The 144,179-nt window shown below is 37.5% G+C and overlaps 3 protein-coding genes across 8 annotated transcripts; 2 read left to right on the top strand and 1 right to left on the bottom strand.

Annotated features, from left to right (window-relative positions):
• Window positions 1-24,367: 24,367 nt before the first annotated feature.
• sez6l (seizure related 6 homolog (mouse)-like) lies at window positions 24,368-84,808 on the top strand. Of its 4 annotated transcripts, none has more exons than XM_030149610.1 (17): window positions 24,368-24,773; window positions 61,216-61,683; window positions 61,942-62,081; window positions 64,479-64,674; window positions 66,516-66,701; window positions 67,143-67,314; window positions 67,861-68,027; window positions 68,929-69,123; window positions 70,012-70,150; window positions 71,569-71,765; window positions 76,226-76,420; window positions 77,565-77,756; window positions 78,400-78,594; window positions 82,229-82,264; window positions 82,563-82,677; window positions 83,481-83,586; window positions 83,736-84,808. In XM_030149610.1, the coding sequence occupies exons 1-17, from the start codon at window positions 24,677-24,679 to the stop codon at window positions 83,766-83,768; spliced, it is 2,829 nt and encodes a 942-aa protein (XP_030005470.1). In that variant the 5' UTR covers window positions 24,368-24,676; the 3' UTR covers window positions 83,769-84,808. The 4 variants fall into 4 exon arrangements, with proteins under 4 accessions (XP_030005470.1, XP_030005466.1, XP_030005468.1 ...); XM_030149606.1 differs by having other exon boundaries at window positions 24,384-24,773; window positions 83,739-84,808; XM_030149608.1 differs by lacking the exon at window positions 82,229-82,264 and having other exon boundaries at window positions 24,384-24,773; window positions 83,739-84,808.
• A 5,368-nt stretch (window positions 84,809-90,176) lies between these two features.
• Window positions 90,177-92,086, top strand: ubc (ubiquitin C). The gene is made up of 2 exons (XM_030149992.1): window positions 90,177-90,269; window positions 91,017-92,086. The coding sequence occupies exon 2, from the start codon at window positions 91,024-91,026 to the stop codon at window positions 91,711-91,713; it is 690 nt and encodes a 229-aa protein (XP_030005852.1). The 5' UTR covers window positions 90,177-90,269; window positions 91,017-91,023; the 3' UTR covers window positions 91,714-92,086.
• A 346-nt stretch (window positions 92,087-92,432) lies between these two features.
• On the bottom strand, window positions 92,433-141,057 carry slc4a5b (solute carrier family 4 member 5b). Of its 3 annotated transcripts, none has more exons than XM_030149983.1 (27): window positions 140,925-141,057; window positions 134,800-134,864; window positions 134,278-134,496; window positions 124,424-124,553; window positions 122,183-122,343; window positions 120,310-120,465; window positions 119,991-120,098; window positions 119,333-119,388; window positions 115,089-115,246; window positions 114,926-115,013; window positions 114,622-114,776; window positions 113,963-114,088; window positions 113,698-113,872; window positions 111,598-111,731; window positions 110,066-110,246; window positions 109,835-109,925; window positions 107,624-107,682; window positions 106,314-106,505; window positions 104,102-104,215; window positions 102,883-103,044; window positions 102,607-102,785; window positions 101,873-101,945; window positions 101,707-101,775; window positions 101,422-101,595; window positions 99,669-99,833; window positions 96,897-96,949; window positions 92,433-93,308 (listed from the first exon to the last, which is right to left on the bottom strand). In XM_030149983.1, exons 2-27 carry the CDS (start codon window positions 134,861-134,863, stop codon window positions 93,026-93,028), a joined length of 3,525 nt encoding a protein of 1,174 aa, XP_030005843.1. In that variant the 5' UTR covers window position 134,864; window positions 140,925-141,057; the 3' UTR covers window positions 92,433-93,025. The 3 variants fall into 3 exon arrangements, with proteins under 3 accessions (XP_030005843.1, XP_030005842.1, XP_030005844.1); XM_030149982.1 differs by lacking the exon at window positions 104,102-104,215 and adding an exon at window positions 103,750-103,863; XM_030149984.1 differs by lacking the exons at window positions 104,102-104,215; window positions 107,624-107,682 and adding an exon at window positions 103,750-103,863 and having other exon boundaries at window positions 106,314-106,492.
• Window positions 141,058-144,179: the final 3,122 nt, after the last annotated feature.

Raw genomic sequence — 144,179 nt, 5'->3', positions numbered from 1 at the left:
GATTAGTGAATTACATAAAGGAAAATATCAGATTTTCCCTTAAAAATTCAAAATACTGATCATAATATTAGAATAAATGGTGATAAATCACATGAGGAAAGCTGAAAAAAATAGAGAAAATTAATTTGGGAACTGCCACAAAAGTAGCACTGGGTCTTTATGGGTTAAAATGTCTTATATTTTCATTAGTTGCCTGTCCAATCCAAACTGTCGGTCTGTTTTATTAAAGCTGCCGTATGTAGGATTGTGACCAAAACTGGTACTGCAATCACATTCAAAATACTGTGGAGCATGGTGTCCTCTCCACCTCCCCCCAGACTAGGGGTTGCCAGATCTAGCATGAGCGTCTTCTACTAGCGTTTCCACTAATCCTTGCCACCGCACCATAAATTTCATACAAAAAAAATCATCACCAGACTTATTATACATAAGTATAATAAATAATAGTCCAGGACAAACGTCCTGCCCACTCAAATGAAAGTTTGTGAAGATTCAGGAGATAGGGAAAAGGTAAATGAGCCTTAAATTTCACTTTTACTTCCACAAAGTACAAGCGGCATGGATCACTACCGTACCCCACCCTTGGCCGAACCACGGACACTGGACTACCGACCCTCACCCCCTCTTTGGGATTACACACCGCTACATGAAGAGGTGACTTCCACAGAAAACACTGTTCTACAAGGAGCTACCATGGCAAGAGACAAGTCCTACACCGGTACCTGGTCTCTTCACCAGCCCAAGACCGGCAGTCTCTTCACCAGGGCCAGGAGAAGAAACCACAGCCCAGCCCCGGGAGAAGACACCGATGGTCTGGGACCGGGTGAAGAGACCGCGGCCCCGGTTCTCAGTGGTTCTTACCAGATGGTCAGACTAAGGCAGAGCCGGCATCGGTCTTCAAATTCTTCTCTGCTTTCAGCCGTCTCCATGTTTGAAAATCATCTCCTATACATATCCTTGTTTTGTTTCTCACTTTGTCATGGTGTATTTGGGAATAATAAGAGGCCTTTTAGGTTTATTAATGTCAGACATTTGTGATCAGAAATGTTCCAGCTGCCGCTCAGTGGGAACTGGCAACCTGGATGCTGAAAGGCTACTGACTCTGTGATTGGAAGACAGGTGATGGGAGGAGCATCAGACCAAAACACACAATGACAACATAAACATCATTTCGGGGTTGACACTTAGCTTTTCAAATGCAAATATTCTGGCTGGACTACTACTGTCAGTGAGATCAGTATTTGAAATGAACATGATTCCTTAATGTCTGGTGACAGTCAGGGCCATTTTATAATTACTTAGAACATAATTCCTACATACTGCACCTTTAAGTACTGCCTTATTTCTTTTTTTCACCACCTTTCTCTATATTTGGAAGTCCAAAAAACTTGCATCTCTTTGATACTGGAGGCAGTTTGGTCTTATATATGTTTTACGTGTCACCTTCATTACATAAACTCTCGTAGATCTTGATAAAGTCCATGACAACATTTTTTCCTTGCTACCAATGACAGCTCGCTTGGATTAAAGTGTTATTATTGTTATAGATTAATATTATGGATTTTAGACTTACATTATCTGAGAACAAACTTTCCACACAGCAGCTTATGGGCCATGAAATATTAGGATGGTGGCTGTGTCATCGATGTAATCCTTATCTTAGCACAATAAGGCCAGGCCTGTGACGGGCTGCAGCGCCTGACGTTAGGCTACGATTGATTCACTTCCTCACAAATCATTGAGGTAGTTTTTTGATGCTTGATGATCACAGCAGACCTCTTTTTCTTCTTGTTTCATAGTAGGAAATAAATTGCTTCTCAGAAAGGGGTGGAAAATAACATAGTGTGGTTCATAATCTTTATTGGTAAAATCCCAAGTGGTGGCAGCTTTTCCTTCCACCGCCGCTGCTGTTTCAATGATTAGTTCCTCCTCCTGCTCCAAGGTGCCTCAGTGAGAGAAAGACTGAGAAGAAAAACTAACACTGGTAAAACATAAAAGCATACTCTTCAAAGTCGATGCATACTCTTAACCCTGTACAGCCTGAACCATTAAACCACTGACAGAAAATTCCAGTTCTTTGAAACCAGAGCTTTTATTGGTCCTTCTGAACAACCAAAAAAATGTTTTTTCAAACATCAATTTCCACATATGAATTTAAATTTTGTGTCGTATTTGATACATCGGATCTCAATGCTCAAATATTATTATTTTTGAACAAACAAATCATAATATAACACAAACATGTCAAACAACTTGGTAATTCTTTTTCAAAACTGGCAAAGTTCTACCTCCATCCACATTAATGACAGTCTTGTAGTGTCACTGGAAAGGCCTCTGGTAAATGAATTCTTCCCCCCTGGTGGATTATCTGTGTATTGCATGTATCTAATTGTATACATCAGGTTTTTCTGGAAAAAAAAAATCACACTCATGTATCAAATATGATACGTTTGGTGTTATAGGGTTAATGGTGGGGTAGCCTCTGTGGTTACTGTAAATGCACAAACAAATGTTAATAGACAGCTTTTCTGTACGCACATGTGTTTTTCTTGAGCAAATGAACTAAACGAAAGTCAGACTTTTGTTCAGTGTTCTATTACACTGGTCCACAAGGAAAATGCTTCCAGAATAAAAGTAATGAAATTTTACCACATGAGAGTCACTGATAAAGAAAAATCAAGTCAAAAATGCTGGTTGGCTGAACTTTCCAAGATACAGCCTTGGGTCAAAATGTGAAACTCAAGAATAAATGAGAGAATGGGTTTGACTCAAAAGGAATATTTGTCTCAGAGCTACAAGATCTACTTCAAAACACTGTCTGCACATTAGAATACATTCACTTTACAGGCTCTATTTAGTGGAAGATTTATAAAACTGTTATATAAATGTACATAAATCAATATATATGTGTAATAACACTTAATCATATACCTTGAAAACATCAGCAAACCGGCACTTTTGTCATTTATTTTCCAATTAATCTTATTAAAATACGTAACATTTAGCACATTTAATGTATGAAGCAAATCATTTCTGAAAAATTGTAGACCAGTGTTATTATTGATGAACAAACATTAAGTGCAACCTCAGAGACATTTTATCATCCAAATTATCCACAGTTTACTCCTACTAGCTTGTACTCTTTTCCAGTTTTGCCATTGGTTACACACCATAAGTGTTAATTTCAGTCAGCAGAATAGAATATAGCATGTAGAGGTGTGTGACATCTGCTTGATTTGGTGCTCACACCTTCAAGACGTATCTTACATTTGACAAATATCTCGGAGTATAACACCACTCAACATCTGGCCCCCATTCATTTTATTTACCCCCTCTTGTAAGTGTTCTGGTTATCTATCTTTAACCCATAAAGACCCAGTGCTTCTTTTGTGTCACTTCCTACATTAACCCTTTCATGCACAAATTATGAGAACCTTCATCAAAATTTTTTCCTGAATGTTTTTATTCCTCTTTAGGCATGAAAAAAACAATGCGACTGAAAATTTTCTTCTGAAAAATAAATAAATAAAATAAACATAATTGAAAAAAATTTAAAAATACATAAAAAAAAAAAAAAATTAAAAAAAATTAAAATTCTTATGAACCTATTTTTCATGAAGTTGCAAAAATGTCCACTCGGCTGGACACCACGTTTAATTTTTGACGCACAGAAACATGTATTTACTGATAAATTGTGTGAAAACTATGGGGAGGGCTTGTAATTCTGGGGGTTTATGATCAGGAGAGAGCTACATAATGTTACAAATTCATGTCAGAAAAGACATGTAGAGTCTTAAAACTTTGATAAAGATATGTGTAAAAAAAAAAAACGAAACAAAACAAAAAGAACAACAAAATCCATGAATATACAAGAGAACAGCTGTAGAATAGCTGTCCTCTGTAGTGACCACTATGCATGAAATGGTTAATTTTTCTCACTATTTAACCTGTCTTAAGTGATTTATTGCTGTTTATTGTATCTGCTTTATTTTGTGTTTTTTTCAGTGTAAATCATGTATTTTCTTATGTTAAGTTCACTGATCATGTAGATGTTCATTAAAGATCAGATTAAAATTGAGGATTAATATATCTGAGACAGAGAAAACAGAGGAAAAAGTGACTTTTTCAGCAGCCATAAACTGATCATAAAAACAAGTGTGTCCTTTCACTGTTATTGATCCAACTCCATGGGTTTTACTGGTGAATTAATGTAGTAGAAGATGACAGTGTTTCCACGGTAACTACGGAGCCTCTGAACGTCCAAATGGGTCATATCTGATGACCATGAAAATACGACAAACTGTGTTTTACACTAATAACACTGGGTTACAAAAAAATGTTTTTTGCAAGTTGTCTAGGTTTTTTCAACTGAATTAGGACCATTTTGCACCACTAAATCCAAAAATGACATCTGTTTTTCTCAATCAGGTCAGGTTTTTTTGCCAATTTGATTTTGAAAAATATGACCTTCTCACAAAATTGATAACATTTTTATGACTTTATCAGTTGATTTTTTATACAGGGTGGGGAAGTAAAATTTACAATGAACATTTAGTTGGTTTTTCTCAGCAGGCACTAAGTCAATTGTTTTGAAACCAAACATATATTGACGTCATAATCATACCTAACACTATTATCCATACCTTTTCAGAAACTTTTGCCCATATGAGTAATCAGGAAAGCAAACGTCAAAGGGTGTGTGATTTGCTGAATGCACTCGTCACACCAAAGGAGATTTCAAAAATAGTTGGAGTGTCCATAAAGACTGTTTATAATGGAAAGAAGAGAATGACTATGAGCAAAACTATTACCAGAAAGTCTGGAAGATACTATTAAAGAAGAATGGGAGAAGTTGTCACCCGAATATTTGAGGAACACTTGCACAAGTTTCAGGAAGTGTGTGAAGGCAGTTATTGAGAAAGAAGGACACATAGAATAAAAACATTTTCTATTATGTCAGTTTTCTTGTGGCAAATAAATTCTCATGACGTTCAATAAACTAATTGGTCATACACTGTCTTTCAATCCCTGCCTCAAAATATTGTAAATTTTGCTTCCCCACCCTGTATAGTTCTCACCCAAAATAGGTTTTAAGAGGAAAAAAAATCATTTTCTAACAGGATTCCTGTTAGGTACAAAGGTGTGTTCACTGCAGATGTAGCAGAATACGTCAGGCTTATTTTTGCAAGATCTTCTAGTCGAAGCCATTTCATTCACCTGTAATATTAAAAAAAATATTAATCATAAATTGGCAAAAGTAAAATCTTCAGAACTCGTTTATTGCAAGAAACATGAAAGAATTTTGTATCATATGATGTGAAAATGCCCATAAATGTAAGCAAAAATGTTAAAAAGCCAATATGTAGCATAGTTCAGAAAGCTGACCTGATTGAGCAAAATTAATGTGATTTTTGGATGCAGCACACCAAAATTATCCTAAATCAGCTCAAAAAACTTAAACAATAAATTTGTTGTTGACCAGTGTTATTTACATGTATTGATAGGATTAGTGGATCAACAGTTATTAGACATTTAAAACAGTTGATGCTTTTTGTTGATGGTGGACGTTTGGGTCTTTAACCCTTTGATGCATGAATTATGAGAACCTTAGTCAAGATTTTTTTCCTGAGTGTTTTTATTTCTCTTTAGGCATGAAAAAAACAATGTGATTGAAATTTTTTATGAACCTGTTTTTCATGGAGTTACAAAAATGTCTACTCAGCTGTACACCATGCGTTTAATTTTTGAAGAAAGGAAACATGTATTTAAAACGCAATATCAGAAAGTGATATACTGCGTGAAAACTATGAAATATTATTTTAAAGCAGCTAATCTGATGTTTTCTCACATTTTAGCATACTTTAATACTAGTTATCACTCACTTCATGGAGATAATGTGAAAAAAAACCTTTTTGTTTCAGAAAACTGTTAATTACAGTCTAATAACAAATAGCAATTGATTTACACTCAAACATGTTACTGCAGATCAGGTTTATCAAGAACAGCAAAGTTGTCGGATATGCAAATAAAACAACAAAACCCATCAATATACAAGAGAACAGCTGTAGAATAACTGTCCACTGTAGTGACCACTGTGCATGAAAGGGTTAAGGGTTAAATTATTCATCTGTTCATATGATTTTAGGATGGAAGCCAAATTCCTGACCCTTCTGATTGTGTCCAATGGGACTTAATGTAGGGACGATCTACGAATTATGCCATCCTTCACATACATGACGTTCTTCAGTTTGAAAGATAATTTTACAAATCAAGAAAGTTTTATGAAAGACTGAATATACATAAATATTGTTCCCATGCATGATCCGGTCTGAGTCAGTGAAGGTGCCTCTGCAGCTTCAACTTGACAAGACAACTCTTTTAAAACTTTTACACTTAACTCTTACAGAATAATGTGAAATATATCGAGGTGAGCACCGCTGTGATGTTGGTGTTTTCCACCTAACTTTTTCACACAAAACATGATTTTTACTTTTAAATAAACAAACATCATGTATATGGAAAATGACTTGTCTCTCTCCAATGATCAGCACTTAGATGTTTTTTCTAAACATATTTCCCACCAGGCACGCCAGAGGGGGGCGGAACTATGGCTTTGACTGAGAGTAGTGATTGACAGCTCACTTGGCTCTATTGAATAAAACATTCTTTATTCCATAGCACAACTAACCGTTAAATGACTTTTTTTATGCAAATGTTTGATGACGTTCACTGTTATATGGTGTCAGTAAACCAGTGTTTTGCATTAGCTTACCCATCTGCCCTCATACTTCACCTTCTCCATCCTTTTCTCCCCCAGTACAGTCACTAGTTACTTTTCCATTGGACATCTGCGCAAAACTTTACCGATATTTACTAAATGTTGAAAAAACCGAATTGTGTAATGTCGGTTTTTCCATTAAATCACAAATGCAATGATTTGTTTATTTATTATCGCGAGATGACACGAGAAGTCATTCCATAAACATGGCGACGAACATAAATATGGTGTTGATTTACAGATATATTCATTATTATTATATATTACCCCTCTATCTCGTACTAAATAAAAAAATGATTGGGTTTCCTGGTGTGTCCACACATACCGCAACATGTTTCTTCTTTTTCTTCACTTGTTGTAACGTTCGTCAACATCCGATTTTTTAATTCACCTGACTCTAGTTGCGAAAAAAGGTCTTTCCATTGCAGTTTTGCATGATATACCATTTGTGCTACGCCCAAAAAAATCACCTCTTGCCAGCGCAAAAATGTTTAATCGAAAAATTTGACTTTTGGTGAAATTGGCGTTTTTCCATTAGGTGAATTTTTATGCGCAAGTTATATTTGCGCAATTTGAGGGTCAATGGAAAAGCGACAGCTTACAGACTTTTTCTTGTTTGGCTGCAAAATGGCACTCAAATAAACACAGTGGAAGTTTTAAAGGGGTCATATTTTACTTTTTTAAATGGAATTATGCATTTTAAAACATTTCCCTGTGGTCTACATAAACTGTAAATGCTCTGCTTGGGTCTGAATTCTTCATTAATTCAACTCCACAGGTCCATCTTCAACCCTATTTCTGAGTAATGACACCAGAAAGGTTGTTTTGAGCGATGGCCCTTTAAATGCACATGACCCCACCCCCTCCAGGTTGTTGCCCTAGCTTCTCTGTCCCGTTCAGCCACTTGTGTTCGTTAATGCAACCAACAACTGAACATTTTAGGTAATCAGCTCGAAGTCTGGACATATTTTCAGTTTTTACTACAACCGCTGCTGACAAACAATTTTGTCATACTCTGAGAAATGTTCGTCAGAAGTCTTGACCTTATATGTGCAAATGTCGTGACATAACTAGTTGTAGACAATGTAGACAGTTGTAGCAAATTAAGAAGGAATTAAAACGGGTTGTAGAAATCCAGATTTTTTGTTTGTTCGTCTGTCTGTTAGCAAGATAACTCAAAAAGTTATGAAAGGATTTTGATGAAATTTTCAGGAAATGTTCTGTTCATACTGGCACAAGGAACAAATTATTAAATTTTGGTGGTGATTGGGGGTGAGGGGTACTGATCTGCCTTGGCGGAGGTCTGCGCTCTCCGAGTGCTTTTCTAGTTTTTTATTTTCCTCAGATTTGTTGTGAGGATAATTCATACCAGTCATTTTTGTTTGGTTTGTCGCTGGTCACCCATGATATTTGTGATGTTCATGCACAATATCAAAGGTGGATCCAATTATGTCGTACTTGGAGAAATGTTTGTCAGAAGTCTTGACCTTATATGTGCAAATGTTGTGACATAACTAGTTAGAGATGCAACAAATTAAGCAGGAATTGAAACGGGTTGTAGAACTCCACTGGATTTTTGCCAAAATGAATATAAAGATAGTTTTGCTGCACCCAGAGGGTTCAAATTCAGACTTTTTGAACTATTATGGTCCTCAAATACACAAATAAATGAACCAAAGACTAATAAAAGTGGGTTTAGCAAAATTTGACCCCTTTAAAGTGATGTAGAAATGTCTCAAAATCTAATCTCTTTCCTGATGTACTAGGCCTGTCCTAGTCAGTGGGAGCTGAACAGAGCATCTGATCAGGACAAGGTCAGGCAGATGTGTTAACAATGCTGTAGACGTCAGATCTAATCACACAGATAGATGATTGTGTCCCGTTTAAAACCAATAATCAATAATAAACGTCCTTTAACTTTGTTTACATATTCATTTATTCATTCATTCTGGGGGCGGCTGTGGCTCAGGTGGTAGTGCGAGTCGTCCAATAAGCGAAGGGTTGGTGGTTCGAATCCTAGTCCATTGTGTCCTTGGGCAAGACACTTCACCCTCCCTGCCTCCAGTGCCACCCACACTGATGTATGAATGTTTGGTGGTGGTCGGAGGGGCCGTAGGCGCAAATTGGCAGCCACGCTTCTGTCAGTCTGTCCCAGGGCAGCTGTGGCTACAGATGTAGTTTACCACCACCAGAGTGTGAGTGTGAGAGCGAATGAATAATGGGTCAATAATGTAAAGCGCTTTGGGTGTCTAGAAAAGCACTATATAAATCCAATCTATTATTATTATTATTATTTTCCCCCAAACAACCTCAGCTTTAACCCAAGCCTTAACCATAGCATCATTACAAATACAAACCAAATGTTTTATTCATTTTGAATATTTTGAACATGACTGTTTGTAGCATGTTTCCTGCCGCAGTGCCAATAATTAAAATCCACTGAGTCTGATGGCAGAGACAAATAACCTATTGTACACTTCATTCAGATCACAGGACTTGTTATGCTGAAGTCCAGTGCTTATCTGCCCTCTTCTACTACAGCTAAAATGAATGTAACATTGTTGTCCTTCATTTCCATTGCATCACTTTTGCTTCAGAGCAGATTCCATCAGCATCAGTTAATGCTTAAAAAGGCTGTTCTCTTCTCTGTATTTCAGAATTTTAGGAAAAACTTTTCACTGGAGGTTTTTTTTACCGGAGGTTTTTAAGTTACCCCTGGCCTGGTGCTGGGGAAAATAAAGCTGTTACAATCTGTTTCAATATTCAGTTGATCTTTTTGGTCTCACAGCTGAATGAAATTGGCTCGACTTCTTTAGTAAATGGATTGTGCTCCAGACACAGAAGGTCCTGTAAGTAATCTAATGGTCCACTGGAGCAATTTCACTGATGAGCCTGAATACATTTACAACGAAATGCAAGCGAAAAGTGACTTCTCATAACTGAACAACCTAACAAGTATTTATCATTAACCTCCACAAACTGGTCGATATGCTTGTTTTTACCGAGTTAACCATCAATAACACCTTATTACTGATACAAGGGGAGATTTTCAGCTAAAGATAAAGGTCAATAAGTGACTGATGGACAGATTGATTGGCCCATTGATGGATTTTCCATATTCATGAGGTGCAGCTCTTTCAGGAAACCAAGTTCACTTTACACACATATTTATCAGCCACAGGGAAATGCACGCACTATTCAGGTGGCTTTTTTTTTTTTTTGTCAAATGACTTTGATTTGATGAAAGCCTCTGATCTGTGTCATAGAGAGGAAGCTACTTCTTCCTCCATTCTCCAGCAGATCGACGGAGGAGTCGAGTGCCCTTTATGAAACATTTCAGAATCAGACAATCTCCTTTAAAGACTTATTATAATAAAAACCCACACTCCAAATGCCTGCGAGCAATTTGGATTACCCTTTTAACTTGTGTGCTGAGCTTCACTGGCTGTCGAAATTCATTGTGAGAAACTTGTGTCCCACTTTAACACCTTTAGTGTGCCATTGATTGTCTCTGATTGGCTCGGTGCTTAAGTCCTGACCTGATTATTTTAAGTGTCTCAATTTCAGATCCTCTCACATTCTCATTTAAATGTTTTAATGTTTAACTGTCTTTTGCAAAACACAGTCCAGAATAGGTGACAAGAATTCATCTCATTGTACAGGAAATTGTTTGAATTCATCTTACATGCTGTCATTTTTCACATCCTTAAAATGTACATGTTCCTTTCCTGCAGGGAAACGTATTTTTGGCCACATTCTCACGTTCTCATTTTTCAGATGAGCTGAAACAAATTAAATATTTACACTTTGTAGCTTCTTCTCACTAAATCTGTATTTATTGTAATACCTTTTTCCTGACTGGGTGCTGTGCCCTTTAACTACTGACGCTGTAAATGTTACAGATCAGTTGAGGACATGAGGCCTCGTCACAGTTCTGATTTTGAAGAGGATGTAAAATTTTTTACCTCAAGAGTAGTTAAGAGGTTTTATGTAGTATTGATATTCCAAACTCTCAAGACCTGGGGGAAGTCATGTACCAGAGCACATTTACAGCTACCAAAACCATCAATGAATCAACTCTGTGTATCCACAGACTGAATTCACACAAGCTCATTGTTCACACACATCTGTATTATGGTATCACCAAGTTTTCTACTTTAAACTAAAACACAGCTGGTCATTTTTACAGTCAGTGAAAATGACACTGTGTCTTATAAGCTTACATAATTTTCATATGCTGTGTCAGTTGATAGTTTACATGTCTTAGCTTAGCTCAGTTTTTAGACAAAAACAGTAAAACCATGAATCACCTCTGTTTTCTGTTGTCAATAGCTGCATTACAGATCTGTTTGGAAACAACCAAACAAGGTCAGAACTGTCACAGTTTAGTCTGAACCGTGGATCAACAGACATTCAGCAAAGATAGTAACATCCCATAATAACTTTAGACCTGCATAATCAAGCACTCACCTGTGCAGAAGAAATCCTTCAATTTAAGCATCAAACTCTATTGTTTTCATTTACAGCTTACACAATAGGCTGAAAAGACTGGTGAGGGCATTAATGACGGTCGATCACAGAGAACACACCAACCAGACTCATGTCACCGACTTCGCCAGACTGCCTGACGACGTCCGACCACCAAAAATCGGGTTGGTATGCCTTTTCCTTAATGCGTTGGTCAAAGACCCTGTGGTGTTAGTTTTCTTCACCATGAGAGACCGGCGGAGTGACTCACTACTCCCTCTAGTGGTCACATATATCTGTTGGACCGTCAGGGTAAATATATTTCAGTTTACCTCCCTACAATCCAATACATTGGTGCCTCTAGCACAACTTCAGAGCACTTTATTCTAAACAATCTGATTTTGTTTTTTGTTTTTTCAATATCTTAAAATAGAAATTCTAGTACCTTTAAGATCATAACAGCAGGTATATCCCTTAATTGCATTTATTTATTTATTTTACATTAATATCTTTTGATGTAATGTAAAAACTACATCTTTAAAACCAAAACCAATCTTTTAAATATTTCACATTCCAATTTTTGGAATAGAAAGTGAAAATCTGATGGAGACATCAGCCAAATCCTCTGCAATAGACTGTGCAACCTAAACATAGAGTGTTTGTCTGTGGAGGAAAAAAAGAACAAACAGCAGTGTATAAACTCTGTGATTCCAATGTTTATTTAGACAGTTGAGACCATGTCAATTTGCCTCTACCAAAACTGTTCAGAAATCCCTTCATATTGCTCTTCACCCAAAGAAATCTCATGGATATTAGTTACATATATTGACCCTACATGCACTGTATGTACGGGGTGTTTCAGTGGTTTCAAGTTATTGTTGTTTCACCTGTAACATGGCAGACAGATAACTGTTAAACTTTGTGTATAACAAGGATGGACCTTAACTTTTCTATGAAAAGCTTTTCCATTATTGGAAAGAGAAAAGAACTGAAGCCCCTGATGATCAGCAGGTCCACTGAGGTAACCCTTATGAATATCTGAAGCTCCTCTAAAGCCACTATAGGTGGAACAGTGTCTAGTGTGAAATGATCCTCATGACCCTAATGCTGATATTAAAGGGTAAGATAGGATATTGTAGACATAGTCATTTTCTGCCCTTCAGATCGAAACTAACCAAGCTGTTATATATCTTCTGCTTCAAAGCCCCAAAATTCTCATGATAAAAAGACTTTTGAAAAACACCTTTACTTTCAAAGACCCATAGATAACAGATCTACTGGTGCCTTGATTGTTTAGTTTATTTTTGACACTGTTTGACATATTATGTCGTTCAGATCCAAACTAAATGGTATTTATCTCTTACCCCCCTATTATCCAAACTGTGCCTTTCATACTTCTCACACAGAGGGCCTTACCTACGTACGGTCCGTCCTCAAAGAACCTGTTTGCATTTGTTTCAGTTTGATGACCAAAAGAAAATGGAACTCCCAGTACAAGCAATGCATGATGAGAACTACTGATGTTTGCATGTTGAAAAGTAACTGCCTCAGTAACTATAGTGCATTGATGTGACTTTTAAAATGGTGAATAACACAGGTGATCTTCATCATCAGGCTGTGAAACACAATGATTTAGTCTGAACCCTCATGTCCCCACAGCAAGAACAAGATCTGCACTTGTGAGGAAAGAAGTGTTTTAGAGGGAGTGTAGCTGTTATCAGATGTTGCTGCATTGCAGTAGTTCCTTGTATGTTTCTGTTTTCTTTCTTGATTGTACAACCTCTCCTCAAGGTTGTTTGTACTTCATCATGTAGCTTAATTTGCTCATTATTCTAATAGATATGTTTAACACCCAGTGTTAAAGGGGCACCCTGGTAATTTGCACAAGGATCAATTTATTTATCACTAATAGTATTGCTTAGCCTTTGACTACAGTTCAGTTAGGGTCTTCTTAGGGTCTCCAAACCCAGATGATATTAATGGGTTTTGCGTTATGGATGTTTTAGTTTACACACATAAAGCTGTGGCTTACCAGCTATTAGCAGAAATTCAGACGGACAAAAGTTGCATTTGTATTTTAGTAAAAAAAAAAAAAAACATCAAGTCCCAGATGAAAAACCCAATTTTGTGTTTTTCTTTTTTCAAAGACATATATATATATGATGGAGTCTCTAACCCTCAACAGGAGTCAGGTCTGTATTCAGTCAATCTTAGAATCAATCACTCAACAACAGGGCTGTCAATTTTACCTCTTCATTCAAGAGCTGCAACTTCACCACTATTGCCTCAAGAGATATTGTCTTTGTAACAGTTTGTAAGGTGGCTGGAGATGTTATCTTGTGCCAGATGTCCTCCTTTAATGTGATTCTGTAAACGACTAACTAGAGGAGCTGACTTCCACTACAGCCAACTGTCTATGTCCTTGTGCTACAACATCATTAAATCATAAACAAATCACATAGTAAGATCTATGTTTTCCTCCATTTTCCCACTATGTTAAGATTGTGTTTTGTTTATATCTGCAGGAGAAGTGGGGTGCAGCCAGAGTCCACCATATTACTCTGACAGGTTTCCACAGTAGTAGCCCAGACTTGCTTTTCCTTATGTGTTTTCAGCAGATGACAAAAAGCATTACGGTACGTCTATGTTGATGAGTTAATATCCCTTTTACTGAAAAGCCCATAACTGACAATACTAATGAGGTGAGTTAAATGGTTCTGTGCCCACTGTATGGGAGTGAGAGTGGGTTTTCAACTTCACTACTAGATATCACCAATTATTTCACACTTTAGTTGACTAAACATGGTAACAAAGGTCTAAGGGCAAGTCCACAAAGAATGGGTAGCAGATGTTAATAGAAGCAATGAACTGTTTTAAATTTGTGCCAATAATCTGCTCTACTTTAAGTAATTGAAAAGATTTTGCACCAATCCTGGGGTGATTGTAGCAGCAGGAGCGTAGAATTGCGTAGGGATGCTAGGGACATGTCCCTACCAATATCCATCCACTACTATGTTGCCCCTATCAATACAACTGCTGTCTGTAGTGTTTAGTCATTGATTATGGCACACAAAGGGTTAATAGTCGGGCTCTGCTGGAAGTCCCGCCTCTAACCTAATTATCACTCTCCGATTGGCTCTGCAGTTTTGCTATCGTACATGTGATTGGCCGTCCCCGCTGTTACTCCATCTGCTTGTAAAAGCTACAGTTATCTGCTATTTGGACAGGACTGGAAAAAGTAAAAAAAAAAGTTGGACCGGACAGGAGGCAGTTAAACCGCTTTGTGTAAGTTGTCAACATGTCTGCATTTGTTCTGCCTGGGTCACGTCAGCTAGACAGATTTTAATATCAGAGGTGTCATTTACATGTACATTTGTACATGTGTCTGTATGCGTGCACTCGTGTGTATGCGTGTCCGTGTGTGCAGGACTGGTTCGTGGCATAGGCTGATAACTGATTACATGGTAATTTCTCATTAATTGTCTTAAAAATAAAGAAATGAGATTAAAAAAAACAAAACAAAACAACAACCTTCCCTGTAATTTCTCAGGTGAGCTCTCCCAGATCGGTGCTCACTGAGCATGTGCAGCAGTGACAGAGCCAGAGTGGAGCTGAATGACAGTCACACAGGTGTTGAACTAAACATCCAGGTAAAGGATGGAGAGTTTATCACCATGAAAAGGCCTTCCAAGGCCTTAACTCCACAGTTTACAAGCAGAGAAGAGAGGAGGCAGAAAAATAATCCAATTACACAGGTATGTAACCTTTTATAATGTTAAAAAACGTTTTATGTTACTAGCTACAGCTAGCTGAATGGAAATGAAGCAAAGTTGGCTAATAATGGAACTGTAGATGATTAAGATATGAGATATCTGCTAAGGTGTGGTTTACTGCTGATGAACTGGGTTATATATGTTTTATCTGGTTTCTATATGTTTCTATGTGGTTTACTGCTGGCTGCTTTGTGCATCTCCTCTCATGCTCCATGTATCTCCTCTTTGTGCCCCCCCCCCCCCCCCATATGTATGTGTGTGTGTGTGTGTGTGTGTGTGTGTGTGTGTGTGTGTGTGTGTGTGTGTGTGTGTGTGAACTTGGAGCACTTTTGTGTCCCCACCAATGTCAGAATCAAACCTACTCCCTTGCTGTAGCACACCTAAAAAAAAATGTAGCATCTCAATTTAACTTTCCTTGTTTTGTGTCAGCAAAAGTGAACTAAGCAACTAAGGGTTTTTTTTGGAGAATTTCAGACTTTTCGATTAAATAAACATATTCCATGTTTCTTTATTAGTACATCTATAAACCAACTTTCATCTGTTTTACTTTTTTCGCACACATTATGAATCTGTAACATAATTAACTCAAATGTCAGTCAAAATAGGCTTCAGCTGTTTTTGTGTCACACAAGTTCAAAATATCTTTCACTTATATCTGAGTCTTAAACTTTACAGGTGTTTATGTGTCACTGACTGTGTTCAGGATATATCAGAGGAGCTGTTTGGTGCTCACAGCTGGCAGCAGCGTCACACTGCAGATGATAAATGATAAACACATTTCTGATCTCCAAAAAAGGCCGTCACACCTGATCTCACAATATTTGGCTGAAGATGTCACCTTTGACACTTACAATTACACAAAATATTTGCTGAAAAACAGACGTACATATTTGTTTTTTCCAATAAGGCTCATTTTCATTGAAATGGGGCCATTTTTTATGAATATATTGATGAATATATTTACAAATGTATTCTTTAATTTATATCCATACAAATGACACATTTGCACCATGACACTATTTGTCTGGCTCACTTTGAGGTGAATTTCACCCATGTGTCTCCTTTATGAATTATACATCGTTTTATGTCAGTTGTGTTTAGTTGATACAAAAGCTGCACACGCCTTTTGTAGATCAGACCTTGAGTTCTTATTTTCTATTAGTGTCACCGGAAAACATGTTTACCTGACATTTACGATGATAACAAAGGTCTTAGTTGTCAGTTGGTCTGAAGCTCTCTACTATTAAAGAAAGAGAAACAGAATTCCCAGCCTCTGCCACTTTTCATGGATTGACTTCAGATTTTAAGTTGTTTGTCCTTGGCCCATGTCCTACTCTTCCATCAAGTTTCATGAAATTTTAAATCCCTGCCACTTATGAATAACTTTTGCCAAGAAAAAATATGTTCAGGCTAATGGGCCGTGTCCATGCAACACCACATATAAATAATAAATAACTGTGTTCTGGGTTTTTCACACCACAGAAAACTGGCTTAATTTAAATGACTAAAATTTCATACCACTTTACAGGTTTCAACATCATGAAAAAGTGAGGAGTGGAGAATCAGATATCATGTGGATAAGCTGTGGACAGAAGCAGCAGTAAAAAGAACTGTAAGTCCAGTCAGGTGCAATCACTGTCCTTACATCTTAATCTCAAATCTTGAGTTATGGCCACCACAACCTTGACCTTTGCCCTTTGGCTACCAAAGACAAATCAGTTTATTCTTCAGCCCAAGAGAACATTAGTGCTAAATGTAAAGACATTCTGTCTAGCATTTTCCTTTGCATTATAATTTTATTGGTAATGGGGATCAGACTGGCTTTGCATGAATTATTGCAGTGGACCTTTTTAAAGTAGATAAAATTGTTTCACGTCTGGGTTGGTGTTCTGGTCTGTTTCAATAAATCAGAGGCGTGCTCATGAAAGGTGCAGCTTCTAAATACCACTATGATAATTTTATCTACTTTTATGCAAGTTAACATTCTGTATCAGTGTCTAGCATTACCGAGCTACTGTCAGGCTGCTGATGTGCTTCGGTTTTAGAGTGTTATAGTATTGTAGAGCAGGGTTTCTCAACCTTTTTTGAACCAAGCCCCACTAACAGCATCATGAGCCTACTGCCCCTTGCCCCCCATGCCCGAAAAAAATTATGTGGGATGGGGAGGGGCGGTATGTAATTCTACAAGTAACGCAACAGGCCTGTATGCAGAGGACGTGGTGGGTTATAGTGCTCTGTAGATAAAGCTGTGAGAAAGTGAAAGTGAGCTCCTCTCACCTTATCATTGACAGCCTGCTGCCCCCCAAACACAAATTTATGACCGGGGGGCGTCAGGGGCACACACAATGTGCCGGATGATATGCCCCCCCCCATGCCCTCATGGACCTCAATCCGGACCTCAATATGTAATTCTACAATTAACATGACGGACCTGCATGAGGAGGACATGAAGATAAAACTGTGAGAAAGTGAACTCCTTATCACTGACTCTCTGCTGCCCCCCCTCAAAAACAAATTTGCAACCAGGGGGAAGTATGTGCTGAATGATTTAGAATGTTGTGATGTACAACAGTAGTCGCAAATGCAGCCGCACGCACGCACACCATTGTCACTCGCAACTCCCCCTATTCGATCACACACCCTGGGAGATTGTGCCCCCCGGTTGAGAACCACTGATGTAGAGGGATGTTGATGACAGTTGTCATGCCACCAGCATTTCGGACTTATCCAAAACAGCATGAGCCCAAAATTGCATTTTTATTAGTACACAGTTTTATAGTTTTTGGCAATAACTTTATAACTTGTATAATGTGTGTAGAAACACATGCCAGAAAACCATAATAAACTTTCAAATTCTAATGGCATTATGGGAAATGTAATATTTTAAATTCAAGGTGCCACAGGTTCTGCTGTGATTTTCAGTTTTCTAACGAGTCCCCCAAAGTTATTCAATTAAAATAATCACTTTAGAGCTTCGTTCACAGAATTTTGTTTAATAATAACGACACGAGGCAGATGTTGTTATTTTTATTTGAATGCAACCTCATGTACCTCTGTGGGCAATTTATAATTCTTGCATTGTTACAGATATAAGAAAGTACACCCTGCAGATACGCCCATAAACGACGACTGAAAACCGCCAGCACTTTTTAGCTGTGCTGGAGAACAGCTGCACATTAGGTATGCCATATCGGTAGGAGACCCTGCTCTGTGATTACATCTCCGCTGCCACCCATTCTCGCTGATACATCTACACCGAGCAGGAATTATGTATATTGAGCCTGATTGTGCTCAGTGGTAATTGCTGTATGATTTAGTGTAATGAAGCTGCATCACAGGGCCGGTCACAAGACTGACTCCTGCGACTGAACATGCTGTCAGTAGTTAACGACTTTACATAAATCCTGTTTATGTTCCCTGAGTCCTGTTAATGAAATTGATGAGAGAAGCCAAATAAAATTAAAGCCCAACGATTAATAATAGATGTGTCTGCTATATGCCAGCACATACAATCAATAGATCACTGAGCTCTTGTTCATGTGAGGTAAACAAACGCTGGCTATAACTCTCTCATTGTGTGTTATCTGACTGCTGCAGGCCAGTGTAGCCAAATGTGGCTTGTTAGGGAACCTTAACAATAGAATTGCTGCGGAGGATCTCCACTTTAGCAAATCTCAGCTGCCTCGGGGCGTCTTACACTGAGACGAGTGGAGTGTGTGTGTGTACGTGTAGGTGTGTGTGTGTGTGTGTGTGTGTGTGTGTGTGTGTGTGTGTGTGTGTGTGTGTGAGAGAGAGAGAGAAGGAGGTTGGACCTATGAGGGAAATAAATGTATTGTGCTTTTGTCCTGGAGCTAATATTGAAGAGGTTTTTTTGGTTAAATTTATGTCTCAGACAGGCCGTGGATGGAACCAGAGCTCAGTGTGTAAATTGCCCTGCTCAGTGACCTAAAATATTGTCTCCAGCTGCAGCTTTTGTATGGCATCGTGTGGCGTGAGAGCTCTGGTGTATGTACAAAGAAAAACAAAAAAAAAGAGTGGGTGCCTGCTGTTGTTTATCTATTGTTGCTGTTGTCTGTTTTTGTTCTGGTTTCCCGCTCGTCAGCAATTACCCCTGTTAAACTTGGTTTTTGCATAGCCTCTACAAACATAATGGCCCGCTTTTCCATTTCTTTTTAATTGATGGCCGTTTCCATTTTGCTGCCTGCATCTCTTTTCATGCATCCACCACTCAGCCTGGTTGTGGTTTAGTAAGTGTGATTCCCTTAATGTTATTCCTCGTTCTATACAGTGTTTGTGCCAGCATGGTGTTAAAAAGGACACATTTCTGCGCGTTTCTTCGTTCAATGTGACCTCTGCACCTCTGCTGTGCAGCGTAAAAGAAAGAGAGAGAGAGAGAGAGAGGGAGAGAGAGAGAGAGGGAGATGCAGGAACAGTGAGCCGGCTGTCGCTGAGCTCGGCTCACTGCAGAGGCTTATCCCCTCACATGTATCTGTGAGGAAAACACACAACAGCAGCGTGAGAACCAGAAGCATTGGGAAGAAAAGTAGAGAGATAAAACAGATGAGATCGGGGCTAAGATGGAAGAGGGGGAGGGATTAGACGGAAGCAGAATGAGACAGGAAGAGGACGGATGACACAGTGAGCGAGGTGGTGGTGGGGGAGTATAGTACAGAAATAATGATATCTCTTCTGAGGCCGTTGTCTAATCATTTTATTCTTTGGTTATCAGAGATGGACGAGACAGTGCTCTGCCTTGTTGGCAGACAGCCACTTAACTCAAACACAGAGCTGACTGTCTGAACGAAGAGAAGCAAAATCAAGGAGTTTATTCATGTGGACAATGATCCCGTTTCCAAACTCGGGCTAATGAACATGGTAGAGGGATAAGAAATAGAAGATACATGTTATTATCACATACACGTGTTTTCTGGACGGACACTTACATTGACGAACAAGCAATTTATGCTTATGACAACCTTTCAAAACGGCTTATTTTCAAAAACCTCTCTTCTGATTTCTGTTACCATAATAAGACTAATTATTACTTTTTCTTTTGCAATGTCTACAGAGTTTCTTGAAATATTATTTTCTGTTGGGGCAAAAATAACTCAGTCTGTCAGTATTATCAATAAAAAATGTGTTTCTACTCCATTGCACAAGGTGAAATCAGGGAGAAAAACAAAGCAATTTATAGAAGAAACTAGTCTATGGTTTTTGTGATGAACCCAGAGATTAAAGGATCTGATCAGTGATTGGTAATTACAGCTGTCAATCATGTATCTAACCCCCCTACATGTCTGAAAACACTTGTGATTGGATGACTCTGCATCCAAACAGTCCACACAAATGGGCAAATTTGTTGTTTTCTTAGACCACTGATGTATAATACGCTGAAAGGTAATTATGGAATTTTCCTCCAATGATGCCACATCTCCATGAAGCGCTGTGGCTGTAACTGAAGCTGCAAAACATCAGTTAAAAAGAACATTTTATCATGGATTAGCCTGAAAAAACCCTGACCTAAAGACATATAGCTCAAGGTGGCTCAGGGCTGACTTGTTTTTGGTCCAGATGTATATTTCTGTACAACACTGTTCTTAATGGCATGTCTGTGTTGTTGTTTTGTGAATGCAGGTTAGTCCAGAACCATGACCAGGAATCAGATATTGGGCATATTAAATAAAACAAAATGAACGCCCAAATGAAAATCAGCACTAGATCCGAATTGAGTCTTGATGCTGGCAGAGTGAAAATATTTACAAAAGACAAAAACCAGTCACACATTTGGGACAACTCATGCAATCCTGTACAAAAAAAAAAAAACAAGAACACCAGTTTTTTTGTCTTGATGATGGCATGCTCCAATGGTCATGACTCAGTGATACAGTTAATACTAACATATTCATTTTCAGTTTGCAGTGTAGAAACACCTTGTTGTAGTAAACTAGCAATATTTGGGATTTACCCCGCTTAAAACATTCATTATTATACATCTACCTACAAGTTTTCAAGTCTCTAGTATGACTTATTTCAATATTCATCGAAACATTTTGGAGCAGCCTGTGAGTCACAAGACTTGAAGCATCCAGCATGAGCTCAAACCTAATGATGTAAAAAGAGGAAATGATCCTTTAATCCACGGGAAGCTTTTTATCTCATTTTCATTAACCCTTGATATTTACAGCGTAACCTGGAATTACTGCAAAAGATGAGAGCAGAAGTGAAAATTGACTCTGTCTGCTGCCTTTTTATATATATATATATTCAACACTTTGAACAGAGGTCCGACAGAAACACATAGTAAATTACACGTTTATGCACAAGACTCTTCTTGTGTTAACTTTCCTACGCTCTGATTTTCCACTCTCAGTCCCCTCTGGGTGTGACAGCCAAAAGTTGCAAGTGAAAAACTGTGCAGTAAGGACGAGACAGCTGTCGTAGCACAGCGTCTAATGTGATATGTGTTACTTCCTTCCTACTAGAAGCCCGTGCTGAAACGCACAATGGACGGACAGACATACTGAGACAAAGACAGACAGATGTCCTCTGGTTCCTGTAGAGTTCACTTTTAAAGTACTGTCACTGAATCATTGATAGCCTTTTGTCATGCATTATATACAGGCTGAGAAGAGGGAGCAAGGCTGAGAGCTGCGACGGCCAGTCTGAAGGAGAAGCAAACCATCCAGCAGAAGAAATATGATGGATTTAGAGAAATGATGAGATGACAAATGTGTTGGGTCATTCATGCAGTTGGTGGTGCTGTAAATACAGAGAAGTAATATCTGGTAATGAGAATCAACAAATTAGTCTGTAAAAGTGCAGTCGCTCTCCTAAAGTGCTGTATAATTAATTAATTGGAAGCTGGAGAAACAAATTATTTGTACAGATTTAAGGCTGAAATTCATAATTAGTCCAATCATTAGAAAACCTGTCCATTATATTCTTGATTAACTGTCTGATGCAGTTACAGGGAATACTGGGAAACTGTTCTATGCACGGTAGTGTAGTAGTACTCCAGGATGGTCTTGACCGGTCTCAAAACCACTTTTTTTGGAGGTCTGGGTTTTGTGTCAACCTCGAGTGCATTTTCACTTGGTCTTGTTCGACTGCAGGGAAAGAGGACTCATGATTTTATTTCAAAGAAAGACCACAGCTGTGAGGACGTCACTACCTTTTCTGTGCATTTTCTGATTTGTCGACAAATATCCACACATTCAAACATTAATTTTGGATGTAAGACTTTTGCCAGTTCTGCTACTACACTGCCATTACACCACATTATTATTATTTCATATTAACTTGTGATATCTGAAAAACGTTGCTGTAATGCCAAAGTTAAGGATCCAGTCTCATCTTGGTCTTGACTCTGTCTCACCCTGCCTTAGTCGAGTCGGCCTCAACTCCTCAAAATCTTGTTCTTATCTCAGTCTTTACTCTTGTTTTGGTCATGACTTGGTTTCTGTTAAGGTGGTCTTGACCAAACCACTTCACAGTGACATATTAAAATATCTTGTTTTGTCTCACCAACTGTCTTACATAGTATCATATTGTCACCTCCCTAAAAAAGTAATTTTTAAAATTCTTTTTCAGTCATTCATTTTTCCCTGAATCATTAAATACTCCATTTCTTGTTATTAATAAAAATAATAATAATAAATTACATTTATAAAGCACTTTTCATTCTATGGAATCTCAGAGTACTACAGAGAAAAGAAAGTCCAATATTTAAAAGATAAAATACTACATGTAAAACAGAACATCATGTTGGGCCCAGCCTGTCTAAATATGAATGGTTATGTTTTTTGTGTTGAAAAATGACTTGGACATTTATTTTAGGAAGGCGACAACATGCATCCCTGTGACATCAGCATGATTTACCCACCCAGTTGCATTTGTGCCGGTTTGTCTGGTTGTTTCTGAGCGTGACTATATGTATAACCTATAGCAGCAAGTTTGATGAAACTTGATAGAGGAGTAGGGAGGTGTACGGAGCTGGAATTTAATGAAGTCTTAACACAGCTACATATTTGCAAAGTCACGTCTTGTCATCCATTGTATAGCATTTGTGCTACTTCAGCTACATCCACTCAACTCTCTGAGTCCTTCCTTAACTCCTGCTACAGTATATGACTGCCAGTACTCCCACTACTACTGCCATTACTACTGGTTTTACAATAACAGACCTTCTATTTCCTGAAGCTGAGCATAAATCGACTGCATAGATAGATAGATAGATAGATAGATAGATAGATAGATAGATAGATAGATAGATAGATAGATAGATAGATAGATAGATAGATAGATAGATAGATAGATAGATAGATAGGCTTTATTTCAGACTCACGGTCCACATTAAAAAGCAAACAAAAATACAAACACAATAAAAAAAAAAAAACCTCAATATGATGTCAATAAAAAAAAACCTCTGTACTTTCAAGAGGCAGTCATACCAGTGTTTCCAGAACAGAGATGTGTAACGTACAGCACTATATGCAAGATGCATATGCATACTTCAGTTCCATTTCAAAAAGAGAAAATGGTAGCAAAACACACAGTACACAAGCATGGAAAAGTCTGGTATAGTGTGTTCTCCAGACTGCAGCTTCAACTAATTAAATTAGCTGCAAGCACAGGCAGCTCCTTACACATTTTAACAATCTACGGCCACTGCTTCTGTAACAGCTGCTTTGACAATTCACAGTCTGCCTCTAAACCCATCACTATAGCTCTACAACTTCTACTTAACCTCTGTGCCTCTGCTACAACTGCTAATAATAATCAGTCAAACTGGTTTAGAGCGTCACACTGACTGGACTGTGTGTGTGGTTTTCAACTACACACCACTGTCCCCTGTAAGAGTGGTCAGCATTTATCAGCCTGCAGTGTGTTACACTTCAATCTAAAGCCTCAGATTGAAGTAGATTGCAACAGTGAAATACAGCTACTTATAAAGATTACCAGCTCAGGATGAGATGGCTCGTAAGTCAACTCCTCCACCTCCCTCAAACACCAAACACCACCATCCAACTAGTAAATCTGCACAACATGGGACAATGTTATTTTGCTGGCAACATAGCACTGCCCCCCCCCCCTTCCCTTCCCTTCTCCTCACTCTCCTCTCTCTCCATCTTATGTAAGTGTGTGTCCGTGCCCTGGTGTTACCGCATCCCACGACAGTCACTCTGACCCACTCCCCCTCTCTCCCTCTCGCTCTCTCTCTTTCTCTCTCTGAGCAAAAAGTTTCATTATCATTAAGGTCAGGTCGGTGCGAGTGCGCAGGGTGGGCGGGTGAGGGGGCACGCACACGCACGGAATGAGTGAGTGAGAGAGAGAGAGAGAGAGAGAGAGAGAGAGAGAGAGAGAGAGAGAGAGAGAGAGAGAGAGAGAGAGTCCGTGCGGAGGAGAAAAGGAGGACAGATCGGAGGCAGAAAGCGAGAGGCGCTCCTTGCAGTGTGAGGAGCACGCTGCGCTGACACGCACGCGGACCCCACGGCACGCTCCTGATCCTGAACGCGACGCCACCACCTGGTTCAACCCTGACCGACTGACCGCACAGCCGGTGCCTAACCCTCCATCCATCCATCCATCCGTCCCTCCATCCATCCCTCCTTCCGCGGTGTACCCTCCAACCCTCTCCTCTGGACCGGCTCCTGTCGCCATGGCACCGGCCGCCTGCTCGGTCGGGTACCGACTTCCCAACATCCTGTCCACGGTGCTGTGGATCGGACTGCTGTGGACCAGCGTTTCGGCACGAGGTAATGCGCTATTATCTCATGTGAAGTCCTTCACTGTGCTTCCACTCTTAAATCCCTATCGTCCTCTGTGTTGCTATCTATCCGAGCAGAATGTCAACAGAAAGAGGTTTTGTTTTTTTTATTTTTTTTTAAGCGCTGCAAAAAAACAAAACAAAAAACAACAAAAAAAACAGTCTTTGGGCATCCCTGTCTGTTTTCTCCTCCTGTGAATCGTAGGAGGAGAAAGATGCACAAGTCTGAAAGCAGGCTTTGAAGTCCTGAAATAAACGCTGTTGCAGGCTATTTACTGAGAGCACATTGGCTTGGCACCACAGTCCAGCCTTCCCGCACACACACACGCACACACACACACGCGCGCGCGCGCGCACACACACATCTGAGAGTCCATGTGGACTGGAGCCCACTCGTGTGCGTGGGAGCCTCGATAAGGAAGAATACAGGGAGGAAAGACACATAGAGTGAGCTAGAGGGAGGGAGAGAGAGAGATCACCTGCAGACTCTGTGACAACACGAAGGGAGATGGGGATTCCTTCAACACTGATGTTATCAGAGGCTGACAGAAAAGTGAGGAGCCAAAGTTAATATACAGTCAGTCTGGTGGATTTATGTGGTCACGAAGAGGAATCCGACAGCAGCTGAAGGAAGGGGACTGAGAAACAACCAAACTGTCCTACACTTATTAACCCCTGCAGCACTAGAAGCTGAAAGCATTCATTATTTGGTGTCAAATTGGATGCATCTCCAAATATTTTTTCTTATATTGATGGCTCCTTTTGCTTCAGAGGATTATGTTATGTCGCAATATATAGGCATTTATTGTTTTATAGACCACATGTAACATTTGAATGTATGTTTTTAATAGACAAGTCCTATGTGCAGATCTTTAATCGTGGCTAAATACATCTGTAAGAACACGAGCTGTGATTTCTAAGTGAGTACAATCTGTGGGCCACTTATTATAGAACACAGCTTTGATACAGTCAGAGTTTGTAACAGATCATGACAGGTGAGATCTCAGCTGTGTTCAGATTAGACATGAGAGATCCAAGCATTGGATAGGATTGTATTGAATGTATTGTATTTTATTATGTTTGTTCCAAATCATCATTTCACTGTTTAGACTAAAAGCAGTAAAACACATTCATTTGTCTATTTGGAATGAGTACCTCTGCATACTGCTAAAGTATTGCTCAAATATTATTTTTCTACACTTGAAATCACACATGACCTTTAACCTGGCAGAGAGGGTCTATTGAGGGATGCTGTCAATTGCATTGTGGAAAGTGTGTGATCCATTATATTTGCAGCTTATTTGTAGTGTGTGTGTGTGTGTGTGTGTGTGTGTGTGTGTGTGTGTAGAAATGGATGTTGGAGGTGTGATTTCACACACTGGTTTGCACCATAGACTGTGCATCTGTGGAGAGCTGGGAGAGTGCAAGGGCTCACTGATGCGGTAAAACGCTGAAGTTAATCAAACATTTGCATGACAAACTCGTTTAACAATAATTTACAACAGCACTTCTTTCTCTCCTCATTTCTGTGCCGTCCGTGTGTCGGTTTATTTACCTGCAGTAACACTGAAATCGGCCTGTTTTCTATTTTCTTCTTGTTATGTTGCATTTGGGACATTTGTGACTGTGGGCCTCTGTGACTCTAGCCAATCATGACACATGCTGAACAACATAAAAACAAGCAGCTTCAGTCTGTTCTTCTCATTTACTGCTCATAGTGTTGTGCAGTTCTGTCTGAGAGACACAACCAGCTCTAAATGAAAGTCTGTGGGATCCAGACCCTTTAGGAGGTGGCATGTTTCAGCTGTCAGTCACATCACAACTTCAGATACTTAACATATGCACCGGCTTTTTACTCATGGGTTGAGGTGTTTCACCCTTGACTGACTTTTACATGATGCCATTTTTTCCCCTCTTTGAGTCCGAACCTCACAAATAAGATGATCTCAGCACCACAAGTAAAACTAATCCCAGTACCTTAGACCTAGTGTTAGTAATGTTAGCTAAAACATGTTAACTATCAAGTACAGAATAGAACTTTATGTATTTGAGGGCATTAATATAACTCCTATCTACAGCCACAGCAGCGCCATCTGTCTGCTGGTTATCACTGTTTATAAAAAGAGGCCAAGACTCAGTTCCCTGTTTCCTCATCAGAAAGCAACATGTTTCAAAGCATCTTGTTGCTGGTGGTGACGTTGCAGTTTAAGGTACCCTCTTCCAGCTGCATTTGCATTTTTTTAAAAATTGTTTTACGTGGTCGCACTTTAAGGTTTAGCTTTTAATCTTGTCGTACTGCTGTGCAAGGACAGATAAATTCTGATTCTGATTTGCCCTTGGAGCTGGGCGCTAAGAGGATGTACACTAAACCATGCTATTGCTTCAAATCTGAGGCTTTTTTAAATTTTTTGTCTCTTTCCTTAAACATTATGGACGTGCAACACTAAATCTATGCAGTATCCCCTGTAACCAGTGCTGCTTTTTCCTCTCTAAGTTTTAATCTTGTATCCTATTAGTAAGCATGCTGGTTTTACTTATTACCGTAAGAGTCCAAATGAGACAAATGGAAATCTTAATTTCTGTAAAAGCTCATGCTTGGAGATTGATTTTAGTTCTTCTGTTCTGTGAATCTTTTGAAAATCTAAAAAGACACCCTTTCTATCAGGGCTTTTTTCCTTTGTATGTCATAATTAACCCATCACACACTTAACACTTTGACACATACGCATCCACATGAGTTTATCAGTCAGCTCCCAGCAGGCTTCATTCTTTTTGTTGTCGCTCCTGTCTTTCTCCGTGTACATGCACAAATTTTCAATCTGCCAGTGCATCTCCACACACACACACACACACACATACACACACATCTACCGTAGACTCCGGTGTACACACACAAACACACACGCTCAGCGCACACACTTCGTATCGTGCTGCATCACTGGTTTCATCTCACTGTTGGTGTCTGTGGTTAATGAGATCACCCAGCAGAGATGTAATGTCACAGAGCAGGCTTGCGATGGTGTGTGTTAATGTGTGTGCACATGTGTGTTTGTGTTTGTGCTGGTGTTTTTTTTTTTTTTTTGGTTAATGTGCTGATAGTGCCTGTGTATGAAGATAGGCTGGATCATTGCGTGGTCTAATTTCTCAGGGTGAGAGCGATAATCTGCTAGAAAGACAGCTTGACAGCAGAGTAGAGATTCAAGAGCTCCAGCTGGGAAGCAAAGCCAAGTACAGTTGCATCCAGGGTTACACTGAGCCATTTTTATCGACCCACTCGGCATTGTTTTGTTGTACAAATATCAATAAGATGTGTCTGCTTGATTTATATATATATATTCATCCACTTCTCTTCTCTTCTCTTCTCTTCTCTTCTCTTCTCTTCTCTTCTCTTCTCTTCTCTTCTCTTCTCTTCTCTTCTCTTCTCTTCTCTTCTCTTCTCTTCTCTTCCCTTCCCTTCCCTTCCCTTCCCTTCCCTTCCCTTCCCTTCCCTTCCCTTCCCTTCCCTTCCCTTCCCTTCCCTTCTCTTCTCTTCTCTTAAACTTATTCATCTGAAATCCGCCTTTCTCCTCTCATCACATCACCTCTCCTGCTTCCTCTCCAACTTCCTTCCTCTGGTCCTCTCACTCGACTCCCCTTCTCATTTTTTCCCCTTCATATTACTTGTGAGTGAAAGGAGAAAATGGAACCAAGGACATTGTTTCTTATGGTTGAATAACTCTGGCTTTATTATACAACTAGATCCTCGGGCTGCAAACTTTTGAAAAATATTGTGTCAAGTACGTATCAGAGACGGACAATAAATGAGGGGCCGTAAGGCTGAGGCGAGGAGAGGAAACACACAAAGGAGGTTTAGAAAGAACAGATAACAGATTCTACACTTCACCTGTGAAAGATGTTTGACTGAAGACGTGTTGGCAGAATTGAGCCTCTGTCCAATCTGGTAGAAACCAAAGGGTGTTTTTAAGACTAAAGCAGGAAAGTATCAGTAGAGACAGAAACACACAAAGTTGGAGGTGACCCCGTTTCAATCAGTTTCACTCAAGTTGAGCTTAGAGGGATTTTACCTTTCATTTCCAGAGAGAATCTCCAGAATATGAACCCCTGATTAACACCCTTAAAAACACCAGTGTCATAATAAGAAGAGCTAATGCGGTGTTTTGATCAGGCACATACAGTATGACGCTCAGTTACCGGCCCTCTGGTTATCTGTGTTTTATTGAAGATATGTAATTTTCAAATGTTACATTCATGTTAAGCTTTTTTTTTTTTTTTTTTTTTTTTTTTTTGCATCTTGAACTTCCATCTGACACAACATCAAAATCACTGCAGAGACATTCAAGTTTCCTATCTTGTTTTTGGGTGAATTTTGAAAAATATTTGAAAAACAATTGCTTTTATGTGTTTGTTTTTCTGATTCGCATTAGCAGCCTGCCTGGGAGTTACTTTTACTGTTTGTGCTTTGCATTTATCAGAGGACAGGTTGGATTCACTAGCAAAATATTTCTGTAATTTCTAATCTTGTAAGTGTGATCTGCTTGCTGCTGGGACATCACATGGAAATAGTAGGAGTGGGCTGCCATTGCAGATCCATGCTCATATGCCAGGTCACTAAAATAGTTTTTACAGTAAGAAAAATATCTTGTATGTAGTTTGACATTTGAAGGCATACTACTCACATGTCCATGTATTTGAATAATTTCTGTTTGTCTGAACTGATCCAGCATTTTTGCATGTACTTTTATTTTGACTTTGAGATAAGCACTGAAGGTAATTAGAGTGAAACCATGTATATTTTATCTTCATGTCTAACGTCCTGTCCGTATTAACATGGATATTGTTCTAAACAGATTATTTTCTTCCACACAGCATTTGTTCGAAGCATCTCTGTTCACGTGACAACACAAAATACAACTACAAACTGGCACAAATTTGGACAAACTGTTGTTTCTTTTCGGCTTAAAGCTGTAGAAACTGTGGATAACAATGGACGCAGCAGATGCAGAGGTTTTAATCTGTCATGACAACAAGTATTTGCTTGTGTTGTCAAAGTGTATTCTTTACATGATGTGGATTTGTCCATAACACTGGTTAGGTTTGTCTCCCAAAGGCATCTGAGCTGACCTCCATCTACTGCAGGTCATACACTGATTTATACACCGGGATTTGACGTTCCAGGTTCAGGTTCATTACACAAAGCAATAACAGACATGAGCAAAATGGGATGTGACACTATCGTTTTCCAATCTGTCTGTTGTTCCTGTCCACACAGATACATACAAACCAGAGTATTTTGGAAAGCTTTATTAGAAATCTCTTTTTTTCTGACCTAAAACACCATTAATAAATGGACGAGAGGCCCAAACATAGAGAAAAATATCAGTTTTGCAAAGTATGTGTATTAGTGAGGACAAGGCATAAGGCTTGTAACTCCAGTATGTAACACTTTAACCCATAAAGACCCAAACAGCCACTGGTGACCAAAATCATCTACTGATCTAAAATGTTTAATACCTGTTGATCCACTAATCCTATCAATACATGTAAATAATTAATGTAAAATGCAGTTTGTCATCTTTTCATGGTCTTCAGATATGATCCATTTGGACGTTCAGAGGCTCTGTAGTGAACATGGAAACACCGTTGTATTCTACAACACTGATTCACTCAATGACACTGGATGGACACACTTGTTCTTATGTTCAGTCAATGATATCTTTGGTGAAAAACTTACTTTTTCTTCAGTTTTCTCTGTTTTGATATAATAACCTTTGAATTAACTCTGAGTTCTCATGAATATCTAAATTAAATAGAGGAAATTAAATATAGGAAAATACATGATGTACATGTACAGGTTTTGTCTTCTTATCTTAATGATACAAGGGTTTTTTTGTTTTTTTTTTTGCTCAGACAAAGCGGTAGAAGGCTGCAATGACAGCCGAAACATGTCAGGTATGAAAACATCACTCCTACTTTGTCTGAACAAAGGAAAATAACCCCTGTATCACTAAATATATAGGATAATGTTATAGTAAATGGCGATAAATCACTTAAGAATGGCTAAACAGAGAACAATTTATTTGGGAACTGACACAAAAGTAGGATGGGTCTTTATGGGTTAAGTGAGTCCTCATTTCCTCCAATCTCTCACAGACATTTCAATAGTTAAACAGCCACATGTACTGATAACATGAGCCACAGAGCCATAATACACATTAAGAAGAAACATTATTCTTTAACCGTATAGTAATAACTGCCCGAAAAACAGAAACGCCTGGCAGAAGTACATAATTTGTGTCGGAAACTGATTAAGCATTTGCGAGTGAAATAACTACAGCAACCAAAATAAAATCCTCCATAGTCCTTAAAAACTTCCACTTTTGTATCTACCAGCAGTGAGTTTTGTTTTGTTTTTGCTTCACAGTTAGAGGATTTTTAAGTTGAGGGGCTTCCTCTTGATTTTTTTTTTCCATTTGGGGGTGAGTGTACTGTCCTTGTTTGTGTTTGCTGCAGCTGGAGGAGTGTAGACGACACAAGCTGCCATCTCAATTAGTCCCTGCACTCATTAGGACACTAGTGAGAGCTGCAGCTTTTCAGCCCCTCGTACCCGCTGACATATGGTCCGGGCTTCAGCAACAAACTTTACCAGAGACGACAACATACCAGTGAATTATTCAAAGTTGTGTGTGTGCGGTGGAGGGTTTTGCCTCCCTTGGTATTCTCCTGGCACTAACCTTCCTGTGTGTTTTGGTGTTGACATCAAAAGAGGATGCCTGAAGCGGTAGCGGCTCGTCCTGCCACTGATGTCTCCACCTCAGCAGGTTTACTTAGACCTTTGTGACACCGCATGGCTGTTTAAAGGGGTTTGAAAGTGTAAGAGTGTTGAGAGTGTGTGTGTGTGGGGTGTGTGTTTGTTGTGCATTGTGAATCGTTGGTGCTTTTCTTAGTATCCGGGATTATCCTCTCTAGGATAGCAGCAGGATTGCACGGATGCTGCTGACACTTCCCTACAATAGAAGCAATTAACTGAAGCTTAACTTTGTGAACGTCTGTTTTAAGCCATGGATGTTTGTGCGAGTGCAGTGGAACTAAACCATCTGACTTTTTTCCGATATCTTTGTCCATTTTGACTTAAAGTCAGCATTGAACTAGTTCCCAACCTCAAAGGGTCATTGATGAGCTGTGGAGAAATGCAAACATGCCAAAAATCCTTCAAAGAAATCCGTTTTTCCTCCTCGAGACATATCTATAGTATATTTACTGCTTGAGACTGTATACTTAGAGAGGGAAAATGTTCATTTTTACTTTATGAAAATGATTAATTGTGATCCAATGACAGATTTGCTATGCTTGTTTTGGATTATAGTGGCAATTTGGATTTTCATTCTAGGTTACTCTCACAAACTCGCCTTGACACTTTGCCCTGTCAAACTCACTCAAAGAAGATTGGCACAATCAAGTCTGTCTGCAGCCAAGTCTTTTAAAAGGTTAATATTTCAGCACCCATTTGCCTCAAAGCTTACGCTAAGCCAGCGTTCTGCTCCCTCATCTTTCCTCCTTTGATATGGGTATCCCACTGAAGTAGGTTTGTTGACGCATTCACCAAACTACGTCTGTGCGTGTGATAATCCGTGCCGTGCTGCATAGAGCTATGCTGATAGCTATACGCCTGTCATGCTGCCGAGTCAATGTGTTTGTCTTCCTTGTACCTCCAGTCAAATAGGTCTGAGAGAGCTGCACAGACAAGCTGAACATTGTGGGATAGAAAGCGTGTCTGGGTGTTTTTTCACTGTGATTGGCTCCAGTCTGGGCCGTGAGGTTCAACAGCGCTGCTCTGCTCTGCTGCTCGGTCGGGGATTGATTGATTGATTCCTGTCACGGAGAGTGCAGAGTTCTCGCACTGACAAAGCCCCTCTGAGCTTTTGAGAAATTTATGGTCCAACTGTTTTGAAGCGTGATGTTGGATGAATTTAAAGGCTGAGGAGAGATACAAAGCCTTCAGCCAGACTTCAGCTTCAATCTTCAGGGCTTCCTGCCGGATGATGGCTGCCAGTCATGCACTGAAGTAGAGGACACTTGTTTATGTCGGAAACTTAAACAGACCTCTTCCTCTAGAGCTGGCAAGATAGAAAAAAAAAAAATCATTAAAAAAGCTCCATGGGAGTGAGTCCACAGTTATTCAGAAAGCATTTTTCAAACTGAATTCTTTCGACTCAGCTCTTTATAAAAAGGCAGGAAATTTCAGAAAGCCCACGCTTTACTGGTGGTTTTGCATATTTTATTTTGCTATATATTTTTAGAGTGATTTACTGCCCTCCAGACATTCCCTGCTTTCTGTTCATTTCTTCAAAAATCAACCGGCAGAAACTTGAAAATTATTATCTTAAGTCATTCATTGCCATAAACAATTTAATGTTTCATTATAATTGCTTAAATTGTGAAACCGATGCTAAACATACAGTAGATGTTCAGAGATGTATTTGTTATTTCATTAAATCATTAAAAAAAAATCTTGGGAAGAAATAATAGAATAAGTATAATTTTACATGATCTGAGATATGAATTATGACTTATTATTGGGGTTTGTGAATCACACAGTGACAGTTATATCTATAATAGGCTTACATAAAGCATGTTGGAATATATTTTTTTTACCTCTTCCATGAAATTATTTTGACCATGTGATTTATTCTTAGTAGAATAAGTGTAACTGGGACTCAGTATATAATCATTGCATCTGGTCAGAGGTAATTACTGATGTATATGAATAGAAATAAAATGATGAATGTGTCTGAAAACTAAATTATTCCAACTTTATGGGCAACAGGGTAAGTGCTTTGTTATATAAAAAAAGACAATGACGAAGAAACATGAACATATATGTACAGTATATCAGTCTGGGTATATCAGTGAAATGTAGAATAAGCTTATAAAAATCCATACCTCTTTACACATACACCATCTTTCTTCTCAGATGTTATTCCAGATGACACTGTTATCATCACTTAATGCCTGAATCTGTTCTTACCAAATCAATTCTCGTGGGTTCCCTTGACTGTGATCAATTTTTACCAGCTAACATGCCCTTTTGATCATTTACTCATAAAGGCCCGGATGCGAACAAAGCTGCCGGCCATTTCTAAAAATGAGATCAGGCCATTGATCGATGCTAAGGTCAGATGTGATTGATCTGAGCCATAAAGTAAAACAGTGCATTTTTGTATCGCACCACCTGGAAAATGGCCTCTTGCAACAGCATCCAATATGAAGCCCATAATGGACTGGAGGGAAATAGATACAGCCGACTTGTTTTCCTCAGATATATGTGAATCTTCAGCTCTTAAAGGACATACACTATTCTATAGTGTAAAAGCTTCAGCTGCACTCACAGGGGAGTTTTTTTTTTTTTTTTTTTTTTTTTTAATAGCTGAAGAAAACAGTGGAAAATAAATCTCATATCAGGAGATAAGCAGAAGAGAAAAGAATCCGTAAAAGGCTTTATTAATAATTACTCTGTAATACTGGGCCTGCTACATACCTGGAATTTAACACTCAGTAATACAATATGTGTTTCATCACTACAGTTCACTTGTATTTCTTCTCTGCCTCATAATTTATTGCTGAATGCTCTCCGTGTTGACATTTGGGTCATGGCCACCCCGAGGTTCACGTTAAAAGCATTCCACCTTTCTTCTTCACTCATCTCGGCCTCTGCTTTCTGCCTCCACTCACAACTGATGTGGCTGGTGAAAAGATCCATCCACCTTTTGTTTTATTCATAGATTAAAAGCATAGAGCCCCCATACCTGTGACAGGTCCTTACACACACTATGAACACACACTCAGTGAGCTGTCAGATCACTCCCGGTTCTGATTTTTTACTGTTCGCTAATAACAGGCTTTGTGGCAGAACAATAGCATTAGGATTTTTCTTGGAGAACAACTGTCTTATTTGCAGGTAATGCTTTGTAATAGTTGTGGTTGATGGACAGTTATTTTACTTTGCATGACCATTAGTGGTTCAATTTTTTTTTACAAGCTGATATAATAACAATAGTTTGGAGAAGGAAAAACAGCAAATAGCAGCCCCTTCCTCCCAAAAAATGAGTTACGCATGTCTGAAATGAACCAACTTTTGCTGGATAACTGTTGAATTAAACATCTAAGCCAAAGTAATGAATACTTAAATAAATAAATCTGAATCAGAATGCCAAACTCAAAGTTATTATTCAGAAAATGTAGAATTGAATAAGAAAAAAAGCACTGTAAAAACTTTCCTATTACAAAACATTTGCCAGTTTAGTGTTATTACAGTGTTTCACAGAGTGCTGCATATTAGCATTGCACTAACCTTTGGCTTTGTAGCATGACTGTGACTATGTTAGCAGGTTCATTCCAGTCTGTTTAGCCTATCTAAGTACAGTTTCAGTCCATATTAACTTGCAGAGCTTGTGTAATGTGTTATTTTTCGGCCAGTGATGAAATGCTGATGAGGAATTACCATAAGTCCATCAGCTCGGTTCGGCTTCTGACCTCCGACGTGCAATGAGTCTGATTTACACAGAGGATTAAGAGTTATGTTAGGGTGAAAATGTTTTTGATTCATAATAAAACTCCAGCAGCATAAATGAGGCCAACACAGTCGGGGTAATTAAAAAGAAACACTGCAGCTACAGTCAAACATTCAGGAAAATGCAGACTTGTGTTTACTTCATCTAGATACAATCAAAATAATTTCAGTCCAAAGTGATGCAAAAACACAGAGTTTCTAGTCAGATAACAACAAAAGCCATCACACTCAGCCTACGTCTCCAGAAAGCAGACATAACTAGAGGAAAAGCTAAAGTTTGGTTGTAACTCGCCTACAGGTGAGAAAATTGTGATTCAGATCCAGCTGTAGGTGGACGTATGATCTCACTATTTCCAATTTGAAGCCAAATATTAACTGTCTACCACTATCCGCTCTGTCTTAATCAGCCAAAACAATTAATTGGTCTATATCTGTGTGTTACTGTTGTGCAACTCTATCCTGAAATAACACTCAGTACTCAGCAAAACACATGGCATAGCATGTGGGCTGATCCTGAAAGAAAATCTATTCAGAAAGCAGAAGAACATGCATGTGTTGAAAGAGTTGGATAGTAACTCAGATGAATTATGGTCATTTGCCTGCATTAATGTAGTTTAGCTGCTGAGCCCAAACTCTGATTACAGCCTTATATCATAACATAGACAAATAGCAGAGAATGTCACAGTGATATATAACTGGTCTGAGGCCAATATGAGGTCTGTGCATTTCCATACACCATTAAGTGACTAGAAACAAAGTGCCAACCGGAAATTAATCAAGAACAAAATGCTGCATAGTTAAACTAAAAAATCTGGACTTCATTGATTAACACATTAAAACCTGTGGAGCGGCTCTTTAACATGACATTTTCGCTTACGCAACACAGTCCACAAAATGGGAAATCATCAGTGTAGTGGATGTCTAATGTGGTAAGGACTTTGGGTTTGTTAAAAAAAAGAGCTGTCTGTTTCCTCTGGCATTAACTAGCATCACTTTCCTCCATCACTCCCCCGCCGCCTCTCTCTCTTCCTTCCTTCCTTCCTTCCTTCCTTCCTTCCCGCCCTCCCTCCCTCCCTCCCTCCCTCCCTCCCTCCCTCCCTCTCCTTTTGGCTTTTCCCCCCTTCAGCCCTTCCCGCTGCTTACTGGAGGCATGCAGGAGTGTGAGGAGAGTTTCAATGACTTGTGGCTGCAAGTACGCTCACACAGCGATGTTTCTGCTCAGCAGAGCGGCTAACAAACATGTACATGTCAGCACAAACACACACACATTTGTATTTCCACCGCATACTTATAAGGAACTTCATTGACTGTATTCATTCCCCAACCGTTCCTCCTAATCCTAACCTTTACTGCTACTAACTTTGACATTTCCACATAATCCTATCCTAATCCTAATCTTAGCCCAAAACCCAACACCAACTCTAGAGACGCCTTGAAAGAAATAAGATGTTCTGACTCCATGAATATTTTTCTCTTCTTTTTTGGGGACATTTAATTCTCAAGAGGATTAAATATTTTCACAGAACTATAAGAGGACACACAGAGTCCCAAAGCGGTGGCAGCAAAAAACGTTCTACTTTAAATCATTTCTATTTTTCTGTATATTCATTCTTACTGCAGCCACAACAGCCTCATCCTTTACACACTTCCACACTCCTATTGCACATCTCGTTGCCCTGAATACATATCAACACCTTTGTAAATGCAGTTCAAAAAGACAAATGATCAATGCTATTAAGTAACTATAATGATGTTCAATTCAAGTAATGATTTATTCCTCTGCTGTTTTAAAGAAGGACATAAAATCTAAAAGGCACATTATTGACATTACTGAATATGAACATGAGAGTAGAAACATCGGTCCAATATTCACACTCACATTTCAGCACTGATTTATCTTTTCCAACTCATGAGAACAGTTTTTTCTGTAACTAAAAGCTGGGGTTGGCTGCTTCTCAGTTTTCTGATGAAATTACTCTGCACTGAAAGGCTGTTTGACCTGGGAAATGTGTTAAATCTTCAAGTAAAGTTAAGCGAGAATCCTTGTAATCCTTGTAACACTGAATGACCTCACTATAAGCATGACATTAGACAAAGTCATTCAGTTCAAAATTAATGTATAAATGTTGATCAGTGCAGCTCATTACAATGATTATAATGAATACTGATGGGTTCCTCCAGGCTTCTTAGTACATATTAGAACTAGAAGGGCAACCAGAGAACATACACTTTCATCAACGACAATATCCAGTCTGCTGTGACCTGTGGATCCTCACCAGAATCATTTTCTTTTTTTTTTTTAGACATAGACAGACTTTATTTATCATTCCAGATTTTACATCAAAAATAAAATTTCAATGTATGCATGTAAAAACTATAGAATATAGAGGATAGAATAAGTATGCATACAAAAACTATAGAATATACAAGATAAATATGCATATAAAAACTATAGAATATAGAAGATAGATTAAATATGCATACAAAAACTACAGAATATAGAAGATAAATATGCATATAAAAACTATAGAATATAGAAGATAGAATAAATAAAAACTATAGACAAGAAAAGCACTCGGAGAGTGCAGACCTCCGTCAAGACAGCTCTGCCTCCCGTGCGTGTTTGTTTGTTTGTTTGTTTGTTTGCCCACCCCACCATCACCACCAATTATCATTTCTTCCTTGTGCCAGTATCAACATTTCCTGAAAATTTCATGAAAATCCGTCCATAACTTTTTGAGTTATCTTGCCAACAAACAAACAAACAAACAAACATGCACGCACGCACACAAAGCAAAGTGATCACAATACCTCCTGGCGGAGGTAAATATAGAAGATAGAAAAAATATGCATATAAAAAAACTATACAATATAGTAGACAGAATAAATATGCATATAAAAACTATAGAATATAGAATAAATGAAAACTATAGAATATACAAGATAGAATAAAAACATGCATATAAAAAACTATAGAATATAGTAGATAGAATAAATATGCATATAAAAACTATAAAATATAGAATAAATGAAAACTATAGAATATACAAGATAGAAAAAATATGCATATAAAAAACTATAGAATATAGTAGATAGAATAAATATGCATATAAAAACTATAGAATATAGTAGATAGAATAAATAAAAACTATAGAATATAGAAGGTAGAATAAATATGCATATAAAAACTATAGAACATAGAATAAATAAAAACTATAGAATATACAAGATAGAATAAATATGCATTAAAAAAACTATAGAATATAATAGATAGAATAAATATGCTTATAAAAATCATAGAATATAGAAGATAGAATAAACAAAAACTATAGAAGATAGAATAAATAGGCATATAAAAACTATGGAATATAGACGAAAGAATAAATAAAAACTACAGAATATAGTAGATAGAATGAACATGCATATAAAACTATAGAATATAGAAAATAGAATAAATATTCATATAATGATGAGGTATTTACTAGTTTTCGTTTAGTTTGTTCTAGGTTTTATGAAGAAAAAGTCTTAAATACTATCTGCCCATGGTGGTAGAAATGTCATTTTGGTTAAAGGTCAGCCGAACTACTTCCATTACCCTGATCATCGTTCACTGTTCATAATAAATGAGAAACTGTCTGACAAGAATTGAAAATCGGACTAGTTCTCCACTATGCAGGGCTAAAAGTTATTAAAAAGCATCTGATTTTTGCCTCTTTGGTTAAAGTTTTCCCTGGGCAGTGTCTGAGAAAATGTTTAGCTTTCACAGAACCATTACCTTTACCCATTACAGTGCTGTGTGCCTTTGTGTGTGGCTTCTAATAAGTAGAATGCAGCAGTTTTCATAGTCTACCTACCAACACAGAAACCAGAAAATTGGTAAAAAATGGATCATCAGCAGGGAGAAATTAAGTCACGACTCCTCTAACACAAGTGTGCAGCTGTTCTTTCAAAGAAGATGTTCAACAAGCTGTTTGGTTTTTGTTTTTTCCCCGATGGCTCAGTAGAATTCAGCCCTAATAGTTTGCTCCTCTGACCTTGACATGGATGACACTGAGGTGATGTGTGTTCTTCACCTTTTTGTCGTTGTTGCTGACATACAGTAGTATCTGTGGATAATGTCACTACTGTTGACTGTAATTTTTGCCAGAGTGAAACAGAAGCTCCTGATAAACATTAGGAGCAGTGGAAATGATCTGTCTGGATAAGCAGAACCTGGGAGTCAGTGTGCAGAAAACATATTTATTGAAGCTGAAAAATGTACAATAAAAAAATGCAGGACATCTAATGTGATGTGATGTAGAAAACAGTATCAAGTATTGTATGAATCTGTTTGATTCTTGTAAACCACAGGTGTCAAACATAAGGCCCGGGGGCCAAATCTGGCCCGCCAAAGGGTCCAATCCGGCCTGTAGGATGAAATACACTGAAGATATTAACAATCAATGTTGTAAAAATCATTGTAATTCAGGTTCCACATACAGAACAATTAGATCTCAATTGAGTCAGACCAGTAAAATATTATCATGATAACCTATAAATAATGAAAACTGCAGATTTTATCTTTTAGTATAAAAAAGTAAAATTATGTGAAAATTTTTATATTAACAAACTATCCTTTTTAAAAAAAAAAAAAAGTGAATAACCTGAACAAATATGAACAACCTGAAACGTCTTAAGAGAAGTACATGCAATTTTACCAGTATTCTGCCTGTTACTAAATGTTTTACGTATTTGTAATTGTAATGTAAGTTTTAATGCACATGTGTATATTATAAACTGATAAACTGAGGCATAATATTGTTAAAATTGCACTTGTTTTTCTTAAGAAAATTCAAGTTGTTCATGTTATTCAGATTTTTAAGGAAACTTTGTAGATGTAAACCTGATCATAATATAATTTTACTTTTTTCACTGTTATTATTTTACTGTTCCGGCCCACTTGAGACCAAATTGGGATGAATGTGGCCCCTGAACTAAAATGAGTTTGACACCCCTGTTGTAAACCATGAACCATTGTTATTATTATCGGGGAAATGAAAATGTGAAGAAATATTTGTTTTATATAATCTGCAATTATATTTCATTTTAGTTTGTGCTGTATTATTCATTATAGCTTTTGAGTGTTCTTTCTAACTTTCTGTCATTATTGTCATGTCATTATTTTGTTTCTTGTATTTCTTGCTACCTTTAATTTTACTCTTAGTTTAGTTTTACTGTAATATCCCTGATCCTCATATGTCACAGACTCTTCCCCATCTTTTTCTTCAGATGCTGTTGTTGGCAGTAGTTAGTGTAGCTGACTGTTCCCATGGTAACAGAGGTCTGAAGTCTAGAAAGCAGGGCAATATTGACTTTTTAAATCTTAAAATATGCCAGGTTTTTATTTCTGCAAATCTGTTTTCCATTAGGCTAATCTATGAGAAGCACTGAGAGTGTTAACACCGAAGACATCCCGCAGTTATGAACACTTCCTACCAGTTACTAACTGACAGCTCACTGAGAGCCCATTAGGCTGAATAAAACAGTTTCCTATGTGAAGACTGCTCTGTCACAGTACCTTGAATCACCAAAATGTTTTCACTGTGAGGGCGAGAAGACTTGGCTGAGCATGCTGATATAAATTTTGTTGGTTTATTTGCCGTAGAAAGCCGAGTTTTTCTGTATTTGTACAGAACTGTTTGTGGTGTAATGGGGTAGTTTTACGCCAAAGTGTTAAGTGACACAAAAGAACCTTTTGTCTACATTTTTAATGTATAAATTGTGCAATAAAGTTTAGCAGTAGTTTGTAAAATAACAAAAAAGCCATTTCACCCACTTGCAGCCTATCCCCTTTTTATAGCTCTGCTCCAGTATTCATTGTCCTTGGCCCATGTCCTACCCGTTCAACAGGTTTCATTAATTTGGTGCTGTAGTTTTTGCATAATCCTACTTACAGACAGACGGACAGACAGTGTGGTCCCATAAGCACTTAATGGGGGTAATAACATTAACTGTACTGCTATAGAATATGCATTTCTTCAATATACTCTGAATAGTAAAGAGGTGTTATCAAATCTTCATCAAATTATTCTGGGCATAAAACTTGGTGCTATTATTAATCAAGTCAGATGTTGGAATGAAGTAGATTTCAATTCAGTAGCTGCCCAGTGAAAAGCTTATCACACATTTGATCCACATCTAGTGTGTCTGACTGCTTTCACAGCAGAAATAGGCTCGCTATGAGCCAGGACATGACATGAATTTACACAGAAACACCTTCCTGCTCTCATGCCCCAAACTGCTTCTTTTTGTAGACATGTCTTACACTTCTATCCTTTTGTGTTTGGAAAATGTGTTTGTCTTCTATCAGAAATTATCTGCGGTCATAAGGTAGATGAAGTCAAATGTGTCTTATTACTATATATGCACGTTGTTGCAGGTTTGTGCAGGGTTTGTTTTGTTGCAGGTTCAGGTACATTTCACATGGTAATATATGCTGTTGCTTAGCAAAAGAATAGAAATGACTCTAAAATGAGGCTTTGACGTTGGTTTTCTTCAATGCAACAGGGAAATAGTTTATATGGTTGAGCGACAGCATTTATCGCTCATTAATCATATGTGTTGCCCAAGGGACAGACACAGACTGTTACTGTATGTTCCATGTTTTCATAGAAATGACCAAGAAATGAGTCAGAGAGGCTGTGAATGAGCACAGAACAGGAAAGGATGAAAAATACAGAGAATGGTAGAAGTTGACATGGGAGCAAATGGAAGTTAGAGAGGGAAGCACAGCTGCACCAACAGGCTGTCTATGATGGGTGGGGGGTGAGGAAAAGAAGAGGGAGGATGGTGTGAAGGAGAAAGAGCCCACAGATGATGCCATCTGCTCAACTGAGCTGGTCATGCCTAGCTGCAGTCACACCTGCTTCTGACACGACACACACAAATGGTGTGTTTCCCCGTGTTTGGGGGACATTACTTTGACTTCCATCAAGTTCTTGGAGACGTATTACAACTTTGATCATAATTTAAACAGATCTAAACCTCTACCCTTAACCTAACTCTAATGTAGCCTACATTTTAAGACAACCCTCAGCCTTAAAATGGAATGTAATGTTTTTTTATGGGGACCTACACACACACTCACACAAACACACACACACTTGTAACTTGGAACCATGACGTTAAAGCACTGAGTGTGAGTCTTAAACTGGAGGCAGTGCAGATCTTTGACAGGTGTTGCAAGGCACAATTTTCACCACCTCTTGCAGAAGACAAAGATACTCGATGCAGGTTATTAAAAAAAAATAACCCACTCCATTCTTGTTGGTACTTATGTCTTCAAAAGCTAATTTTGTTTTTACAGGCACTTCTTTCCTGTTAACAGCTTTTCTAATCAGCCAGGTTTAAGTAATGAACTTTAATTAACTCCCTCTAAAATGCTGCCTCTGCTCTTTTGCATCGTCAGTGCTAAAATGTTATTTCTTAAAGCTAGTCCTTATTAATCAAATAGTTTATCTGATAAACATTATGAAATATTAATTTGGCCTCTTGATGTAGCAAAACTAAACAAAATCTTGATATGATAAGCAGTTTTAATGAGGCTGAGTGTATTTAGAATAACCACATGAAAGTGGAAATGAGCTGGTTTGCGTTATTTGTGCGTCTGTATATGTTGTGTATATGTTGGGAGGGGGTTGCCTATCTATCGACGTGCTCATTTGCTTCGGGGTCATCGTTGATCGGCTGTTCGATCGCTGTTCTGCGTTCCGTTTCAGGTCATTCCATCCACTGACCCAGAGAGCAGTTCAAGTGCCAATTCTGAGATAACATTGATCAGTGTATGTGTATGTGTATGTGTGTGTGTGTGTGTGTGTGTGTGTGTGTGTGTGTCACCACTCATCTGCTCACACAGGAAATCATTAACGCAGTGTTGTGTGCTCATCCAGCGCCTGAATTTGAGATGCAGACACATGTGAAGTTAAAAATGCTGCATTTTACCACAGTTTCCCTAAAACCAGTGGCTTTGTCCTATTAGTAGCAGATCCTCAATAATTAAACATCGGGCTGCACTGATCAAGTCGGTCACATTGTCCCAGTTTGTGAATTAACCCTTTTAGGACGATTGTGTCTCTGGTGACACATTTTTACATCCACCGTCATTCAAATAACAGTAACTCCTGAACCATTTGTGCTATCATCTGAAAACTGAGACATGGTTCTTTCTATTGCTGTATAACACATTAGGGTAGAGGCCCACATTGGTTGAAGGGGATGGCTGGAAGTGGGTGAGGCAGAGTGCAGTCGGTGAGAGAGACATTGAAGATTTTTATTACTTTGAGCAGTGTTTTAGTGAGGTTTAGCTGTGAATTCTTGTAAATAGTTGTTTGTAATTGTGATAGTGCTGTTTTGCAGTGTTCTGCTAGTGTGTTTTGCCATGTTTTTGTTGAGTTTCACAGATTTTTTTCCATTGTTTTTATCTGTATTTTTCAGTTTTTATAGTTCATTGATGAATGACTAGAAATAATTAAAAATAAGAAGCTGTAACATGGACACAGAATGATCTAGACAAACAAAAATGTTTGAGCGCATGTAAAATAGTTGAAAGTCTTTTTCCATAATCTCATAAAATTTCATTATTCACATTTACAGTTGCTTTTCATAGTAAATATGATTAAAATTCAAATCAGGGTTTTTTTTTTGTTGTTGCTATAAAACACTGTTTTAAAGGAGTGATATTTTGCTTTTTAAAATGGAATTATGCATTTTTAAAACATTTCCCTGTGGTCTACATAAACTGTAAATGCTATACTTGGGTCCGAATTCTTCATTAATTCAACTCCACAGGTCCATCTTCAATCCTATTTCTGAGTAATGACATCAGAAGATTGTTTTGAGTGCTGGCCCTTTAAATGCAAAAGAGCCACTTCATGCCCCACCCCCTCCAGGTTGTTGACTGTGCTGCTCTGTCCCGTTCAGCCACTTGTGTTTGTTAATACAACCAACAACCGAATATTTTAGGTAATCGGCTCGAAATTTGGACATATTTTCAGTATGGACTACAACCGCTGCTGCTGACAAACAATTATGTTGTACTCTGAGAAATGTTTGTCAGAAGTCTTGACCTTATGTGTGCAAATGTTGTGATTTAACTAGTTATAGACGTAACAAATTAAGAAGGAATTAAAACGGGTTGCAGAAATCTGGATTTTTTGTTTGTTTGTCCGTCTGTTAGGAAGATAACTCAAAAAGTTATGGGAGGATTTTGATGAAATTTTCAGGAAATGTTCATACTGGCACAAGGAGCCAATGATAAAATTTTGGTGGTGATCGGGGATGGGGGTGGGGGGTGCTGATCTGCCTTGGCGGGGGTCTGCGCTCTCCGAGTGCTTTTCTAGTTTATTATTCCCTCAGATTTGTTGTGAGAATAATTCATACCAGTCATTTTTGTTTGGTTTGTGGCTGGTCACCCATGATATTTGTGATGTTCATGCACAATATCAAAGGTGTATCCATGGGAGGAGACTGTCTGGACCTGGACTGCCTCTCTGACTTTTGCAGATGATGTGGTTCTATTGGCTTCATCAGACCGTGACCTTCGGCACAACCTGAGGTGTAAAAAGGCTGGTTTATAACAGCCAGCATCTCAAATTTTGAGGACATGGTTCTCCACTGGGAAACGGTGGATTGCTCCCTCTGGAATGAAGTCACTTGCTTGCCTCGAGAGAAAAAGTTTTAAGCATCTTGAGGTTAATGAATCAGGGAAAAAATGGAGCATGAGATTGTGGCGGAAATGAGTTTCGTGCAAGGGTTGGCTGTGCTCACCCTTAGGGGGAGGGCGAGCTGCTCCTTCACATCTGTCGAGGTGGTTCAGGATCAGGATGCTTCCTTGGTGGCTCCTTATGGAGGGTTTCGAGGCATGTTTAACTGGTAACCTAGTAGGCCAAAGGCAGACTTATATCTCATCTGGCCTCGGGAGCTCTCAGGTGGAAATGAGAAGTGTCGCTGTGGAGAGGGACATCTGGCCCTCCCTCTTTACCTGCTGCTGCAACCTGTCTCTGGATAAGTAGAAGAAAACACATCTTATATCCAAGCCTTTATCAGTTCAGCTTTTCATCACACATTTCATATAAATACTACAAATCCTCCAAACCATTTACAGACACAGGTCTCTTGTGTAAAACTGGATGAGTACCAACACATTTTGTCAGTGTGTGATTAAGATGGCTTTTATTCCTATGCCTTTTGCTCTGTTGAAGCAGTTTAATGTATATTTCTGTGTCTGTAAAACCAATGAGAAAGAATGACCAGGCGTCAGTATAATTAATAACAAACTCAAAGAATGAAATAGGGCTGAGAAATATATCAAATTAATGCAATAAATCCAGGTTTTGATGTCTGAAAATGTGTAAAATTCATTGAAAATGGAGCTTATTCCCCTCGAGACCTTTCTTGCTCCACAGGCTTCTTACATTAATTGTTAATATGATTCTCCAGTCATATGTGATGTTTAGTTTCAGTGAAGAAAGAGCATTTTAATCATGTTTTTTCTTAAGTTCTTGTAGCCAGAAAACAAACTTTTCAACCATCTAGACAGAAAGAAACTAAAAACACTAGTGAAAAAATTATTTGACAGCTGAAACTTCTTTAAACAACAGTTTTCAAGAAACTTTATTTAAATAAAAAACTATAATCAACAAAGCAGCATGAACTAAAACAAAAAAAGTTAAATCTATCAGTGTTAATGGTTCATCATGCACAATAACAAGATGATTTGGCAGAATATAAGACTTAACTGTGGTTTTTTTGTGTCATATTTGATGTTTTTCTTTATTTCATCACAATTTTTCAGCTTCTATGAACTAACACTGAAACTTACAATGAATCAGTGTCTGACAATAAAAATAACGGTGAAACTACTCATGCATTCATAAAGCTAAAGCTACTAAAACCAAACTAAGAAACTACAGGGTGTTTCCTGGCTCAGTATGAGGTGGAGGTATTGCCATCCTGATGATTCCCATCATACCTTCAACTGGAGCAGCCTTTTAGCTATCACACTTTTAAACTCTGACAGCAGCCATTTTAGTCATTTTATATGGTTTTTTTTTTTTTTTTTTTAAGCAGAACCAATAAGGTCTTTTAGTCTGCATTGGTATTATAGATTACGCTGGTCTACAAGGAAAATGCTTCCAGAATAAAAGTAATGAAATTTTACCACATGAGAATCACTGATAAAGAAAAGTCAAGTCAAAAATGCTGGAAAAATGCTGGTTGGCTGAGTTTCCAAGATACAGCCTTGGATCAAAATGTGAAACTCAAGAATTAATGAGAGAATGGGTTTGACTCAAAAGGAATATTTGTCTCAGAGCTACAAGATCTACTTCAAAACACTGTCTGCACATTAGAATACATTCACTTTACAGGTTCTATTTAGTGGAAGATTTATAAAACTATTATATAAATGTACATAAACCAATATATATGTGTAATAACACCTTATCATATACCTTGAAAACATGAGCAAACCGGCCTTTTTTGTCATTTATTTTCCAATTAATCTGATTAAAATACGTAACATTTAGCACATTTAATGTCTGAAGCAAATCATTTCTAAAAAATTGTAGACCAGTGTTATTTATTGTTGATTATTTAAAAGCATTTATTCGCAGTTGCTTTCGATGATCTTGTATTTGTGCACTGATTTATTTATGTTTGTCACATTGCACTTTAGATGTGGGCTGATGTCTGTGGTAAACTGCAAATGAATTGCCTGTATGCGATAAATAAAGTTTTCTGAATCTGAATAGTAGCAGCTTATTTTAAGCGATCTCTTAACTGTATGATTCATAAAAATGACATTTGTCGTATTCAAACAGTGTAACTCGTGTGTTTGAGGTAAATTGTTTTACTTCTGCAAATCAGGGACAGCTCAAACAATCTAAAGCAACATTTACTGACCTCTTGAAGAAAAAGGAATCAGTGCGTTAAGCCCATGACACCCTACGAGTTTAATTAAAAGTCAATCTCGTACATCAGTAAAGTATTATCTCTGTTTGGTTAAAGACCCACATCAAGAGCTGGAGGCGACACAAAATTTGACCGAGGCGACCACCTCTTAACTCTCTATTTAGAAAAAACCCTGAAGTATTATGAAAAGTTCAAAACTAATATAAGTGCGTATTAGACCCAACACGTCATAAACTGGAATTATTCTAATAGAATGAAAAATGGTACGATGTCTGTAGAATGCACCTGAAATAATAACCTAGTCTGTCTTTGTGGTGCAGACAGAATCAACTATGATAGCCAGTAGAGATTCCAGACAGCTGAGTCTTGCTGTGTGTGTATGTGTGTGTGGAGTTATCACAGTGGGTCTCCATGGGGAACGGACATGGTAGACAGGGAATGTCTTCCAGATACAGTTGGTGCCAGTCTTCAGTCTGATAAAGCACTTTAAACAGCCACCTAAGCCTAGAATACAAATGAAACTGAGCAACAAAGAAAACAAAAAGATAAGCTTTTCTGTATTTTAGTGCAGTAGTTTAAGCTCAGAGAAATACACAAAATATACACACAGGACCACAAAGACTAAACTGTGAAGAAGCCTGTCATCATTGTTGTCAAGCCTCCCCTTTCTGCACCATTGAAGCCTTTTTTGACATTGCTTTACAATCTCAGTCTTGATTGTCTTGGAGTGGCAATGAAAATCTGCAGTCACTATGGAATATTGAATTCTGCCTCCATCTCCATCACTCTCTCTTTCTCCTCTTGCAACGCTCATTTTGTTGCAAGCGCAGCCTCACCTCCCTCAGTCAAATAAACACAGTCATCCTCATTTACTGCAGTGAACTCTTTGCCGGTTAATTTGTTAAAGCGGACATTCTACACATACAGCTGACAAATTCAGGAGATGCTGAATATTGATAACAGGGCGATGTGGTGAATTCTGCCTCTGCAACGTGTACCGTTTAAAGCTGGATGTTTGTTTGCATATGAACGGAGACAGTGAAACACAAGTGCACCTGCAAATGAAGACCACTAGACAGGGGACCACTGAAAACGCAATGAACAGTTTAATGAAATTTCAGGCATTCAATATTCATGGCTTCAGTCATGCATCTAATAACACCCACATCAACACTGATGAGACACTGTGCTTCTCCATTCACTTATGCCACAGTTCATTTCCTGCATAGCCAGGGAATTGAAACCGGCAACCTAATGGTTCCAAACACCCACACTGACACTTAAATGCTGCAAGTGGACAAATCTAAATGTACAGTAAATGGAAGAGACATAGAGAAGTGTGTTTGCATGCTTGGCGTCAAACCAGAGCTGTTCACTCTGAGCGTTGGACTTTGCCAAGGCTGCACCTTGTCCCCACTACTGTCTGTCTGTGATTTTCATGGACAGAATTTCAAGGCGTTGCCACAGTGAGCAACTTCTCCAGTGTGGGGGTCGGGAGGTCACGTCTCTCCTTTTTGCTGTTTACGGTATTATTCTGGCCCCAACGCTCACTGGAACGGTTAGTAGGCAGTTGTGCTGCGGCTGGAATCTGGATCAGCGCCTTCAAATCCAAGACGCTGGAGCCAGAGGAGCCTGGGGCCGTCTCTGTTCCCCCTGTTGATACTGTGACCTCGAAAAGCACAGAGTGGACGGCCCAGAGAACTGATCACTCAGATCACTTTTGGACATGTTGAAGAGACACATAGTTTTGGTTTAGCTTTAGTGCATAGCAATGGTGCATAGACCTCAGGAAAACAGCTGTTGTGTCAAACAACTGGACGGGACTGAGTGGGAAAAAGCCATTATATAGTCTTCTGGAATTGTACAAATGAGTGCTAATATACAGTCGCAGAAAAAATTATTAGACCACCCTCATTTTCTTCAGTTTCTTGTTCATTTTAATGCGTGGTACAACTAAAGGTACATTTGTTTGGACAAATATAATAACAAAAATAGCTCATAGGAGTTTAATTTAAGAGCAGATATCTATCCATTTTTCATGGTTTTCTTGATAATAACCAAAATCACTTCAGTTCTTACGTCAATAGCTATGGCATTGTACTGACAAAAACAGTGCTTTCATGCATTCCATGTTTCCTTTCTGTCTGTTTTAGTCACATAATACACACAGGAGTTAATACTTGATTGCATAACCATTGTTTTTGATGACTTTTGATGGTCCAATAATTGTTTCTGTGACTGTATGCTCTCCTGTTCCCTTGATACAATAATCTAGTTGCTTTTCCATTGGACATCTGTGCAAAACTTTACCGATATTTACTAAATGTTGAAAAACAGAAAGTAATGTCGGTTTTTCCATTAAATCACAAATGCGATGATTTGTTTATTATCGCGAGATGACATGGGAAATCATTCCATAAACATGGCGACGAAAATAAATATGGTGTTGATTTACAGATATATTCATTATTATTATATGTTACTCCTCTATCTTGTACTAAATTAAAAATGATTGGGTTTCCTGGTGTGTCCACACGTACCGTGCCATGTTTCTTCTTCTTGGCTTGTTGTAACCTCTGTCAATATCCGTTTTTTTAATTCACCCGACTCTAGTTGTGAAAAAAGGTCTTTCCATTGCAGTTTTGCGTGATATACCGTTGGCACTACACCCAAAAAACCACCTCTTGCCAGCGCAAAAACTTTTAATCGAAAAATGAGACTTTTGGCGAAATTGTCGTTTTGCCATATATATATATATATATATATATATATATATATATATATATATATATATATATATATATATATATATATTTATATATATATATATTTTTTTTTTTTTTTTTTTTTTTTCGCAATTTGAAGGTCAATGGAAAAGCTACTACTGTGTGTTGGTGATGCCAGATCACAATGGGCCTCTCACTGTGCATCTCATCTGTATCTGGATGTGAACTGCCATTTGTCATGAGTGGCAGGAACCTGAAAATACATAAATGACATTTGTTAGAACTAATTAAAAAGCAGTACGTGTTCTGTTAATGTGATGGTAATGGTGTTCATTTGAAAGGCATTTACATGTTACTGAAAATATTCACTCGTTTTGCTCTGTGCTTTAATATCAGACATAATTATACTGTATCTTTTTGTAATTTCAGAATTATTAAACTTTTTATGATTATCTCATGCACTGGCAGCACCTGGTGAAGGTTAACGAAAGATACCACAGTACAAAGAGAAACTTGGAAAAGGAGACACTGCATGTTTTTTTAACCTCTTAATCTTAACACTTCACTACTGACGGTAAAAAGTTCTGTGCTTTGTAATCCTGACATCCTTCCTAATTAAAACACAGGTTATAGTGTTGTGTCAAAGTTCAAATGTGTGAGAAGGAAAAGAAATCCCTTTTGTTTGTGAGACTGTGTCATACAATGAAGGGTTTCGGGTGTTGCACCTTTGGTAAATTGAACATTCTGCTGATGTCAAAGTTCACATCAAAAGCAGTCAAGAAGTGTATTTCACTGGGAGTTTTTGTGTTAGAGCAATGTGGATTAAAGAGGTAGAGAAGTGCATGCATAACTCAGATGAAATAATAATGGATTTGATTTCTATAGCGCTTTTCAAGGCACCCAAAGCGCTTTACATTTTTAATCCATTATTCATCCACTCACACATCCACAGACAGGTGGTGGTAAACTACACCTATACCCAGAGGTGCCCTGGGGCAAAGTGTCAATGGCCCCTCTGACCACCACCGAACGTTCATACACCATTGTGTGTAGCACTGGAGACAACGTTGCAAGTGCCTTGCTCAAGTATACAACGGACAAGGACAGAGAAGAATTGGAACCACCAACCATCTGGTTATTGGACGACCCACTCTACCTCCTGAGCAAATTTAAATCAATTTCTTCATTTAACCCATAAAGACCCAAACCTCCACCGGCGACCAAAGCCATCTACTAATCTAAACTGTTTAATACCTGTCGATCCACTAATCCTATCAATACATGTAAGTAATTGGTGTAAAATACAGTTTATCATCTTTTTCGTGGTCATCAGATATGACCCATTTGGACGTTCAGAGGCTCCGTAGTGAACGTGGAAACACCGTTATCTTCGACATCTTTGATGCACCAGTAAAACCCATGGAGTTGGTCTCTATGACAGTAAATGGACACACTTGGTTTATATGTCCAGTTATTGATATCTTTTCTGAAAAAGTCACTTTTTCTTGACTTTTCTGTTTTTCATATTATAACCCTTACCTTTACTCGGAGCTTTAATGAACATCTACATGATCAATAAATTAAATATAGGAAAATACAGGATTTACACTGAAAAACCTGAAAAATAAGGAAGATAATATTACAATCAATGGTGATAAATCAGTTAAGAAAGGATAAATACAGAGAAAAATTGGGAACTGCCACAAAAATAGCACTGTGTCTTTATGGGTTAAAATTCTACATAAGTCAAACATCTTTATAAACGCTGGTCTAAACGGGGGAGTTTAAGACTTGTTTGTTGTTCCAGTCACCAGTGGTTGGGTTTTGTGGAGACTTTCAGAATCAATACAGTAAATCAGCCTAAGTACTCTACTTTTGTTCTGAAATATATAGGCTCTTCTGCCCTGTTCATTGTGAGCTACACTATGTGCCCCTATAAAATCCTTGTCAGCGATCAGTCAGCGGTCCCTTTCATCCTACCTCATGAGTTGAAGGCTGCCCAGGTATCACTGCGCTCCAGGGAGTCCCCACCACACAACTTATTCTCCAGGCCTTTGGAAGCAGATAAAAACAAAAAGTGCATCAGATCTGTAGAGGACCGACCACAGTGTGTGATGCTGCGGTGACCTTTCATGTCTGTTGATAGTTTCAGAGCCATATGTACAAAGAGCCAAACCAACAAACTGTTAGTGACGCAGATTTATGATCATATATGGACAGATGGTCACCTTTAGGAAACCTTAAAATAGCTTGTTCTTCTTATGGATGAAAAGCGGAATTCATAGTCAGACCTAAAGGGCAGATCAATATGCAGACACATATCAAATGACAGAAAAATTACAACTCATCTTATCCCTTTTAATATCATGTTAAAACTCTCACTCTATAACAATACTCATCGTTTGCATGTTTCAGTGTGCTTGTCCACACAGCAGTGATGCAAATGAGCGTAATCCAACAAAATAGGAAGGAGAGTGAACATGGAAGAAGACTCCGACCACAAAATGATCATGATATGATGAGATCAAGTGTTTCCTCATGTGAACCAGTTATTTTTGTTTGCATGGATGTTCTGACTAAAATAAAAATAAAAAAAAAATAAAAATGTTATGAAGGACAAAATATTACTAAAATCCCTTTTTTCCAATGAATTTACAAGGTTAATACATCATGGCAACAAGTGGGTGACAAGGTGATGCAGTGGATAGCACTTGTGAATCACAGCAAGAAGATCCTGGGTTCAATGCCAACACCAATCGACGGGGGGTGGGAGTGTGGACGTGTGCATGTTCTCGTTGCATGTTCTTCTTGTGTTTGTGTGGGTTCTTTGCGGGTACTCCGGGTTCCTCCCACCATCCAAAGACATGCACTGAAAGGTTAATCTAAATTGCCCGTAGGTGTGAATGTGAGAGTTGTCTTTACATGTCAGCCCTGCGATGAACTGGCAACTCGTACAGGGTGTATCCTGCCTTCGCCTGTAAGTAGCTGGGACAGGCTCCACCGACCCCCGTGACCTTAGTGAGGATAAAGTGGATGAATCTGAATGAATGAATAACACTGGGTTACAAAAAAATGTTTTTTGCAAGTTGTCTAGGTTTTTTCAACTGAATTAGGACCATTTTGCACCGCTAAATCCAAAAATGACATCTGTGTTTCTCAATCAGGTCAGTTTTTTTTTTGCTAATTTGATTTAGAAAAATTTGATCTTCTCACAAAATTGATTACATTTTTGTGACTTTATCAGTTGATTTTTTTATATAGTTCTCACCCAAAATAGGTTTTAAGAGAAAAAAAATGATTTGATCACTTGATTCCTGTTAGGTTCAATGTTGTATTCACCGTAGATGTAGCAGAATACGTCAGGCTTATTTTTGCAAGATCTTCTAGTCGAAGCCATTTCATTCACCTGTAATATTAAAAAAAAAACATTAATCATAAATTGGCAAAAGTAAAATCTTCAGAACTCGTTTATTGCAAGAAATATGAAAGAATTTTGTATCATATGATGTGAAAATGCCCATAAATATAAGCAAAAATGTTAAAAAGCCAATATGTAGCATAGTTCAGAAAGCTGACCTGATTGAGCAAAATGAATGTGATTTTTGGATTCAGCACAGCAAAATTATCCTAAATCAGCTCAAAAAACTTAAACAATAAATTTGTTGTTGACCAGTGTAATATATACTGTTATGTAGAACTTATATAAGACTACAGAACATTTGGCTTGTATCGTCCATCCTTTAAGTCTCACCATAACTCAACTGCATATTCCCGGAAATTTTGCTGCAAGATTGTGGTGTGTAGCATTAGATAATGTTAGCAGACTGTGAATACACACTACAGTATATCTGACATTACTAATGAGAGTTCAGTTCTAAAGCATGGAAGTATTACAATAATTAATACATCCAGTCAATGCAAAGCTCCATAGTATCCTGGAGTCATGCATGTGGCTAATTGAATGAAAAGAGACTCAGTGAAACTTTTTAACTCCTTTTTCATCTCCACTGACTCCATCAATAACTCCATCTGGTTGTGGTAATAGCCCATCTGTTTTCACCACCTGGTTACTAGTTTAGCCATGTCGTACACAGTTTATCTACAGTTGATGTTCAAACAAGATTAGTGTGAACAGAAAGAGTGAAGGAAACAGTAAAGTTCTGGTTCATGAAACCAAAACAATAAGCTGAAAGAGGCTCATCAAATCCTGTTAGAGCTTCAGCTAATAGAAAAGCAGGATAAAATTCTTCACGTGTTCATCACTAAGAGTCAACGCTTTTACACAACACACACTTTTTCTACAAATATTCATTATTGCAGCTGTAAATGCCTTTTTAAAACAAGAAATGGCCTGGCCTTCATAGATAGGATACATGCTGTGATTTGTTTTGCAGTCCAAACAGATATTCTCAACTACAGACCAATGTGTAGAATGAGGTAGTTATCTATGTACACAGGCAGGGACTTTCATGTTTCTGCCAGTACTTGGAAGGTTTGCCATTTCAGCCATGGCAACAGTCCCACCTTATTAGGTTTTAAGTGTTTAATCTGCTCAGTGGCTCTTTTCTCCTCCCAGTTGTGTCATATGACCTTTTCTGTCCAACGTTCAGATCGGTGGTGCACTCTTACTCTGCTGCATTATCATTCCTCATTACTGTGTGCATGTGCTTTTGCAAGCTGTATTAATGCTGCAGTCCCAGTGGTGTGGTCGAAAACAAGCATTGGCTGATTTTGCTGATTATTTCCTTCCCCCTTGATTGAAGGTGCTGATCACTGAAATCAGCTGCTCTGGTTTCCTGGGATAGAATAAAAATGTGCAAATTCATGGGTCGAAAGGCAAGACTCGAAATTTAACTGAGTGACCTGAGTTAACACAAAGACAATGACCACTGATGTAGTCCACAAAGTGTCCTCTGGGCGGCTTTTAATTGTCATTCCTATATATATTTTTGAAGTAGCTATTGACACAGTACTGTGGCACGAAATATCGGTTTGTCTGTTACCACAGAGCCAATCAGTGCCCTTGTTATATCATGTCTAGAATGGTAACGTATAGCCTGAAAAAGTACCAAGGAAATCAGATAGTAAATAGGTCAGCCTGAAACACAGTGGACATTTAGTTCACTCTGTAACATAGCAGACTCCAATGTGGACAACTTGGGTTCAATTCCCGGTAGGAGTAGGATTTCCCCCACCCCCCCCACCCCTAAAGATTTTTAAACTTGGTGGTGGTGGTGGGGGGTAAATCCAACATTGATATAAATCAGCCACAGGGACGATGTTCAGAGTGCAGAATTCCACAGGACCACAGCACTCAACTGACACAGAACTGAAGACACACAACACACTGCTGCATCTAACATGTAGCTCCGCCCACCTTTTCCAGCCTCCAGAGCAAAGAACACCATAAAACAACATATAGAGCATTTAGAACAATAATTCCTTTCTATACTATATACTATCACTAATTTGTCGTTTCTTCCATCAATTGCCACAGTACTGTGGTAGCAAAATGCACAAAAGAATGCCCTGAAGTATATGCCTTATATCACCACAGTACTGTAGCAACAAGAGGCTAATGAGTAAAAAAAAAAACAAAAAAAAAACACAAGGGGCAAATGAGTTCATGTAACAGTATCCCTGATTGGCTCTAGTACAAATGCTAACATTTGATTGGTCTGTAGCAATAGACAAACCCATAAGTTGTGCCCCAGTACTGTGGCAGTAGCCATTGCCCTATATTTTTTTTTTTATTATTCTGTCGCTTTCTTACATATTCTTTGTAGAATCCCTGTTTTGTTTTTTGTTTTTTTCAGTTTTATTTGTTTTGTTTTTTTTTGACAAGTCTGCCAGCTGAATGCATTTGTCTCTATCAAACTACTGCTGTCACAACAGCAACTGTCACAGCAAATTTCCATCCAACAAACTTCAAAAACGCTCAAAGTCTGTCAGTTGTCATCAACATGCTTATTGTCTTTTCCCCAGGACTCAATAGTTCACATTAATCTAAAAAAATGATGGAGAAAATGAGTTCTAAACACAGTTTGTGCTTTAATGGACTTAACAACATCTGGGCTTTAATTATTCATCTGATGACTGAGCTGAATTACTCAGGTTGCAGGGGAAGCTGTCTGCATATTTTTTGATACATGACAGGAAATTAATTATACAATGTATCCAGCAGATTCCATTTTTTTTTAAAACCAACCAGAAAATTAATAAATAATATAGAACTGACTAAAGCCCCAAGCCTACCACTTCATTATTACACTTTATAACATACCAGTGGCATAATTTACTCTTCACTAAAGGCCTCCCCAAAAACAACTGTCTAATCATTCCACACTCATTCTTAATTAACACGTGCTCTGGGTAAAAACCGACCCAGGGTGTTTTAAAGGGTAAAAACAATGTTCATAATATTAAGGGTGATTGTGGTGAAGACAGTTACATTTTCCAGACACACTGATGAATCCACACTTACTAAGAGATGTTTATGCACTTCAATACAAAACATTTCTGGCAGACCCCTTATTTATGGTCCTTGTCTTGTACATGGCTCATCAGATGATGCAGCTGGCTTCTGTCTGGCATGAACATCTGAACAAACCCGTAATTTAAATGACAGTCAGATAGCAGAGTTTAGTGAAATCACAGATCGCTCTTAAACCATCAGCGTGATTCTGCATATTAACAAATCTTTCTGGGCCGATCTGTATTCTTGTCCGTCTTCCAAACACATCATTGTGTAGATGGTTCAAAGTCAAATGAGGACCCTCTTGCTATAAATACGGTAATTGGGATGAGTGCAACAACAAATCAAAGGCTTCTTGAATGCAAATGCACACACACTGGAGACCAATTAAGGACAAAGGATCGTCAGCCAGTCTTTATTCAGTGGTTCGCATGTTTTCTATGAAATTCTGTCTACATTAAAACCCAACAAAACCACAAATATGTTGCTCAGGGAACAGCTAAAGATAAAAACAAAAACCAAAAAAAAAGGCAAAATGCAGAGTCAGGTAAAGTTAAAAGCCATAGTCCATTATGTGTCTTTCTGTGTTGGACTGCCAAGATTTGGTGTTTTATCTCTCGATGAAACACGTTAATTATAAAATTTGAAATTAACCTTGGACTTTAAGGTGAGATACTGCATTACTACCCACCATAAGGTTGTATTATCCCAAAAGTTCTCACAATAACCCATGGAGATTTTGTAGCTTGTGTGCATCTAATCAGTTTGCAGTTTTAGTTATGGCCAAGCATTAATCCCTTTATCTCACAAACAAAAGAGGTATCAACATACTGTAGTGTGCAGAATCACAACTTAAAATAGTCTTTTATTCTAGGTATTTTCCTGACAAGATATTTACAATGAAGAAGTTACAGGAAGGTGAACAACAGCATAGTTGATTCTTGGCCCAGGTGACACTTGCTCTTGTTCTCTCCTTGGCCTTGTTTCTTGTCTTCTCTCTACAGTCTGCTGTCAAATGAAGCCTGACAAATGCCCAAAATCTAAAAAAAAAAATAAAAAATTGAAGAGAAAAACAAGGACAATGTTGCCATCAAGTTGAAGTAGAACATCCAGCACAAGCTATTATCTCCTTTAGACTCTCAAGCTGTGCCACAGACGACCAAAAATAGTTCTTGAATCAAGTTTCTTCTCTTGGATGACGTGGTGAAATTTGCCATCCTCTTGTTGCCTCACCAAGAGAGAAATGTGTGTTTTTTGTTTTTTTTTCTCAGACTTGGAGTGTTTTCTTCCTGTGCAAGATGTAACCCCTAATCTTCTTTTCATTTATTTATAAGAAGTTAAATAGCAATCTCATGCCTTTGAGTTTGCAAGGAGGTGATCAGGGGTAACAGGGGTGTGCTGTGACCGACATCTGGGATAAGTTACCATGGGATAGACACATGAACAGCAGGGATGGAGGACTTATTTGACTGCATATCTTCATTAAACAAGATTCACTTTTCACAGTTTGCTTCTGTTCTGCTAGTACGCACTTTTAGCTTTTGCAAAGAGCTCATAGTCTATATGTGCAAAGCTTTGTTTCTAGCTGCATTATAGTCATTGCACAAATATTGATCTTCTCATCCAAGTCTAAGAAAACAACTATTTCCCCCGATGTCAAAGCATTGCTTAATAACAAGAGCACGAGTACAGCTTTGTTTGTGAGCATGACTCTAATTCAACTGATTGAGGAAAAAGTGCTTGTAACGGCTAAGAGATTAAACATCAGTTTTCACAAATGCACATTATTGAGAGCATTGACACCAGCGAGGTCCTACATCCAGATCGAGTGTTTGATTACGATTGGAGAAAGTGTCACTGAAATATGGCCCGGGGCGTGTTTTTGACTTCTCTGCCAATTTTGTCACAGCTGTTGGTTCGCAGTATATTAGGTTGTGACAGAATGACAGGAGTGTTTAACCAGAGTTCTTGCCACTGTAAAGTACTGAACGCTGAAAAGTCTATTCACCTGCCAAGTTGACTAATGAGGAAGCAAGTTATTATAAATGATTCATGCACTGTCCACGAAGACCCTGAGGTTTTCATTGAAAATGTCCTTTTCTCCAATGGTTTCGATTCCAGTGTATGCTCTCTGTAACTCCTTTAGCTGCCAGGGGTTTTTGAATGCTTCACTGATTAGTTAAAAAAGACTGGAAGAATAACTTTTCAGGCTGTCTTTGTAAGTTGACATGTATAAAAAAATAAATAAATAAAAAAAAATTTAAAAAAAAAAAAAAGTACCAGTTAAATTAACTCAATGTAATTCAAGTTTAAAGGCACATAACTAAACCAAAGTCGGCCTGTGTTTGTGTCTCCAAGGTTTGGTAGTATTTGGATCATGTAGTGTGTTGCATAAGAAGTAGATTCTCATGCACTTAGATAATTGAGTGGGCTAATTCCTGTGTTTACTGTGGAGACAAGCATTTGAATTTTATGCAAAACTGAATTCTCCCAGAGACTCACAGTGGTTGCTCTAATATGAGTTGTTTTGTCTGTGTTTCCAAAATCTCTTCAATGGGCTTGGTAGACTCAAAGTTTGCAAGCACCATATTTATCATATATTAGCATGTAAGCTGTTATTTCCAATTAACACTCAGGCCTAATGAATGATGAATGACGAATGTTCTGAGATGATTATGCTTTCTTATCGCCAAAGAATTCCGAGGAGACTGTGTCTGTTATTAAGCACAGACCTGAGGTGACTGAGCTGTAATTTTAGAGGAGCAAGGCGCAAGGTAAAAGAAAATAATGAAGGATATGAATCTTAAAGGCAGTCTCCAGAGTGGAACAACAGGACACGTGTACATAGAGCTGGGAAGTATGGTGTAAAATGTTATTACTATTAGGTTTTCCTATCAGTTGATATCAATAATTATCACAATATATGTCCATTAATTATTTCTTTCTGGTCTAAAGGCTGCTTTTTAGTCCTGAATGACAAATGTGGTTGTTGAAAATTGTGATTTATCATTGTTGTTATTTCTAAAAATGATATAGAAGAAGGGACAAGACGTATCAAGACAAAAGCATGTGTTGTCTATAATTCTGTCATTCAATCTGACTTTTTATTCAGTGCAATGAAAACAGCACAAAAGATGCAGATTTGTGGTTTTAATCTCTTTGCAGTCAGAACACGACAAAGTTAAATCACAAAATATTAAAATAATTGAAGAAACTGTAAGTGTTGTAAGTGAGAAAATAAGTATGAGACATAAGGACAAAAGAAAAATATATTTTGTTTTTTGTTCTTGTCACATTTATAACCTTAAGAGTGACAGAGTGCTATTTTCAAAAGCATATTTCTTGCAAATGTAGTTTTTGTTGAAAGTTACAGAGGAGAAAGGTACACTAAGCTGGTCATCAAGAGGGGAGGACACGTTTAAGAATATATCAAGAGTAGCAAGAAAAACTGGGTGTTTATTTCTGTTTCCTGTTTATTAAAAAGAGGTTTGTGTCTGTATCATTTTAGAAACCTTGATAAATGCATGGTTCTGAAGCTACTGGACTGCTGCTGAAAGAATATAAATGAATGTCTGAAGTGACATGTGAGGTGCATTAATTAATAATTAACTGCAACTACAATGAGGAAAAATGATCTGCTCATTTCACAGTGGTGAGTGCGAGTGCATGAATTCTTTTCATAAAATTGTCACACAGTATGCATCAGTAATCTATTGCTTGAACATGTTTCCAAATGTTGTTCTCAACTCTGCCTAATAAGCCTATGTACCACTTTAAGTACAAGTGTTTCTTGCAGAGTAGCTGACTAAAGTGTTTCAAGCTGTTATGAGGCTGAAATGACTTTCTTGATGATAGCTGTCTGATATGTTAGAACATAATGCAGGTATATCCAGAAATAAAAAGGCTATTTATTTTCTGTCTCAAGATGAAAAACGGAAAAACAAGGAAGCGCTTGTGTTGTTGACAACAAAGAGAGGATATTTTCCCCTGACTTATTTCCTTTTTGATTAAAATGACAGCATCAGTACTCCTCTGCCTGCGTGGTTTTGCTCTCAGTGTGTAAATGACACTCAAACCTAGATGACGATGAGACTGCACCACGAGCACTTTTTCAGCTGATGTACGGCTGCTTGTTGTGAGGGTGGACCGCAAAGTCTGTGGGCAAGAACACAAGGAGTGTATGTGAATGTGTTTGTGTGGGTTTGTGTGTGTGTGTGTTTGTGTATGTGTGTGTGTGTGTTTGTGTATATGTGTGTGTGTGTGTGTGTGTGTGTGTGTGTGTGTGTTTGTGTATGTGTGTGTGTGTAAATGCTGCTCTGTGCTGTTTTTGAACTAAGCTGCTGGAGATGGCATTTTAGCATGCACGGCAGAGCGGTTTGCCTGTCTATGCATTTCTTTCTTTTTTTTTTTTTTTTTTTAGCATCCCCCTCCTCTTCACCCTGCTCCTGTCATGCCTAACTGCCCTGTCTTTCCACTACACCATCTTCCACAGTGTGTATGTGCCTGGTGCATGCCCAGTACTTTGTGTGTGTGTTTTGTGAAACGCAAAGACACGTGTGACTGTGCTCTGGCTGTGCTGTGCTAGATAACCCCTCTCCTGATAAGACCAGCAGGACAGAGACAGAACCACCCAGAGCAGTACTCCCAGGACATTTTCAAACATTTTTTCCACTGTCAGTTACACTGATTCATCTCTTGTTTTCACTCTTTTCAGATAAAGCAGTCCCCACAGCCTCCTCCTCTACCCAGTCCCCAGCACTAACACCAGGGAGCACAAATGAAGGCGACACCAAAGGCAAAAGCTCCACTGCTGTGGCTGGAGGTTTGCTCCAGTCCATGCTGGCTCAGAAAGGACGACTTGTCTCCCAGAAACGGGATATTCTCCCCTCTGCTTTGCCCCAGAATCTACTCCCTCTCCTGGGCAGAGGACTGAGCATCAGCTCCCTCCCTGGAAGTCATTCCCTGGAGCATCAAAGTGGGGGATTACTGAGGAGGGTAAAACCCCCAGCATCAGCTGCAGTGTCAGGTCGAGGCACCGATCCAACTGAGCCTCTTCCTACAGATACACACTCGCAGTTGCCTCATGCACAGACAGAAACCCCTGAGCAGGAGGATGAAATCACCACTGTGGGCACGATGCCGGAGATGGACACAGACACAGACACAGAAACACCTTTGGCAGGTATGGGTGGAAATCATTTGAGGAAACAAAGGAAAACAATGTGATTATTTATTTTAAGTCACTGTTAACACCCATGTGTCCTCACTGTGCCTGATATCTGCTGTGTAGTGCTTCTGATCCCTATAATTTACATCATTAATTATACACAGCAGGGATTTCCAATGAGTTCCTAGTGAGGCTCACATTAAAGGGATTACCAGGCAGGGCTGAGGAATAAATAAGTCCAGAGCAAAATAAGGTCCTCTTCTCTTTCTTCAGCTGTGCAGAACTGCATGGTGAATTTCACAGACCCAGAGGGATACATAGACTCCTCTGATGACCCCCCTTTACCAGACGGCACCTTCTTACACTGCACCTACACAGTCACTGTGTACACTGGATACGGAGTGGAGCTCCAGGTAAACACACACAAACACACACAACACGACTTACACTTTACTGGCACACAAACTCTCACCACAACAAACAACACACACAACTCACCCAGGACATCATTTTGTCGTCTCATCATGTTTACTTTAGCTCTGTCATGACCACGATCATGCAGAGGATGCTTAGGTATAATTCCACCTCCTAGTGGCCACTGGTAGCACTACTACTCTTCTTTCTCACACATACACACACATACACAAAAACAAATCAGCACAAACGTACGCGTAATTCATTTTCAATTCACTGCAGCTGACAGTTTTATTGGTACGGCACAGAGGTTTCATACATTACCAGAATCACTGACAAAATGAATTCTGTTTCCCTCTCATGTGAGACAACAATCAACACATTTCAGAGCTAGAGTTGGATTCGGATTTTCTGGTAAATTGGGTATTGTACATATTTACGACTTTAAGAAGCAAATTTAAACCATTTAAGCCACTAGTATTAGTCCTGGGCTACAAGCAAAGACACAGCAGAGCAGTTTCTGTTTTGTTAAAGGTCCTGGAAAGTTATTTTCTAAATCAGCTTCTCTTACTCTGAGTAGAAACATTCTACATGAACAGTACATTTTCTTTCAAGGTAAGAACTGGTTTGATTACCTTATAAAGGTTTTATATTTTTGCGACATACTTGGATACAGCACTTAGGATGCAGAAACATTTGAGTCTAAATGTAATGGCTGATGTAGGAGTTTTTGCTTTTGTTTTAAGGCACCTTTGAACCCAGTCTGATCAAACCACACATGCAAAAAAGAAAACATGCGAAATATAACCCCCGTACCCCCCATCCAACAGATTGACAAGATAGTGAATCGTGTGAAGGGTCCACAACGTTTACCTATCATGGGGCCCACAGTTGGTAGCGGCGCCCCTGAATGTGTAATAGAATAATAGAATAGAGTCCACAGCTGCTCAAGGTGCACCTATGAGCTTTATTCCAGAGATTTAAACCAAATCTTGTTAGAGGTTAGATAAATGTACCACCACCTGAGCTGTGACCTTGACAGCTGAGCTGCCTCCATCTGCCAAAGGAGACCTTCACATGTGGAACTAATAAGTGGACAGTATTTCATGCTTTAAAATTTCTATGTAGTTTTTTTCTGGAGACACACTGTTGGCATAAATGAATGAAAAGTGTCTTTTGAAAGCAACATGACAACCGCTCCCATTTACCACAAAGACTGGAGAAAAATTCACAAAACAACAAACAGACTTAAGAGCACAGACTCTGTCTCTACATTTCCCCAGAGCTGGTCCTGGCCAATGCAGGAGTCTAGGCAAGGTTTTAGCTGGTGCCCTTTTATTTTAGAAAGTAAATATCCCCAACAAAACAAGAAAAATAGAAAAGAAACAAATAATTGGTGTAGTCTTTTGCTCAGGTGGCAGGTGGGATTTGCAGGAAGAAGGGATTAAAATAATTCCAAAGTGCATCAGAAGACGAGGAGAATATGTGAGTTTTGGGTGTAACATTATATTAATAAAAAACTGTTGATGGTAAGACCCAGACAGTAATGGCACCTAAGCACTGCATTATAGCCCTGTCCTCTACACATTAATGACACTCAGCATTCAGAGAGCACTTCTATCACATGATGCATGTCACTGGATGTAAATAAAAGGCTGATCAATAGTGAAAATGTAAATGCTCACAAACTTACAAAAGAGAATGAAAATGCACAGGGCTACAGCTGACTAAGACATAACAAACATATGCGCCTGTTTCTTCAGGCAAAAAAAATGGTAGGTTCATGCAGCCATTAAAAGAAAACATGTATTTTTAAGCATTATGTTGTATGTAACTACAATATGATATTGTTGACAAGTGTAGTGTTTCCAGCTTTCCCCAGTTCATTTCAAAAAACAGTTTCACAATTTCAATAGCACTGATTATATAATATGTTAAAAAAAAAGATAGTTTTACATTATTATTATTATTATTATTATTATTATTATTATAATAATAATAATAATATAATAATAATAATAATAATAATAATAATAATAATAATAATAATAATGGATTGGATTTATATAGCGCTTTTCTAGACACCCAAATCGCTTTACATTATTGACCCATTATTCATTCGCTCTCACATTCACACTCTTTTTCCTGTTCTCTTCATCTACTTACATGGAGCCTACATCTTTATTTTAAGTTGTGGTAATACAGAGATTAGATGTTCTAGACAGGATGATGTTATAAATAATGATTTAAATTTAAATAAAAAAAATAACAGTATTTTTGGTAAATAGTTTCGGTAATACCAAACAGAAGTATTTGGGGCACCCCTATGGATAAACTATGCTCCAAGCCATATCTGTATTTTCTCTTGTCCATTAATTCAACCCTTGTATGTTCAGGTGAAAAGTGTGAACCTGTCGGAGGGTGAGCAGCTGTCCATCCGAGGTGTAGATGAAAGAGGGGCCCTGCTGGTTTTGGCCAACCAGACTCTGCTGGTTGAAGGCCAGGTGATCCGCAGCCCCACCAACACCCTGTCTGTCTATTACCGCTCTGGACCAGAGGGAAGTATGGGCATCTTCCAGCTCCACTATCAGAGTGAGTTCAGGAAAAGTGTACTTACACGTTCACACCGGCAAACACAAACATATGATATGCATATATGTATGAAAAATCAAGATATACCAATTCAGTAAATCTTTATTTGGCCTAAGGGGCTGTTTATACTCTGTATACATCCATAATGCATAATCACAGATCTTTTCATCCAGTCACTTAGTATAATGATTGAATCTGTCATGTGAATTAGCTGATTAGTCCTCTGATTAATTAGATCTCATCTCATTAGGCGGCTGAGGATATGGGAGTTTGTATAGAGTGTGTGTATGTTTTGACACGTGTGTGTGTGTGTGTGTGTGTGTGTGTGTGTGTAGGTGTGTGTGTGTGTGTGTGTGTGTGTGTGTGTGTGTGTGTGTGTGTGTGTGTGTGTGCATGCATGGGTGTTCAGCTGTGGCAGCCCATAATGGATATGACAAGGACTGGAAAGGGGGAAGCAGCAGAGTGTTAACACCCACCTGTGCCATTAATCAAAGCTATCTAACCATTTTACATCAAAACACAGGAGAACAAAATACGAAGGAGTTTATTTAAACACGTCAACTTACCTCGATAGGAACAAACTATTAATACTCTAGACAGCAACAAAAAGCACCATATGCTTATCATAATAATGTCAATATACATATACATTTTTGTTGAACATCCAAATAGAGTACAAAACAAAAATCTGTATTAAAAATCATTAAAAATACACATAATTCACTTTAAAAATTTAGCTTTTGCTGTTAGAAACGAATATAAGCAAGACGACCAGAAAATTTCAGAAGAGTGCATATTGTCAGTCTGTCTTCTTATTTCTAGAGGAAAAAGAACATGCACTAATTGCATTCAGGTTTAAGTTGGTAAAAGCTGCTTTTGGGTCTTTGGCAAAATGTTCTGTGTCTTTGGAATGATTTTCAACTGTTTAACATTGTTGCCCAACATCAAAAAAGGTGGTGACTGTGCACTGGGATAACATTAGCTGTACCTGAGCTGATAGTTGAAATATGCTTGGTATCTTTGAGTTGCCTTTGGTGTCTATCCAGGGCACAGATAAGAGTGACTGTAGTGAGACAAGAGTGTACAGCATAAAGGCGGCTTTGACATCACAGAGACTAGGAGTACATAGCCTCAAGCCAACATCAACTTAAACTTACTTCTAAAATTTAGTGTATGTGTGAAACATTCAGCTGCTGATTACATTATCGTCCCCCCACCAGTGTTTATACCTAGTCTGAACTGGGACGCGCAATGAATGGCAAGTGCAAAACCTTTTTATCATCGCCTCCTCTGGTGTGACACACTTGCCTTAATCTTTTGTGAGTCACCACTGTCTCCAAGTGATGAGTTGAACATATAGGAATAACAGACTGTCCTCAAAGGCATTCATAATGTTCAGCAAAAATGACAGAGTAGTTATGAGATGAGAGCTCTATAGTGATACATGAAGACCTGCCTCCTTTTTCACCTCTGTACAACAATCACTGTCTGAAATGGTTGTGCTTGTCTGAGCGTTCAATTCTGACGCTAACAGAAAAATTGTTAGATGAACCCTGGAATCTATCATCAATAAAGGGGTTTACAGATGTTGTTAGAGCATCCCACGAACAGACCTTTTGAAACCCGCTGAGCATTTGTGATTAAATGGATTGTAGTGTGTTGTTATCCTTCAGTTTCAAGCTGTCAGTAGTATCACAAGTTGTAGCAGCAAGAGAGTGTCATCATAACAAAGCAATAGCAGCCTAGTCGCTGCACTGATATTGACACAAATGTTGTGTTTTAGTGAAGCTGATAACCTCTTTTTCATTGTGGTTTTCTCTGTTTCCTGTCTCTGTTGTTAGTCTTCAGGCTGAGCTGTTCTCTGCCCAAAAGGCCTCACTATGGGGAGGTGTCAGTGCTGGATCTGCTCCCTGGAGGTACCGCCCGCTTTCACTGTCACATGGGTTACCACCTACAGGGGGAGTCACTGCTCACCTGCCTCAACGCCTCCCTGCCAGTGTGGAGTGGCAAAGAGCCCAGCTGCAGGGGTGAGAGCTGCTTCCAGTGACTTTGTAAAAGAGAAGCCAAAATCCTGCAGTTACCAGAGTTTTAAGGTCATGGTTTGGAGTCTATCCAGAGATGTAGGTGGTAGACATCCATGTAAAGCAACAGAAGCATTAGCAGATTAGCAGAGCAGACTTACAGTTTCTGGTTTGGCTCTAGTTGAGTCGACAACACTGAGTGGGCAAACTTTCTGATCTACACTGCAGCCATTAGTAGAGGTCAATGTGTTTTTTCTTCACTTTTGGGGAGCTGTGGTTACAGTCAACTCATTATTCAGTCCTTCATTCATTTTTATGTTGCATTTTCCCCTCTTCCTCTTTATATAAAGTAAAGACTAGATATATAGAAGATACTTTAAAGTTAAAATTGAGAAAATGTCACATTCAGTCTTTATGAATGATCATTTTATGTTTTTGGATCTCCAGCTCTTTGTGGAGGCTCAGTGAAAAATGCCACAGTAGGGAGAGTACTGTCTCCCTCTCCACACCACGGACCCAATGCGACCCAAGACCGCTCCTGTTCGTGGTCCCTAGAGGCCCCAAAGGACCAGAGGCTCCACCTCCACCTGGAGAGGCTCGCTTTGGGACCCACCGACAGGTAGCACTACGAATAAATTCCTCTGTTCTTGTCGAGTATGTACAGGCCTTCAGTCAGCCTCATCTCCACAAGTTTGAAAGTTTTTATAGACACACTCGTGCGTTGACCTATGGGGAACCACAGGTTCTAGATCCTCTGATACAGTTCATTCTTCTACTTTCTTGGTAAATTCCACTGGCATTTTCAGTTGAATAACCTCTCAGCATGTCTGTTTCTGCACATGAAATCTGACACCATGGCAATGTGGCCCTCTTGTTTATCTGTTGCTAGGTAACCCACTTCAATGAGGATTCTATGATTCTGGGCATAGCAACGTGACTGGCCATTGGAAGGCCATTGTATTCCAGAATTACTAATATCTCCCAAAATGTTGGGTCTATCGACCTGCTGTTTTCGCTAGTCTTTTCCTTGACCAAAAACAAGTAAATATCTTAAACTGCAGGAGTCAGCTCTCTCCAGATTTTGTGTGATGCCCGAGACACACAGACAGTGTCCACTTCCCTTTAATAATATAGAAAGATGATCACACACCTTTCATCCCTGCAGGCTGGTGCTGTGGAGCGGTCTGGACGCTGGCTCTGTGGTGCTGTTTGACTCAGGGCGGGGAGGACAGATACCTTTTGAGGGGGTGATCAGTGAGGGTCCAGCTGTACGAATCCAGTTCATCACTGATCAGCCCAATCACAACACAGGATTTAACATCCGCTATGAAGGTGTGTGTGGGTTTGTTTGTTTGTTTTGGGTTTTTTGTTTTTTTTTTTTTGCATGCAATATGTTAATTTTATCTACTTTTTTTTTTTTTTTTTTTTAAATAACAGTTCAAGATTTCCCAAAAATGCACATATTTTTTACTCATTTTGTTAGATCATTACAATGACACTACTCTTGTCTGTGGAGCTGAATGGATTAGGAGAATTAGCCTAGCATAATATAAAGGAGAAAACAAAAAATAGTGCCTGTGATGCTTCTTTTTTAATTTGGCGCTTTGCATATTGTTTTTTGCTCTAACAAGATAGAAATACAACAATTTTGTTTTAAAAGACTTGTCATACAGGAGTATGCTAGGCTAGTATGCTAAGCTAGGCTAACTTCCTTCAGCTCCCCAGTCATTATGTAGTCTAGTAAGAAAAAACAGTGTATTTAACCAAAATTCTGATCTACTTCTCAGAAAGATATGAGGTTATATAACTGTAATTATAGTATAATTATGTAAACAAACAAAGCAATTCCTGAGAAGATGCAAAGCCTTGTATTCATGCTTACACTGTGTTCTGCCAAGACAGTTTTGGCTCTATTGCTGTATGGCACCAAACTGGAAGTGGGTCGTTTTTTAGGGAAAAAAAAAATTCTGGCAAAAACAGCATACAAAGGTCCCTTCCAGCATCCTCACCAATGAAGAGAAGCAGATTAGCTGGACAAATAATCAGTTTTGCAAGTGGAAACAAGATTTTTGGAAATGTGTGATCATAAAGACATTATTCATTATTTTTAGGACTGACACTACATTGGCGATCTGCTTTTGGGAATTAAAACAGATTATTAAAAATAGAATGATATTTGAGATGTGACAGTTTAAAGTGAACTTAGATTTGTGTTTGTCTGCTTCCTCTCCAGCTTTTGAGCGTGGCCACTGCTATGAGCCATACCTCCAGAATGGAAATTTCACAACCTCTGACCCTTTGTATAGTGTTGGTACCGTGGTCCAGTTCAGCTGTGACCCAGGTCATTCTCTAGAACAAGGACCCCCAGTTATTGAGTGTATCAGTGCAAGAGATCCATACTGGAATGATACAGAGCCACTATGTAAAGGTAATATTGCTTGTATATATTTGATGCAGTTTCCCTCTCGTACATATTCTCATGTTTATTATATATTGTGTGGGCCGTGTATTCACGAGAATATAGAGGTACCACACATATCACATCAAAGGGGTCACAATTCAGTGAATTGTGGTGTATTGCGATATTATAAGTAAGGCAATTTTCAGGAATGGTGTCATAAAAAATACACCACTATATGCACAAAACGGGTAAAAAAAAAAGGAATAGTGGTATCTGCAGTTACATAACAGTTGGGGGTTTAAAGCAGGGGTGGCCCCACCAGTGTAGAGTCTTGCCCCCCCAAATGCACCCATAACTTTTGTGTTGTCAATCTTGTACATGTAAAAACAAACCACCACTATGTCCACAAGCTTCTCAAAACATTCAAACAAATAATAAATGGAACAAAAGTTTTGTTCTTCTTCTCCACTACATCTAAGAGGTAATTATTGTACATTTTTACAGAGCTGAACTTTTACTTGTAATGAATATTTTCATATTGCTGATAATGCTTTTACAAGCTGCACAGTTTTGTTTGAACATGATTTTCTTCTTGTCTCGCACTAAAAATGCTTGTGTAGTGTGTTAATATAAGGCAGGAAGTTTTTAAGGTTTTTAAGGGTTTTGGTGGATCTTTTGTTGAATGCTTCTACATACTGTATATTTCCATGCCACCCTGCAAAGATGTCTTTGCCGCCCTATGTAAAATATCTGCCTATGGCTTAATGACAACACGAAACACTGCAAACAAGCAACTTTTTAGAATTGATGCAGCAAAACATAGTACTCAAGTCTATCTGTATTTTCTTAGCATTCTAATCTTATTACTCCACACTGTCATTTTTCATCCTTGTCCCCTGTCTGTTGTCTTTGCAGCACAATGTGGGGGTGACCTGACAGGTCCAGGAGGGGTGATCCTGTCTCCAAACTGGCCAGAGTGGTACGGAGAGGGAGAGGACTGCAGCTGGAGGATACACGTTGGGGAGGACAAACGAGTGTTGCTCGATGTACAACTGTGAGGAAAACACCAACACACGTCGACTCAAACACACCAGAACTTCAGCTTGATTCCAAAGTTTTTCGCCTCATAAACCATCATTAAAAATGTACAGAGGGAGTTCTGAGTGTTCAGGCTCAGTGAGGTGCTGGCACCCTGTCTGGATGCGCCTATTGATATTTCTGTAGTTTCTGTTTCTGTAGCTCACACTGAGCCATTAAATTCAGAACTTGACAACATTAGAAGGCTCACAGATAAGAACTGCTGCTACAGCTTTTCCCAGAATGTTGATATTTCTGCCCTCATCTCAATCTCATACTTTTTCTGTCTTTTCCAAACTCTCCGATAACACACTGAAATGAGTCTTTGATTATCTGTTAGTTTAATTCCATTAAACTCTCACAATGCTTTAATGAAAGATTGTCAGATTAAAACCACAGTGTATTTGAATGCATTTCTCATTTTAACAGGCAAACAGAAAAGGCTCAAGATTTATGAATTCAGATCTTGTTTCTTAGAGAAAGTAGACAGATAACTAGTGTAAATCTAGATAACCATTTTCATTCATTCTGATTATCACAAATCAGTGTTTCTCTGTATTTACTTGAGAACCACAACAAAATAGAATGTTTTTTTAGCATCTACTAGTGCAGGTAATCAAAACTGAATGTCAAATAAATAGTGGCTGCACTTGGTTTATCAGATCAGCTGAAAGAATATTGTATTCTAAATATACTTAAGTTTTACTAAAAATGTCACAGTGTAGTATTGTATCAGTTTAGCCCAATACCAGGTTGAATTCAGCTTAATTTTGGACAAATCAGAATACATTAGACTGGGCTCCTTTAAATCTGAATTCATGTTTATTCTTTACTGAATGATAAGAGTAAGTCTTCGTGTTTATTTGTTTTGTCAACACATGCCATGAAAAACCAAGAGCTAGTCATTCTTTTCTGTAGCTGTGACACCCAAGTTGGTCTATGTGTGTGTGGTCTTTTTTCTAAAATCCCTATCATTTAAAATATGATGTATTTCAACAGCATTTCTCTGACTTTACAGTGTGAAATGGGTTTGACAACTTTAACTACATCCCTGTAAGCACTAATCCAATTACATACTCTGCTCCTTAGAAATATGTCACAATGTATTTACAAATATTTCAGTTTTCCAAAGCTTGCTCACTGCATCGTTAACAACCTGCTGTGGTGTGGTGAAACAAGTGTCTCTGGGGTAATAAAAACATGGCTGTGTTTACCGACTGTTAAAGTCTTCGCCTGTAGATGAATGCAGCATTTAGCCTTCGAGGTCATCTTTTCTCCCACACAGTCAGCTGTCGACACGACTGCACTCTGAGTCATCACAACTTGTCCTGAACTGATACTAGTGGCCATCGTGCTCTTCGCTCGCGCTGCTACTTTTTTCCTTTCTGTTCTCAGACTGAACATCAGCGACAGTGACATGCTGACCATCACCGACGGCGATGAGGTCACAACCCGTATCCTGGGGCGATACGTTGGAGGAAGCAGCCCCTTTAAGCTCTCCTCCACTACCCCTGACCTGACTGTCACCTTCCATTCAGATCCCGCGGGGCTCGTCTTCGGCAAGGGCGAGGGTTTCATAATTAATTACATGGGTAAGAATGAGACTGCAGTTAAAGAATAAGACTGGCAATAGTCCATGTATTCTTTTTGCCACTGAATCTCATGAAAACACCCCAAGTTCCCCTTGAGCACCATTATTGGCAAGAGACTTGTGATAAAACAATGATACCCTCACATGTCATGAAAGTACACTTCAGTATAAATATTTATTTTAGTAATATCCTCAACCTAATGTAGAAACATCTGAGTAGCATTGCAACAATAAGTTGATGCAACCCAAATACTGTAAGGTAATGCAAATGCAAATAAAAACAGAATGCAATGATTAGCAAATTCTCATAAACCCATATTTTATTCACAGTGAAACATAGATAACATATCAGATATTTAAACTGGAAAAAATAACATCTTAAGAAAAAAAATATAGGCAATTTTAAATTTGTCAGCAGCAACACTTCTGCAAAGAGTTGGGACAGGATTACCTCATGTTTTAACACTTTATAAATGGTTATGGACAGAGGAAACCAGTTGCTAGAATTTTGGAAAAGGAATGATTTCCCACTTTTGTCTGATACAGGATTCCTGCTGCTCTACCCTCCAGCATCTTCTTTTTAATAATTTTTTTCATGATGTATCAAATGTTTTCAGTTTGTCAAAGGTCTGGACTGCAGGTAGGCCAGTTCAGCACCAGGACTCTTCTACTACTAAGCAGGATGCAGTTTAACATTGTCCTGTTGAAATACACTAGGCCTTCCACAAAAAGACATCAACTGGATGGGAGCATATGTTGCTCTAGTATATGTGTGTACATTACAGCGTTGATGGTGCCTTTCCTGATGTACAAGCTGCACATTCCTCAGTTTCTAATGCACCCCAGTACCATCAGAGATACATGCTTTTGAACTGTGCACTATTTTCTTTAGTACCACTTATTTTTGCAGTGTTTTGTTGCCCCTGTCCCAACTTTATGGAGAAACACTGCAGCCACCAAGTTCAAAAATACCCTTTTTTAATTTAAAATGGTCCAATTTCTCAAATTAAACAACTGCTATGTTTTCTATTGTGAGTAAAATGAGATTTGCAAATCATTGCATTAGTTTTGTCTTTACATTTTACACAGTCTCCCATTTTTTTAAAATTGGGTTTAAAAAAAAAAAATAAGAGGAATTTTAACTCAAATGCATATTCAGAAGAACTTTAGAGTGATTCAAGTCTTCACTATATGACATTTTATTATTAACTGTATATTTCAAATGTTTAAAGATTTTTTTTAGATATTGAGTTAAGACATTCTGTCAAAATACAAAAAAGTTTGTGTATTTAAAACAGTGACAGCACAAAAGCATTTTGCTTTCAGCTGACACAGTTGTCACAATGAATCTCCAACAATTTTTTTCATGCAAAACTGATAAACATCTGATCCGTGCACTGTTTTCATCAGTGGATTTGAAGAATAGTGTGTTTTGAAAATGTGTCCTTAGGCTCTGGGTCATTCCAAACATCTTTTTTCATTGTTTTTATAGATGAAATAGATTATTCAGACAACAATGAAAATAAGCTTATAAGTTTCACTTGCAGAAGAGGAGTCAGAACAGGAAAAAGAAACACTTTGTTGCAGTTGTTGAATTTATATCAAAGGGACCCATTCTTTGAATTAATTTACAATACTGATTTTAGTCTTGAAAGCCATAATCTTTAGCCTTCTGCCCTTTGTTGCAGGAACATGTACCTTTTTTACAGACTTGTTGTTTGATTTGGTGTTTAGTTCCACTTCCTTGCTTCTTCCTTTTCCTCCATTTACATGGTATTAGCTGCTTGTCTTTTGATCCTTGCCCTACATTACACAGGAGGTGCCTGTCTGCAAAAGCACCAAATGTGTATTAAATCACTGTTGCAAATAATAGAATTGAAGGTAGATGTGTCACACATACGTTATGGAGCATCCAGAGCTGGCCAAGCAGATTTTTCTCTTTCTCTGGTGGAACAATATAAGTGTGTTTGTGCTAGCGTTCATTCAGTCCTTCATTCATTTTTATTTTACATTTTCTCCTCAAACTGCCCACTCTTATTTTCCATCCTCTTTTCTCTCCTCTCATCTTTATTTGGCGTTCCTTTCATTCCCCTCTGCCCTTATTCAATCACATCCTATTTGTTTCACCATCTCCTCATCTACACACAGAGTTTCAAGGCAGCCAAATAAGCTCAGTTGCTCCTCTTACACAGTAATCTGCAGTGCTTCCCATATCCAACACCTGACACCAATTTAGACTCGCACAGAGACACACAATGTCCAATTTACTTGTCACCCTCCTGACACCACAAGCTCACACACGTTTCCCTGCGGAGTAAATCAAGTAGACACAGCATGAATACGTAGGCTACTCTCTTTGATTATGAGTGTGTGCATGCATGTATGTGTGCGTGTAGGCCAAGCGGATGTGTACTTGTGCTTGGAATAAATTACCCGCAACCACACACATCCACGCTGTGTGGAGGAGGAGAACCAAGTCAATAGAGAATGAATAATTGATCTAGGAACTTCGACTTACAAATCCCTGTAGGCCTATTATATTGTACAGTATAATGCAATACTGTACACGGCCCCATCATTCATCAAGTATACATATGCAGACACACATATACCAGCCCCGATAGGAGAGTGTTTATTTATATATCTCCCTTAGTTGTAATGATATTGTTCTGTCTTTAAATAGTATTAATGTTAATACTGTTTGGGGTGGTTTTTTTTGGCATCAGTCAAGTCTGGAGGTGGTTTTGTTTTGTTCTTCCTCAGTACCAGCCTTCAATACACATGAGAAATTAAAATTCACACAGCAACAAATGTTTGTAAATGCATGAATAAGAAGGAAAAGCACAACAGCTTCATGTTTCTCTGCTTGGGTATTTGTACAAATTATATATTTTTTATTTCACTCAGTTTTATGCACCTTGATCTATCCGAACATGATTTTTTTTTTCCACTCTCCCAGCTGTTTGTGGAAATTTGACAGAATTGCCAACCCAGTGTACAGGCAAAGTAAACAGCTACCTAACTTTTCAAATCTAATGTCAGTTGATATTTGGCATGTTGAAATATATAAATTCAAAAGGTTGAGTAAAAGCAAACACATTTATGGGAAACTGACAATGCCACATGGCTTGAGAATGCATCATTTTGTGATATATTCAATATTCAAAGTGGAAAAAGGGTTATAATGTAAATTGATATGATTAATACACAGCAACACGTCTCACTTTAGTAATGACAAAAATGTCAGACATTATTGCTGAGACTTTATTTTGGATGTTAAATTATATAAAGGGTCTGTATTGAAAGCAGTGACAGCACATGAGAACAAAAGCCTTTTTCTTGTGGCAGCTGTCACATTGAACTGACAGCTTGTAATAATTGTATAGAAGGCGGCTTCAGCCGGAGATTGACTTAAAACTGACTGGCTTTTTGCAGTTTAATTTGCAAACTGTCCTTGTCAGAGTGGATTTACTGAGAGAGGTGATATTTGATGACTGTCCAACACAGATGAAATTCATCATTCTGTCACTCGGTCAAGTAATTGGACAATAAGTCCATCAGGCTGGTGTGCTGCGATATCACGTCCAGCTCAGGTGTCATGTTGTTTATCTAGCTTGATGCTTAACCCTTGTAACTGTTGTGAATGAGGAAATGCTTCCCTTTAGTGCAGGGGTGTCAAACATACGGCCCAGGGGCCAAAACTGGCCCACTAAAGGGTCCAATCCAGCCCGTGAAATGAATTCGCAAAGTGCAAAAATGACACTGAAGATATTAACGGTCAATGGTTTCAAAGTCATTTTAGTTCAGGGTCCACATTCAGCTAAAATAAATCTCAACCAGGTTGGACCAGTGAAATACTATCATAATAACCTATAAATAATCACAACTCCAAATTTTTCTTTTTATTTTCCTGTAAAAAAAAATACAATAAAATAAAAATACTTGAAAATATTTACATTTACAAACTATCCTTTCACAATAAAATGTGAATACCATGAGCACCCTGAAATGTCTTAAGATAAATAAGTGTAATTTTACTAATTTCTGCCTGTTATTAAATGTTTTGTGCATTTGTAGATCCACTAGGATCTGTAAGTTGTAATACACATGTGTAGATGATAAACTGAGACATAATATTGTTAAAATTGCACTTATTTTTCTCAAGAAATTTCAGGTTGTTCATGTAATTTACATTTTTTAAAGGATAGATTGTAGATTTAAAAACATTTTCATTATGTAATTTAAAATTTTTCGCTCTAAAACATAGAGAAAAGTTTGTAGTTGTCATTATTAATAGGTTGTTATGTTATTATTTTACTGGAACACTTGAGATTGCGTTGGGCTACATATGGCCCTTGATCTAAGATGAGTTTGACACCCCTGTTTTAGTAGAACATGGATAATAACGCTACAACAGCATCACTATACCGTAGCCATTCATCAACTAATCTCTCGTCTCAGAGGTGTCCAGAAACGACTCCTGTCCAGACCTGCCTGAGATCCAAAATGGATGGAAGACAACGTCCCACATTGCTCTGGTGCGGGGGGCTCGTATCACCTACCAGTGTGATCCCGGTTATGACCTGGTGGGACGGGAGACCCTTACCTGTCAGTTAGACCTCTCCTGGAGCTCCCAGCCCCCCTTCTGTGAAAAGAGTAAGTTCCACTCACACATACAAGCTATCCATCTGTGTTTGGTTGTATGTGTGAATAATGTTTCACCCCTTCGCTATAAGATTAAACTGGGGAATCCCCCCTTTCATAATGAAACATTTAGTTTTGGTTTGATGGAAGGTGTTTTTGACCTTGTAAACCTAAAGAAAAAGTGGAGTTGAGCTAAAGGAAACACTAATGCTTAACCCATAAAGACCCAAACATCCACTGTCGACCAAAGTCATCCAGTGATCTAAACTGTTCAATACCTACTAATATGCATTAATCAACTAACCTATCAATACATGTAAATAATTGGTGTAAAATGCAGTTTGTCATCTTTTTATGGTCGTCAGATATGACCCATTTGGGCATTCAGAGGCTCCGTAGTGAACGTGGAAACACCGTCATCTTCTACAACATTGATTCACCACTAAAACCCATGGAGTCTGATAAATGACAGTGGATGCAGACATTTGGTTTACTGATATCATGCTGAAAAAGTCAATTTTTCTTCAGTTTTCTCTGTTTCATTTATAATAAACTTCAACTTTAATCTGGTCTTTTATGAACATTCTACATGATCAAATTAAATATAAGAAAACACTTGATATTCACTGACAACTCACAAAATACAGAGCATAATTTCACAGTAAACGGTGATAAATCACTTAAAAAAAAGGTTAAACAGAGAGAAAAAAATCATTTGGGAACTACCACAAAAGTCACACTGGATCTTTATGGGTTAAAGACTGGTCAATGAATTGATATTTAGTATTTTTACTATTATCAGTAACTTTTATTTTGCTTTATACATGACAATCTGATGGTGCTGAATTGGGATGACAAACTACGACATAAAAAATCATACAAGGTTTTATTAGTTTCATTTTTTTTTACTTTATAAAACTTCAATGAGCTATTGCTTTTATTGAATTTTCAAAATTGTTCAGTTCACTTTATTAGAAATGCCAGAGATTCCCTGCACCTCTTGTTTTAAGATAATGTAGAAATGTGTAAAAGATGTTCAGTCTATCTGTTATCAGGTGTCCGGTCTATCGTCCTTTGACTTCAGTGTCTGATGGCAGATGATATTTGTTTCCGTTGTCTTCATATATTCTGTCTGTTCCCTGTTGTCTTTTCTCAGTCATGTACTGCTCCGATCCTGGACATGTAGAACACTCTACCAGATCGCTGTCAGACCCGAAACTCCTTGTGGGGACGACGATTCAGTACAGCTGCAATCCAGGTTTTGTCCTGCAGGGCGGAGCCACTATCACCTGCTATGGCCGGGAGCCAGGGACCCCTGTTTGGACGTCTCGACTGCCTCACTGTGTCTGTAAGTATCAGAAATATCTGTTTGTGTTTTTACTCTTTCTAATGCAAGAAGAGCAAAAACATGATATTTCTTTTTGCTACCTGAAAATCTTATAGTTACTTATCAGTTGTGAGTTGAAAGGGCTGAATGGTTTAGGAGTTAATGGTAATTTGCTGGTGCTGCACCTGTCAAAAGGACAGACAGTTGCACATAGTACTCAGCTGAAGATTAGAGGCTTTTTTCTTCTTGCTGTACAATCTAACATGAGTGGGTTTGTGTGATTCCTTGTACAAAAAAAAAGTCCTGGCTCTCTCTATCTTCTACTGACACAGATCACAGTATCTCTGCATGCCAGAGAAGATGCTTCATCTCCAGCATTTTCATCTCATGACTGACGACGTTTGTGTGTTTGTGTGTGTGCGTGCATGTGTGTTGTCAGGCTTATTAATGTTTGTGTGAAGTGTTTGATATGTAAATGCAATGCTAATGCAGCGTACCAATCAGCCCTCAGCCACCTGGAGGAGGGGGTGGAGATTATCCATGAGTCATGTCACCTCAGCCAGAGCCTGTCAAATCCGTCAGTCGAGCTCTGACGCAAAACCTCTTATTTGTGTTGAGAAATTCAACGAGCTTCATCTAGCCTCTTTCTGTTTTTTTTTTCTAGCTGAGGATTCTGTTTCCTGTGAGAACCCCGGTCTCCCTGACAACGGCTACCAGGTCCTGTCCAAGAGGCTTTACCTGCCCGGCGAGTCACTCACCTTTGTCTGTTACCAAGGTTACGAGCTCATTGGGGAGGTTGCAATTAAATGCATCCTTGGAAACCCATCGTTTTGGAGCGGACCTCTACCACTCTGCAGGGGTGAGACTTCTCATCAGATTTGGAGAATGTGGAATGGAACGCTTCCTCATTCTATGTACCTTTTTATATAATGATATTCTTGCCTCAGTACAAAGCATGCCATGGGACATTTCAAAGTTATGTTTTGTAGTAAAGTTGAGTTAAGACAACTAAGTTTTGCTTTATTTGCTTTAAGCTGAGGAGCCTCTTAAAGCAAATTGTGATTTCTGACAAGCACATCAGCCCTTTAGCCCAGGTTTCTTAAATAAATAATTAGTCTAGGGGAAAAACTTTTAAAGTATATTTTATCAGTAGGAAAATTATTATTCTGAGTAATCTCAGATGAGTAACAATTCAGTACTGAGTAACAATTTAATACCAAGTAAATTAGTACTCACTTTCTAAAAGCTTCATGAGCACACATTTGTTGTCAGGCTTCTTTCACACTACCAGCCCAAGTGCTCAAATCTGATGATTTTACTTTTAAATGTGGCCAACATCTGATTCCAGTGTGAACTTTCACAGTCCTGCATTGAGACAGGTTCACAAAAGCAATGGAGTTAAAAATGTTCAGATGATTTCCTTCTTAATAAACACAAATATACTGAATTACTGGACTGCAAGTGAAAGTTGTGCTTTGAAAACCTTACATTTAAGCTAAATTATATCAATATTAATTGTGCAATTAATACACTTTGTCAGTGTTTTACTATTACATTTGATGTCTTGGATGCTTTTTAATGCTGCATCCATGTGTATGTTGCTTCTGAAGGACTTTATAGGATGAGTGGCTCCATCCAGTGCAGAGTTGGGACAAATCTTCATTTAAAGTGATATAAAATTAGTACAAATTCATCTGACTCTTCAGACTAAAATCACACTGAATAAGATCATATACATATATGGAAGTGGTCTAAATTGTATTTGAAAATATCAGATTCCATATGATTTGTGTTATTCATGCTGTGATGAAACAAACAGATCTGAGTCACATAGGACTGAATAGATCTGATTTTTACCGATATAAGAATCCACTCAGAGTTGTACATATTCACATGCATTAATGCTACTGGATAAAAAATGAGTAGTGCAGTTAAATACATTTTTTCAAAGAATTTTTAAAAATTAGAAGTGCACTCAGAGCTCACAGACCTCATCCAAGGCCACTCTGCTCTTCATCGTGTTCTTCCCTGACCTGTGTCCTGCATTTCTACCACGTTTCATGAAAGTCTGTGTAGAGGTTTTTGTGTAATCCAGTCAGACAGACAGAAGGCATCACATACCATCCTCCCCTAAATGGCTTTGTAATTAAAATTTTTAAGACAGTCATCATCCATTCATTCATTATCTAAACCCGCTTTATCTTCACCGAGGTCACTCTAGCCCACAGGTGTCAAACTCCGGTCCTCGAGGGCCGGTATCCTGCATGTTTTAGATGTTTCCCTCTTCCAGCACAACTGACGGTCGTTATCAGGCTTCTGCAGAGTTGGATGATAGGCTTATCATTTGAATCAAGTGTGTTGGAAGAGGGAAACATCTACAACATGCAGGATACCGGCCCTTGAGGATCTGAGTTTGACACCCCTGCTCTAGCCTATCCCAGCTACTTATGGGCGAAGGCAGAGTACACCCTGGACATGTCACCAGTTCATCGCAGGGCTGACATACAGAGACAAGCAATCAATCTCACATTCACACCAATGAGCAATTTAGATTAACCGATTAACCTATCAGTGCATGTCTTTGGATGGTGGGAGGAAGCGGGAGTACCTGATGAGAACCCATGCAGACACGGGGAGAACAGGCAAACTCCACACAGAAAGGTCCCACCCCCATCTTTTTTAAGACAGTGTAAAGTAAAAAGTAAAGTAATAATTTGCTGCTTATACTGCCTGTGTTAACTAGCTTACGAATCCAGAGAACTCATTTACAGGTAGGATTTTAGAAAAGCTCCATAAATGCAAACTGTATTTATACATAAACATGTTATTCTCTTCATCGTTCCCTGTATTCTGCTTGGTACAAATAGCAGAATATGGCTGTAGATAAAGACAACCAGTCAGAGATTTCATACAACATTTCTTTATTCCTTCCATCTATTTTCTTGTGGTCAGGGGGGCAGTAGTCTAACACCACCTCCTCCAATTCCTCCTCAGTATTCAATGTTAGTCATCATAGAAATGACAGTTAATAACATTAGCAGTGGTGATGCTCGATTACAGCAGCAGAATTGAATCCAGCTCTTTAATTGTGTTATTTACACCTGCGTTTCTTTGCTGCAAAATGCCCAAATGTCACTGACACTCAAAGGCTAAAAAGTGTGCAGAGGCAGAGTAGGGGAATCAAAAGAGGAAAAATGTTAAACTAAGAGTGACTTGATGTTTTAGTTTATTTTTGGGGCCTCTCAGTGCTGTTTTGATGGTGACATTGGAGACAGAGTGGTTGACATGTAGAAAATGGGCCCTGGGACTGAATTGACATTGCATACACTTTACCTCAGGGGTCTACAACCTCTGGCTCCGGGGCCACATATGGCTGTTGAGCATCTCTCTATGGCTCCTCTGGTCAAAAAACATAAGGAACACTTTGAAATGAACTGAATGAGTCATTACTTAACATTGTTATAGGCCTAAATCTATTCTAACTTAGTCCATCTGCAAAAATGCAAAGGCTTTACACGGAATAAAATAATTTTTTGACATCATAAAAACCAAAATGGATTATTTTCTGATCAAATTCAATACAGATGCTCAATTTGCATTTGTTCATAAAAAAATTCATGGGAAGGAATGCTTCTTGGATGAAAAAAAGAGTTTGTTCGAGGTGCTCTTTGGAAAAAGGGATTCATAAAGTAGATATCAAACTGGAAGAAAAATCCCAAGGCACTCTCTTTAAACATTAAAATGCCTTTATTAACATGGCATGGTCATATCTAGACACGACCATGCCATGTTAATAAAGGCATTTTAATGTTTAAAGAGAGTGCCTTGGAATTTTTCTTCCAGTTTGATATTTGCATTTGTTCGTAGTTTGTAAGTAAGCCACTATACATGAAAGTTACGCTTTGTCTCCATTACACAATGTAATTATGTTTTGGAAATAGTGTCCATCAATTAAAAAATTGTACAAATGTTGAATGTTTTCTTTGTTGTAGTTGTATAATTTCATAAATGCACCAGACATTGCATTATTGTAATGGAAGTACAAAGTTAAATAGCATAATAATCACAAATAGAATACAGCAGAGCATCCACCTCATGGTAAAATGTAGATGGGTTTAAATATTTTTTTCATGGCTCCAATCAGATTTCTTTATTTTTTCTGAGACAAAAATGGCTCTTTAGGTTGTAAAGCTTGCCGACCCCTGCTTTACCTGGTGAGCTACCAAGGCACCTTAGAGTTTAATGTATACTTTTTCCACAAAATTCTAAAATGTCCCATCAGTGCTTTTTGGGATTGAGGTATAAATATCAAGCCTTAAGAATTCCGCATGTACACAGTATTTTCCAAGACCCTTTTCCCCCATGCCTGTTGATACAGTTTGATCACGCAATGCATGCATTTCAGAACAGCCTTGTTACAAATAGAAAATCCCCAGATGTGTGATGTCAATATTCATAATGTATGCACTGACTGACAGAATGATGTCTTGCAGCCAACCATGACTGCTTTGGCAACCATGCTTTGGAAGGTGAGTCTGTGTATGTTGGTGTGCTCTGATGCCGTGGGGTAAAATGCCACATAGTTTGCTTTGTAGACAACAAACCATTGCACAGGTGAACGAATAAAAAGCACCTGACCTTGTTGTTTCTGCTGTGCCTGCAAACAAACATCCGCCTGCCAAGTTCATTCTGACTGTGTTTGTCCATCCGCCACTTTTAATTCGTTTGTCTACATTTAGCATTTGTCTAAGTTTTGCCAGTCACTTGTTGTTTTCGATGAAATAATGGCTTTTATTAATCCGGATTTATTGGTGTGGTATCTATCAGTTGCAGAAGCGACAGCGGGCTCCTCTCTGGATGGAGGGAACATAGCCTTGGCCATCTTCATCCTGGTGCTTTTGTTGTCTGTACTGCTGGGAGGGGCTTATGTCTACGTCACGCGGTAAGACGCTCATCAGGTTTCCATGACCCTCAGTGGCCGTGGACATTATAAACTGTCATACTTCATGTATCCAATTTTCAGGTGTAGCTTTCTGAAAACTAATGACCCCAATAACTTCTAAAAACTGTATTAAAAAATGTAATATTAACCACAGTAGAAATGTAAACATGTCTTCATTGAACAAGAGCTGTTAAAACAACGAAAATCTCAATTCCAGATGACAATACACAGCACATAAATGTACATGAAAAGGCCCGTTTCCCCTTATATGTTGAATTATACACTCAACAATGTTGTGCAACAGGAAAAAGCCTCTTCCAATTCCTGTGACTGTGATTTGTGTTGAGTATCCGGCTGTACTTTTGTGCTTTTCATCTGTAGCGTCTGTGCTGTTTGATGTGATTTTTATGTAGGTGGTAAAAGAGGTTTTCAGTATTTGAATCTGTCGTGAGGACTTGATCTGTTACATCATTTGCATAGTGTGGTTTTCTGGTCCATGTTCGACTTCTTATACCCAAACCACATCTATGAAACAATGAGCCCTTGTTTTAGGTACAAGCACCTTGTTTTGTTTGTAATAAAGAGTGTGATTTGTGACACAGCATGAAATAAAACAAGAGAGCATAATGTTCTCTTATTACAGGATATATATTAGTCATATGCACAACTTTGCACAAAGCTAGATAATAACTGTATTTTGTGAACTTTAATGCAAACTCATTTATGCAAATTGACTTCTGGGAGCTGGATAACGCTTTTTTTGCTACCGATTTCTTTCTGTTTCCTTAAATCTCTCTCATTAGGTGCCGATATCACTCCAATTTAAGGCTGCCTCTTATCTACCCACATCCATACCGACAGATCACTGTGGAGACAGAATTTGACAACCCACTATATGAGACAGGAGGGGTGAGTTTCCACTTCAGTCTAACACTGAAACAGTACATTGAGCACCTAGTTGTCCATAGTCTTAAAGTGATCATTGATAATGATTTAATCCACTGTGTATTTGGAGCTGGAAGGCTTTACTCATTGTCTTCTCTCTCTTTTTCTGACAGCAGGACACTCGTGAATATGAAGTATCAATATGAAAACCTCACAAAAGACATTTCTGATCCAAGGCCAACCACCCCGTCCTAACTCTCCATCCCCTCCTCCCTCCTTCTCCGCCCAGGGGGAGGCAGTGTAAATACAAATAGATGATGTCCAGCCCCTTCTGCTATGAGACGCCATGATTGATCCTGTTTTCCCCTCCTTTTACGTGACGGTCTCTGGCGTGAGCAAAGATGCAACGGGAAGAAGAGACAGGAGAGTAGATGGGTCAGTGTGGACTGATCAGTGTTGGAGATGATGATGGGAGATGGAGGACTAAATAAAAGATCATTGAAGAACATTTTAAGTGATGAAAAGAAGAGGAGTGAAATGGGGCAAACAGGAGGGGAGAAGGGGGAAGCATTTGGGGACAGGACACAGGATGTGGGGATCGATGTACTTCTTAGTATTTTTGCCAAAAAATGCATAAATATGTGTTAAAAGGAGAATTTCAACACATCTGCTTTTGATTTTCTTTAACATCCACAGTAATGATTTACCCTCTCATGTCACAAAGTGACAGTGGGAAGGAAATAGCTGTCGGTTACTTCTTTATTTCCTCGCCTCGTCCTAGGATGTCAGCTGTCTCCTGTCCCCTCCCCTCCCGCCTGCACTCACCTCTTTACTCTAGTCCGCCCAGCGCTGGTTTTAGCTAGATGTAAATGATTAAGTGGATATTAGGGCCAGTGCAGTACTGTTGTCTGATTTCTCACATATTATTTGACTAATGTCATAGACATACCTGGCCACAGAGTCCCCCGGTCTGGACCGGCTGATGGTTAAAAAAGGGAAATGAAATCCAAGCCTTGCTACAGATGGAGAGGTTGCGATTCAAATAGCGTAGCTGTAGTTTACTGACCAACCTTCAAGTGCAAGCTCAATCAACCCACCAGATGATGTATTTATTTTGATGTACTGTATATGTGATGTTTTATGCAGATTGATAAATGTACATTTTCATTATAAGAAAACAAATGTTAACAGTTTCCCTAAATAAATGGTAAAACTTGAATAAAAACAACAAAAGATTCTTTGTAAACATTGCGCTGCACTGGTTATTTTCTTCCATTTCATATTTATTTTGAAAAGTCGGACGATGTTATACTACTACACTGTTATACTATGTATACTCATATGTACTGACAGCTCAGTTTAAAGTCTGTTCAAAACACTTGTCAGGTTTCAATTCTAGTTTGTCTTTTTTTATGGAGACATTTTTGGTTAAACAATTGTTTAAGCTGATTATATAGTTGCATTTATGGCTACATCCATAGTACTAATCTACAAATTCGGGTTCATTTATATATGTGGATTGCGTTCAATAAAAACTCACTGATAGCACTTTGAGAAAAGTTAATAAAACTGATTAGATTACTTAACAACTGCGTAAGTGGTGCTGTGATCCAGTGAAGAATAACTTGCCAAACCATACAAGATTCATGCATCTTCAGCCACCATTTTACTGTTGCAGATCCAGCCTCGGTTATTTTGGATCCAGTCACATCACTTTTGTGGACCTACAGTACATCCAGAGATCGAAAAAAAACATGTGTTGAAACACAATAGCCATATGTTTTTTAGTAGATGCTGAATATAGCGAGTACCGAACTTGTGATTGTGCTTGTAAATGATTATGTACCAGTGACAGGTGAACAGGTTCCGGGGCTTCCCCCAAGTGGCCAAAAAGATTAATTAGATCTTCTATGTTAAAGGCTCACACAACTGAAGATTATCTTTAATAGCTTTTTTTGCTTCCATTAACAAAGTACTGTGTTTGTGTTTTGCTGGGATGCCGTTTAGGGTCACTCACTGATAAGGTCAAGCGAGTAGGTGGACATTTACATTAAGGAGCTTCTTCTTAACTGCGTTTGCTGATTCTTTATGCAGCTCCTATTGATCCATGTTTATGTCGATTATTCCTGCATAATTTTTGGATGTTAAAGAGGCAACGTTATGCTTCCTTAGTCTGCTTATTAAGACACTATAAATGATCAAGATAAGGGAAAAAGAGCCATTTGTAAAATTCATTTACCTGATTTTATAAATAAGACTAGCGTGTGAGAGCATTTATACTAAACAGAAATTAATGAACTGTATTCATAGTATGAATATATTTTCTAACAGTTAAAAATGTTCATTTCTTTTGAAAAGGTCAATGTAAATATCTGAATGCAACTGTATGGATTTAATATCAATGAAATGCATGAAGAATCCCGACTCAAACTGCATTTGTTTGCTTTTTTTATGGGCTCTTAGTAATACCACATGGTTTCTGTTTGAAAACTGATCATACTGTTGTTAATATTTGTGTAATGAGGAAAACAAGACCAACTTGAACTTAAAAATTGACAAATTAGGAGAATCTTTGTACACATGTAAATTGACATTTGTGCAAAGCGAAAAATAACATAAATTGTTTCTGAAGGTTCCATTAACCAAAGTATCCCTCGTGTAATTCGCATTTGAAGATGACAGATTTTTTTCTGGGACTTTAGATTTAGAGAATGATCACCTCCAGAAATCTTACACATGTCTTAAAACATCCAAAGAGTCTCCAAATCACATAAATACAAGTTATTTGTATCTTTAAATCACTACTGGTACACCCTCAAGTCAGGAAAAATGATATATAGCAATTTCCAGGAATGCAACATCAGTCAAAAGACAAATGTGCACAAATCAAATGCAGCATCAATTAAAAAAGGTCAGAGGTCATTAACGTGAACTCAGAGGATGAGACACAACTTCACACAAATTCCTCCCACTTTCGTTTTGATGCCCAGTCATTAAGCGACCAAGGTTTCAAGGTTTCAAAGCCAATGCAAGAGCGAAAGTGCTGATGAGATAATGCTGAAAGACATAAATGAGCTAACCTTTGCCACACATATACTGTAGAGTGATGGGTTGAGAAAGTGCATAATACAGAAAAGCCTTGATCTGAAGAATGATGAACAACTGAAACTGGTAGAAAGGCAGTAAGAAGCTTCATATGTTCAATGTAACTCCTGTCTTCATTGACTTGAACCTTATTTTAAAGCAACAAATATTGCTAATAAAACACATATTATATAATCAACTCTGATGAAAAACTTAATTGAGGTATAAATCTTACTTCCCAGAATTTTGTGCTTTTGGCAAGCATTAGTTTGATAAGCCACTTTTTCTGGACCAGAGTGCAAATACTGCATATCCTGATGGGTGGGAGGCAAATCCTGCCCTGCAGCATTTCCCCACTTCTAATGTCCTAATGATTCCTTCTGCTGCCACCGTGAATGCTAATAAGGTGATAATGTTTCCTACCACAATAGTAATTTGCTAAAGGTTTCCTGCTGCGGATAATTCGACTGTTGAGAAGCTTTTAACCAGATGCTTGATAATATTAGGCACTCTGAGGAAACTGAGTGCTACCCACACAAGTTTAATGAACCAAAGGCATTCACAGGGCCAGAAATACATCACATTTATGACTATATTTAAGGCATTTAGCTGGTGCTGTTATGCAGAGAGACTCGTAATGAGTCAAGCAACGGGGGTAGATCATTAATATTAGGAGCAGCTAACAGCAGGGGTCAAACCCACATCATTAGGGCAACGAATAGACAGAATGAGTAAAGGATGTTAGAGCAACACAGGTGAAAGACACTGATCTCATGAAATCGCGTTGTATGTGAAGCTAGTTTTTATGGCATTTGGCGTGTTATAAGTACATATTTTCATCCTTTCAAATGATATTCAACGTCATTTGATCGTGTGTCAATTTATGCCAAGATCTCCAGTTCACATAACCCTAACCCCTAGCCCTATAATAATAAATAATAATGGATTAGATTTCTATTGCGCTTTTTGGGACATTCAAAGCGCTTTACATTTACATTAACCCTAACCCCTCACCCCTAACCCTGTTCTAACTCTATACTGCCACCTGTGTATGAACTAAGTTTTACAAAACTCTGAAAGTGGGGTCCAATCGACTCCAAATGGCTTGAAACATGTTCCTATCAGATTTCAGATTGGTGTCCCCACTTAGTCAAATTTCAACTTCCAGACTTCATTCATTTCCAAAGGGGGTGAGCTTTGACCCGGAATATGTCTGGAAACAAACCTTGTAGAGACTTGGAAGTTGGTGGCATCAGACATAAATCCCATGGTCCCATGTCTCTACGACGTCCAGTTCCGGAGATACAGCCAAAATAAAATGATTTCTACATTAGGAGGAGCGGAGCATAGTTTCATCTCGCTATGACCTTCCGTTCAAAAGTTATTCTCATTATTCCTCATGACCTTAGCTGGCAATTCCCCTAACCATCTAACCCTAACCCTAACCTCAGTGCGCGGTATTTGACATACATGTGGAATGCTTATAATGCATACAGATAACAAGCCAATTAAAAGTGGCGTGTATATTTACACGAAATCACACAAGGTGAAAGACATATTAAGTAGATGGGAGGCCTTTTTCTACAGTGAATTACTGTATTAAGTTGGAATATGCATCAATAATCGATCAGTCGATTAGTCAAAAAGGTAAGCATAGTCAATTTTTTTTTATGAGTTGACTCATTTTATTTGGGGTGGAGCTTCAGATTTTACATGCACACTAATACATTTTTTTGTTCTAATTTGACATGTTATAGTCATATTGCACACACATAAAAACATATTTCATGACACAAAGTTCTTAACTTCAATGAGGCCATAACACACCACCACTAGAACAGGGAAATTTGACATTATTTCATTTACATTTACTTCATTACTTTGGAATAATTAGGCTTATTTAGATTTTCCTTTTGGTTTAATTAATGCTTGTTTTTTGGAATTTAAGACTAACTGTCCTGTCATTTATTTGGTAGTTACTCAATGTGAAGTGTTTCCTGGACTGATTACTCAGTACATACATCCCCAGAGGTCTGTTTTATCCTCTTTGTGTTTAGTAAGTTCATTTCTTATGTTACCTTGTATTGGCCTCAGTTCACTTTATTTAATTTAATCTCTTTTATGGTCCTAGAACCTGACTTTTGGCTTTTGTCAACTGATTTTCCCCTTTTTTGGGGTTAAATAAAATCCTTATTCCTAAAATACACCTCAGTGTCCTCATGCCTTCAAAATCAGTCTCTCACATCTGAAAATGTTAAGTTTGAAAAACTGTTAAAGTATTTAGTAACAATGATCTATATTGTGTTTCACCCACTCTTTGTATTATCTTGTTTTGGGCAGAGGGCACATGTTAACAATGACATCACAACTCATCAATAAATCAACTTAAATCAGTTTGATTATTAGACTTCAAAACATAATTAAATTGCCCATCCCTGATAATAACAGTAGTCACCACTGTAAAGTAATGAAAATGCCACAATAAAAAGCAACAATATTAAAGCATAAACAACTCATTTTGTGTCAAAGATACATGTTTTATGTACAGCTTTACTTTGCTTTGTGTTACATGTGCATATGATGACTATCTTTCTATTTTCCAATGATTTTCTATATTCCGTGACAAAACTGACACACACACTCACAAATATAGTTAATAATAAGCGCGCTTATCGCAAAAATAAAGGTCAACTATTAACCACCAAAATTCCTGTTCATGCTCAGACACTTATTTGATGTTGTGTTTCTGAATGTAAAGCATTAGTGTGTTAAGCTTGTGTTAATTTTTGCAAGTGAACAATGAAAGTGCAACACCAAATAAAAGTAAGGCTATAAAAAATATCAGAAATTGAGACTGAATTTTTGCAAATGTTATTATTTTCTGTAGGGGATTTACTAAAATGTCAAGCCGAGAGTCTAATTTTAGACTCACTGGATGTTAGGCTGGAGAATATGCACTTCAAGCACATTCATAATTGTTATCTGAAATCAAAGAACAATTAGGAAAAGAGCACCCGGACTGCAGTTCACCAATAGGCTACATAATAATCTACCCAGTTTGCAAATAAGTTTTACAGTTTTCTGGTGAGGAAAATGACTGAATATTTATGAAGGGGTTAGAAAAGTGAGGCCTGATGATGCTAAGCACTAATGTCACAAGGTTTACACTGATCAATAGGTTTTCTCTAATGGGAGTGTGTATGTAAAGACCAAAAGGTGTGCAGTTCTGTATGTCAATGAAAGTCATGCAGCTCCTACTGATGCTCTCCATACCCACAGTCATCAGCTGATGTTTTTTCCTGCTTTTTGCCTGTTCTTATCACATGTATGTCAAGTCTACATCCGCGCTGTTTGTTGTGAGCAATTGATCACACATGTGTTTTTCCCAAATGCACATTCATTCCTTTTATAAATTGAAGTATCTTTCATTTTCCCTGAAAATATGTTTGTTTAATGTACTCAACGGTCACATGTCTTGTATTTGTGGATTATAGTTCCATCCGGCGGAGAGGCGGAGGGATATTGGGGTTTTTTGTCTATAAAACCCAGTCAACCGTCATTTGTTACTGAAAGAACCCGGAAGTAGCGCAGCATCGTAGACACACCGGTGGCACAATTTGTCTGTAAGTAGCTTTTGGGAAGAGTTTCCCCCATAATTAAAACACTAGTGATATATCTACCATTGGATGGTGTCGTATAAGAATTTTTATCTTAGTTGTGCTCTTGGAAACCATTGTATGAGTAACTGCGCCAGCTGTTTGGAAGCTAACAGTGGTAGGTAGCTGGTGTTAGCTAGTTGGAGCTGTTGTCAGTATTCACCTTCGGTTTCAGGTCATTAATTTGATGGAACAAACTATGTATAATAAACTGAATTTGTCAAAAATAATGTTGGAAGGGTGCTAATATTAGCGCTACAATCCAAACGTATTCTGTCCAACACAGGGATATCTGTTTTCTTGGCGCTATCAGTGATATCTCAGCAGGTTTATCAGCTGTGGACTAACTGAACACAAACAGGAAACGGCTAGAGAGCGGAGTGACTGAAATACTGTCTGTTCGACACCAAGGTTTCCAGTTAACTTTCCGTAATCTTGCCTGTTGCTTTTTCAAAATACGGAGTAAAATGTATGGGAACTGCTCACCTCTGGTGTTTAAAACTACTTTGTCTTTTAAAGACAAGGTTAATGATGAAATCTTCGAGATGGGGCGTGACTTGGGTTTTGTTTTAAGGCCCACTGTTTCTGGGAATCAGCAGATCTCTTCCTATGACGCAAACTGTTTCTGCTTAATAGCGCGAACTAGCGCTAATTGTAAGAGGTTGTCTGTTTTAATTTTATTCTCTCAATTAACTTCATGCTTTTTCTCATCAGTGTCAAAATGCAGATCTTTGTGAAGACCCTGACTGGTAAAACAATCACCCTCGAGGTTGAGCCCAGTGACACCATTGAGAATGTAAAGGCAAAGATCCAGGATAAAGAGGGTATCCCTCCTGACCAGCAGCGTCTGATTTTCGCTGGCAAACAGCTGGAGGATGGCCGCACCCTCTCCGACTACAACATCCAGAAGGAATCCACCCTCCATCTTGTACTCCGTTTGAGGGGAGGCATGCAAATCTTCGTGAAGACCCTGACTGGTAAGACCATCACCCTGGAGGTTGAGCCCAGTGACACCATTGAAAATGTCAAGGCAAAGATCCAGGATAAAGAGGGCATCCCCCCTGACCAGCAGCGTCTGATCTTTGCTGGGAAGCAGCTTGAAGATGGTCGCACCCTCTCTGACTACAACATCCAGAAAGAATCTACACTCCATCTGGTCTTGCGTTTGAGGGGAGGCATGCAGATCTTTGTGAAGACCCTGACTGGTAAGACCATCACCCTGGAGGTTGAGCCCAGTGACACCATTGAAAACGTCAAGGCAAAGATCCAGGATAAAGAGGGCATCCCCCCTGACCAGCAGCGTCTGATCTTCGCCGGCAAACAGCTGGAAGATGGCCGCACCCTCTCCGACTACAACATCCAGAAGGAATCCACCCTCCATCTTGTGCTCCGTCTCCGAGGAGGCAACTAAGCTGCTTCTGCTTCCAAAAGATCCTCTTTAAGCCTCCATTTATTCAAATGTTACAGTCACTGGCTGTGATCTGCTGTTAGTCATTCCTTTTTCTTTTTCTTTAAAACTTTTCAATAAAGGCTGAACATGCCTGAATGTCTTTTATTTTACTTTAATTTTAACTATATAGTTATACACTTGCTAATACTCTGCATACAACTGATATTGTAGCCATTCAGAAGTTGAACTGAAGTCCTTTATGTTTGGTAATGGATGACATCTGTTAAAAGGAAATAGTCTGGTAAAATCGCTTATTCAGCATCAAGGTTACTTGCAAGTTTAACCTGCCTTTGATGTGGATGTTGATAAATAATAAAGTGTATTGTCAAACTGCCTGGTTATGTGGTGAGAAGTCTTCCTTCCAAACAAATAGTAAAAAAAAAAGAAGTTAAATGCTGAAAAACTTTAGAGTATGATGGTGTAAATCCTTAAAAGCCTAATATGTCTAAACACCACTAATGGTAATGACTTACATTTTTGTCAGCAAACAGGTTAGCTTGAGAACTATAAAAGTCTGCATCCCTGTATACGTAAGAATATCTGATCACAAAACTGTAGTAAAGTAGTGGTGTACAATGATTTATTAATCTTAAATATATTTCCAAAGCACTGTAGAGTAAATCTGAAGCACTTCCTTTGTATAGAGTCCTCACAATGTTAAGTCAGCACAAAACAAACCATACATTTACACAGTTTAATTACAATTTCAGGGTTTTACATCCATAAAACAATCACATTTTCTACCGTTCTTCAGATGCACAAGAAAAAAAAAAAAGCGAAGATGAGTAAAACATGATCAGCAATACTGATGTAGACTATACAGGTTCAGAAAAAAGTTCATGCATTTACCAGCACATTTTGGTTGTTTCTTTCCTTTGCACTTATGTCAGGACAAGGAGCTGGTCTCATAAATTATGTTAGTACCAGTACAAATTCACAGATATGAGAACTGAGGTGGGACAAATGTACAAACATTGGCATTACATTTTACAGATGCATATTGGTTTCTGTCCAGTTTGCACAAGTAACTGTTAAAAAAAAAAAAAAAAAGACCCTTACACTGTAGAGTGCTTCATACTCATATTTAACACTGAGGCCTTTTTAAAGCACAGACACTTTTCATTAGGAATCCACTTTGTGTATGCTTTTAAGGCTGTAGATTATCCATAAATGCTTGAATGAAATATTAACAGATATTGGTTATGACTATGCAACACTATGCACCCTCCTTCTGTGTGTGTGTTGAGTTTAAGGGGTCTGTCTGGGGGTCTGTCTACAGGACCGTTTCTGCACAGGAGTCCTCAAAGTGAGCCCGCAGTTTATGGTAGAAGTCTCTGTGTATTTCAGGTGGATGCTCATTATTAGGGGGGCAGAGGCGGTGTTTCTTGGAGTAGAAGTCAGACTCCTCGTAGTCTGACTCCACCTGGACGCGGACCTGGGGCACGGGTGGAAGCTGTGGCGGCGGCGGAGAGTGTGCAGGAGCGTCCCCGGGGGCAAGGCTCATCTGGGATCGGGCAGGTGAGGGGGGGCAGGAGATCTTCAGGTGCAAGGTGATGCTGAGGAACAGCCAGGTTACACTTAACTCTCCATCTCTCTCACATATGCACAAACACACAAGCTTTGATCAGAAACACATGAGATATTCTAACCTGCAGAGACACCACAAAACCAGTGCTGTGTTGTTTTGCATTGAAGGTGCAGCACTTATTTGAAAGCACTGGTTTGAAGATTTTGATGCTCTTAATAAAACTTCCAGGCAGCATTTTACTTGTCATCCAGCCTGTCATATTTTGACAGTAGAGGGTGCTGTTTCTGCATAATAAGATTTAGTCAGGGGTGTCAAACATGCGGCCCGCGGGCCAAAACCAGCCGCCACAGGTTCCAATCCGACCCACACTGTAAGCCTGGAATTTGTATTTACTAAAATGCTTTAATTACAATGCACTTAAATGATTTAAGTTTTATGATGTTACTATAAAATGTTAATTATATTCTCCTAATTTGTAGACATAGTTGAAAGTACAAAAAAGTTTAAGTTGAATGGAATTAAATCACTAAGTTTTAGTCATGACCACACCTTTTTATCTTCACATTGCATTGTGGGTATTGGGCATGTTGTTGAAAATGTGTTATTTTTATGTGCAGGAGTTCAGCGGGGTTGTGGTGTTCGTGTTAATTTGGACTGAATGTGTGTATGTCAGTGTTTATTGACCTTTTTGTGTTTGTTTTTGTATTTTTGTAGAGCTGCACCATGAGTCAGAGCCGTAGGAAGAACAATGGCTTTCCTGTTCACCTGAAACTGTTATTATTTAATGGACATCTCAAATTAAAAGCACTTCCTGTACTGGCAAGTGACATTGAACTACCTTCCATTCAAGCAGCAAATTGTTAAGGTGAATAGCTTCTTAATGACTATAATGAGGAATTTGAGTCTGATTAACATACAAAAAGTTGTTTAATCAATGATATATTAACCTGGCTGCAATTGAGAAAATTAGTCAGTGTAACCTAAAATGCTGAGTTGGATAGTGGGGTTGATTTTACAACAGATTTAAAGTGCAAATAACTTGTCTTTTAGTGTTTTCTACTTAATAGTTTAAGTTCAATACTTTTAGCATTAAAATTGAACCTACTTAAACCAATTGATTAGTCGATCATTACTCAAATCATTTAAGTGCAATCGCTTGCCTCAAATTTTTTGAGTAAACTCTACTTCTCCGGGCTTACAGTGCATGGGATGAAATTGTGAAATGCAAAAGTTACACTGAAGATATTAACAATCAAGAGTGTCAAAATAATTTTAGTTCACAGGTCACATACTGCCCAGTTTGATCTCAAGAGACTCAGGCTAGTAAAATATTTTCAGAATAACTTGTAAATAATGACAATTCCAAATTTGTCTCTTTGTTTTAGTGTAAAAAAGTAAAATAACATGAAAATGTTAACATTTGCAGACTATTCTTTCACACAAAATGTGAATAATCTGACAAAATATGAACATCCTGAAATGTCTCAAGAGAAGTAAGTGCAATTTTAACAATGTTTTGTGCCTTTTTAGATCCACTGTGATCTGTAAGTTGAAATGCACGTGTAAATAATAAGCTGAGGCATAATATTGTTAAAATTACATTTATTTTTCTTGACAGATTTCAGGTTCATATTAGTCACAATTTTTAAAGGATAGCTTATAGATGCAAACATTTTCATAATGTAACTTTACTTTTTTCATTCTAAAACAGAGAGATATTTGGAGTAGACATTATTTATAGGCTATTGTGTTATTATTTTACTGGTCTGGTTCAGTTGAGATCATATTGGGCTGAATGTGGCCCCTGAATTTAAATGAGTTTGACACCACTGACTTAGAACCTCACTCTGGATGGTGGTGGAAGGAATGAAAAGCTGAGAGAGTAATGCATGTGCATGAGACAACACCTGCAAGGGAACTGAACCAAGCTGCAACAGCCATGGGGGAAATGTTTTTCGTAATCTCTTGAATCCTCAAGTGAAATCAAGCATAAAAAGCGGGATCATAACATTTATTCTCCATTTTTATCACTTATGAGCCTTTGGTGGAGGATGTGAGCTGGTAAAAAGGATCAGGCTTTCTAATGCAGGGAAGACAGCAGCCATGCAGGAACACACACTCCAACAGAAGAAAGAGAACCTGAAATGTGTTTCTGTAGTGTTCTAAAGTCAAGAGAAACAGTACTTAGGAAATGAACCAAGCCCATTCAAAAGTTTTCAAAAGAAACAACCAAAATCCTGCCATGGTAATTAACCTCAATGTGGGCATGAACCTTTGACTTAAATCTAGTTTTACTCTGGGTTTTATATTTGCAGCTGAATATTCTCTATCCTACATCCTCCTAATGTCTGTACTGCAGATTTGTCACTGCTATGGCTTTCAAATACTAAAATACATATACACATTCCATACCTCATCATTACATCTGCATGTTCCTACTGCAGCTAAGTACATTAATGTGCACCTCCACACTGCCAACAGTCTGTCTTATCTTTTTATTGGAACTCACTGTGAAGCATTAAATGAAAAAGAAAACAATCTACGATAAATTACCTTTTTTACAATACTCTGATTGACATTTATAGTCATGATTTACAGTTTTAGTCTCCAGGAACACGGTGGCATAGGTGTCATTTACCTTTTTTAATGCATCTTTCATTTCTAAAACTATAAACATATAAAGCAGTTTGGTGTTTTTAATGGAACATAACATTTATTGTAAATTGAAATCAAACGTTAAGAGCCTGTGACTTCTGCTGAGCCTTGTCTCCAGTAGTTTGTACTGTTGATTATGCTGAACTGAACTGATCACATTTGTGTAGTAGAGTGATAGCGTTTACTATCAAATTAAAAGAAATCTATAAAACAGCCTTCAGAATAAACATATAAAATCAGTCTTCTGTATAGAACATGAAGAAAGGAGTTCACTTTTTATTTTCTAAGCCTGGTTTTAAAAATGTCAAAGATCAGAATCTTTTTTTTTTCCTCCCTTGACAACCAAAAGTAGTACAATTAGGATTGAATTAACATTTAAATAACAATACATCCCATAAATCCTGACGTCAACATTGCTTTCAGATTCATCTCTATTCTGACATTAATATCTGATTTATTCTTTGTACATAGACACCAGTGACAGGCCAGGACAGAGACACAGGCCAGGCCGTTTTCCAAGGAGGAACTAATAATTTGCCCAGACATGCCAGGATCTACAGTGATTAATTAAATCATATATTCAAAGTGGGGGATTACTGGAGACATTCCTTTAATAAAAGAAGAAAAAAAAACCTAATGACAGTTTTACACAGAATATATACATTTTATCAAACATTCATTACAATGTAATGCTCTGATGCACTGCATTGTACGCTGTGTACTATTTAATCTGTATCTATTTGCCTGGACTGTAAAACAATCTAAGATAACAAATACTCAACAGTTAACAATAAACATACATGTAAATACAAGTGTGTGATGACAGCGCAGCACCAGATTGTGTATATGTTGGATTTATGTGTGTTGTCGTCTGGAGGTGACAGTGTGGTCCCAGCCAGTGTTTGCGTCTGGTGAGTATATCAGATCACTGTAGGGCACGTGAAGTTTCAGCACACAGTACCTGCGGTCTAGCTCATTTTGATCGGACGTGACAGTTGAGTACGGGTTCATCTCCTGTGAGCAGATGTACACACAACAAACAGACACAGAAAGACAGTAAAAACAACACAGTCATATGACAAATGCACAAACACAGAGACACAAAGACATAAAGATGAACAAAACTGTCACAACTTTATCATACAATTTAACTGATGTTATTCAATGTTTAAACAAATGACTTAATTGTAAAACATTTGTTAGCTAAATGGAAGTAGACCTTAAAGGATCATTTGGTTATTCTAACTTTGCACTCACTATCTACTAAAAAGTAACACAGACTTCAGTAAAACATTGGGGCACACATGGCAGACTTTATGTAAGTACTGTACTACACTAGTTCCCTGGCATAAATTGGACCAAAAAAAAACACGTGAAGAAAAATGTAGCAAATATCAGAATAAGAAATTATTAATACTTTTCACAATCACACAACAAACCATGAATCCCATTATTTCATGAAAAACAACTAATTTGATAAACAAATAAATATGACAAGACTGTGTGTGTAGTAGTTAAGTAAAAAACTATAAAGAACTGGATGCTCATAAATGGTTTTCAGCCACATCTAATAAAAATATATTAACACTGTATTTGCCACATTTAGTAAATAGCATCAAAGATAGTAAATAACATCAGAGATGTAAAGGTTCAGTGTGTGATATTTAGTGATATCTAGTGGTGAACAATCTGTTTGTAAACCCCCCACCACCACCACCACCACCACCACCACCTACAGTAGCCGAAAAAAGTTTATTAGTTTCTGATTAGATGTACTTTGTTGTTTTGTCCATTCTGGGCACTTCACTTAAAGGAATATTAGGTCTGGCCCAGAGGCAACATAAGCCCCTTTTCCACCAACATTCACAGGAACTTTTATTTTAAGAAATTTATTTACGTGGATAAAAGAATTCCTGCTAATCTGTGTGGTTTGCATTTCCATCACACCTCAAAATACTGGAAAATGTATCCAAATCAGGCTGATGATGCATGGGGAAGTGGTAGAAGAATGTGTACTACATCTCCAGTCCAAGCAGGTGGCAGTAAGAGGAAGGTGCACGATTCAGTCATTGACCCTCAAGTTGTTCTGTTGTGACCTCCGCCAAAGAGGTTATGTTTTTCTTCTTTCTGAGGTCTGCGCTTTCTGAGTGCTTTTCTAGTTCATTGTGTACACTTTAGTACGCTGCAAAAAAAAAAAAAAAAAACTATGTGATTTGCACGGAACAGAAGTCGATGCACGCTGGTGAGTGAACAGAGAGTAAGTGTGGAATGCTTCAAGTGTGTTCCACCAATCAGCACACAGCCCCGCCCCCAAGAATTCTGGGGAATCTGTAAAGTCCTAAACTGAGAGAAAGTTTTTTCAATCTCAGTGGAAACATGCATCGGTTTTTCAAAATCCTTGTTAAATGATAAAAGTTCCTGTGGTGGAAAAGGGGCTATAGAGGATGACATGAATGCACCTTTAATACAGTGAAAGCCACAACGAAGGTTATTCAGTACTGCTGCAGAAACATGGCAGTACATCATGGTGGTGTCCATGAATGTTGACTTGTTCCCACTATAGATATAAACGGCTCATTCAAATGTAAAAAAGACATTATTTTCACGCCAGTGCAAATACAGGGTGTCCCAAAAAAAATGTATACACACTTTAAATAATCGTAAAGTAGGTGTTTATTAAAATTTATTTAATTTTCAAAATGTAATAGAATTTACAAACATCATTTTATTGTTTTGTCAGCGCCTGTTCTCAAACTGACGTCCGTTCTGGTCCAGACACTGGTGACAACGCCAAGCAATGGAATCGCACACATCACCGAACAATTCCCTTGGTATTTGCTTGCATTCACGTTCAATGACTGCTCTCAATTCAGCGACTGTTGCAGGTCATAAAAAAAAGTCTAGTGGTGTGAGGTCTGGTGAACTTGCCAAACAGGTGGATTGGATGGAAGGGTTTGGTTGAATACCCCTGTTCACCAGACCTCACACCACTAGAATTTTTTTATGGTGATACCTAAAAGACAAAGTCTATGAATTTTAATAAACACCTACTTTACAATTATTTAAAGTGTTTATACATTTTTTGGGGACACTCTGTATAAATACAAATTTTATATTGCATTTTTGCATCGAACACCCCCTAAATGTTACACACTGGACCTTTAAAGAGTAAATAGAAAACAACTGTCAGACGTTGAGGAAATGCTCTGTGTACTTACATTCAGAGGCTTGGTTTTGGGTGGGTGGGTTAATACACACAGGGTCTGGTTCTGTCTGAGGCTCTACTACCTCCATGGAAATCATCACAGGAGGGGAGGCAGAGGTCTGGGGCCGACACAAAAAACGATGGGGTTGGCATGCAGGAAAAACTTTAATTCATGCATTTTCTCTCTTTAGTTTTTTTCTTTAGGTAAACACATGACAGGGCACAGAGATGTTAATAAAGTGTGTTAATAAAATGAACATGTATTTGTTAAGGAAGGATGGACAGACAAAAAGACAGTAGTAAGTGTTATACAGTGCCTTTTCAGCAACACTGTGGGACAGAGAGGAGAAACAAACTGTATTAGTTCGAGAACACAAACCCAGGGCTGAACACAGTCACTACAGACGCAGTTTAATACACAAGAAAAAACAACACAGACCCAATCCACCGACTGCTCAGCTCTGGAGATTCAGATAACAGTCACACAATGATCACACCATATATTTGTGTTTGTAACATTTCCCCCACCTCCTCATCGCTCTCCGGTTCTGCTGCCTTCTTCTCTTTCTTCTTCTTCTTCTCGTCCTCCTTCTTCTTCTTATCTTTGTCGGGCAGGAGGTCATCCAGCCAGGCCAAGTCATGCTGAGAGAACATTAGATCCAGCAGCTTCCGCACAACCATCAGACCCAGGATCTACACACAGAAGAAAGAAGGGTTAACAAACAAACAATCGATGCAACAAATTATGAAGTCAAGTATTTTATTATTGCGACTACATTGAGGGACACTGAATTTCATTTTGAAAATAACACATATCTTCAAGTCTTGGATGAAAGTCTTTACCTTTACACTGCAAAAGTGTTGCTCCATATAGTAACATAACAGTTACCTGCAGCATTTTTATGTACGTACAATAGGTTATGTCATATGCTTGTATATATAGATAGATACTTTATTAATCCCGAGGGAAATTCAAGTATTCAGCAGCTTTGCATACAGTACAAGAGGACAGAAAACAGATAGAACAAAAACAGGCGGGTTAGTAATCAGGTTGACATTAAGGTTAGTATGTACTCTAAAAAACTTGCTTAAAGGACTTACTCTAAAAACTCCTCTACAATACTGTAAATGAAAGACTTCTAATTTAAAATCTGTAGAAAAAATTAATGTTTTGTCAAACTATAGTATTTATATAGTTACACATTGTATAAACAGCTTGTTTTCAAGGTGTTGTTGTGCATGTTGCTTTCATAATGACGTTTGTTAAAGCTTGTTAACCTATAATCCAAGTAGTTACACTGCTATGGTAATTCACACAGTCACAAATGAACTTAACTCAGCAACAAATAGGTGCTTTTCTTATGTTTTATCATACACGCAGAGCAGAACGCTAACAGCAAGAAAACAATCGACTTGTCATTACAGGCTGACAGCATTTATGCATTAATCTAAAATAGTTTGAACAACAAAAACTGCCGGATAAACCATTTGTATTACAGATTAGTAGGAGTGCAGTACCATGAAGTGGCAACTTGTTTATGGTATTTGTTATGGTTGACTAAATTAGTGTTAATTTGTTGTTTTTTGTTTTGTTTTGATGAAAACAAACCTTAATGGAGCAATTACACACTGACATTTAAGAGGCTTTCAGTATTTTGCCCATATGTGCCCATTAGTTTAAAACTTGTCAGTATAAGTGATGCTAGCAACTGTTTCTCTGTCAGTTATAGTTAGAAAATATCCTTTCTGTACCTTTGTGGTTTTTACAGCAAGATGTTTTAACTGATGGGATATTTTTGTTTCTTAGTGCCAATGTAATTGTCAAAACATTTTTTTTAAATCTGAGATAGAATAGAATAGAATAGAATAGAATAGAATAGAATAGAATAGAATAGAATAGAATAGAATAGAATAGGCTTTATTGTCATTACACCAGTTGTGCAATGAAATTGCAGGTGGTCTCTGCCAGCGACAGTGCACTTACATCTAAGTAACAACACAAAAGATACAGATGTGTTAAAAAATATAAAATAGTGTGCAATCAAAAAAATATGTGCAAATTAGAGATATTTTGTATGAAAGGGTAAAATTTTAAAAATATAAAAGCTGTATAAAAAATGTGCAAATACAGTGTAAACAATGTAAACACACATGTAACAGTGAGAAGCATAACACAAATGAGAAAACACCTTAAAGTGTAATAAAAGAATATCTGAATGTCCTAAGTACCTAGATTCAACGTGCAACTACTGTAAAAAGTGAAACAATGAAGGACACTGACCATTACTGGAAAGATAATAGCCAGGAATGTGGACTTGAGGATCCAGAGGACAGCGAGACAGACGATCTGGACGAGGGTGAAGAGATGGACACGTCTCAGAGGAACATGACGCAGGAATGAGAAGTCAGGTTGGTGTTTTAGTGGCATCAGATACAGTTTGATACGTTCCCAGAACTGGAAGAAAAAGACAGACGTTTACAGGTGTGGAATGAGTTCCTACGGATTAAGTTTAGAGATTTCATAGATGTCAAGAATAAGTGTAGAGTTACAGTGTCACTGATTTACCTGGATTCCACTTAATGAGGCTACTCCCATGTAAAGGAAGACTCCATAGAGGACTGGCATGGGAATGTACTGAAGGAAATTAGACAAGTCAATATATGTCAGAAATAAAGTCAAAGGAGATCAGTCATGTATAATGTATTCATAAATGTCCGACCGACTAACGAACCTGAAGGATAGGAGCAAGGAAGACGGACAGTCCAGTCAGGACAAACACCAAAATGCCTGTCAGTCTCTGCTCCCTGTACATGTAGAACCATACATTATTCATACATACAATGGAGAAGATCTCCCCCCCCCCCCCCCCCCCCACACACACACACACACACACACACATATGGGGGGGGGGGGGGGCTGAAAAGTTCATAGTCTGACTAAGAAGGAGTTATTCCACAGCAATGAAACTTGGCATATATTAAATTCAGCCTTTCCTAATACTAACCGCATGGTTCCTTTCCAGATAAACCCACATTGGATAAATAATTTAGGACTTTGAAAAGTAGTACTCCACACATTTCATGAAAATGCTTGCTTTTCACCCCTCCCTCGTTCTCCCTACCCCTCTTGAATTCAGCTTCCCAGTTTTGCACAGTTGATAAAGCTGGAGCATCATCCCCTATAGCAACCATGTCAGCATGAATGTCCTTGGGGGCTAACCCCTTTTTCTGCAGACATTGGATCAGACCACAGTGCTCCGGATGGTTCACGAAATGTCTCTGGTACTACTTTTCAAAGTCCTAAATTATTTATCCAGTGTGGGTTTATCTGGAAGGAAACCATGCAGTTAGTATCAGGAGAGGTTGAATTTAATGTATGCCAAGTTTCATTGCTGTGTAATAACTCCTTCTTAGTCAGGCTATGAACTTTTCATGCCCCCCTCGTACACAGTCTGTACAGCTTTACCTGACTCCGAGGAACTGGGGCTGCTCTCCAGGGGCGCTGGTCTCACTCTCCATCTTCAGAGAGTCTATGTGAGCAATCGAGATGACGGTAGCTGCGACATACCAGGGCAGACCCATGAAGGAACACACCGCCATGAGTATACCCACCCAGAAGAGGTCCAGATGGTAGCCACAACCTTTCTGCAATGGGTCAATATCAACAATCCATTTTCCAATTGGTTAAAGAAAATAATCTGGTTTTGTATATTTTTCCTTTTCACAGTGACTGTGTGCAGACCTTAAGTTTATTTTCCTTGCGGTTGACAATAACAGCGCTGATCTGCTGGTCCATGAAGATGAGGATGGTGACAAGGAGAGCAGGGATGAAGCTGGCCACATACCACCACCAGGGGTTCTTACCAAACGGCATCACCAACCAGCCACGGTCAGAGCGTGTCGGCTTTATCACACACACACAATCATAATAATGAAGAATGAATATACAGCATTGTGTTGTGCAAGTGAATAGGTAACGACATTCATGAACTATCAATCACTCAATTACATGCATTGACCCATAAAGACCCAGGCAGCTCCCAAATGAATTTTTCTCTCTATTTAATCTTTCTTAAGTGATTTTTTCAGTATAAATGATGTATTTCCCTATATTTAATTCACTGATCATGTAGATGTTCATTGAAGCTCCAAGTAAAATTGAGGATTAAAATGTCAGAAACAGCGAAAACTGAGGAAAAAGTGACTTTTTCAGCAAAAGTATCAATAACTGAACATGAACCAAGAGTCTCCTTCCACTGTCATTGATCAAACTCCATGGGTTTTACTGGTGAATCAAAGTTGTAGAAGATAATAGTGTTTCCATGTTCACTACGGAGCCGCTGAACGTCCAAATGGGTCAAATCTGATGACCATGAAAAGATGATAAACTGTATTTTACACCAATCACTTACATGTTTTAGTGGATCAACAGGTATTAAACAGTTTAGATCAGTAGATGGTTTAGATCACCGGTGGCTGTTTGGGTCTTTATGGGTTAAATCGACTTGTGCAACTAAATTCCTGGCATGCACATGCACCAGTGAAAGTTACAGATACACTTGCAGAGCATCGGTTGAATGATAAAAAAAAACACACTGAAATGAAATACCTTGAACTCAGTTGGTACAATTAGTTTAGGTGTGTCTAACCCCATCAACATATCCAGACCCACAAAGGACATGATTGACATGAAGATGGAAAAATCACTGATAAGCTTCCTGAGCTAGAGGGTCATCGACACACCAGGATAAACGAGAAGTGTGGTAATGACAGTGAAGGTGAGAGACATAAGAGGAGGGTTTGCAGAGGACGACAGGAACAAGAGAGAGAAAAGAAGACAGATCTGTGATGGAATCATTATACAATCCAATTAGCAACTCAAATGATTCAAATGTGTTGTCGAGAAGAAGAGGCATAAAAAGACTGGATGAAAAGGAGGGATCTCATGGAATTAAGTGGACCTTGATCTCAGTAGGCACATGCAGTTTGGGGGTTTCCAGCTCCAACAGGCAGTCCAGTCCACAGAAGATCAGGATAGAAATGATGATGGCAAAATCACTAATCAGGGAACGGAGCTGGAGCGTGCACACACACACACACACACACATAGGGGAGAAAATGTAGGAGAGGACATTCTACTACACACTGACATGAACTGTCCACTAATGAATATACTTTTTATTCTTCTACTATTAGATTTAACAAATGGAAGTGCAATACCACCCTGTTTGTGCTACAGTTTTTAGTGATAAAGGCCCCACAGAGTATCTGCAGTTACAAACCAAGTTGTTTCTGTTAATCTGCACAACTCTAACTGGAAAACACATTAGAACCAGTACAGTTGTGTTCATAAGTTTAGCAGAATTTGTGATTCTTTGGTCATTTTTCAGAGAATATGAATGATAATACAAAACCTTTTCTTTCACTCGTGGCCAGTGGTTGGGTGAAGCCATTTATTATCAAACAAATGTGTTTACTCTTTTTAAATCATACTGACAACAGAAACTATCCAAATGCCCTGATCTAAAGTTTACATGCCCTAGTTCTTAATCCTCTGTTTTGGCCCCTTTAACCCTTCCATGCATAGTTGTCACTACAGTGGACAGCTATTCTACAGCTGTTCTCTTGTATATTCATGGGTTTTATTGTTTTAGTTGCATATCAGCCAACACAGTGGACACTTATGCACCATCCCATACAGTGCAATTCATGTCGTTACTGTAACTATGCTGTTCTTGATAAACCTAGTCTGCTGTGACATGTTATAGTGTAAATAAACAAACAAAACAGGGTTTTTTTTGCATGTTATCTCCATGAAGTGAATAATAACTACTATTAGAGTATGTTAAAATGTGGGAAAACATCTGATTAGCAGCATTAAAAATGTTTTTATTGGATAGTTTTCCATATTTCTGATATTAGGTTTTAAATACATGTTTCTTTGCTTCAAAAGTTAAATGCATGGGTTCCAGCTGAGGGGACATTTTTGTAACTCTTAAATAAAAAAATAAAAAAAAAGTAAATCGTATGTTTTTTTCATGCCTAAAGAGAAATTGAGAACACCCAGGAAAAATATCATGACTAAGGTTCTCATCATTGCATGAAAGGGTTAACATCAATGACAGCTTGAAGTCTTTTGTGGTAGTTGTGGATGAGACACTTTATTTTCTCAAATGGTAAAGTTTCCCATTCTTCTTGGCAAAACACTTTCAGTTCCTTTAAGATTTTGGGTTTTCTTGCATGAACTGCATGTTTCAGACCTCCCCAAAGTGGCTCAATGACATTGAGTTCAGGAGATTGAGATGGTCACTCCTTCACCTTCACTTTTTTCTGCTGTAGCCAATGACAGGTTGACTTGGCCTTGTGTTTTTTTTTTTAATTGTACAGCTTTTTATGTTTTTAAATCTATTCTTGTATTTTACTCTTTTATTCAGGTTTTATCTATTCTTCTATATTTTTCATTTATTTATCTTCTTTTAATCTATTCTTGTATTTTACCCTGTTATTTTGGTTTTTATTAATTTTCTGAACAGCACTTGGGCCACTGTGGTTGTTTTAAAGTGCTTTACAAATAAAGTTGGATTGGATTGGATTGTGTTTTGGGTCATTGTCAGGTTGGAAAATCCAAGACCGCCCCATGCGAATTCTGTCAGAGTATGTAAACTTATGAGCACAACTGTATGTTTCCAAGACTTCTACAGCGTCTAATTATTTCTTTACCAAACAGGAGTGGGTTCATCTCTTCAGTGTGTCTATACAGCGTCTGTATTGGTTTTCTAGTAACAACAAGGCCTTGAAAAATCACTGCATCCACCCACTGTTTTTACATTCACTAGTTTGAACATGAAACAAGCTGTAAAATATGAAATAGTTCTGGCTGTAGTTTGCCTTTGTGCTGTGGTAAGCTACTTATCTCCTGGCTTTAGCTTTGTGCTTAATCACAAGAGTGGTATTGATATTATAATGAGTTTTTACATCTGTAGCACGACTCTAAGGATATGGAGGCTGGAATAAGGAGAAGGTGAGGACTGAGGAGGAAACGCTAAAAGTGGTAAATGAAAGTTGCTGGTAAAATATGCAATGGCACTGAAAAAACACATGCAGGGTTTTTTGTCTCAGGATGGGCAGGCTTCTCTAATATTCTTGTGGTGAGTTGTTTTAAGGCTTTCTTACCTTTGTTGGGAAGTAGCGGCTGAACTTGAACTTCTTGAGAGAAACAGTCATGGAGTAGGTGCCAAAGAACAGGATGAAGGACATAAGGGCCAGGTCGGGAACATACTTACAGGCGTTTCCCACCAGTGCGCCGCCATATTTCTCACACTCTTTCTTACTGAGCTGAGTCCAGTCCATGTCTGTCAAGTTAAACTGCACAGGAGGATGAAGAAGAAAAGGGAAAGTAGGAGGAAAGGAGTGACAGGACGTGATGGTGTGGGAACGGGTAGAAAAGGAAATATAACAGGAGGAGACGGGGAGTGGAGGTGCACGAAAAAGAGAGAAAAGACAAGCGATAACAGAAGAAAAGAGAATACAGAACACCACAGCGAAAGGAGCCATCCTGTATGTCAGTGGTTCTCCAACTTTTTACAGTGGAGTACCCCCTGAAATACAATTTTTTAGCCAAGTACCCCCAACTCTTGCTTCAGCATTTTTGATTGAAAAAATGGGGCAAAATTTGTTCCTGTGCCAAAGGTGTCTGTTTTTATTTTCAAAACTGGAGGATTCTCTTGGGTTTCTGTAAATTGGCTTAGAGTCTGGTTTTGACCAACTCTATATATAAAGTGTCATGAGATAACTTTTTTGTTGTGATCTGGCACTATATAAATAAAATTTGATTGATTGAGTGATTTGATTGGTTTTCCCCTGTAAGTCGCTTTGGAAAAAAGCGTCTGCCAAGTGCATAAACATAAACATAAAACTTTGCAAACAACAAACATATATTTAACTGTAATATGTTAAAAATAAACAAATCTTTATAAGTAAATTTCACGTGCAAAATATAAACTGAAAATTACCCTCTTTCAATAATAAGAAAATAAATGAATTGGTCCTTAATGAATAAATGAAGCTTTCATCAACAAAAAAATAATTACTTAATTAATCAAATAAACTCATGTGGAATAATAGAAAATAGAATTGTTCTTAAAATATTACCAAAGCTTGGGGGGGGGGGCTCCAAGTTTTTAAAAATGATGAAATGAAATAAGGTCAGGAGTGTCAATGTTATTATATGAATGTATTTATTGTGTTTTATATTTGAGCTCTAATTCTCATTGTTTATTTTGTATTCAGTACATAATGACTTATTTAATGTATTTTTCCAAAAATGTGTATGCATACTCCCATTTGAGAAAGACTGCTGTATGGAATTAATAAAAAGACTGTCATTTCTGGGGTTCAGTCTTGTGCCTCTGCGCAGTGGGGTCACATAAACGTGGTTATTAAAGTCATTTCAATCTGAAGTATCTCTGTCTTCTGTTACTTACCAGTAGAGTCATGTTATCATCTGCGACTGGAGCTGAAACATTCAAGCCCAAAACAGATGCTAAATAGCAAAAACACAAGAGGGAGACAGAGAAAACCAAATAAATGCTATTTTTTATTTATTTATTGCTTATCCTTTTTAATGTACTATGCATGAAACCAAAATAACGGTATCTTTTTGCACATTTCAGAGTCTAAAAAGGTCTATATATTCATACTCACTTTGTCAGATGGCATCCAACAATGAGGCAGAAACACAGAATACACAAATCATCACAGTGTAAAGATTCAAAATTTACAGCTGATATGTTGACATGTTTCTCACTAACATGTATGAAGAGATGAATACATAATTACCCCTCCCCCCCCCAAAAAAGGGGAGGCAAGGGGTATTGTTTTTGGTTCAGTTTGTTTCTTTGTTTGATTGTTAACACTTTAACAGCAAAACAATTGGCTGAATTCATACCAAATTGAGTTTATAGATTGCCAGTGACCCAGAATAGATCTGACTACATTTTGAGAACAGTAAGTCAAAGTTCAAAATTTTTTTTATGAATTTTTAAAATCTTTTTTTCCCCATTTACTTACAATGGGCAAAATTTCACATGTCTGTAGCAGCAAAACTATTGGATGAATTCATGCCAAATTGAGTTTATAGATTGCCAGTGACCCAGAATAGATGTGGTTACATTTGGGGAAAAGTAGGTCAAAGTTAAATTTTTTTATAAATTTTCTAAATCTTTTTTTTTCTCCCATTTACTTATAATGGGCAGAATTTCAAATGTCTAGATAAAAACATCAATTTTGTTTCAGTTTACTTCAGACTTGGCACATACAGGGTGGGGAAGCAAAATTTACAATGAACATTTAGTTGTTTTTTTTCTCAGCAGGCACTACGTCAATTGTTTTGAAACCAAACATATATTGCTGTCATAAGCATACCTAACACTATTATCCATACCTTTTCAGAAACTTTTGCCCATATGAGTAATCAGGAAAGCAAACGTCAAAGAGTGTGTGATTTGCTGAATGCACTCGTCACACCAAAGGAGATTTCAAAAATAGTTGGAGTGTCCATAAAGACTGTTTATAATGTAAAGAAGAGAATGACTATGAGCAAAACTATTACGACAAAGTCTGGAAATGGAGGAAGCAACAAAAAACGCACCAAAGCTTTTATTAAAGCTCTCAAATCCAAAATCCTAAAGGATCCAACCAAATCCATGAGAAAAATGGCAATTGAACTTGAGGTAGACAACAAGACCATTAGAAATGCAGTAAAATATGATTTGAAGTTAAAATCTTACACAAGAACACCAAAACACTCACACACTGACAACAGCAACAAATCCAACTTTAGCAATTTTTGGGAATCATGTTTATGGCCGCCTTCCAGCCCAGATCTAAACCCTCTGGATTCTGCTATTTGGGGCGTTTTAGAACATGCTACCAATAGAACATCACACAGCAATGTCAACTTTCTTAAAGATACTATTAAAGAAGAATGGGAGAAGTTGTCACCCGAATATTTGAGGAACACTTGCACAAGTTTCAGGAAGCGTGTGAAGGCAGTTATTGAGAAAGAAGGAGGACACATAGAATAAAAACATTTTCTATTATGTCAATTTTCTTGTGGCAAATAAATTCTCATGACTTTCAGTAAACTAATTGGTCATACACTGTCTTTCAATCCCTGCCTCAAAATATTGTAAATTTTGCTTCCCCACCCTGTATATAGAGGCAGTTGCATAGACATGATGACATCAGCTGGACTGATGCCAAAATAAGCTACAATACGTGCGAGGGGTGGGGTTTGTTGGGCCTGGCAACACTTGCTTGTCTTGTTTTTGCCAAGAATATTCTACTTTGTAGCATAGAATTATGATGATGACGCATTATATAATGGTATCATCGAAGAATAGTATTGAAACACAACAGAAACTATAAAAACATAAAATCACCTGTAATTTTATGATGTTTGGTGACTTTAGGTAATGGTGTTTTATGCAAAAATATGTAAAGAAACACAATATCAGTATGATTTAAATGCTGAAATATTCACACTATCCCTAAATATTTTATCAGTTAAAATTGTTAGTCTAGTCACTATTTATTCTAATTTTCTATAAGGACTCTCACTATTTCAACAGGATAACATTTAATCAAAACAATTTGATTAAAGCACTGATGAGACCCAGACTTCACGGACTCACCCTGGTCTGGAGCGATGCATTCACACTTGTAAGATGTGATGTAATCAGGTTTGAAGCCGCGGTTGATTGGGTAATATTTTAAGGCTCCGGCCTGTGGAAAAGAACAACAGCCTTTTTCCCTTTTTCCTTCACATACAGTAGCTTTAGTGTTGTGTTGTCCTGCTGAGGGTGTGTATTTGCTCAGTGGATGTGTATGAGGGAAGCTCCTCCACTTCACAGGACAGTACCTACCATCTTCTTAATGGCATCTGAGATGAATATGAAGGAGATGAGGCTGGAGAACCCCTCCTCAGTAAAGCGGGTCATGTACTTGATGATGTAGCTGGCATCCGATAGAACAAGCACAAAACACTGGAAGCATGCGTGAAGGCCGATCCACAGACGCAGCTCCATGTAGTCTATGCTATTATTCCTGTGAGAAAAGACACAAGTGTGGAAGTGATACGTATTTACAGTTCAACCATATGTGGGAGATATGAACTTCCCTAGAAACACAACTAGTGGAATTCTGGATGGTCTAAAATATTGAAAATATGTTATTTTAGGATAAATTTCTATTTTTCAGCACACTTGTCTTCATTGATCAGGCATAGAAATTGATTATATTTGATGTATGATTCTTACAAATATGAAAACAGATCAAAACTAAATCAATTATTTTAGAAATGTATTTAATTAAAAAAAAAAAAAAAAAACAAACACAAACACACACACACAAAGTCAGAAACAGCAAATGGGTGCTTCTATGAAAGTGGTACCTAAAAATAGGACACGGGGGAAAAAAAGTTTCAAACCAGATGTAGACTAATGTTATGAAGCAAGTTTGGAAGCGCTTTGAGTCAATCTTAAAAATAAATACTTACTGAGATAAAAGAGAAACTATTTTTCAGACAAAACCCATTTTTATATTATTTTACATAATATTTAACACAAAAATCTGCATGTAGCACGGTCAAAAAGACAAGAAAATTACGCACTGCTATTTATTTTTTCCAAATATCTTTTTATTCTCTCACAGGTACATTTTGGGGAATTGAACTAATTATGCAAGGAAGAGTGTTTCACAAAAATGGCCGCCGTTGCAAAATCATTTGCCATTTATATGTGTTTAAATGGGCAAGTTCTGCATGTAACGCAAGTGGACACGAAGGGTTACATACGAAACCTGGAATGAGACTGCTGATTCATGAAAACCTTGCATTTCTGGATAAGAAAACCCACTAGGATCATTAAATTTAACACAGTGTCTTTATTTATAGTGCTAATTATGACCATTTCAAGCCATGTGGTCCAGATCAAATGCACTGACACCAATTTTGGTGCTTTTTTTGGCCCCAATGTTTTAATAAAAATTCATTAATTTTGGGATGGCTCAGAGCAAGAGTATATATTTTTTGCATTTATATTAGGTCATCATTAGGTACATCCTGGAGGGAAATATGTCTAAGTTTCTCTTTTATTATTGGGTCTAAAAAGTACCAAAATGAACCCAGTTTCATAGAAGCACCCAAAAACAGCATCCACTTTTTTAAAACACAGATTGCAATCATTTAACTGAACCATTATCAATAAAACATACAGCTGTTATTATGTTTCTTAATGTCCTTGCAGCTCTCCGGCTACTTTTAATCTGTTTTCTTATTATTCTTAAACATATCATTAAAAACTACATCACATGCTTCATTAGTCTTGTAGCTGCCACTTGTAAAACAGCTCTGCTTTTCTGCTAGTGATGCAGGTGTGTGCAGGTGTGTGCATCATACTTGCTAAATTCATAAAGCAGTTTTTCAAAGATGAGAATGGGTCCGGTAGAACTGAGGATGATGAGAGGCTGCCCACCAAATAAACAAAACACTGTCCCTGCCAGAGCAGTGCCCAGGAAACTCTCCATCACACCCTGACAGGACAAGACAGACACATATTTGCTGTTACTGGAGGGTTTCTCAACAGGTTTGATACGTTAACCCATAAAGACCCAAACATCCACCGGCCACCAAAATCATTCACTTATATAAAATATCTACAGGGTGGGGAATCAAAATTTACAATGAACATTTAGTTGTTTTTTCTCAGCAGGCACTACGTCAATTGTTTTGAAACCAAACATATATTGCTGTCATAATCATACCTAACACTATTATCCATACCTTTTCAGAAACTTTTGCCCATATGAGTAATCAGGAAAGCAAACGCCAAAGAGTGTGTGATTTGCTGAATGCACTCGTCACACCAAAGATTTCAAAAATAGTTGGAGTGTCCATAAAGACTGTTTATAATGTAAAGAAGAGAATGACTATGAGCAAAACTATTACGACAAAGTCTGGAAGATACTATTAAAGAAGAATGGGAGAAGTTGTCACCCGAATATTTGAGGAACACTTGCACAAGTTTCAGGAAGCATGTGAAGGCAGTTATTGAGAAAGAAGGAGGACACATAGAATAAAAACATTTTCTATTATGTCAATTTTCTTGTGGCAAATAAATTCTCATGACTTTCAATAAACTAATTGGTCATACACTGTCTTTCAATTCCTGCCTCAAAATATTAATAAATTTGGCTTCCCCACCCTGTAATCCACTAATTCTATCAACACATGTAAATAATTGGTGTAAAATACAATTTATCATCTTTTCATGGTCATCAGATATGACCCATTTGGACGTTCTACATCTTCTACAACATTGATTCACCAGTAAAACCAACAGAGTTTGATAATTACAGTGGATGGACACTCTTATTTTATGTTCAGTTAACAATATATTTTGCAGAAAATATAATCTTTTTCTATAGGTTTCTCTGTTTTGAATGTAATAACCCTCAACTTTAATCAGAGCTTTCATGAGTATCTGCATAATCAGTACATTAAATATAGGAAAATACTTGATTTTTACTTATAAATGCAAAATACAGAACATAACATTAGAGTGAATGGTGTAATGGATTTACTAGCACTCTGACACAAAGAAAAACACCACACTCTGATTTCAGGGATCACAAAAATACTTTGTTATTCTTGCAAGAATCAAAGTGAGACAATTACAAGCACTCAGAGCAACCTCGTAATTCGTCTAAACTAGGCTGGCTGAAGTCCAGCTTATATACCTTTTACAACGGTTACATGTTACATGATGGTAGTAAATCTAGTTTGACCTTTACAATGAGCACGGACAGATACATTCTTCAGCATTCTTTTTCAGCCTTCCTTCAGCAGTTCAGTGATTGACAGCAAGCAGCTGTATGTTTAAAAATTATAACTCCATCACCAAAACAAAGACAGAGTGGCATCATCCTAAGTTAAGTGATAGCACACATGTTTGCTAGTGAACTGATTTCTATGACAATGGTGATAAATCACTTATTCATTCATTCATTTTCTGAACCCGCTTTATCCTCACTAGGGTCACGGGGGTCGCTTGGAGCCTATCCCAGCTACATAGGGGCGAAGGGGGGGGTACACCCTGGACAAGTCGCCAGTTCATCGCAGGGCTGAACATATAGAGACAAACAATCACTCTCACATTCACATCTATGGGCGATTTAGATTAACCAATTAACCTATTAGTGCATGCCTTTGGATGGTGGGAGGAAGCCGGAGTACCCGGAGAGAACCCACGCAGACACGGGGAGAACATGCAAACACCACACAGAAAGGTCCCACCCCCCATCGACTGGTGTTGGAATCGAACCCAGGACCTTCTTGCTGTGAGGCACGAGTGCTAACCACTGCACCACCGTGTCGATAAATCATTTAAGGAAGATTAAATATAGAGACAAATTCATTTGGGAAATGCCACAAAAGCAGCACTGGGTCTTTATGGGTTAAAAGAAAGATTTTCCTTAGTTGGCTGTATTTTTCTATTACCTGGTAGTTATCAGTTGCGTCGCCTAGCAGTCCTCCGAAGGTGATGGCGTTGGTGATGCAGCCCAAGTAAATGAACAGCACAGCAGAGATGGACTGGATATGGAAGCCATCGTAGATATCGCTACAATACCAAGGGAGCTTCCTTTTGATGTCCAACCATAATCCACCGCAAAATCTGTTAAAAAGTGTCAAACATATTGTCAGACTGATAACACTGGCAATAACTGGGCCCACATATGCTATATTCTCCCCAGTCGTCCCATACCTCCCAGTGAATTTCAGCTCCTCTCCCAGTTCATGTTGAGCTGGAAGGTCCTCATCTTCTCCTCCTGCTGCCCCACCAGCTGAGCCGTTCATCTGACCCAGCTCATTCAGGTTCAGCACTGACTTCCTGCACAGAAATGTTGTGTAGTGTATGATGTGTTAAGTTTTGAAAATAAAAAATGAAAAATATTCACTTAACCCTCAAAGATCTAAACAGCTGATAACAACCAAAAGCATCTACGGATCTGAAATGTTTAATGACTTGATTCACTAATCTTATCAATACATGTAAAATTGTAGCTTCTCAGTTTTGCATTGCCATCAGATATGACCCATAGAGAACATGGAAACACAGTTATCTTCCGTAAATCCAGTGTAGTTTGAAAATGGCAGTGGTTGGAGATATTTGTTTGTATGTTCAGCTATTCAAATACTTTTGCCAAAAAGTGTTTAAATAAAATAACCTTTGAATTAACTCTGAGCCCCTATGAACATCTACATGGTCGGTAAATTAAATAAACAAAAGAAAAATGGAACATGCAGAGGCTAATATTATAACACGTTGTGATACATCACTTTTGGTTAGATGGTAGAGGAAAAGTCGACACAAAAATAGCTGTAGGACTTTAATTAAGAGTTGACCTTGGTGTAAGAACTCACCTCATTTCTGCAGATGGAACTTTCTTTGGAGGTTCAATGCGGATTTTAGGATCCCATTCCCCTGGAGGAAGGACGATCACCTCGTCCAAAAACTCATCAACACCTGCTATCAGGTCATCACGGTCCCTTGCTTTATATGCAACATCACTGAACAGCTGCAGGGAGTGGAGGAATAAATTCAAACTAGGACTACAACAAGTTCTAAGAGCTCCCACTACTTTTTGGAGGTGCTTATTTGTTCAACTAGAACAAACACATTCACATTCATATCAATGTCGTGATGTAAGAAAAGTGTGTCACTTACATCATCCACCATAAGCGTAGCAATAGCTCTGCCAATCTCATTGTAGGACTTGGTTTTTCCAGGAGGACCCAGCAGGATGAAGAGGAACCTAAGGGAAGAACAGGGTACTGAGCTGAAGACTCTGAGGACAGACACATGATCAGAACACACAACAGACACCCACCTGGTCGGCACTGGGACCTCAGTCAGGCCTCCCAGAGTCGTGGCCTGAGACAAACGGACAAAGGAAACAAAGGGTTTCTCCAGAAAGTCCACCTCACCAATTAAGACATTGGAAGCCTCAGCATCTCGAGGAATCTTCTTCATGAACTTATTCTTCAGCTGGAACAACAAGTAGCAGAAGAAGTCAGGTTTTTACAAAATCCTGAAAAGAAATACCATATTATACTACACTATACTATACTGTACTGCACTGTACGATACTATATTACACTAAACTACACTAAACTACACTACACTATACTGCACAATTCAGTACTATTACTATTACTATTAATAATACTAATACTAACACTGTACTCCACTATACTATACTATACTATACTATTTCTATTACTATTAATAATACTAACACTGAACTCTACTGTACTGTACTGTACTATACTATACTATTAGTATTAATAATACTAATACTAATACTAACACTGTACTCTACTGTACTTTACTCTACTGTACTCTACTCTACTATTGGTATTAGTATTAATAATACTAACACTGTATTCTACTGTACTCTAATCTACTGTACTACACTATACTATACTATTACTATACTATACTATACTATACTATACTAAACTATTAGTATTAATAATACTAATACTAACACTGTACTCTACTGTACTTTACTTTACTGTGCTCTACTCCACTATTACTATTAGTATTAATAATACTAACACTGTATTCTACTGTACTCTAATCTACTGTACTACACTATACTATACTATTACTATACTACACTATATTATACTATACTGTACTGTACTATACTATACTATACTATACTATACTATACTATACTATACTATACTATACTATATACAAGGTGACATGCAGAACAGATATTGAACCAGTTCACTGGTCAGTGATAGCTCTCTACCCATTTCACATCAACACAACCACTATTACATTAATACTGTGGATTATACGACACACATGTTCTTGTTCTCCCATCCACTTAACATGCTACACTTCTCATGAAAAACACGGGCATTTATACAATAGATTGCTGAAGACATACTACTGTTTCTGTAAACCGGAAGGGAATATGTTTGTTCAGTTTTGCCTTACTTTGAATAAAATGGTCAGCACAATCCTCTAATCTGAAAAGGCTCAGAGCTTCTTCTATTTATTTTATAATACCCATTTATGTTCACATGCATTTATATACACTTAAAACAAATCAAATTTCCTCTTGACAATCTCTTGAAAAATGATGTATTGTGTATTGAGGGCAGTTGTACACAGTGGTAAGATGCATAATTCATTCAAGTTTATTAAAAAAAAAAGAAATGTTGATCAGTGTTCTGTCATGCATATTCAATTCAATTCAATTCAATTCAGCTTTATTTATAAAGCGCATTTTATGCACAAGGCAGACTCAATGTGCTTCACAACAGGTACATCATATAGCTACATATTTAAACTGCATACTTAAACTGTATCAACAAAGTGGGGTTTTCATTTGCTGCTGCCTTTTCAGAATAAGTGTTTGGTTACACAACTCATTTTGTATTTTCCTCATCTCTTCATTATACACTGATACCCATAAATTTGTCATAAGACTATTTTTCCCTCTTCTAATGAAATGATGGTGCCAACGTGATTTATTCTTGTTGACGTGTAACTGGGACGTAGTATGCAATCATTGTACCAGGTCAAAGGTGATTACTGATGTGTATAAATAGGAATTTAAAAAAGGAATGTATCTGAAAAAAAAATGTTTCCAGCTTTATGGGGAACAGTGTATTTTTATTGCTGCATTTTGGTTCATGTTGTATAAAATATCTCACTAAATTCAACTGTACTGATTCTAAATCGTTCACGCTGTTGAACACGTCGAGATGTTAGAACAAGAGCATGGACATTAATTAGCTGAATTTAATTAAAATCCTGCTCACTACAAATTAAACATGCCATTACATTGTGCAGTGTTCTGGAGAACCTCTCCTCCCTTTAACCAACAAAGCACGTGGCAGTGGAGTGGTGGGTACTTAGATTAAAATCTCTTCATAATCTGTTAATGCTGCTTTCAGAGTCAATTCACCAACTGGTTCAACCACAAACAAGACTTTTCAGTTTCACTTTACTGATTTGGAAATACATCCATGGTGCACAGCCTATGTAGTTCATTTAGGCTGCTGTTATATTGTGCAGTGATATATTTCTTTTCTGCAAGCAGAGTGTGTCACACTGTCAGTGAACACAGCCACCAGATCAGAAAAAGCATGAGGTGCCATGCCAGGCCCTGTGAGCAGCTAATTAAACCAGACTCAGGATCACGTGTGTGCTCATTCCCTGCTTTCTTTGAAGTTTTTGTCAAGTTATTTATACCCGAACACTTGCAAAAGTGACCAGTAATTGTGTGCACACCCAGACATATAATTACTGGGTGCAGTGGCCTGGTGGTAGAGTGGTTAAAGGGTACCAAGAACAGCACTGTCCCCTGTTTGAGTACACTGCAAAAATCTAAGTCTTATCAAATGTATTTTTCTCATTTGTGGTCAAAATATCTCATCACACTTAAAATAAGACATAATCACCTAAAGAGTAACTTGTAAATGACATATAAGAACGTATTTTTAGATCTTGAAAATCTTATTTCAAGAAATCTTACAAAGATCATTTTCACTTTTTCCATTGGCAGATTTTTTTGCTTAATTCAAGATTTTTTTTGCTTAATTCAAGCAAAAAAAAATCTGCCAATGAAACAAGTGAAAATTATCTTGGTAATATTTCTTGAAATAAGATTTTCAAGATCTATTGTCTATAAATAAGTTCTTATATCTCACTGAAAAGTCACTCTTTAGGTGATTATGTTGTATTTTAAGTGTGATGAGATATTTTGACTAGAAATGAGAAAAATACACTTGGTAAGATTTTGATTTTTGCATTGTACCACTCATGGTGTTATTTCCCTTCCCTCTGTGACCTAATTATTTGTTTTTTCTATGGTTAGTGCTGAACAAAGACAAAAAGGACCAAAAGACATAAAACTGCTGTTAGTTACGGGATGAGTTTGGAGATTTACCTCCTATACTTTCAATATTGCCTACAAATCCAATGACTAACCCTAAAATGTAACATTATATGGCAGAGACTAATGAACTAAATCAGGTTACAAATACAGATAAGGGGTTTTCAAAGGCTGTTGCTTATCAACTTACGAGCAAGGCAGCCAATGGCCAGTATATAATGTTGATATCATGCTGCAGAGTACTTATATATAATCAAAAACATGTCCATATTCCATATATTACTTACATGATCTCACTCATGTTAGCTGCATTAGCACCAAAAGTACTTACTTATCAAGTTTCCCATCAATCTGACCAGAAACGGACAAAACCTGATTTTGAAGTAATAGACCAACAGACATACTGTATCTTCTTATAGAGATGCATGGACACATTTAAAGATGGGGAGAGCTAACAGTGCCCACATCAGCTACACAGATAAGATTGCATCTGTGTTTATTCTCTGTTTGCAGGACTTGTGAAAGCCCATATAGTCCGACTCATGAATTGCTTTAATTATAGTTAGAGATTTACACACAGTACTGTTTACAGTTTGTATTCACTGTCTAATGCCACAGAAGTAGGTTTGCACATTTAGGAAGAGATAAAAATGAAAAGAAAATCATTGGAACTGTAATAAATTTTGTAACTCTTCTGGACTTCAAAACAATACAGCCCAAAGTACAGGCACAGACATGCAAGCAGGTCTGTGCATGCAGATATATGAACACACACGCGCACACATATGCACACAAATACACAAACACACACTGTTAAGTAAATTCCCGTCTTGGCTTCCAGGCTGTGGATTAGAAGGCTTAAGTAGTTCTGACAACTCTACTTCTCATAAAACAAGGCTAAACTTTTTACTGAATACAAAGACAACAACATGCAAAACACACCAAGTGTAGACAGAATACAAATTTGGGGTAAATGTGTTATTTTATGATACTTTAAATCATGTGCAAAACTGAAACAGTGCTGAATCAATGTCTCTGCAGGACGGGACAGATTTAGATTTACAAGGATGTATAATATTTATAGCATTAGAATGTGCACCTTTTGAGACCTTTATTATGTTCACAGTAATGAGCAGGATAAACTGTCAACACCAAATACTGATGCACATGTACAGACACTTAAAGGCAAATGAAATAGTAAACAAAACAGTTACCTGGTCTGTGCTCGGCGTATCTGAAATATCATTCATGCTTCGGCTCTGGGTTTGATCTGTAAATAAACCTCACATCAGTCACTCTGCAATAAAAACACTGATATGTGGCTCAGAGAAAGGACATCCATCATATCTGATGGAAATACTGATCCAGCAAAATGAGATAAAACACTGAATTGTGTTTGCAGAACATCACCAGTTGTTCCTGTGGAGAATTATATTTTAATGACTCATTTCCTTTTTGTCCTCAAAGTGGATTTAGGAACAAATATAATCAAACAGAGAAAGAAACGAATCGCATACCAACCAGAGCCCAAAAATCCTCCCATAATCCCTTCCCCTCACACAAATTCATAAGAGAATTCAGCAAAGGTACACACAATAGGACTAAAATCTCTAAAGTAAACACACATTGTGTGTCCCACACATTATAGTCATTGTGAGTATAGCTACACAGACAAAGCTGATTCAAGTGTTAAAATCATGCAGTAGCTGCAGGGTTAGCTGGGATCAGTGTAGATTAAAGACACAGAATTAATACGAAAAGTGAAAAAAGTTTGGCAAAAAGCGACAAATAGTCTGTGAGTCTGTACGTGTGTCATAATTATAAGACTGGACCGTGCATGAATGTGTGTGTTAGTGCTGTGTTTAGACTCACGCAGGCGGCCAAGGCTGCTTGACTGCCGAGAGCGTAGGTCTTCTGTGGAGCGGTGGATCCCAGAAGCTGAACTAGTACTACGACTCAGATTAACCTGAGGACTACGGCCTGACAGAGCAGCAGCAGGACAGCAGAAGCAGCAGCAGATGTCAAAATGTGATTTTATAAGGAAAGGTGGTGATCAAGGCAGAGAACAGAGGAAGCAACAGGATTTAGTTAATGTTAGATTACTTTGAAGAACTCTGCCCAGAGAGCCGGCTGACACAATGTTCAATTCATGGTTGTTAGTTGGAAATGTGACTGCACAGCACACACTTACTGGAAGCAGCATTGGAGGACTTTCCTATGTCTGCCAGCGAGCGGTGGATTGGTTTCTTAGTCTGGTGGCGATGCTTTCTGAGCAACACATAGCTGATCTTTTCTTTCAGGTCTGGAGCGAGGAGTCCGTCAGCTATGTGCCGATCCACGATCTCATCTACAGACAGGGTTTATACATATACAGAGGGTTTATATATGTACATAGGTTTATACATATACAGGAGGTTTATATATCTACACTGTTTTATACATATACAGGAGGTTTATATATGTACATAGGTTTATACATATACAGGAGGTTTATATATCTACACTGTTTTATACATATACAGGAGGTTTATATATGTACATAGGTTTATACATATACAGGAGGTTTATATATATAAGGGAGGTTAGCGTCAAATTTGATTAAATTTTCATTTGAACACTAGTTGTTTTACATGGATTATCAACCATACACTCAACTTTAAAAAAACAATCATTGGCTTTCTTGTTACAAATTGCAAACATTCCTCATAGCAGTGCTTTCAAAACTTTTTCAGCTTCAGCAAAATGTGATGTTTAACAGAACACAAACTTTCATATAATTTTATATCCTTTACTTTTTGTCTTTTACATTGTTTTTCTCTTGTGATATCTCTAACATCATGTCTATCCTGTTATATCTTTTTCATCTCATTGCATCTTTCACACCAAGTTTGTCCTTTTATGTTTTTTTGTTTCTTTTTTCTTTTTTTTTTTTTTTAACAGCTGAGGTCTTACTTCTGCATTTCCCACAGCTTTAGTGAGGTTCACACTCTTCCAGAGAACAGTTTTCTTCAGTTTTAATCAGTGATGAGAATGTAGATACCATGTTATTGTTATACATTTTCCTCTGTCAATAGGTTACCCAATAAAAACTGCTCTGGGCCCATTTCAAGTCCTGACCCTAAGTTTGTGAAACACAGTGTTATAGTAAACCAACCTCACTGGTTCCTGGCAGAGTTTTACATCATCCCTATCAAGAAATTCAACATATCTGTGTCACATACTGATCTTGTTACCAAGCGTCTAATCTCATATTTTTAGGTGTGTCCATAATGCAATTCATTACCAAACTCCAAAAAGATCTACAGCAAGAAAAGTTATAAATTCTCTAAATTTACATCAACAATTAATCAAATGCCTGCAGTTATAAACCCACATAGAATTATCAAGTGACGAGTGAAACATGATTCTAAATCAGGACTGATATTGATCCATGTTTGCTTTGAGGTGAGAATATTTCAGAGGTTTGAATAGTTTGATTAATATATTTTCTTTAAAAAGCCCCCCCCCCCCCCCAAAAAAAAAAAAAAAAAAAAGCATGGTTTTAAATTAAAATTTCTTGTATTTTAAGAGCAAAAACAGTAAATTATGTCATTTTGTACATAGCGGGTTTCTGAGGATCCTTAAAAAGTCTTTAAAACTCTTACAATTGTCTTAAATTAACTAAATTAATTAAATTGACTTTTAATCCTTAAATCTCACAGTAAAATATCCTACAAATTCCACAGAGACAGCAAATAGCACTGATGTATTTGCTCTGAAAATCTTGTGAAAACAGTGAAAATATGCCAGTAATGTTTTGAAGCAGAGGTGTTAAGTCCGAAGAACTGTTTTGTTTTTGTTTTGTTTTCTAGGTTAAAGAAGTTCAAATCATAACTTCTACCTTTACCAGAATTGTTTTTTTTTTTTTTTTTTTTTTTTTTTTACATGCATCTGTACTTAAACTTGATAGAATGTATGGACTTCTGCTACCTCTACTTACCTCTCTACACTGTCTTCAAGAGAAAAGTTTTTAGAACATTCTCAGGAAAGTAATATTGTGTTGAAATTGTTCATGTTGGACTGACCCACGATCTGTGGCAGCGAGTAGCCCTCCAGATCCAGGAGGATGCTTCCTGTCTGCAGGCAGGTCCTGAGCTCAAACAGGCTGTGGAGGGTCAGCGTGGACACATGAGGCTTGCTCCATCTTTCTCCTCCTTCTTCTACTTTCTCTTCAAACTTCACCCACCTACAGAGAGGAGTTTGGTTAATGAAGTGCTTTATCTGGCTGTCGAAACAGAGACAGGATGATTGATTAGTCTGGCTTCACAGCACTAGCCCTCATGCTGTTATGTAATGAAATCTGCTGAAAACACATCTGCGGTGTTGAAGTTCTATCATGCACTCTCAAAAATAGAGGTACGAGATCAGAACATTTATGTACCTATACGTACATTTTTTCAGAATGTTCTCTCAAAAGTACAATATTAGTCTTTAGGAGGCCAGAATTGCACCTTTAGACTATGAAAAAGGGTATAAAGTTATGTAAAGTACAAATTTGTACTATAACGGACCCTGCAGCATTAAAAAATGTGTGTAGACCAAGAGAATAGGCTATAGGCTAGGATAACTTAACAGTAGGCCTAATTATAGTTAAAACATTAGGCTTAGCACATTATTTATTACATATCATACTGTAATTACTCTATATTATATTTAATAATAATTTGTGTTTTAATTTAATAGCCCAATTAGCTCAATGATAATAGCCTAATAATTTATTTAGCTTATTAGAACCTCTGATTATTGTCATAATCTCTGCTTTATCAAGTTTTCATTCACACCTCCATGTCTTGATGTCGTAGCTCGCCTATGTCGTTTTTTTTTTCTCAATTAGGTCACCAGTTCAAACTTTAAACATCATGGCATTATCAACTATACGAGAGTTTTCTTTCTATGTAAAGTACTTTAGGTGCAAAAATGGACCATTTCAAAAGGATACAGAAATGTCTCTCAAAAAAGTACATCCCCAGCGACAAGCATTTGTACCCTTTTAAGTACAAGCTGGTACCTCTATTTTTGAGAGTGTGCAGCTCCTATGATGTCTCAAAACCATGTTTCATTCTTAACCCATAAAGACCCAGCCCTACTTTTATAGCAGTTCCCAAATGAATTTGTCTCATTATTTAACCTTTCTTAAGTGATTTATCACCATTTATTATAATATTATCCTCTGTATTTTGCAATTTTTCTGTGAAAATAAGGTATTTTTGCATTTTGAATTTGCTGATTGTGTAGATTTTCATAAAAAGTTCAGATTAAAGTTGAGGGTTATTATATCAGAACCAGAGAAAACTGAAGAAAAAGTGACTTTTCAAGCAAAGATATCAATAACTGAACATGAAAAGAAGCGTCTTCATCCACTGTCATTGATCCAACTCCATGGGTTTTACTGGTGAATCAATGTTGTAGAAGATGACGGTGTTTCCACGGTAACTACGGAGCCTCTGAATGTCCAAATGGGTCATATCTGATGACCATGAAAAGATGACAAACTATATTTTACACAAATTATTTACATATATTGATAGAATTAGTGGATCAACAGGTATTAAACAGTTTTACATCAGTGGATGTTTTTGATCGACAGTGGATGTTTGGGTCGAAGGTTATTATCGTTAATGGAAACTAACAAAATGACGAAAACTAGAATTAAACAAACATTTTCGTTAATTGAAATAAATAAAAACTAGAATTAAAAGAAAAAAATGATAACTAACTGAAACTGCATTGTGTGCTTACAAAACAAACTAAAAATTATAAAAATTATAGATAAAATTCCATTTGTTTTGTTTTTTGTCAATGTCAGATTAACATGAAATTGATTTATTTTGCCAGAGCAATTTTAGCTGGCGGCAAAATACGGCACTTCACGGTCCGTCACCTCTTGTCACTTGTCATTTAGAGTCGGTCTCTCGTCCTCACTCTACCTGACAACATGGAGACTAAAGTTAGGAGAAAGCAGCAGAGTCCTGTATGGGATTTCTTTGAATACGACAGCGAAGAAGATAAAAGATTTGAAAATGTAAAACTAATACTGAAAATAAGGATTTAGAAAAAAAAAAGAAAACTAATAAAAATAAAAACTAGCAAACTTGTTCTAAAAATTAATCAAAACTAACCGAATTAAAGGGGAGAAAAAGTAAAAACTAAATAAAACTAAACTATAATGAAAAATCCCAAACTATTATAACCTCGTTCGGGTCTTTATGGGTTAAATCCTAAACTAATGAAGGCTCTGACATCAGCTCATGTGTTCTGGTGTGTACCTCGCAGACTCTTTCCACTCTAATTCACCCCCCTCATGCTGGAGTGTGTCCATCTCGGTGAATATTGTGGGTGTCGGGGTGCTGTCATCTTCTCCCAGTATGTGGCGCAACCGTTCAGCTGCAGGTGACACTGCAAAAGAAAAATATTCTCATTGGGTGACAGAATGACCTTAAGATTTCCACTTTTCCACAATTAAGAAATGTCACAATCAAAAGGTGCAATGACATTTATACGTTTTAGGAGTGAACCATGTCCATTTTTGATACCTCATGATTTCCTTTACAACCTTCTTCAGGCGAAAGATACTGACACCTAACAGTCCAGTATAGATCAGACCGTTCTGAATTCTAATGTCTTTGTTTCCCACAGGGTATATGGTTCTGACTTTATATCATAAGGTCAGATTTGTAATATTGATCTAGTACAATGTTCATAACTAACATGAGTGAAAATGATACAATTCATGACATTCCACTCAAACTGAGCTGAACTTTATGATTCTAATGTGCAAATATTAACCCATAAAGACCCAAACAGCCACTGGTTACCAAAAGCATACTGATGTAAAATCTTTAATACCTGTTGATCCACTAATCGTATCAATACATGTAAATAACTGAGGTAAAACGCAGTTTCTCAGCTTTAAATCATGATCAGATATATGACCCATTTGGACATTCAGAGACCCGTAGAGAACATGTGTCATCTTCAACAGCCTTAATTCACTTTCCATTTTATCCATTTTAGTCATTTTATAAGATTTTTTTAATGTTAGCAGAACCAATAGGGTCTTTAGGTTTTTTAGTCTGCATTGGAATTTATTATTTATTGTTGATTATTTAAATGCATTTATTCGTAGTTGCTTTCAGTTATCTTGTATTTGTGCACTGATTTATTTATTTGATTTGATTCATTTGGATGTGGGCTGATGTCTGTGGTAAGCTGCAAATGAATTGTCCATATGGGATAAATAAAGTTTTCTGAATCTGAATCACCAGTAAAACCATTGGAGTTAGATCAATGACAGTGGGTGGTGAGTTGGTTTATGCTCAGTTATTAAGATCTTTGTTGAAAAAGTCACTTTTTCTTCAGTTTTCTCTGTTTCTGATATAATAACCCTCAACTTTAACCCTTTCATGCATGAATTATGAGAACCTTAATCAAGATTTTTTTTTCCTGAGTGTTTTTATTCCTCTTTAGGCACGAAAAAAACAACAACAACATGTGATTGAATTTTTTTTTAAAATCAGCCTGTTTTTCATTGAGTTACAAAAATGTCCGCTCAGCTACACCATGAATTTTATTCTTGAAGCAAGAAACATGTATTTAAAACCCAATATCATAAAGTGATACGAAAACAGTGAAATGAAACCATGTTTAATGCAGCTAATCTGATGTTTTCTCACATTTTAACATATTCTAATACTAGGTATTACTCACTTCATGGAGATAATATGCAAAAAAGAAATATTAACAATTGATTTCCACTCAAGAACCAATCAAGAACAGCAAAGTTACAATAATGGTATGAATTGCAGTTTATGAGATGATGCATAAGTGTCCACTGTGTTGGTTGATATGGAACTAAAACAACAAAACCCATGAATATACAAGATTAAAGCTGTAGAGTAACTATCCACTGTAGTGACCACTATGCATGAAAGGGTTAATCTGTGCTGTTATGAACAGCTACATGATCTGCAAATTAATTATAGGAAAATACCTGATTTTCACTAAAAAATACAAAATACAGAAGATAATATTATAAGAAATGACGATAAATCACTTGGGAAAAGTTCAATAGAGGGAAAAGTGAACTTGGGAACTGCCCCCAAAGTAGCATTGGGTCTTTATGGGTTGATTTACTGGACTAAAATATCAAGCTTGCTCATCACTTTACCCGTTTATCACCCCTGTATCTAAGTGAAGAGGTCATTGGAAGAGGACATGAGGAATTACATGTGACAAAAGCTGTTTGTTTGCTTGATTTTTAGGCTGTTGTTTTTTCAGACATAATGGTCCTTAGACCAGCGGGTAAAACCCCTGATGAAATGTTTTGCTCAGTCAGACCATATCTAATTTAAGCAATCCCCATTTCCATTGTTTAATGAGTGAACTAGAGAGTCAGCTCCTCTAATGACTATCTGGACCTTTTTCTAATTTTACTCTTTGTAGATCAATCTCCATTAACATCCAAGCCTGGAGGCACAGTTCACTTACATCCCACTATTATGTGTGTGTCCTATCACCGTCAGTGTTTATGTGTGTTGCTCCCAGTGCCCTGCTTCTCAATTTGTTCCTTCATATGATTGTAAAGCAAAAACAAAGGTCAAAAGTCGATAACATACAATGTAATAGATTCCGATGTAAACTGGAAGTGTCGCAAATCTCATGTGACAGTGACGCTCACAGTCTCAGTCGACAGGTTCGTGTACATGGAATAATTATGTAATCTATGCTAGCTACTACATGCTGTATAATTATAATACAATACAATGTTCCACAGCGCTTTTCACACTCAACAGGAATCAGCAGCTGTTTCCACTTACCATCGCTGTCACATCAGGTTAGGTCGTACTATCACATATACGAAATCATGGTTTGAACTTCATAATACAGTACAGTTTTTTGTGTTAATTTTGTGCTGATAGTAAACATCCATGTGGCTAAACTGGTTTAGCTTGTGTTAAAGGAGTGATATTTTGCTTTTTTTTTAAGTGGAATTGTGCATTTTAAAAGATTTCTTGTGGTCTACATAAACTGTAAATGCTCTGCTCGGGTCTGAATTCTTCATTAATTCAACTCCACAGGTCCATCTTCAACCCTATTTCTGAGTAATGACACCAGAAAGGTCATTTTGAGCGCTGGCCCTTTAAATGCAAATGAGCCACTTCACATCCTACTCCTTCCAGGTTGTTGGCTGTGCTGCTCTGTCCCGTTCAACCAACAACTGAATATTTTAGGTAATTGGCTCCAAGTTTGGACATATTTTCAGTATGGACTACAACTGCTGCTGCTGACAAACAATTATGGTCTATTTGGAGAAATGTTTGTTGGAAGTCTTGACCTTATAAATGCAAATGATGTGATGTAACTAGTTATTGATGAAACAAATTAAGCAGGAATTAAAACAGATTGTAGAAATCCACTGGATTTTTGCCAAAATGAATATAAAGATAGCTTTGTAGCACCTGGAGGGTTCAAATTCAAACTTCTTGAACTATTAGGGTACCATGTACCAAGGACTAATAAAAGCAAAATATGACCCCTTTCAGTGAATTACAGATTTTTTATTTAAACTATAAGGCTCAGAAGTTAAAATAATTTATGTTGAAGGAATGTAAGGTTTAACAATGGAGTAAATTACAGGGAATAAGTTAATTCAGGTATTTGTTAAAAAATATATTGACAGTGTTTACACAAATAACTATTTAAATTTATGTTGTAGAATAATTATTTACACATATACACATTTAATTATTTTCATTTATTGTATATAAGCAGTTGAAATAACCTGTTGAATGTGCCTTTTCTAAATCACTTACATTTACCGATCTAGGTACTGTTAGTTCCTGATTGGCTGGTTCGGTCATGTGAGATGATGTTTCAGGAAGTGTTGTTGTAACTGTTACGGTATGTGTAAAGTAAAGCACTGTTGTAAGAAGAAATCCGTCTCCATCCTGCAGTCTCATTTTATAAAGAATGAACTATTAACCACCAACAAACCCTCACATTATAAAACCATTGAAGACATAGTCTGTCATTGGATTTGTGTTTGCAATGTATTTTTGCTGTGAATTAGTTTGAAAGAATGTTTACAAATGTGAAGGTATAGTTCACCATTTCAGGCAACATGCTAATTATTTCCAGGCTTTATTCTGATCCAAGATCAGTGGCTACAAGCAACCAAATAAAATTTTTATATACAGGCTCATCCCTCGATGCATGTCCCAAATAAATAAGAGGAAACCTTTGATTCAAGTTGCCAGTGTTGGTGGTAGTTAAAAACTCATGATCAGATCTGCTTATGTTCATAATGGTGTTCTTATGTGTCTATAATCTGTAATCAGCTGATTTAACCCAAAAGAGGGAGCTCAAGATGTATTATGTCCAAAGTTTTTAGGTCATTTGTGGATAAATGGGTTAAACAAAATGCCCACATTTATCCAGACAAGAAATGTCATCAAATATCATCATTCATGGTGCCAGTAAACGGAATCCTATAGATGTAAATGATCCATAGATTTTACTTTTGGAAATACTTACTGTATGTTTTAAATTTCACAAATATTTTGGACAAATTGTTGTTAAATTTGATACATACAACATAAGCATGATGCCCAGAGGTTAAATCCTAGTGATGATCCTGTTGTTTTTGTTTGCAATGAGCTTTTTGATTGGCCAAAAATTCTGTAATACTGTTCATGTTCCAGTTTAAATATGGCACAAAATGTTGTACATTGTATCTTCTGAATGGCTTAGGTGCTTCCATCAACCCATAAAGATCCAAACAACCACTGGCGACCAAAACCATCTACTCATCTAAAATGTTTAATAACTTCTGATCCATTAAACCTATTAATCCACGTCAATAATTGGTGTAAAATACAGTTATTCATCTTTTCATGGTCATCAGATATGACCCATTTGGACGTTCAGAGGCTCCGTAGTGAATGTGGAAACACCATCATCTTCTACAACATTGATTCACCAGTAAAACCCATGGAGTTGGATCAATGTCAGTGGATGGAGACACTGGGTTTATGTTCAGTTAATGATAGATTTGGTTGAAAAAGTCACATTTTCTTCATTTTTCTCTGTTTTTGATATTATGGCAATTATCTTTAATCTGAATTTTTATGAACATCTACATGATCAGTGAATTAAATATTGGAAAATACCTAATTTGTATTGAATAAATACAAGCTACAGAGGATAATATAATAAATGATGATAAATCACTTAAGAAAGGTAAACTGGAGAGAAAAAGTGGCGCAAAAGTCACACTGGGTCTTTATGGGTTAAGCACCGTCATCAGGTCAAAATGTTGGTTTGTTTGATTCTTTGCTTCTTTACTGCTGGACAAAAAATTCTGAAAAAACCTTTGACAGACAAACTGTACACGATGTGTGCATCTCAGACGGTAAGAATTTTTCAAATAGTAAAACACATATATTAGCACTGAAAATACAGTGCATCAGTAACATTTGTGTGATAACTAACTCTATCCTATTGATAAACCAGTCAAAGATAAATCATTCTGGGATTAAACTAATATGGCTTTGAGCAGTGTCTGTAAACCATATCTTTTTACCTATTTGAGAGTCAGAAGGGGTCCAGCTGGGGGCAATATTCAGGGGAACACAGGCCCCTGAGTCCTGCATGTTCATCTTCTGACTGGAAACTCGAAGGTAAACGTTAGATCCTCAGGTTTGCGTTCGTCAAAAACTTCCCTGTTCTTTAGTTGAAGCTGAGAGTCCTTAACTCACCACTCCTCGCTCTCCACCAGGAGTGGATGGAAACTCATACACATTCACTCCCCCACACATGCGTCTTTTCGTCTGTTTGATTCCAAAGTTAGTTTGGCTGTTGGAGTTAGTTATGTATGACTTGGTGGTCAGACCTGCACTATTAAACCAGTCAGAAATGGTCTTCTCTAAGCTGTGGCAGAAATCCACTGAAATCTCTTGGGCAAGAAAGAGCCAGGAGCTTTAAGAGGGTTCACACACCACAGGCCCCTCTAGTACCCTCCTCCCTAACACTCATGCACACACACTCAGACACACACATGAAAGAAAAGCAGACCGTCCTCAGTAACATGACATTTTTTACTCTAATGACCTCAATAGTCTTGCATCAATGACTCTAACTATTGTTTGGCCTTTTTTTTTTTTTTTTCATGTACACATTCTTTCTGAATCCATGAGGCTCCTGACTGAAACAGGTGAAAACACAACGTCTTCTGCACACAAAACAACCCAAATAACACACACACACACATATGCACATGCACAAACACAGCTTGGAGTTCCTCAGCTCTAATCAGCTTACAGGCTTCAGACTTCATGGCCCCTTGGGAACAGAGACCATGCTGCAGAATATTCATCACATACATGTATGCACCAGTAACTTCTCCTTCATTAAAACACTTACTGTAGACAGGCCTTGGACTTCTCTCCCCAGTGTTGATTGTACCTGTTTTTATGTCTCCTTATACTGTCTTTGCACATTATTCATTCATTCATTTGTTATGACTGTTAAAACTTTCATACAACTTTCACTCAAACGTTCAAAATTACTAAAAATAATACATAGTTAAAGTTAGTAGCAGCCTTTAAAAGGATAATATATCAATTATAAATTCAGTAAATATGCACTGTATTATCATTTACACTAATAAAAGGTCTACAAAACTAGTGGCCCCTTGAGGCTGCAATGGTCAATACAGTTAATTTGGGCCACTTCCATGTGTGATCCAAAATCAGATATAATATTGATTTGGTACAATGCGACCTCAGTCTGAACAGTGAGATCAAAACTCATGTAACTTTTACATCATCCTGGATCAAAATTCATCCCAGCTCTGGACTGGCAGATGTCATTTGTGGCAGCCTTGCTCTTCGTCCTTGTCTTTGTTTTTATTTGACCAAACAAATACGCCAGCTTTCACCCTGTGGCAATGTATAAATTGAGGCTCTCTATATTGAGCACTGTGGTAGTTTTGCTTATTTCTGAGCTTTTATGTTTCAGTCACTTGCCACAGTCTTTGTCATCAGGAGAAACTTGCTCTGTTAATATTTTGACTTCAGTCAGATGATGAGGTGGTTTTATATTAGGGCAAAGTACAACAAAATGTACCCTTCAGTTGTTGCCACTGAAAGCATCAGTACAGTGTTTAAATGTTAGTGTAATTTAGTTGTAAGTGGGTTATATTGTGTATAAAGTTGACATAGTCACCTGATAGAGGCACTAGAGGAGAGAGAGTTCATAGTCTGAGGACATAAATGTAAAAATTACTATAATGTCAATCTGGTGGTGAGACTTGTGTACAAGTGGAAAATGTTTGATGTTTATGCCAGAAAGTGAAATGGGAGATGCATCTTGTGACACACTGTAAGCCTGGATAAGTTGAGTTTACTTTAAAAAAAATTTGAGAAAATTGGTTGCCTTAAAAGAATTAATGATTAATTAACTTTTTAAGTACATTTAACTTACATTTAACTAAGATTTTTTTTAAAGTTAAATTTACTTAAAAACTTCATTAATCATTACTTATTTCTTTTCAGGCAACTGCTTTTCTAAATTTTTTTAAGTAAACTCAATTTATCCAGGCTTATAGTCTCTCCCACTGAGAAAAGTTGCAAGTCTGCCACAAGGTTATAATAGTTTGGGATTTTTTATTATAGTTTAATTTTATTTAGTTTTGACTTTTTTTTCTCTAATTCAGTTAGTTTTAATTAGTTTTTAGAGCAGGTTCGCTAGTTTTTATTAGTTTTTGTTATTTTCTAAATGCTTAGTTTTAGTTTAGTTTGAGGGGTTTTTTTTATATCTTTTATCTTTTTCGTCGTCAAATTCAAATAAATCCCAGACAGGACTCTGCTGCTTCTCCCAACTTCAGTCTCTACGTTTCCAGGTAGAGTGGGGACCAGAAGACGACTCTAAACCACAAGTGACGAGAAGTGATAGGCTGTTAAATATCATACAGTGCCAGCAGCTACAATTGCTTGAGGGAAATAAATCGATTTCATATCAATCCGACATTGACAAAGACGAAAACGAAGGGGATATTATCCATAATTTTTATATGTTTTAGGTAGTTTTGTAAGCACACAATACAGTTTCAGTTAGTTATCGTTTTTTTCTTTTGATTATATTTTTTTTTTTTTTTTTTTCAGTTAATGAAAATGTTTTTACAATTCTAGTTTTCATCATTTCGTTACTTTTTGTTAACGATAATAACCTTGGTCTGCTAGTGGACACCTAGCTAAGAGAAAACGTCTGTGGAACAAGTCGATGGAACTACTGGACAATAGAACAGAGCAATGTTTTGGACAATAAAACAAAACAGTCCTCTCACAGTTAAAATAAACAATCGTCGATAGCCAGCAGCTGCTTAGAACCTTTTGAGTTGTAGCTTGTATGAGAAGCACCGAAATTCCTATAGCTGCTACGCTTTGACAAAAGCACTGAGACTGGCATGTTCAGACATTTATACATGGTCAAAAGAAAAAGAGGTGTGATCATAACTAAAACTTATTCATTTAAATCCATTTAACTTACATTTATTCACACATTCAGCTATCATATCTATGAATGAGTTGACTATACTTAATATTTTCTAGTAATGTCATCAAATATATATAAGTGCATTCTAATTTTTTTTTTTAAAGTATATTTGACATCTCAGCTCATAGTGCACATAGCTAATGGGAGTTATAGTGCACAGACTCTTATGTAAGATTATGATTTCAAGGATTAGAGATGCAATAAGGTAAAAGTCTGGTCCTTTTCTGACAACAGTTGTCAGTCCAACTTGCTGCATGTGTAGCTCTGCTGTTTCACATAAAATAAAAATAGGCTTCTTATCAGTGTAAGTTGTTTTACTGTGGCAAAGACACAAAGATTAGAGGAAAAAGACGGAGCTGTAGTGATTTCTGACAACGGTTTTCAGTCCAAAACGACTGAAATGTAGCTCTGTAATTCTGCTGAAATGGAACAACATATTGACCTTCAGTTCTTGGCGTTCTAAGTTCTTTGCTGATACTGATACTTTTATCCTTTCATAACAAACTGCTCATATGTGACAGTGTGGAGTGTGGAGTCGACTGATATCACATTTCAAGAGGGTTTGGTGATGAGATTTGGTTGATCAGAGGTTTGCAACAGTGGTGTAGTGGTGTAGTGGAGAAGTGAGTACACTCTAAATTTTTGCCTTTTTTTTTTTAAAGTAGTCCACAAAAATACCCTGTTTTAGAAACAGTGACACGTAAGACTACTTTATTTAGTTTACCCAAAAATCCATCTGTAGTATTTGCTCACTATTATAAAACTATCATGACTTGATCAGAAGCAGTTTGTAGGTGCCACACAAGCAGCTGCATGAATGTAAATGTATTCAACACGAGGCAAATATAGAATAACATTAGCCTTTCAAAACATTAGCCTTTCATAAAATTAGCCTTTCATAATGTTAGCCTACTCACATAGTTTAACTATTGGTGACAAAATCTCTTCTCTAAATGTGCAGTCATTTGGCCAGTAGTTTAAAACAGTGACTCATTTGGAAACCACCTTAAAACTTACCTCAGAATTATGTATTCCATGAAAGTAGGTTCTCTCAAAATGTGTCACTCACTTGAAAGACATTTATTCTGCCTTTCTTGTTCGTATTTACAATAATGGCACATCTTTAAACTAGACATGCAGTGACCTGTCAATCAACTGGGGTGGAACTGGCACCTTAGGTGTCCAGTCATATTTCAGAGGTGGCCGGCACTAATTGAGCAATTGTTTCCTCAGCATGACCCGCCCTACTCTGCCCCTGATTGGCTCATCAGTCCTAATGCCTAAAGTTAACCAATCTAATCAGTGAAGGCACTGAGTACTAGCTAATTAGAGGCATAGCAGGGCGGGTCATTCACCATCCGAGGGGAAAAAATGGGCAATTTGGCTGCAGATGCTACTGAATGGTGCACATGGGGGAGGGTTTAGAAGTGGGTATACCCAATGATGACTGAAAAATAAGTAGGTATACTCCCTATACTGCCGTATGCCCTGGACTACACCACTGGTTTGCAACCTTTAGCTCAGAACTGTCCAGGGGTCATTAGATGAGCCATAAACACATTCTTACCTGTGGGGTCCACAGGTTCATGGCTCTCTGTACTGCCCTCATCGTCGTCATAGTGCTCCTCTCTGTCGTGGTAATACCCCTGATGTGAGTGTTCGTGGTGTGTGTGATGGTCATGGTGTGAGTGACGTGCTTCACGGTCAGCATTGCTGGCATAGGAGTGATGTCTGCGCCTTTTTCTTCTGTGAGAAACTGGAACACCAATGTAGACTGGCTGAGCCTCTGAGACAGACAGACAGACGGACAGAGAGGAAATGTAAAAATTGGATCGATACAGTGACAGCTTGTGAAATAAAAGCAGACTCCTTATTAACATGTAGGAGTAACAGAGCTGCCCACAAAAATAACATTTTGTACAAACCCTCAAGACTTAAAGGGTTCTAGAGATTTTGCAGGCAGCACCAGATTAATTTCTGAATATTAAACAAAGAAATGACCACCAACCACACACACACTGGGGGCAACTGAGGCTTTTGCCTGGTTGTTAATCCAACATTTCTTGCTGGATTACTCCTTTTTTCTTACCATCATCATCATCATAGTGCCTGTGACCTCTGCTTCTCCCTCTCTGCCAGTCATGATGGTCCATCCTGAAATAAATGCACAAATAATCTTACTGGGAAAAAGTGGAAGACAGAAAGAGATGCAGGTGTCGTTCTGAGATAAAAACAGTTAAAAGTCACCGTCACACAAACACAACAGGGAATCCTCCTGGCCTTACAGTGACTCACACTGTTCCACTGGACCTGCCCGTCCACATGGCCACACATGTGCCACCGCATCCTCCACAGATCAATGAATGACAAGAGGAAAACTCAATGGAAAACCCCAGGAAGCCTTCAGGGGCAGGCTGCAGCGCAAATCATGGAAACCAAGGAAAACAGGAATTCCCACCATTTCTATCATCCTGCTGCGATCCACCCTCAAGTCTATGCAATGAGTTCTTTTGCAAACATAAAGGTTTCATAAAAGTTACATTGATGTATATAATGATGCATATTAGATGCAACTAGTGTATATTCATGCATCACCTAAGCCAATGAAAGCAACTGTGGGAAAAAAATATGGAATTTTGTCAATGGATCATTTTGCATGAGCAAGATAAATATTGTATGAAACATTATCAGCACTCTATGAACATTTCCTACAATACATTCAAAGAAAGTGGTACTACACATACCCTTCACTGTGGGAAAAGGAACTTAAAGCAAATATTATAGATGATCTGTTGGATAAAAGTGGAAGGGCTGTAAGTGTCTGTAATAGAATAAAAGCTTCTCAGCTGAAGATGTTGCACAGAGCTCTCACATCCCCATCAACGCACCACAAGACTGATCTTTGCTTCTCTCAATTATGCCTGAAATGTAAATCGTAACAGCTAGCCTTACATAGTGAATACACACATACATTCATTTCACAGTTTATCTGACATGTATGGCACATTCTAATCATAATGTATTTCACAAAACACAGGGTTCCTTATGTGCTACAGTCGACTTTCAATTGGTTTATAAGAAATCGATTTATTTTCTTGTTTCATTTCTTTGCAAGCCGAGTGATTGGTTTGTCACTGAAATGCTTTGTGTGTTTTGTTTTTTAAAACTAAATTAATATGAATATTCATATAGAAAGCTGATATGACAGTGAGGACCTGTAAATTGGGGGTTTGTGAAGCTGAATAAGATGATGTCAGTCTCCGAGGTTTAGCTGTTAGTAGCTGTTTCTATACTGTGAGCTGCAGGTTATATATGTTATATTTCTCCTGGTGTTCTATGAAATATGTTTTTTTTATGATGCGCTGTCTGTTCAGTGACTGTTTGTTTACTTTAAACAGTAACAGAAAACGTCCATAAATGTCCAACCCATTTATTACAACCATGTCAAATCGTTCTGACTTAAAGCAGATTATTATCATTTACATATTGAAAAATGGTTGTTTTTTTGTTTTGTTTTGTTTTGTTTTTTTGCTGCTGGACAAAACAGTTGAAATTCTAGCCATCAATCATAATAATAGGTCTGTGAAAGTTAATAGTGTAATGATATGAAAATAAATAAATATATAATAATGGATTAGATTTATGTACCGCTTTTCTATGAACGCATACTCAAAGCACACAGTGGATCCATTATTCATTCCCTCTCACATTCCCCCTCTGGTGGTGGTAAACTACATTTGTAACCACAGCTGCCCTGGGGCAGGCTGACGGAAGCGTGGCTGCCAATCCGTGCCTACGTCTCCGCCGACCACCACCGAACATTCATATGCATATAAATAAATAAGGACATATGACACCAATGAGCCTAAATGACTTAAATGGCTTAAATTTACAGGACCTCAGGTTTACAGAAATACTGTGTGAATCCAAATTCACATTAACAAGTGGGAATATTAGCAACATTATCTTATCAACACAATCATAAACATAAACATCATCTAATCCTCTTTAAAACTACTGAAGCAGTTGCAGCTCAGATGGTTCCAACATAAGTGTTGATGGATTGTTGTTGATCAGAACTTGTCTGTCAACCCACACAATGATCAGCTGGTTCAGACGCTGAAACTTAAATTGGGTTTCTTCTTCAGGAACAAACACTGTTTCTTTTTCTTGCCTTTTTTGGATTACGCTAATCTGCTCTTTATGAAAATGGCTGAATATTACCTAAAGAAGTGGATGTGTTTCCACTGTGTTTCACATTTTATCACCAGCTGTGGAAAATGTGTTCACTACTGTACTCAGTATGTTGTTTCTAAATCTAAAACCTTCTCTGCATGTTCACACACTCTCACATTGGTTGTTTGTTTTTAAAAAGCTCTCTTTGGGCTGCTTTCATCTTATCTTTCTACGTTCATGTGTAAAACCCAGAAGCAATAGTCTGCACTCTGAGAACATCCTACAGATGGTGGTTCAAAGTCAGAATAGAGTTTGGTAAAAAACCTTTAGATACACAAGTCCTTCTTAATGGAATGATTTACAGAAGAACCTGTCAGAACTTGTTACTTTTGGGACAATTTAAGGCTAATTTAACCCATAAAGACCCAGTGGTACTTCTGTGGCAGCTCCTAAATTAATTTCTCTCTCTCTTTAACCTTTCTTAAGCAACTTATCACATTTATTATAATATTATTTTATGTAATTTTGCATTATTTTACAGTGCAAATCAGGTATTTTCCTATATTTATTCCGCTGATCATGAGCATTTTCCCATATTTAATTTACTTATCATGTAGATGTTCATAAAAGCTCAGAGTGAATTCAAAGGTTATTATATCAAAACAGAGAAAACTGAAGAAAAAGTGACTTTGTCAGCAAATCTATCATTAACTGAACATAAACCCAGTGTCTCCATCCACTGCCATTTATTAAACTCCATGGGTTTTACTGGTGAATCAATGTTGTAGAAGATGACTGTGTTTCCACGGTAACTACGGAGCCTCTGAACATCCAAATGGATCATATCTGATGACCATGAAAAGATGACAAATTGTATTTTACCTGAAATATATTAGCATATTGGTTCAGAAGTTATTGCACATTTTAGATACACAGTAGATGATTTTGGTCACACATAGCTGTTTGGGTCTTTATGGGTTAAAGGATCAAGAACCTTTGACAAAGTTGAAACTTTGAGTATCATTATTGTGACATTATTGTGAAAAAATATTGTGGAATAAATGTATACCTTTCATGCAGTGTCTTGTGTTGAATTTATTTGAAAAATTGTGTAGTTTCAGAATATAGCATCAAAAAATGTGTATCACTTGTCCTTGTGTGACTTTTTGCATGATGTTTGCTGAAAAGAGGGTAAAAATTACCCTTTTTCAGTGACAAATAATTTGAAATCCCATATTAATCCCGTTGCTGCTTACAAATTTTCATTGAACTTGCTTACTTTTAACCTTAGAAGAAGAGCTTATGGTATGCCCTTTTGAATCAGTGTCAGTTTCAGTGATTTCAGTTCAAAGTCAATGGCGTCATATCAGCCAGTTCCTCAGAAGACGTCCTGTGACAATTTTGTTTGGATTTTTTGGCTTCTAGGTAAGAATTTGACATAATTCGTTATGTGGAGTTGATATTATCATAAATCTGTATGTATTATACACCATTCTCTTTCTTTTTCTGTTGAGAATAAAGCATTACCCAACAATTAAGTACATCCCTTTCATGCATTAATTATGAGAACTTAAGTTAAGAGTTTTTTCTTGAGTGTTTTTATTCCTCCATAGGCATGAAAAAAACTATGTGATCAAGTTTTTTTTTTTTTCATGGAGTTTCAAAAATGTCCATGCATTTAATGTTTGTAGTAAAGAAACGTGTTTAAAACCCAATATCAGAAATTGATATTAAAACAATGAAATAAAATCTGATGTTTTCTCACATTTGAACATATTCTAATGCTAATTATTACTCTTTTCGTGGAGATAATATGCAAAAAAAAAAAAAAAAAAACTAAACTTTTTTTATTCTAACAAATAACAATTTATTTACACTCAAACACGTTACTGCAGATCAGGTTTATCAAGAACAGCAAAGTTACAGTAATGGTATGAATGTCAGTGTATGGGATGGTGCATAAGCGTCCACTGTGTTGGCTGATATGGAACTAAAACAATAAAACCCATGAATATACAAGAGAGCAGCTGTAGAATAACTGTCCACTGTGGTGACCACTATGCATGAAAGGGATATTCTAATGTTAGATGAGTAAAATCATTACTTTTACTAACCCTACCCCCATCAGTTTTTAGTTTGTGAAAAAAATACATACCATTATTAAAAAAACAAAACAAAACTTGCATTCACTCAATTTTCAATATCTAGCCTCCAAAGTGTAATCAATTATGCCCACCTCCATGGGCTACAATTAGTTTATATTATTTAGGCCCATTTACCTTCCTAAAGTGAGATAAAGTTTTTTTACAACCAAATTTTCATATTTGTTTTTGAAACTGCTCACCAATTTGTTAGATTTTGACTTGCTCTGTCAATCATGAAGCCAATTTAACTTATAGTTAAATTTATAGTTAAACTAATAAAACAACTCTTACACATGTTATGGAGTAATGCCTAATTGATATTTTTTTTTAAATTTCAGACTGACTGAATAGGGCTAAGATGCCAAGATGAAAGCCATCCAGGGGTGGAGGAAAGCTCACAGATGAAAAGAAGAAAGCATGTTATGTTTGATTTTTGACAGAAATTAAATGGTTAAATCAAGTAGGGCATAGGCCAAATTTCATGTTTTTTTTGTTTTAACCTTGTGTCAATAAAGGCCCAGTGATCTGAAAACCACAAAAGATTTTGCATAAATGATTTCAGATTTGGATTCCTGAGAAAATTTGACCCTAAACTGATATATTTTCAGTCCATAACCAAGAACTTGAATTTTTGCCCTTAATGTCACTAAAATGCAACTCAAACCTTGAACCTTATCCTTTGTTTGTGTTATTGCTTTTAAATTTGAAATTGAAATTCATCAGTGAAGTTTTCATTTCTACTTTGTGATTTTTTTTTTTCTTTTTTCTTTTTTGTATGTAACCAGATACCAGAATGAGATTTTTAAACTCAAAGAAGATTTCACCTGGTTAAATAAAGGATGTGTGTATAATATTTAATTAATTTTCTCTGTTCGAATAAAACCCAGTCCTTGTCATGCACATGTTATGCTTCATGGACTGTGTTCCTGTGAGCTCATGACGTCAGTTTGTCTGTCTAAAGCTGATTTGGGGGAGTTTTCTAGGCTGATCAATAGATGTCATTTCTGATCACTAACTAGTTCCTGAAGCCTGATCAGTGACTGTGAAGGACAGTCACATGAGGGCAGTCATGCATACACACTAGTCGGACAAACCACACACTCATACACACAGAGACGCACACAGATTTGTAAAAGTCCTACAGTGAATAACATGAGAAAGAGGCTCAAGATGGATTGTACTGAAAGGCGTTAACATACTTTAAAAGAAATACCTCTTTAGTTTAGTGCTTTAGTGTTTTAGTTCTGGAGTCACTGGTCTGTCAGGTACACCCCCCCCCCTTCAACTTGAACCAACTCATCCACATGTGTGCATCAGTTGAGACACAAGACTTCCTCAATGTAACAACAAACCTACACCGGTAAAGACTGGTGCAGCCCCCAGACCCCCACCAGCACCCCTCCTCAGAAAGACAAGCATCCGAAATACAGTTTGTAAACAACCTATCATTTCTCAGAATTACAAATATTAATTAATATTCTGATGAAGATATATGAATAGAACAAAATACAGTGTAACAGTGTTCTAAATTCATAATCCATTTAAGAAGTTACACAACCTCAAAAATGTGTTTCCCCAACAGAAACTATAATCGTCTCCAATTTAACATAACATGTCTGAAGGAGTTTGTGAAATCAAGTAGCGGTGCTCTTCAAGTAACATAATATTAGTCTGTTTTAGAATGAAATTAAATCATTCACAGACGTTTTTAAGAACAAAATTGAATCAAACCAAATAACTTCATTTATACAGTATATTTAACTGTGCAGCTAAGTTAAGCTAATTACGACATATGTTATGTAAGTGGATTGTTCTTACAGCTTGAAACCAATATCAAAAATCTGCATAAACACTGAAGTGTAATGAACAGTGCTGTAAAGATGTTTTGTCTTACCTGATGTGGTGAGATGAGTCAACCAAAATAAAGAATTTACTAGATCAGCAACTTAAAGCAGCTACAGTCAGAATACCACACAAGCTCAGCACGGTCCAGGATGATATATAATGACTGAATAAAGCTACAACTACACACCCCCACCCTCTGTCACAGACTATATAGATAGTCTGAGTATTGAGTATTGGGTGCTGCTGCATTGTGTGTGTGTGTGTGTGTTGGGGGGGGGGGGGGGGTAAAACAGGAAATGTGAGTGAAGTTTGTGCAGCTAATGACTTTTTGCGTTACATCAGAGTTAATATCACTGTGAATAAGAGCTTTTATTTAAGGAGTTGCATGTCCAAACTTTGAACACTTGATGTATGTGGAATAAAAAGTTTAGGTGTTTTGCAGTGAAGTTTGATGAAGTTATGAACCTTATAATATCAAATGTATCATATATGATACGTGACTTTTGAAGCCTTCTACATGATTAGTGTGATATTTTTTTCATGAAAAACCTGATGTATACGATTAGATACATGCAATACACAGATAATCCACCAGGGGGAGGGATTCATTCATCAGAGGCCTTTCCAGTGACACTACAAGACTGTCATTAACCCTTTCATGCATGAATTATGAGAACGTTAATCAAGATTTTTCTTCTTTATTCCTCTTTAGGCATCTAAAAAACAATGAGATGATTTTTTTTTTTTTTTTTATGAAGCTATTTTCCATGGAGTTGCAAAAATGTGCGTTTAATTTTTAAAGCAATGAAATGTGTATTTACTGATATACTGTGTGAAAACTATGAAATAAAAACATTAAATGCTGCTAATTTGATGTTTTCTCACATTTTAACATACACTACAAACAAAAAGTTATGGATATTTAAACTGTTTTAAGCTTCTTTTTTTTTTCAGTTGGGATTTTTGCACAACACTTTTTACTTTTTTTGTGTGTGAATTGAATTGAAACACATTTTTTAATGACCAGACATAGTTTTATTTACAAATGGCAAAAATTACCAAAAAAAGACAAAAAACAAAAATAAATATCCTTAACATTTTGTTTGTAGTGAACTCCAATACTATTCACTTCATGGAGATAATATGCCAAAAAAAAAAAAAAAAAACTTTTGTTGTTAATTACAGTCTAATAACGATAACAAGGAATTGATTTAAACTCAAACATGTTAGATTTGTTTTATCAAGAACAGCCAAGTTACAGTAATGTTATCAGTTGCAGTGTTTTGTGTATTGTGTTGGCTGATATGAAACTAAAATAACAAAATCCATGAATATACAAGAGAACAGCTGTAGAATAACTGTCCACTGTAGTGACCACTGTGCATGAAAGGGTTAATGAGGAAGGAGGCAGAACTTCGCCAATTTTGGAAAGGAATTACTAATTTGTTAGACATGTTTGTGTTATAATATGTTTTTGTTTGTTCAAAAATAATAACATTTGAGCATTGAGACCCAACAAATCAAATATGATACAAAACTGAAACTCAAACATGGAAATTGATCTTTGAAAAAAAATGTTTTGGGTTGTTCAGAAGGACCAATAAAGGCTCTGGTTTCAAAGAACTGGAATTTTGTCTGTCAATGATTTAATGGCTCAGGCTTCACAGGGTTAAAGAGAAATCAGTTTAAAGAAGCCACATTTTTTCTGTAATGCCATCATCAGCTCAAATATTCTACTTGTCTAAATTACAGTGTTGTATTTCCAAACACATAAGAAAACACATTCCCATCAGTCTAATGTAGCTGCACTTTGTCTTAAAAATCCCCTCCAGAAATCCTAAAAACACTCAGCTTTGAATATTTTATGTCTGCTGTATTTTTTACTGGAAAAAGTTTAATTAACCTATTAAAATAAAAGTATTCGCACATCACTAATAAAAGTAAATCCCTTGACTCAAAAATATTCATATTATTAAACAATCTTTCTGGTAGGAAGAAGAAAAAAGAAGTTTAAGCCTTCAAAACTTCCAGTAGAACTATTTTTGATTACGTTTTTCATCTACATCTAACCTTTAACATATTTTATTGTCTACATTTTCGGTGCAAAAAAGGCATTTTCTCATATTTAATTTACTTATCCTGTAGATGTTCATGAAACCTCAGAGTAAATTCAAAACAGAAAACTGGCACAAAATGGAATTTTTCAAAAAACATACCATTACCTGAAGATAAAAACAAGTATCTGGAACCACTCATTTATCAAACTACATAGATTATATTGATGAATCAATGTTGCAGAGGATGACAGTATTTCTGTGTTCAGTATGGAGACTCTGAACGTCCAAATGCTGAAACGCTGAGGAATTCTATTTTGCCTGAAATTTTTCAATATATTGATAGGATTAGTGGATTAAAAGTTACTCCAAATTTCAGATCAATAGATGCTTTTGGTCAGTGGCTGCTGTTTAGGTCTTTGAAGGTTAATTACAGCCTTGTGTATAATATACACTATTATATACAGTTAATGTTCTGTTATTCATTTCTGGTCTGTGGGCTTGGTGTTATAGTTGCAGAAGGTGGGTCTTGTCATCATCAGGCTTGAGGGATTTAACCCTTTCATGCATAGTGGTCACTACAGTAGACAGTTATTCTCCAGCTGTTCTCTTGTATATTCATTAGTTTTGTTGTTTTAGTTCCATATCAGCCAACACAGCACCATCCCATACATTGTAATTCATACCATTAGTGTAACTTCGCCGTTCTAGGTAAACCTGATTTGCACTAACATGTTTGAATGTAAAAAAAAAAAAAATCCTAATTCCTAATTTTAAACAAAAAGTCGGGGTTTTTTTTGCATATCATCTCCATGAAGTGATCAATAACTAGTATTAGAGTATGTTTAAATGTGAGAAAACATCAGATTAGCAGCTTTAAAAATGTTTTATTTCATAGTTCTCACACAGTATATCAGTAAATACATGTTTCTTTGCTTCCAAAATGAAACGCATGGTGTCCAGCTGAGTGGACATTTTTGTAACTCCGTGAAAAATAGGTTCATAAAAAAATTCAATTGCATTGGTGTTTTATTTTTTTCCATGCCTGAAGAGGAATAAAAACACTCAGGAAAAAAAATGTTTATTATGGTTCTCATAATTCATGCATGGAAGGGTTAATGTTATTTGGGCAAAATTACAATTTTTTTTTTTTTTTTTAAATGCTTGAAGGTTGCAGATTTTGACATTTTTCAGACATTAGAAAGAACAAAACTAGAGCAAATAGGCTCACTGATGAGTTAAAAAAAACA

Source organism: Sphaeramia orbicularis, chromosome 12, assembly GCF_902148855.1.
Source record: "Sphaeramia orbicularis chromosome 12, fSphaOr1.1, whole genome shotgun sequence".
NCBI lineage: Eukaryota > Metazoa > Chordata > Actinopteri > Kurtiformes > Apogonidae > Sphaeramia > Sphaeramia orbicularis.
Note: the sequence above shows the minus strand (reverse complement) of the source record. Positions and strands in the feature narration are given on the sequence as shown.

Excerpts from the sequence above, each read along its gene's own strand:
- slc4a5b (XM_030149983.1), bottom strand. The coding sequence starts at position 134,863 with ATGGACCATCATGACTGGCAGAGAGGGAGAAGCAGAGGTCACAGGCAC. Across the intron at positions 113,873-113,962 it reads GAGCTGAAATTCACTGGGAG|ATTTTGCGGTGGATTATGGT; the intron begins GTATGGGACGAC and ends ACTTTTTAACAG. Across the intron at positions 109,926-110,065 it reads CAGATGCCATTAAGAAGATG|GCCGGAGCCTTAAAATATTA; the intron begins GTAGGTACTGTC and ends TCTTTTCCACAG.
- sez6l (XM_030149610.1), top strand. The coding sequence starts at position 24,677 with ATGGCACCGGCCGCCTGCTCGGTCGGGTACCGACTTCCCAACATCCTG. Across the intron at positions 66,702-67,142 it reads CAAAGAGCCCAGCTGCAGGG|CTCTTTGTGGAGGCTCAGTG; the intron begins GTGAGAGCTGCT and ends TTGGATCTCCAG. Across the intron at positions 83,587-83,735 it reads CACTATATGAGACAGGAGGG|CAGGACACTCGTGAATATGA; the intron begins GTGAGTTTCCAC and ends TTTTTCTGACAG.
- ubc (XM_030149992.1), top strand. The coding sequence starts at position 91,024 with ATGCAGATCTTTGTGAAGACCCTGACTGGTAAAACAATCACCCTCGAG.